Raw genomic sequence first — 143,846 nt, forward strand, 5'->3', positions numbered from 1 at the left:
CCACGTTCTCCTCCACAGCCATGAAACATGGTATGGAACACCACATCACCACCAACGGCCCCCCCGGTCTACGCGCGGGCCCGGCGCCTGGAACCTGGCAAGCTGATGGTCGCAAAGGCGGAGTTCGCAACCATGGAACGTTTAGGGATTATTCACCGGCCAAATGTTCCCTGGTCTTCACCCCTCCATATCGTCCCGAAGCCTGGCGGCAGATGGCGGCCATGCGACGACTATCGACGCCTACACGACGCCACCACTCCTGGTCGGTATCCGATCCCCACATTCAGGATTTCTCTGCCCAGTTGGCAGGGAACACCGTGTTCTCAAAAGTCGACCTCGTCCAGGGCTACCACCAGATCCCAGTTCATCCACAAGATGTCCAGAAGACCACAGTTATCACCCCATTCGGCCTCTTCAAGTTTTTATGAATGCCATTTGGGTTAAAGAACGCCGCCCAGGCTTTCCAACGCCTGATGGACTCTGTGCTGTGGGACCTCAAGTTTCTCTTCGTCTACCTAGATGATATCCTAATTGCCAGTCCTACTAAGGAAGAACATACCTGTCACCTACGCACACTTTTTCGACGCCTCATCCAACACGGCGCGAGCGGGAAGCTTAAAAAGGCTTCAGAGACCCAGGTAAGGTGTACCAATCTCCAGTCTCCGAAGTCAGAGGGAAGGAGAGAGGTCAAAAGTAATCCAAGTGTGATGTCACCAGAAAGCGGGTAAGTGATTGGTTGGTAAGTATTTCTCTCTTTTTAAGTTTAAACTCTGTGGTTTATAGTTTCTAAGGTGCGATATTCATCATCTAGAATCGGGGCAGACGGTATTTAAAAATAATATTGATAAATATAATTAATTACATAGAATGGGAGATCAGGTGATGTGTTGCTGCTGCAATATGTGAGAGCTAGTGGACACCATTGATGCTCACGGTGATCACATTTGCAGTAAGTGTTGGCTGCTCGAGGAATTCCGGCTCTGTGTTGAAGAGCTGGAGTCCGAGCTTCAAACACTGAGACACATCACGGAGGGGGAGAGTGACCTGGACTCTGTGTATCAGGAGGTAGTCACACCAATTAGATTAATTAATTCAGATGTAGTCCGTGGCCAGGGTCAGGATGGTGTGACTAGAAGTGAGGCAGGTACGGGGATCCAGGAGGTAGTGTTGGAGGAGCTGCAGCCCTTGCTCTTGTCCAACAGGTTTAAGGCTCTTACTCCCTGTGAGGATGGGAACAGGGACTGCGGGGAGGATGAGCAATCTGGCCACAGCACCGTGGAGCGGGGGGCCATTCATGTGGGGGGAGTTAAAAGAAATGTTGTAGTGGTAGGGGATAGTATCGTTAGGGGGATAGTGTGGTAAACCACTGTTTGTATTCCTGTTTGTCCTGTTTGTATTCCACTGTGTACATGCCTGGACATGCCTCGGCTGACTCCTCCCACAGGTCCTAGTATAAAGGTGACTGCTCCCCAGCCCTTAGTATCATGGACCGGTCGACCACGCGAGGCAGACCTCCATTCTGTTGTTAATAAAAGCCTTTGGTTACTCTTCTAACTCTCAGTCTTTTATGAGTAATTGATAGCGCATCAGATAGATAGTTCTTTGCAGCCGAGAGCGAGAGTCCCGAAGGCTGTGTTGCCTGCCCGGTGCCAGGATTAAGGACATCTCCTCTGGGCTGGAGAGAAACTTGGAGTGGGAGGGAGAGGATCCAGTTGTCGTGGTCCATGTTGGTACCAACGACATAGATAGGACAAGGAAGGAGGTTCTGCTGAGGGAGGTTGAGCAGCTAGGGGCCAAATTAAAAAGCAGAACCACAAGGGTAATAATCTCTGGATTACTACCTGAGCCACATGCAAATTTGGCTAGGGTAAATAAAATTAGAGAGTTAAATGCGTTGCTCAAAGACTGGTGTGGGAGAAATGGGTTTTGCTTCCTGGGACACTGGCATCAGTACTGGGACAGGCGAGAGCTGTTCCATTGGGACGGACTTCACTTGGCAGGGCTGGGACTAGAATCCTGGCGAATCGAATAACGAGGGCTGTAGAGAGGGCTTTAAACTAATTAGTGGGGGGGAGGTTTTAAGAGAGCAAAAAATAAAAATGTCAGCGGAGAAGGCAATAGCGCAAGGTAGCAGTGGGGGAATTAAAAACCAGAGCGTGTCAGGAAGGGACAGAATGTATGATGATAAAGGTAAAGTAGTAAAAGGGGTAAAAGCAGGAATAAATTGTCAGAAAACATATTTGAAAGTTCTTTATCTGAATGCACGCAGCATTCGTAACAAAATTGACGAGTTGACGGTGCAAATAACTACACATGGGTAGGATCTGGTGGCCATTATGGAAACATGGTTGCAAGATAATCATGAATAGGAACTAAACATACAAGGGTATTTGACAATTAGGAAGGACAGACAGGAAGGAAAGGGAGGTGGGGTTGCTATGTTAATCAAGGATGGAATCACTGCACTATTCAGAAATGATATTGGGTCAAAGGATCAGGATAGTGAAACAGTTTGGGTGGAGATAAGGAATAAAAAGGGGAAAAAGTCACTAGTGGGCATAGTCTATAGGCCTCCTAACAGTTGCAACTCTGTTGGTCGGAGTATAAATCAGGAAATAGTTGGGGCTTGTAATAAGGGAACAGCTACAATCATGGGGGATTTTAACTTTCATATTGACTGGACTAATCAAATTGGGCATGGCAGCATTGAGGAAGAGTTCATAGAGTGTATTAGGGATGGGTTCCTTGAGCAGTATGTAACTGAACCAACCAGGGGGCAGGCAATCTTAGATCTGGTCCTGTGTAATGAGACAGGATTAATAAAAAATGTCCTTGTAAAGGATCCCCTTTGAATGAGTGACCATAATATGGTTGAATTCCAAATTCAGTTTGAGGGTGAGAGAGTTGGATCTCAAACCAGCGTACTAAGCTTAAATAAAGGAGACTATGAAGGTATGAGAGTAGAATTGACTAAACTGGACTGGGAAAACAGATTAAAGTGTAAAACAGTATAAGAGCAGTGGTCTACATTCAAAGAGATATTTCACATCTTTCAAGATAAATATATTCCACTGAGGAAAAAGGGGAGTAAAAGAAAAGACAGCCATCCGTGGCTTAGTAAAGTAATAAAGGATAGTATTCGACTGAAAACAAGGGCATATAAAGTAGCCAAATCTAGTGGGAGGATAGAAGATTGGGAAGCATTTAAAAGCCAGCAAACAATAACTAAAAGATTAATTAAGAAAGGGAAGATAGATTATGAAAGTAAACTAGCAAAAAATATAAAAACAGATAGCAAGAGTTTCTACAGCTATATAAAAAGAAAAAGGGTGGCTAAAGTGAACGTTGGTCCCTTAGAGGATGGGACCGGGAAACTAGTGGTGGGGAACATGGAGATGGCAAAGACGCGGAACAAATATCACTAAGGAGATGGTACTCAGTAAAATAATGGGACTTAAAGCGGATAAATCCCCTGGACCTGATGGCCTACATCCTAGGGTCTTGAGAGAAGTGGCGGTAGGGATTGTGGATGCATTGGTGATTATTTTCCAGAACTCCCTGGACTCAGGAAAGGTCCCGGCAGATTGGAAAACTGCTAATGTAACACCCTTATTTAAGAAGGGAAGTAGACAAAAAGCTGGAAACTATAGACCAGTTAGCCTAACATGTGTGGTTGGCAAAATGTTGGAGTCCATTATTAAGGATACAGTAACAGAGCATTTGGATAAAGATAATTTAATAGGACAGAGTCAGCATGGTTTTACGAAGGGGAAGTCATGTTTGACAAATTTGCTCGAATTCTTTGAGGATGTAACATACAGGGTGGATAAAGGGGAACCAGTGGATGTAGTGTATTTGGACTTCCAAAAGGCATTTGACAAGGTTCCACACAAAAGATTAGTGATCAAGATAAAAAATCACAGGATTGGGGATAATATACTGGCATGGGTGGAAGATTGGCTATCTAACAGAAAACAAAGAGTTGGGATAAATGGTTCGTTCTCGGGCTGGCAATCAGTAACTAGTGGTGTTCCGCAGGTGTCAGTGCTGGGACCCCAACTCTTTGCAATCTATATTAACAATTTGGAGGAAGGGACCGAGTGCAACATATCCAAGTTTGCCGACGATACAAAGATGGGAGGGAAAGTAGTGAGTGAGGAGGACATAAAAAACCTGCAAAAGGACATAGACAGGCTAAGTGAGTGGGCAGAGATTTGGCAGATGCAATATAACGTTGGAAAGTGTGAGGTTATGCACTTTGGCAGAAAAAATCAAAGAGCAAGTTATTATCTAAATGGAGAGAAACTGCAAAGTGCTACAGTACAAAGGGATCTGGGGGTCCTGGTGCATGAAACACAAAAAGTTAGTATGCAGGTGCAGCAGGTGATCAGGAAGGCCAATGGAATCTTGGCTTTTATTGCTAGGGGGATGGAGTATAAATACAGGGATGTCTTGCTGCAGTTATACAGGGTATTGGTGAGGCCACACCTGGAATACTGTGTGCAGTTTTGGTTTCCATATTTAAGAAAAGATATACTTGCTCTCGAGGTGGTTCAGAGACGGTTCACTCGGTTGATTCCAGAGATGAGGGGGTTGACGTATGAGGAAAGGTTGAGTAGGTTGTGACTCTACTTATTGGAGTTCAGAAGAATGAGAGGCGATCTTATCGAAACATATAAGATTGTGAAGGGGCTTGATCGGGTGGATGCGGTGAGGATGTTTCCGCTGATGATTGAGATTAGAACTAGGGGGCATAATCTTAGAATAAGGGGCTGCCCTTTCAAAACTGAGATGAGGAGAAACTTCTTCACTCAGAGGGTAGTAAATCTATGGAATTTGCTACCCCAGAGAGCTGTGGAAGCTGCAACATTAAATAAATTTAAATGGAGATAGATATTTTCCTAGCAGACAAGGGAATTAGGGGTTATGGGGAGAGGGCAGGGAAGTGGATGTGAGTCTAGGTTCAGATCAGCCATGATCCTATTGAATGGCGGAGCAGGCGCGAGGGGCCGTATGGCCTACTCCTGCTCCTATTTCTTATGTTCTTATTATCAACTCGGCCAAGTGTCAATTTGGCCGGCACCAAATTCACTTCCTGGGGCATCGCATCACCTCAGAGGGAGCAGTTCCTTTACCTTCGAAGGTATAGGCGGTGACATCCTTTCCACGCCCGCAGAACGTAAAGGCCCTGCAGGAATTCCTAGGCATGGTAAACTTTTACCACCGTTTCTTGCCTAAGGCGGCACTACTCATGCAGCCCCTGTACGAGGCCCTCAAGGGCAAGACTGGCAAGAGCCCGGTAGACTGGACGGATGACAAGGCCCAAGCGTTCGCCGACACCAAAAGCGCCTTAGCCAATGCGACTATGCTGGCGCACCCGCTGCCAGGAGCCACCATCGCCCTCACCACTGACGCATCGGACTACGCAGTCGGTGCCGTGCAACAGCAGTGGGTGAACGGGACGTGGCAGCCTTTGGCATTCTTCAGCCGTCAACTACGGCAGAACAAGAGAGCATACAGCACGGTTGACTGGGAGTTGCTCACCCTTTTTCTGGCCATCCGCCATTTTCGGTTCCTATTGGAAGAACGTCCTTTCACCGCCTTTGTGGACCAAAAGCCGCTAACCTTTGCAATGGCCCAGACCGCCGAACCGTGGTCAGCTCGACACCAGCGTCAACTGACCTACATATCCGAATTCACCACGGATATACAGCACGTGGCCAGTAAGGACAACCTGGCGGCAGACTGCCTCTCCCGCGCGATTGTCAATACGGTTCATTTGGGCATCGACTACGCCCTCATGGCAGCGGACCAAGCCTCAGACCCGGAAGTCCAAGCTTACAGAACGGCCATCACTGGCCTCCAGTTGGCCGACATCCAGTTCCATTCGGCAGGTAACACGCTGTTGTGTGACGTCTCCGTACAGGATCCTCACCCTGTCGTGCCGGTCGTCTGGTGCCGCAAAGTGTTCGACGCCATACATGGGTTGTCACACCCAGGAATGAAGGCCTCTCAGAAGCTGATGTTAGCAAAATTTGTATGGCATGGCGTGCATAAAGATGTCCGCGACTGGGCCGAAACCTGTGTGGTCTGCCAAAAGGCCAAGGTACAGCGCCACATCAAAGCTCCATTGGCCACCTTCACAGTTCCGGAGCGATGTTTTGACAATGTCAACGTGGACCTGGTAGGACCACTCCCACCCTCCCATGGTTTTTCACACATCCTGACCATGGTTGACCGCACCACCAGTTGAACCAGGAACACTCCTCGCCACGATGGACGTCTCGGCACTCTACACCAGTATCCCCCACGATGACGGCATCACTGCGACAGCCTCAGTACTCAACACCAACAACAGCCAATCTCCAGGCGCCATCCTACAACTCATTCGCTTCATCCTTGACCACAATGTCTTCACCTTCGACAACCAGTTCTTTACCCAAACACACGGAACAGCCATGGGGATCAAATTCGCACCCCAATACGCCAACATCTTCATGCACAAGATCGAGCAAGACTTCTTCGCTGCACAGGACCTCCAACCAATGCTATACACCAGATACATCGACAACATTTTCTTCCTATGGACCCATGGCGAAGAGTCACTGAAAAGACTACACGATAACATCAACAAGTTTCATCCCACCATCAAACTCACCATGGACTACTCCTCAGAATCGGTTTCATTCTTGGACACACGAATCTCCATCAAAGACGGACAACTCAGCACTTCACTCTATCGCAAGCCCACGGACAACCTCACGATGCTCCACTTCTCCAGCTTCCACCCTAACCATGTTAAAGAAACCATCGCCTATGGACAAGCCCTGCGAATACACAGGATCTGCTCAGATGAGGAGGAACGCGATGGACACCTACAGACGCTGAAAGACGCCCTCGTAAGAACGGGATATGACGCTCGACTCGTCAATCGACAGTTCCGACGGGCCACAACGAAAAATCGTATAGACCTCCTCAGAAGACAAACACGGGACACAACCAACAGAGTACCCTTCATCGTCCAGTACTTCCCCGGAGCAGAGAAACTACGCCATGTTCTTCGCAGCCTTCAACATGTCATCGATGACGACGAACACCTCGCTAAGGCCATCCCCACGCCTCCACTACTCGCCTTCAAACAGCCGCCTAACCTCAAACAGACTATCGTTCGCAGCAAATTACACAGCTTTCAGGAGAACAGTGACCACGACACCACACAACCCTGCCACAGCAACCTCTGCAAGACATGCCAGATCATCAACACAGATACCATCATCACACATGAGGGCACCACCCACCAGGTACATGGTACATACTCATGTGACTTGGCCAACGTTGCCTACCTCATACGTTGCAGGAAAGGATGCCCCGGAGCATGGTGCATCGGCGAGACCATGCAGACACTGCGACAACAGATGAACGGACACCGCGCAACAATCGCCAGGCAGGAGTGTTCCCTCCCAGTCGGGGAACACTTCAGCAGTCAAGGACATTCAGCCTCCGATCTTCGGGTAAGCATTCTCCAAGGCAGCCTTCGAGACACACGACAACGCAAAATCGTCGAGCAGAAACTGATAGCCAAGTTCCGCACACATGAGGACGGCCTGAACCGGGATCTTGGGTTCATGTCACACTACATGTAACCCCACCTGATGTAGGGTCATCCAGACTCGAGTCGTCGTTGGCTTGTTCTCTCTACACAGATGTGTCCGGACCTGCTGTGATTTCCTGCAAAAAAAAAATTAAAAATGTTTTTTGTCTGTTTTTTTGTTTTTCACACAGACCCCAGCATCTGCAACATTTGACCCCTTGTGACCCCCACCTCATTGTTCTTTGATGTAGGCCTAGAAATTGGGTATAGCCCCGCTTGAGGCATTAGAACTGGCAGAGCGCTAATTTATAGCCAGACGAAAGTTATCGCTGCCTGACGAGATATTGGGTTGCATCGCCCCCAAAGGGGATTGAGGCGCTAATTCAGCCATTGCACGGTGCTCTTAAGGCGCAAAAGTTCAGGCGCTACTCAATATCGACGCGGACGGGCACAGCGCAGGTGATCTCAATTACGGGAAACCACGAGACCTCCAGGCGCCGGCCGGCTCTTAAAGGGGTGGGTCAGTCAGCCGGAGCTTCAACACCCAACACCCTGTAGGCCTCAGAATCAGCGCTTGCCCTTGCCTGGCGTTACAAACTTGTTCAGCATGGAGAAGGTTAGACAGAGAGCAGAGCGTTTCAGCACTGAGGCTCTGGACCACTTGGTGGCTGCAGTTGAATGCCGTCGAGAGGTCCTGTATCCGGATAATGGGAAGAGGCCGAATCAGAAGGCTTACCGACGATCTTGGAGGGAGGTTGCTGTGAGGGTCAACTCCAGCAGCATGGCGACCAGGACCCCTGTTCAGTGCAGGAAGAAATTCAATGACCTCACACGGATCGTTAGGGTGAGCGATGGTTTAGCAAACTTCTGATTCCCTCCATCTGCAGCTGTCTTCGGGCACCCTGCTGCAATGATGCCCCAATGGCCATCTGTCAGCATGCACCCATGGCCCTTTCTGGGCACACACATGGACAGATGTCTCAAGGCCTCATGTAAGGGCTCTTGCACCATGGGGGGCATACGATGATCTCTCAAGGCATCATGTTACAGAACTTCCCCTTCTTTCCCCTGCAGTCCAAGCTGGCGATGATCCGAAAGGAGCAGCGTCGAACCGGTGGCGGGCCTCCACAAGTGGTCACTCTCACGGATCTGGAGGAGAGAGTGCACCAGATACTTGGAGGACGTCTGTCTGGTCCTGTGACCACTGCATCTGCCGACCCCATTACCGACAGCGAGGGTAAGACTCTCACCTTTTTCACCTGTTGCCTTCCACTTGGTCCCCCCGCCAGCATGCATCCTCAGTGTGCAGCCATGTCAGAGCCTTGCCGCAATCTGGCATGCCTTTCAGTAAAGCTGTCCTTTTGCTAAAGCCACTCTTCCACCTCCCACTTTCAGATGAAGCAGCACCAACTCGGGCTCAACGCGCTGAAGCTGCCAGTGCCAGTGCCACCGGAGGCGAGGACCAGGAGGAATCCGGACCAGCCGTTGCAGAATCCGGGGAGCTGACACATCTACAGACTGGGGATAGTAGTCCCCTGGAGGGGACGGGGGGGTGCTCTGAGGGTGGACCAGTTGCCAGACCGAGCGGCATGCAGCAACGCACAGGGGATAGGCAAATTCGGCCACCGTCTCCCCGGAGGGCAAGGCAGTTCGTGATGACTGCTGCACAGAGTGCAGATGAGGTGCGTCGCCTGGCTGAGATGAGCAAACAGGCCCGGGTCAGACACACGGAGCTGATGGCTGCAGTCAAGAAGATGCCTGAGTCAATAGATTCATTGGCTAAGAGTATGTTGGACTTCGGGGCAACAATGGAGAGGACTCTCCAGGGCTTTGGGGCAACAATGGACAGGACTATCCAGGGCTTCGGCCCAACAATGGAGAGGACTGTCCATGGCTTTGAGTCGGCTATGGAAAGGACTGTTCAGGGCTTCGGACAATCCCTGGAAAGGTCTGTGCAGGGCTTGTCCGAGGCAGTGGAGCGGTCGGCACCTGCCTTGTCCGAAGCAATGGGAAGAACTGTCCAGGCCTTCTCCGAAGCACTGGCACCTGGCACACAGGTCCTCACTGTTGCCATGCAGTCACTTGCTGGGCTCCTCCACAGCCAGATTGACGCAACGCGATCTCTCACTGTAGCCACCCTCTCTTTATCAGTTAGGATCACCCCGGGCCCTTTCAGTCCCATACAAGGCCAAGAATCAGTGGAGCATGCGATTGTGGTGGATGAGCCGAGCCGCTCCCCTCAGATAGCCAGTGTGTCGTCCGACCATGGTGCAGGTGTCCTCTCTCGGCAGGAGACCATTGCACATGCCAGCGCTGGGACGCCTGCATTGCAGCTGCCATCACCTGCAGGCCACACTGCTTCCAGCCATGGTCACATCAAGCATCCTACGTCCGCACCCTCCAAGCCCAGAGGTCGGCCAGGCTGTCCCTCAGGGGCTTCTGCGCTTCCAGACAGTCAGCAGGCGTCCCCCAGCCTTGAGGCCGCCACTGGGGTCCAATTACGTAGGAGCAGCAGGGAGGGAAGGGGCCGGGCGCGAAAGAGAAGTCGTTCTCCCTCAAGGGGCCGGGAGATGCTGAGACGTTTGTTTGTCCAAATTCAAGGACACCCTCACCTGTTGTTATATTTGCAGAAGGTTTGTTGAGTTTTGCGGCTTGGCCGAACAGTTCACAGTTATTTTGAAAGTTATGGTTTCTGTTGACATTACGTTGTTCAGCTGTAATGAAAGACTTTTGTGCCAATAAACAGAAGTTTCAATGTGGCATGGTGCATGTGACTAGTTTCAGTGATGCTGGCATTCAGAGGCCCTCAAACATCCAAAGTGCGCATGAGTTAAGACTCTCAGCATTCCACCACAGGGGTCTCGCCACGAGTCCAGATGAGCCTCTGACGTATGGCCCTTCCACTTTCAGCAGCCCTTCCATCTTCCTCCTCCTCCTCCTCCTCCTCCGCCTGCTCTTCCTCCTCCTCCTCCTCCTCCTCCGCCTGCTCTTCCTCTTCCTCCTCCTCCTCCGCCTCCTCCTCCTCCGCCTGCTCTTCCTCCTCCTCCTCCTCCTCCTCCTCCGCCTGCTCTTCCTCCTCCTCCTCCTCCTCATCTTCCTCCTCCTCCTCCTCCGCCTGCTCTGCTGGTCATTGAGGGACAGCTGGAATTGGCTGGGTGCGTCGATTCGCCAAGTTGTGGAGTATGCAGCAGACGACGACGATGTGTCCCACTTGCTGCGGCGCGTACTGCAGGGATCCCCCGAATCTTCCAGATGTTGGAAACGCTTTTTGACAACACCAATAGTGTGCTGTTTACTGTGCCTGGTCGCCTGATGGCCGCTGCTGATCAGCTCTTCTGCTGGAGTGTCAGCCACACGGAGTGTTGTCATCAGCCATGGCCAGAGAGGATAGCCCTTGTCCCCAGTAAGCCAGCCTCGTCTTCGAGGCAGCCCCTCAAAAAGGTAACAAACTGAGGTAAACCGCAGGATAAAGGCATCGTGGCTGCACCCTGGGAAATGCGCGGTGACTGCCATGATGATTTGGGGGTGGTCACAGACCAGCTGCATGTTGAGGGAGTGGAACCCCTTGCGGTTGCGGAAGTCCTATGGATGATGGCATGGCGCCCTCAAAGCCACGTGTGTGCTGTCACTCGCCCCCTGCACCATGGGGAAGTCCGCAATAGAAGTGACACCCTGCGCGCCCTCCGCCTGCTTGTGCAGGGTCCGAGGGAAGGTAATGAATTGACGCCTTCGCCTATAAAGGGCATCTGTAACTTGCCGGATGCAACAGTGGACTGCAACCTGAGCGACAGTCGCAATGTCCCCAGTGGCTGACTGAAAGGATCCGTTGGCATAAAAATGGAGGCCATCAGTCAGTTTAGCCATCACGGACAGAGAGGTTCTGCAGCATATACGCGGCTGCAGATCCTGACCAAGCAGGTGGCACAGATCAGTAACACTGTCCCTCCAGAATCGGAGCCTTCCCAAACACTGCTCCTCCGACATGTCAAGGCTTGTCACCTGCTGCCTAAAGACCCTCGCAGCTTCCCGTCGGATTGGCCGACCTCCATTGCCCCTCCTCCTTCTGGCCAATCCCGGCCCTCTCTCCCGCCATCTCTCTGCCCCTTCACAATGTTGGGCGATGAGGCCATCGCCCTCCAAACAAACTCTCATTCCGATGCCAGTTGGTCAAAAGGCTTTTAGGTGTAGTGCTGCAAGTGCTTCGGACAGGGTTGAAGGTCCCAAGTACTGTAAAGCTAAATTCCCAGAACTCCGCTCCACATTAGCTCGCCAACTCTCTCTAGCAACGATCGCAATGAGCAGGCCAAGTGGCAGAAGATTCTGCACTAAAGCTGTCCCCTTTAAATAGCGCCCCCTACTCCGAGAAGGGCCTGTTAGCCCTCCCTCGAACTGTCACTAATAGCGCTGGGCGCTAAGACTCCGGGCACCACCCAATATGTGCTCAGGCGCTCCTAAAAGGCGTTGCACACTGAAATGACGTCATGATCTGCTTGCGCTCGCGGGCACGTGCAAACACTTAGCGCAGGCGCAAAATGTATAGTCAATATCTGAGTTGTCGCTATCTTCATAGCGACCGCCCCAACATAGGGTATCGGCCCAATTCTAGGTCTCTTTAGGCGCTCAGCGCCGGCGCTACCAATCGAATTTCTAGGCCGTAATGTTTTCCTGACTGACCTGTTTGGACACCATTCACACCTTTGATTGCTGTGATTATCTCTCTGCCGAGGTGTGATAAATGGCAGTTAGAAAAATTACCTGTAAACATCTGACATTATTCTCTGACTATATAAGCAGTGTCTTTATGCATCTCTCCACTTCACCTGATGAAGGAGCAGCGCTCCGAAAGCTTGTGACTTCAAATAAAGCTGTTGGACTATAACCTGGTGTTGTGTGCCTTCTTACATTTGTCCACCCCAGTCCAACTCCGGCATCGCCACACAATGACCAAATAGGTGGACAACAGATTAGTCCATTAAAAAATCAACCTAGTAGGACCTTTGTTCTTCCAATGATTCCTCCTGTCCATCCCTTTGGATCCTTCTCATTTATATCTGGGCATTGTATATACAAATTGGTTAATCTAGCTCAGATCAAAAACAATAAATGAACAATTAAATGCAGAATGTAAACATTATAGACTATACAAGGTTTTTTTTTCATTCCTGGTGTGTGGGCATTGCTGGCAAGGCCAGAATTTATTGCCCATCTCTAACTGCCCTTGAGAAGGTGGTGGTGATGATGAGCTGCCTTATTGAACCGCTGCAGTCCATGTGGTGATGGTACTCCCACAGTGCTGTTAGGGAGGGATTTCCAGGATTTTGACCCAGCGATGATGAAGGAAATGCGATATATTTCCAAGTCAGGATGGTGTGTGACTTGAAGGGTAACTTGGAGGTGGTGGTGTTCCCATTTGCCTGCTGCCCTTGTCCTTTGAGGTGATAGAGTTTGGGAGGTGCTGTCGAAGAAGCCTTGGCGAGTTGCTGCAGTGACTCTTGTAGATGGTACACACTGCAGCCACAGTGCGCCAGTGGTGGAGTCAGTGAATGGTTAAGGTGGTGCATGCGCTGCCAATCAAGTGAGCTGCTTTGTCCTTGATGGTGTTGAACTTCTTGAGTGTTGTTGGAACTACACTCATCCAGGCAAGTGGAGAGTTTTCCATCAAACTCCTGACTTGTGCCTTGTAGATGGTGGAAAGGCTTTCGGGAGTCAGGAGGTGAGACACTTGCCGCAGAATACCCAGCCTCTGACCTGCTCTTGTAGCCACAGTATTTATGTGGCTGGTCCAGCTTAATTTCTGGTTAATGGTGATCCCCAAGATGCTGACGATGAGGGATTCGGTGATGGTAATGCCATTGAATGTCAAGGGGCAGTGGTTATACTCTCTCTTGTTGGCGATAATCATTGCCTGGCACTAGTGTGGTGTGAATGTTACTTGCCACTTATCAGTCCAAGCCTGAATATCATCCAGGTCTTGATGCATGTGGGCTTGGACTGCATCATTATCTGAGGAGTTCTGAACAGCGCTGAACACTGTGCAGTCATCAGCGAACATCCCCACTTTTGACCTTATGATGGAGGGAAGGTCATTGATGAAGCAGCTGAAGATGGTTGGGCCTAGGACACTGCCCTGAGGAGCCCCTGCAGTGATGTCTTGGGGCTGAGATGATTGGCATCCAACAACCACAACCATCTTCCTTTGTACTAGGTATTACTCCAGCCAGTTGAGATTTTCCCCATGATTCCAATTGACTTCAGTTTTACTGTCTGGAGCCGAGTGGTCCTGGCAGAACCCAACCTGAGCATCAGTGAGCATATTTTTGGTAAGTGCCGCTTGATAGCACTGTTAACGACACTTTGCTCATGATTGGGAGTAGACTGACGGGGCGGTAATTGGCCTGATTGGATTTGTCCTGCTTTTTGTGGACAGGACCTACCTGGGCAATTTTCCACATTGTCGGGTAGATCCCGGTGTTGGAACTATATATTGGAAGAGCTTGGCTAGAGAAGCGGCTCGTTCTAGAACACAAGTTTTCAGCAAGACAGCACCAATTATTGTCGGGGCCCATAGCCTTTGCTGTATCCAGTATGTTCAGCCATTTCTTGATATCACGTGGAATGAATCGAATTGGCTGAAGACTGGCTTCTGTAATGGTGGGGACCTGAGGTGGAAGCCGAGATGGATCATCCACTTGGCATTTCTGGCTGAAGATGGTTGCAAACGCTTCAACCTTGTCTTTTGCAGTCAGATGCTGGGCTCTGCGATCCTTGAGGATGGGGTTGTTCATGGACCCTCCTCTTCCTCCCCACTGTTAGTTGCTAAATTGTCCACCACCATTCACAAATGGATGTGGCAGGACTGCAGATCTTTGATCTGATCCATTGGCTGTGGGATCGCTTAGCTCTGTCGATAACATGCTGCTTCAGTATGCATATAGTCCTGTGCTGCAGTTTCCCCAGGTTGGCACCTCATTTTTAGGTACGCCTGGTGCTGCTCTGGGCATGCTCTTCTACACTCCTTATTGAACCAGGGTTGGCCGCCTGGCTTGATGTTAATGGTAGAGTGAGTGATATATCAGGCCGTGAGGTTACAGACTGTGGTGGAGTAAAATTCTGCTGCTGCTGATGGCCCACAGTGCCTCATAGCTGCCCAGTTTTGAGCTGCTAGATCTGTTCTGAATCTATCACATTTAGCACAGTGATAGTGCCACACAACACAATGGAGGGTGTCTATAGTGAAGAGGGGACTTCATCTCCTCAAGGACTGTGCTGTGGTCACTCCTGCCAATACGGTCATGGATTGACTTTAGTTTTTTAAAAATTTTGCCAACCAAGTTGGTGGAAGCGTGAGGTGATAACCAGCATGGTGAGGACAACAGGACACTGGGAGAACAACAGGTGCATCTCCTTGATTAGAGGATTAAAAAATTAACTGAGAAGGATGGTAAATTAGAGAGGGTAAATTCAATGTCAGATCAGAAGAGGCAAAGCAAGAATTTGTAAAATGTGGAACAATTCACAATGTGAAGGATTGAGGCTCTACATTTTGTTCACTATCAGGGCCATAGAGGGGATCAGTCATTAAAAGGGTACTTACACAAGAGACTGAACTCTGGCAAATCTACAAATGCAGCAACTTTATTAAAACAAAGCAGGTTAAGGGAAAGATGCCGTTTATGCAAAACTAATGGTGGAGAGGCACAAATCAATCAGCAACTGGTGGGGATTTGAAATTCATGGAGTATCTTTGCTGGCCAATCGGTACATTAACAGCGGTTCACACAGCATTTTGTCCACAAAATCTGGGCCATTGCAACCTAAACTCCTGGGGGGGGTGGTGCGGCGGGGAAGGAATTTGGGATCGCCGTTTGGGGCGCAATTATCAACCGGGCGCAAAGATTAGCATCTGGTGCAAATTATCACCTCTGACTGCAAACGTGGCTTCTATCGCCCCTGGAGGTGATTGGAGCACTAAATCTGATGTTACACACCTGTGTTAAGGCGCTAACACCAAGGAGCAAGGTGCTACCTCAGAGCGCTGGCGAAGCTCATGTGATGTCAGTCAGCAATGGAACAGACACACGGGTGCTGGCCAGTTCTTAAAGGGGTGTCGATCTTGCTCTCCATCCTGCACACCCTGCTCATTCCAGCCTTGAAAGACCTGTAAATCAAATCTGCTGGAAAGAACAATGGAGAGGCCTTGGGAATGAGCTCAGCGTGTAGCCCCCATAGTCTCTTCTGTAATCGATGCAAGGAAGGTTAATACAAAATGATACTGCAAAGTGCTGCTCAGTACCCAAAACTCCTTCACACAGCGTTGAATCTTTCCAGAAGTCTCTGTCTCTCTGAATGCGTGGCGCAAAAATGTCAGACAAAAAAGGCAGGAAGCGGTCGCCTTTAAATAGCACTCCCCAGTCCCTTCCCGACTGCAAAAGGTTCCCCTCAACCTGTCGTTGCTAGCAGCAGGTGGAGCCACTAATATCCAGTCCAGGGCGCTACCGGGGCGTTGCACACTCGACTGATGTCACAATCTGCGGGCGCAGGAGATCGTGGCGATAGTGTTGAGCGCCACTGCAAAACCTGGTCAATTTCGCGAGCGGTGCAAAAATCGCTGTGCCCGGGCACTAGTTGTTTGAACCCCATTACTGCCCTCTTAGGGCACGAACGGGAGGCGCAAAGCAACCAAATTTTCCCCCCCCGGAGTCCTTCATACAACATTGAGCTGCTAAAATACATCCTTCATATTCACAATTTCTAGATTCAACTTCCAGGCTACGGTTCTCACCCTCCTCCCCATGGAGAATAGGAGCCAGCGGGTAGACTAAAAATGGGCATCAGTGAGCTCCACACTTTCTGCTATCACACTTGCCCTTAAGGCAAAGGGAGACATATATCCTTCATACACTCAACTGGTAAGGTGGCTGGCTGTAATGTGGTTGGGATTGATGCGATAATCATAGCAGCTGAAGCCCTAGACAGTTCTGCCATGTAGGCAGTGGGAGAGACATTGCCACCATCACCTATGTCCATGCCAGCCATGTCCCCACTGCAGGGCACTGCTTCACTGACCAGCCAGTCATTGGTGTTGGGTCTAATGAGATCAGTGCAGCTGTGGCTCAGTTCTTGCCATCAATCCCCAACCCAGTCCAAAGAGAAATACTGTTCCACTAAAGGTCTGCTAGACCTACAGGCAGGAGCCTGAGCATCTGTAGAAAAAGTCCTCAACTGTTCGCTTGAGGTGCCATGCCAAACAATTAGCACACTACGCATAAAAGCACTCAGCCTGCAGTCCATCATAGGCACATGGCAAACAGGCAGCTGCAGGGAAGGAGGGAGCAGGCGAGAAATGAGAAAGGAGAAAGTAAGTACCACCCTTGCAGGCAAGATAGGTGAAGCTTCTCAGAGGCACCACTGCAGCAGCCTTAAGACATCTTGATCCTGTGCCACACTCATGCTTTTGCATAGAACAAACCAAGTTACCTACACATTCTTTCCCAGGATCCAAGTCAATCTAAGGTCTAATCCTCAAAAAAACAAAGTAAAATTGGTTGGAAGTTGAGTGCAGGGCAGCCCGAAAACAATGTTAAGTACTAATGCACAGTGTAATCAGGAAATTCTTTAGAGCAAAAGGATTTCCCAATGCCCCCCCCCACCTTGTCAGCTGACAAAAGCCAGGGCTTTTTTGGGGGGCTGCAGGGGGGCCTAACTTCAACCAACATTAACTGAACAGAAGGAGTGCTGGATTAGATTGTTACCATGTCTGACAGTAAAGCTTCCCTGAGTTTACACCTTGTCCCTCCAGTCAGCAGTGGGATTTAATTTTAACTACTAGTGTACCTAGGACTTACTACTAGCCATATCATGATTCACATCAACACCCAAAAGGCACAGTTTTCTGTCCAGCTGGTTTACTTGTTCAGGTCTACAGTTCAATCTCACTACATTGGGAAGAGAGAGCTCTTGGTTTCTTCATCCTGTACACTGCAGCCATCACGACCAACAGGGACAGAGCCACCACCATGAAGCCAATGGCTGCTCCACGCAGAAACAGAAGGAGACCCAGCAGCATCTATTGGGAGACACAAGTAGCTTGATTTTAACTCAGGTGCGGGGAATTGTCGGGTTCCCCGAATTTGGTGTTTCCCACATTAATCTAAATGGGTCTGTGAGATTGATGCAATTTTCACTCAATTGGCCAATTGATTTCCAACGTGTGGGAAGCCTTGGCAATTGAATATTTCCAGTCAGAAAGTCACAGAATATGACGTCATCATTGCTGCTGCTTTTAGGGCCCACAGCAAGCCTTGCTTCTTCTGCAGGCTTCCAAACTTCACCATTGAGATGGCACAGGAGCCTGCAGGAGCAACGGCCAGCGGGAGGGCAAGAGCTGCCCCCAAATTTGATGAGGCTTCACTCCAGGCATTGCTGGATGGTGCTAGGGCCCACAGGGAGGTCCTGTTCCTTTCTTCAGGGAGGAAGAGGCCTCCCAGTCAGACCAAGGCTGTGTGGATACAGGTGGTAGGGGAAGTCAACTCCTTGGGGCTCACACGGCACACCTGGATGCAGTGCAGGAAAAGATTCCATGGCAACACGGTGGCATAGTGGTTAGCACTGTTGCCTCACAGCACCAGAGTCCCGGGTTCGAATCCGGCCTCGGGTGACTGTCTGTGTGGAGTTTGCACATTCTCCCCGTGTTTGCGTGGGTTTTCTCCGGGTGCTCCGGTTTCCTCCCACAGTCCAAAGATGTGCAGGTTAGGTTGATTGGCTATGATAAATTGACCCTTAGTGTTAGGGGGATTAAATACATGGGGTTACAGGGATAGGGTGGGACATGTGTTGGTGTAGGGGTTACGGGGATCGGGTGGGATATGTGTCGGTGCAGGCTCGATGGGCCGAAATGGCCTCTATCTGCACTGTGGGGTTTCTGTGACTTCTGTGACCTTCATCGCACTGGAAAAGTAAGTAATGTATGAAGTTTCCATCACCCTCAATCTGATCCCCATTGCCTTTCCTCACCGGCACTCAGCTTTAGCAATCTCTTCCTCTACATCCCACTTGACTCACATCCATGCACCCTTACCCATTCACTCTCTCTCTATGCTCACATTCACATAACTATTCCACCATGCAGCCCTCACACTCCCGCTCACTCTGATGCTTTGAACACAAATGACAACACACAGGGAGGACCCTTGGTCTTGCAACCTCACTCCATCTTTGTCTCCTTCTAAGTATCTATGCTGTGCAATCTCTGCACTCACTCCTTCATCCTCACTCAACCTCCACTTGTCTCCCTCATTGCAGGAAAAGAGAGCTCACAACAGGAGAGAGCGAGCCAGGACAGGAGGAGGGCCGCCCTCATTAGCCCAGCTCACCCCCTGGGAGGAAGGCGTCCTGGAGATTGTCGGGCTGACATAGATGCAGAAGGTGGGGAAGGAGAGACAGGTGCATCCCCGCAAGCTGGTGACAGAATAGTTTTCCATCTCTCTCATTGGCATTGCATGAGTCGCTAATAATGATTCTGAAGCTACATCATATGGACTTATGATCATCTGCAAAATGCAATGTGCATGTAACCTTGGCCTCACATCTCTAACTTTTTCCTTGACTCCCCCACAGGACCATCGGGAGTCCCCGTCCCCACTGTACAGGAGGAATAGCCTGAGCAGCCAAACTCCTCAGAGGAATCTGCAACATCTAAGGGCGCAGCGTCAGCAGAAATAAGTGCACCCAGCACCAGCACAGAAACTCACTCCTCGGTGGGACCTTCGGGACATAGAGTACAGTTGTCACCTGGTGCATCACAGCTCACAAGTGAGCATCAGCAGATTGTGGAGACAGGGACAGCAATGGAGAGTCCTCGTCAGAGGGCGCAGGACTCTGCCAGCTCGGCTCAGATGCATGTCGACCCGCTGCCTCTTGGTCCATCCGTAAGATCAGAGGTGATGGAACTCCAGGCACAGATGCAGGAGTCTCTGGCAGGTTTTGTCTCTAGGGTCACTGCGAGTGTGGAGCGAATGGAGGAGTCCATAGTGAACATGAGCAGAGCCTTTGTGGAGTCATTGGCGCATGAACGCATCAACACGGAAAGGATGGCTACCTACGTGGAAATGATTGCTGCCTCCATGGTAAGGCTGGCTACGGTAGAGGAGAGGAGGGCTACGGCCATGGAGGAGGTTAGTCGCCAGGGTATGGAAAACATGGTGAGTGTTCAGAATAGAATGACATCTCTTGAGGAGCGATGGGCATCTATTGAACAGAGAAACCAGACCTTCATGGAAGTCCTTCTGAGTAGGATTGCCATTGCAAATATGGGTCCCCATGGCCCCCCTGATGTGCAGCAAGGTGCTCTCAAGCCACTTGCAGGCACTGAGTGGGACCTGACCCATGAGAGGGAGGTTGGTGGCAGCCCTCAAGGAAGTGGGGGCTCATCTCCAAGCGCTCACACTTCCATGCCACTGCAGAGCCCTCGGTCAGAGCCCCGCTGGAGTCCATACCCAACTGAGATAGACGTCTCAACTCCTGCACAGCCGCAGGAGCAGCAGACTGCTGACGAGCCCTCACAGGCTCGCCACCCCAGAGGACGCCTGCCAAAGGTGTCGAGACAGGAGCAGCAGGAAAGTGAGCAAGGGGCCTCCACATCTGCTGAAGCCACAGGGGAACCACTACGTAGGAGCACGCGTAAGAGGAAAATAAAGCACAAATAGTCACAAGGGTAGTCACTTGGGTGAAATGTTGTGTATTTTGTAAAAATGCCATCAGTTGTTTGTTTTGCATAAAAATTCTGATGGCAACTTCTGCAGTTGTGGCATGTGTCATTTCGTGAATGGGGCTGGAGGTCCTCTAATGCCAAGACGGGAAGGAAAAAAAGGCCTCCCATGCTTCTGGTAGATGCCTCAGTTGAGGAAGCGCTGAGTGAGGCTGGCGAGAGGGGTTGCGCAGGGGGTCACACTGGAGAAGTGCGTGAGGCTCCAACCTTCCACAGGTGTGGTTAAGCCTGATAAAAGTTGCCCCAGGCCTGAGACAACAAAGTCCTGCCACCTGCAAATGATGACTGATCAAATCTCCTCTTTAATGGTTGACCTGCAGCTGATAGTCAGCAAGCCAATAGTGCTCACGCCAGGTTTCACAGGCGTGATCCCCACCAGGTGTGTTTTACATGGGGAAAGGGTTAAACAGGCAAGGGCCTGTAAAAATGGGATTATAAAGGCCAATGAGTGCTGTTTAAGGGCCCTAAAGACCAGTCCCGCCTGTTGCAGGCGGGACCGATTCGGAACCATTAGACATGCCTGGGTTAAAATGGCTAGGTGTCGGGAACCAGGCGGGTGGGGTCCCGACCCCCAGGTTTTGCGATTTTAATCCCCCACACGCCTCAAAGCCCACCTGACGGCTGAGTTAAAATCAAGCCCAAGAGGTTATGTTTGGAAGGGTTCACAGTGGCCTATTGAAGAACCTTCACTTACCATTCTCTTCAAGCAGCTTCTTAGACAGACGACTCTCACCTTCCAGGAAAATAATGGGACTAGGCACACTCACCAATGTTCCCTCATGGTCATCTGTACTCCTGCGTCTCTCTATTGGGAAATGAGACATTGTTAGCAGACAGTTTTGTCCTGACCCACTTTCCAACATTGTCACCCATGTATCATCTCCAAGGAGAAGCAAAAATCCTGACTCGACACTGGAGATCACACGTTACCTGCTATATAGCCAGAGACCAACCCACGTTAGACCATCTGCACTTCCAGTTCAGTGTTTGCAATGATGGGCAAAAAGCTAGACACTACCTAGACTGAAACTAATAGTGGGGGGGGTGGGGGGGAGGGGGGGGAGAGGGGTAGGGGGTTCAGGTGAAGGGGAATTTAGAAAGTCAGAGAAAGGAGAACGGAATAGTGCAGGGTAGCGATGGGGGAAATGATAACCAGAGTGTGACAGGAGACAGAGCGTACAAATGTAAGCATGCACCAGCAAATAGTTTCAGAGTGGGTAAAAATGGTAAAGAATAAATTAAAAGCTCTATCTGAATACATGCAGCATTCGTAACAAGATAGATGAGTTGACGGCAAAAATAGAAATAAATGGCCATGATTTGATAGCCATTACGGAGACGTGGTTGCAGGGTGACCTGTGAAGGAATAGCCATGAGTCAGAGAAATACACGATACCATGAGCAGATTTCTAATATCTATATATATAAAGCGGCTCTTCTGTCTGTCTGTCCCGATGTCTGTCTGTCCGTTCTCTATACGTTTGAAAGTTATAGAGCGTACCGACGCGCGCGTCACCTCAAAAGAAAGCTTGCGATTCCGGACCGGTCATAGGCATATTTACGTTTTGGCCGTACAAAATTCCCGCCCGCGGTATCCCAAAAACGTTCAGCGTTCCGCTCATTAGCATCTCATTAGCGACCGTGTGACGTCGAGGTCCACCAATCGGACGGCGGGTTCCTTCCTACAGTTGAGTGTCGAGTGACTCGACGATTGACCAATCCTACGCTTCGGTGACCTGACCGGTCAACCAATCGGTGCGTGTGTGGGCGGGCCTTATCCTTCTGAATCGAGGTGAGTGGCCGCCATCTTGATTTTTCACAATTTTTTCCCCCACACTTTCTGTGTGTTAGGGAACTAAGGTAAATATTTTAATGATGTGTTAGGGAATTAAATAACAATTTAATAGGGGGGGGAGAGCCTCGGAAAATCGCGGGGGGGGAGAGCCTCGGGAAATCGCGGGGGGTGGGGGGAGAGCCTTGGGAAATCGCAGGGGGGGAGAGCCTCGGGAAATCGCGGGGGGGGAGAGCCTCGGGAAATCGCGGGGGGGGGAGAGCCTCGGGAAATCGCGGGGGGGCGAGCCTCAGGAAATCGCGGGGGGCTCGCGCCGCCCGCACTGACCGCGCATGCGCCGCCCGCACTGACCGCGCATGCGCCGCCCGCACTGACCGCGCATGCGCCGCCCGCCCACCCACAGCGGCCGTCCATCAGCCGCCCGATACGCGGGGGACCTCAGCTCCGGACCTCAGGCGCTAGGCAGGGGGAGGGGCCGGAGAGAGTGACAGAGGGGAGTGGGGGTGGGGGTGGGGGTGGGGGTGGGCGAGGGGAGGGAGGGAGGGAGGGAGACAGGGGAGGGGAGGGAGAGGAGGGGAGGGGAGGGAGAGGAGGGGAGGGGAGGGAGGGATAGGACAGGGAGAGGACATGACAGGGAGAGGGGGGACACACAGGGGCAGGGAGACCAAGCGCCCCAAAATTGCCCTCGCAACGCGGGGCTCCCCAGCTAGTCTTATCTATATATATAAAGCGGCTCTTCTGTCTGTCCTGATGTCTGTCTGTCTGTCTGTGTTCTATACGTTTGAAAGTTACAGAGCGTACCGACGCGCCCGTCGCCTCAAAAGAAAGCTTGCGATTCCGGACCGGTCATAGGCGTATTTACGTTTCGGCCGGACAAAAATCCCGCCCACGGTATCCCAAAAACGTTCAGCGTTCCGCTCATTAGCATCTCATTAGCGACCGTGTGACGTCGAGGTCCACCAATCGGACGGCGGGTTCCTTCCTACAGTTGCGTGTCGAGTGACTTGACGATTGACCAATCCTACGCTTCGGTGACCTGACCGGTCGACCAATCGGTGCATGTGTGGGCGGGCCTTATCCTTCTGAACCGAGGTGAGTGGCCGCCATCTTTATTTTTCACAATTTTTTCCCCCACACTTTCTGTGTGTTAGGGAACTAAGGTAAATATTTTAATGATGTGTTAAGGAATTAAATAACATTTTAATGGGGGGGGAGAGCCTCGGGAAATCGCGGGGGGGGAGAGCCTCGGGAAATTGCGGGGGGGAGAGCCTCGGGAAATCGCGGGGGGGGGGAGAGCCTCGGGAAATCGCGGGGGGGGAGAGCCTCGGGAAATCGCGGGGGGGAGAGCCTCGGGAAATCGCGGGGGGAGAGCCTCGGGAAACCGCGGGGGGGGAGAGCCTCGGGAAATCGCGGGGGGGCGAGCCTCGGGAAATCGCGGGGGGGCTCGCGCCGCCCGCACTGACCGCGCATGTGCCGCCCGCACTGACCGCACATGCACCACCCGCCCGCAGCGGCCGTCCATCAGCCGCGTGATACGCGGGGGACCTCAGCTCCGGTCCGTCCCGGCACGGCCGCTATCGCAACGGCACCAAACCTCAGGCGCTAGGCAGGGGGAGGGGCCGGAGAGAGGGACAGAGGGGACTGGGGGAGCGGAGGGGGGGAGAGGAGGGGATGGAGAGGAGGGGAGGGAGAGAGGGGAGGGGAGGGAGGGATAGGACAGGGAGAGGACATGACAGGGAGAGGGGGGACACACAGGGGCAGGGAGACCAAGCGCCCCAAAATTGCCCTCGCAACGCGGGGCTCCCCAGCTAGTCTATATATATAAAGCGGCTCTTCTGTCTGTCCTGATGTCTGTCTGTCTGTCTGTGATCTATACGTTTGAAAGTTACAGAGCGTACCGACGCGCCCGTTGCCTCAAAAGAAAGCTTGCGATTCCGGACCGGTCATAGGCGTATTGACGTTTCGGCCGGACAAAAATCCCGCCCGCGGTATCCCAAAAACGTTCAGCGTTCCGCTCATTAGCATCTCATTAGCGACCGTGTGACGTCGAGGTCCACCAATCGGACGGCGGGTTCCTTCCTACAGTTGAGTGTCGAGTGATTCGACAATTGACCAATCCTACACTTCGGTGACCTGACCGGTCGACCAATCGGTGCGTGTGTGGGCAGGCCTTATCCTTCTGAACCGAGGTGAGTGGCCGCCATCTTGATTTTTCACAATTTTTTCCCCCACACTTTGTGTGTTAGGGAACTAAGGTAAATATTTTAATGATGTGTTAGGGAATTAAATAACAATTTAATAAGGGGGGAGAGCCTTGGGAAACCGTTGGGGGGGAGAGCCTCGGGAAATCGCGGGGGGGGGAGAGCCTCGGGAAATCGCGGTGGGGAGAGCCTCGGGAAATCGCGGGGGGGGGAGAGCCTCAGGAAATCGCGGGGGGGAGAGCCTCGGGAAATCGCGGGGGGGGATGGGGGAGAGCCTTGGGAAATCGCGGGGGGGTGGGGGGGAGAGCTTCGGGAAATCGCGGGGGGGGTGAGCCTCGGGAAATCGCGGGGGGCTCGCGCCGCCCGCACTGACCGCGCATGCGCCACCCGCACTGACCGCGCATGCGCCGCCCGCCCGCCCACAGCGGCCGTCCCTCAGCCGCGCCATACGAGGGGGACCTCAGCTCCGGACCTCAGGCGCTAGGCAGGGGGAGGGGCCGGAGAGAGGGACAGAGGGGAGTGGGGGAGCGGGGGAGGGGAGGGGTGGGGGTGGGCGAGGGGAGGGAGACAGGGGAGGGGAGGGAGGGAGGGGAGGGAGGGAGAGGAGGGGAGGGGAGGGAGGGGAGGGAGGGGAGGGGAGGGGAGGGAAGGATAGGACAGGGAGAGGACATGACAGGGAGAGGGGGGACACACAGGGGCAGGGAGACCAAGCGCCCCAAAATTGCCCTCGCAACGCGGGGCTCCCCAGCTAGTATATATATAATGCGGTTGCTCTGTCTGTCTGTCTGTCTGTCTGTACTCTATACACTCAAAAGTTATAGAGCGTACCTACACATATGTTATATCAAAAGAAATCTTATGATTATGGAAGTGTCATAGGCATATTTACTTTTTGGTCAGCCAAAAATTGTTCCGACAGTATACAAAAAATGTTCAAAAAACCACAAAATTCCACTCATTAGCGTTGAGTGACATGATGGCTGACCAATCGTACAGGGGATAGCATTGAGTGACGTGATGGTTGACCAATCATACAGGGGATAGCGTTGAGTGACGTGATGGTTGACCAATCAGAGCATCACGGGGGGAGTTCATTGTGTGTGTGGGCGGGCCATCCTACAGCGGATAGCGTTGAGTGACATGATGGTTGACCAATCCTACAGTTGAGTGACCTGATGGTTCACCAATCAGTGCGTCACAGGGGGCATTTCATTGCGTGTGTGGGCGGGCCTAATCCTTCTGAGCTGAGGTGATTGGCAGCCATCTTGATTCCTAACTATTGATTTATTTTTCCCACATTGTGTGTGTGGTAATGGGGATTAAATGATATGAAATATAGATTTCCAGTAAAAAAAAGATGGTTTAAAAAAAATAAATCCATTTGCAAAGGGGACTCGGGCTTTCCCTCCCTCGGTGGTGGATGAGCTGCCTGCAGGCCTCAGGCCTCGAAGCCTCGGGCTCTCCTCGCCAGCCACGCCTGAGCTAGGCACCGCCCGTCCCGCTGGGCCCGATTCCAAACCAGCGGCCCACGATCACCGCCATCTTGGCAAAGGCTTTCGGGGTGGGGCGGAGCCAAGCGTAGCCATCGCCACCATCTTGGTAAAGGCTGGCGGGGCGGGAGACCGCGAGCGCGTGAACGTCGGCAGCTGCCCGGAGTGGGACCTGAGCTAATGTGAGTCAGGCCAGGACTCACACGCTAGGCCGCGCACGGGCCGGCCCTGAGGCACTGATCCGCACACGGGGGCTTCGGGTCACCACATCCGGGCTCTGAGGAAAGGGAGAGAGAGAGGGGGAGGGAGGGAGAGAGAGAGAGGGAGGGAGGGAGGGAGAGAGAGGGGGAGGGAGGGAGAGAGAGAGGAGGAGGGAGGGAGAGAGAGAGGGGGAGGGAGGGAGAGAGAGGAAATCAGGGAGACACAGGGGGAGGGAGAGGAGAGACGGGGAGGGAGAGGAGGGGGGGAGAGGAGAGGAGGGGGAGGGAGAGGAGAAGGGGAGAGGAGAGGAGGGGGGAGAGGAGAGGAGGGGGGAGAGGAGAGGAGGGGGGGAAAGGAGAGGAGGGGGAGAGGAGAGGAGTGGGGGAGAGGAGAGGAGAGGTGGGAGAGGAGAGGGGGAGAGGGGGGGAGAGGAGAGGGGGGAGAGGAGGAGGGAGGGAGAGGAGGGAGGGAGGGAGGGACAGGAGAAGGGGAAGGGGAGAGGGGAGGGAGGGAGAGAGAGTAAAGCAGCGACAGGGGGAGGGAGAGAGCGGGGAGGGAGAGAGGGGGTGCGAGGGGGCGGGGGAGGAGAGGGGGAGGGAGGGGGAGGAGAGGGGGAGGGAGGGGGAGGAGAGGGGGAGGGAGGGAGAGGAGAGGGGGAGGGAGGGAGGGTCATGAGAGGGGGAGGGAGGGAGAGGAGAGGGGGAGGGAGGGAGCGTCATGAGAGGGGGAGGGAGGGAGAGGAGAGGGGGAGGGAGGGAGAGGAGAGGGGAGGGTGGGACAGAGGGTGAGGGAGGGAAAGAGTTAGGGGGTGGGAAAGAGTGAGGGGGTGGGAGAGGGAGGTAGAGCTTGCCTTCTTCCTTCCTTCTTTCCTTCGCAGGGGTCCATCGGGACAGGCCTGAGGCGTTCCTTCCATCCTTCTCTCTCCAGGCTAATCCTGAACTAAATCCAGCAGTCTCTCTCTCTCTCTTCTCCCCTATCTCTCTCTTCTCCCCCCAGACTCTCTCTCTCTCTCTCATTTCCCCCCGTCTCTCTCTTCTCCCCCCAGTCTCTCTCTCTCTCTTCCCCCCCGTCTCTCTCTTCTCCCCCCTGTCTCTCTCTCTCTCTTTCCCTCTATCTCTCTCGCTCCTTCCCACACAGACAGACAGACAGACAAACTCTTTTATATATATAAAAATTATTTCTACTTTTTTCATAACAACTTGCCCTCAAAAGACCCTCGGCACCGCCGGGCACTCCAGCTAGTCTATCTATCTATCTATATATATAAAGCGGTTCATCTGTCTGTCTGTCATATAAAGCGGTTCATCTGTCTGTCTGTCTGTCCTCTATACACTCAAAAGTTATAGAGCGTACCTACACATATGTTATATCAAAAGAAAACTTATGATTATGGAAGTTGTTAGATCCGTGATTCTGAGGGTATGCTGTTTCTCAATAACCACACGGATGCTGTTACTTAACAATAAACAGGTATTTACTGGAGGAGGGTAGACACAAGACTGGGGGTGCAGAGGCATGCGCAAAGCTTATATACAGGTGTGGTCACTGCCAGTACTACAGTATACAGGAGATGTAAAAGTAGTTCTGTCTTAAAGGCACATACACTACAATTCCTCCCCTTTTAGATTAGTAGTACCATTAATATTCAAATAACAATTAACACTTTAACATGTACATTAAACAACAATAGTCCATTTATAGATTCAGTCTTTGGGGCGGCTTCCTGACCCTTTCGGGATAGCGCCTTTCCTGAGGTTCTTGTTCTTGGTGCAGAGGCGATTCTAACCCCTTTTCATCGGGTCGTTCATCGGGTTCCACTGCTACTGGTTCTGAGGTAGCTGCTACCGGTATGTCGGGTTCATCCCCAGGTACTCGAGACATGGGGTTGACGCGTTCCTGTGACGCTAAGATCTGATCGACGTGACGTCTCACAATGTTCTCCCCGACATCCACAGTGTACATTAATGGCCCCTGCCTTGTGCATATCGTTCCGGGTTGCCATTTCTCTGTTCGATAGTCACGGGCCAAGACTGGTTGCCCAACATTGAAGCTCCTTGTCGGCTTCTCATTGATGTGCTGGAATTGTTTGTCCTCAACATTTCTTCGCACACTTGGTCTGAGAAAGTCCAGACGAGATCTCAACCTTCGGTTAAAGAACATCATGGCCGGGGTCTGGTTGGTAACTGCATGTGTCGCGTTGCAGTAGGCTAATAAGAAATTGTCCATCTTATGCTGCAGTGGAATTTCATCGTCGCACATGGCCTTTATTGCCTTCTTAAAGGTTTGTACGAACCTCTCTGCCAATCCATTTGTGCCTGGATGATACGGGGCAGATATGTAATGCCATACCACATTCCTTCTCATATTTTTTTGAAATTCTTCGGACACAAACTGTGGTCCATTATCAGAGCAAATCTGCTCTGGCAAACCGTTTCAGGCAAATATGATCCGTAGGACTGCAATCGTATTCTCTGTAGTGGTTGAAGACATTTTTATCACCTCAGGCCACTTTGAAAGAGCATCCACTGCTATTAAGAACATTGAGTCCATGAATGGACCAGCAAAATCAATATGCACCCATTGCCATGGAGAGGAGGGCCACTCCCATGGGTGTAAGGGGCATGTGGTGGTGCATTTTGGACCTTCTGGCATCCTAAGCAGCTCTTAGTTAGGTCTCGATTTGTTGATCGATTCCCGGCCACCACACATAAGCCCTAGCAAGGCTTTTCATTTTCACTCTCCCCAGATGACCTTCATGTAGCTCATTTAGCACTCTCTCCCTTAACTTGGGTGGAATCACCACTCTGGATCCACACATCACTGTCCCCTGGCATACTGACAGCTGTTCTCTTCTGGATGAGAATGCTGGCAACAGTGAGTCACCATGTGTTGGCCATCCCCTCACCGTCAAATCATATACCCGAGACAGTGTCGGATCATTGCGGGTCTCCTTCTCTATATCCGCGTTCGTTACTGGCAATCGTTCAATTATTGACGAATAAAATATCTCGATCGGGTCCACTGCTGGTGCTTCCTCCACAGTAGGCAGTGGCAGGCGCGATAACCCATCAGCGTTCCCATGCTGTTTCCTGCCTTTATATTCCATTTCATATTGATTCGCCCCTAGAAACAGGGACCATCTTTGTAACCGTTGTGCAGTCATCACTGGAATGCCCTTCTTAGGATTAAAGGTGGAGACAGGTGGTTGGTGGTCAGTCAGCAAGGTGAACTTCTGCCCATGCAGATAATGGTTGAATTTTTTTACTCCCCATACTAGGCTGAGGGCCTCCCTGTCAATCTGGGCATAGTTGCGCTCAGCTGAGGTTAGTGACCGAGACGCAAAGGCTACTGGCCTCTCCAACCCGTCTGGGAATTTGTGCGACAGCACCGCTCCAATACCATAGGGTGATGCATCACATGCCAAAAGAATTGGTAGTGCTGGGTTGAAATGGACCAACACCCCTTTTGATGTGATCAATTCTTTACACTTCTGGAAAGCTCGTCTACGTTCGTCATGACATTTCCATGGTACCCCTGTTTGCAGTAGGGTGTTCAGTGGGTGTAATACCGTGGACAATTTGGTAAGAACTTGTGGTAGTAGTTTACCAGCCCGAGGAATGACCTCAGTTGTGACACATTTTCTGGTGCTGGAGCCTTGACTACTGCCTCAATCTTTTCAGGGGACTTATGTAACCCCTCTTCTTCGATGACGTGGCCACAATACGAGATCTGTTTCTGGAAAAACTCGCACTTGTGGCGATTAGCTCGTAGCCCATACTCCTTTAATCTGGTGAGCACCTTCTCCAAGTTGGCGAGGTGATCACTGTCATTTTCGCCCGTGACCAAGATGTCGTCCAAATAACACTGGGTCCCTGGAATCCCCTGCAGGGCCTGATCCATTGCCCTTTGCCAGATAGCCGGAGCCGAGGCTACTCCGAACACCAGCCGGTTGTATTGATAGAGACCTTTATGAGTGTTAATCGTAAGGTATTGTTTCGAAGCTTCTTCTACCTCCATTTGCAAGTACGCCTGGGCTAGATCAATTTTGGTGAAGCGTTTACCTCCAGATAGCGAGGCAAAAATATCCTCAATTCGTGGAAGCGGATATTGTACCGTGTGAAGGACTGGGTTCACTGTCACCTTACAATCCCCACAGATGCGGACCTTCTTTGGTTCCACAGGCGTATTACTCAATGACCTCTTCATTACAGGGACGACGGGTGTAGCCCACTCACTCCAGTCCACTTTGGACAGTACTCCTGAACGTTCCAACCCTTCCAGCTCTGCTTCAACAGCTGGTCTGATCGCATAAGGCATTGGTCTGGCCTTAAGAAACTTTGTGCTTGCATTTTCCTCTATTTTAATCATTGCTGTTATGCCTTTTAGCGTTCCTATTCCCTCCTGGAACACTTCTTTTGCATCAGTTAGCGTTTTTGACAGTCGTCCAGGTGTGACGTCGTCATCCTTTTTGGTCTCAACCTTCAGTGCCTGTATGGAATGCCAATCTAATTGTATCTTCCAGATCCATTCACATCCTAGCAGTGGTGGTCCTCCATCTGGCAATACATATATATCCATTTTAGGTATTTCCTGGCCTTTATATATCACTTTCACCCTTATTTTTCCTTTGGTGTAGACTTTTTGCCCCGTATACGTCTTCAAAACAATCTCTGTAGCTTTCAAGGGTATATGTGAAAATAGCCGCTTGTAGTCCCTTTGATTTATGACTGTGAGGGCTGATCCTGTGTCCAATTCCATTTTCACTTGCACTCCGTCTATCTTGAGTGTAACCCAGATAGTCTGGTGATCCTCCATTTCGGTTACCTTATGTAGTTTTAGACAACCCAGCTCCTTGCTTCCGGAGTCTGTGTCACTTTTCTGTTCGTCTGAACCACTGTCCATCACCTGGTGTACCTTTCTGTACTTCTCCTGTGGAGATTTCTTACTGTTGGTTTTCTTCCCAGACCTGCAGACTCTTGCTATGTGTCCTGCTTTTCCACACTGTCTGCACACTTGGTCCTTGATCCAACAATCCTTCTGGTCATGTGTTGTTCTGCCGCAGCGATAGCACTTCCCTGTTCCATAGGACATTTCATTGGTGCCATATTCTTGCAGTCTCCATTGTATCTCTGCAGCGCCCCTTGCGGCTGCTTCCTGTGATACTGCCATACTGAAAGCCTTGTCCAGCGTAAGATCCTTTTCTGATAGAAGCCGTTTCTGGGTTCCTTCACTTTGTAGCCCACACACAAACTTGTCCCTTAATGTATCTTCTAGTCCCGCTCCAAACTGGCAGTGTTTCGATAGCTTGCGCAGTTCCGTTAGGTACTCAGCATTGCTTTCGTCTTTGTGTTGGTTCCTTTTATGGAACTTAAATCGTTCTGCTATCAGCAGCGGTGTGGGGTTTAAGTGGTCCTGTAGGAGTTCTACTATGCTTTCGAAATTCTTGTTCACCGGCTTCTCTGGGGTTATTAGATTTCGCAGTAACCCATAAGTTTTTGCACCCACAGAATTTAACAAAACCAATGCTTTACTAGCATCTGGCACTTCATTCGCCCTGCAGTACACCTCAATGCGTTCCACATATGTCGCCCAATCTTCGACTTCATTGTCGAACGTAGAGATACTGCCACTCTTCGGCATCCCTGGGTGTGATTTAACTGTCAAAAATGACATCTCCCGCGCTTCCCCTTCTTCTCCGCTGGCACAAAATGGCGTCTCCCGAGCTTTCCTTCCTTCCCGCGCTCACCCTTCTTCTCCGCTGTGGCTTCTAAAAATGGCGTCTCCCGCGCTCTTCCTTCTTCTCCGCGGCTCAATGGCATCTCCCGCGCTCTCCCTTCTTCTCCCCGCAGACCCTGTTCAGCCTGTGAGCCCTGGCTGTGCTCTGCGCGTTCTTCTTTTTATTATTTTTTTCTTGACGCCGCTCGGTCTTGTACCCGGCTGTTGCTTTACCCTCTCTCTCTCCGGTTTTTGTTGTTGTTTTTTTTCTCGACGCCGCTTGGTTTTCAACCCCCGGCTGCACCCTGTACACTTCACCCTCTGTCTTACCCCGTCGATGCTGCTCGGCTTTCTCTCCGCCGTCAGTTGGCTGCAGCCGCCGCTGCCCGGGAAGGGTCTGCGCTGGACCTGTCGCCAGTCTCTTGCTGATCGTCGTGGCTGGGGAACCAAGCCCGGCTCTCCACAGCCTCCCCTGCGATGTTCACTCTCTGCCTGACGACTGGGCGGATGCTCGTGGTCGACGCCCGTGTTCCTGGCCTCGACTTTTTTTTTTGTTGCAGGTAGATTCGAATCGACACTCGTCGCCACTTATAGATCCGTGATTCTGAGGGTATGCTGCTTTCAATAACCACACGGATGCTGTTACTTAACAATAAACAGGTATTTACTGGAGGAGGGTAGACTCAAGACTTGGGGTACAGAGGCATGCACAAAGCTTATATACAGGTGTGGTCACTGCCGGTACTACAGCATACAGGAGCTGTAAAAGTAGTTCTGTCTTAAAGGCACATACACTACAGAAGTGTCATAGGTGTATTTACTTTTTGGTCAGACAAAAATTGTTCGGACAGTATACAAAAAACGTTAAAAAAATTGACAACTCCACTCATTAGTGTTGAGTGACGTGATGGTTGACCAATCGTACAGGGGATAGCGTTGAGTGACGTGATGGTTGACCAATCGTACAGGGGATAGCGTTGAGTGATGTGATGGTTGACCAATTGGTGCATCACGGGGTGGGGGGGTTCATTGTGTGTGTGGGCGGGCCATCCTACAGGGGATAGCGTTGAGTGACGTGATGGTTGACCAATCCTACAGTTGAGTGACCTGATGGTTGCCCAATCGGTGCGTCACGGGGGGCGTTTAATTGCGTGTGTGGGCGGGCCTCATCCTTCTGAGCTGAGGTGAGTGGCCGCCATCTTCATTCCTAACTATTGTTTTATTTTTCCCACTTTCTGTGTGTTTATTTTTCCCACTTTCAACACAATTAAATAGTTTTTGAAAAAAGTTAAATAATTTGTAAATATTTTTTCTAAGCACATTAATTTTCCTAGCTTTCACCATCTTTTTTTGCTCTTGACTCGCTGCCTCTGCCGGGCACTGCAACCTTGGAGGGTTACCCCGGCAACTGGGCCCGGGCCTCTCTCACAGCCTGTAGCCGCTCAGGAGGGCGGGGAAGAAAGTTTTCCCTGGCAACCGGGCCCGGGCCTCTCTCACAACCTGTAGCCGCTCAGGAGGGGAGGAGGGTTACCCCGGCATCCCGGCCCGGGCCTCTCTCAGCATCAACCGTGCGGCCTGAGAGCCCGACCGAAACCGCGCAGGTCAGCGGCGGCGTCACTCGCACGGGGGCTCCAGGTCACCAAGGCCTCTCCCTCTCTCCTCCCACCCCCCCTCTCTCTCCTCCCACCCCCCTCTCTCTACTCCCACCCCCCTCTCTCTCCTCTCCCCCCTCTCCTCCCCCCCTCCTCCCCCTCTCTCCTCCTCCCCCACTCTCTCCTCCACCCCTCTCTCTCTCCTCCTCCCCCCCTCTCCTCCCCCCTCTCTCCTCCCCCCTCTCTCTCCTCCCCCTCCCCCACCCCCTCCCCCTCTCTCTCCTCCCCCCCACTCTCCCTCCCCTCTCCTCCTCTCTCTCCTCCCCCTCCCCCACTCCCCCTCTCTCCTCCCCCTCTCTCTCCTCCCCCCTCTCTCCTCCCCCTCTCTCTCCACCCCCCCTCTCTCTCTCCTCCCCCTCTCTCTCTCCTCCCCCTCTCTCTCTCTCCTTCCCCCTTTCTCTCTCTCTCCTTCCCCCTTTCTTTCTCTCCTTCCCCCTCTCTCTTTTCCTCTCTCTCTCTCTTTCCCTCTCTCTCTCTCTCTCTCCTTCCCACACAGACAGACAGACAGACAAACTCATTTATATATATAAAAATTATTTGTACTTTTTTCATAACAACATGCCCTCAAAAAACCCTCGGCACCGCCGGGCACTCCAGCTAGTTATTAATAAAAGACACACTGGGTTTAAAAGACACAAGTCTCAGCAGACAGGCTGTAAACAGAAATACAGGTTTCTGAGAAAAGATCAGTTGATAACAAAGTTGTAAACAAGCTTTGAAATGAGAATTAGTTAAATATTCTAAAACAATAAAAGATTGAAGCAAACCATTGGTTGTTCCAAAAGATCTACGGTTTGCAACAAACACAATGGGAAGACCCAATTTAGGTGTTACAAGCTGACAAGATAAAACAGAAATACAATCATTAAAAGAGGCATGTGCCTTTGAAAACATGACATCAAGTAAAGAAACCTGCTGGACAAATAGTTTTATGTTAAACTTGGATGACAGGAAACACGATTAAATATGCAACCAATTGAGATAGCTAGAAAACAAGTAATCACACAGTTAAAGTGGTTTTGATTTACATACAGTAAAAACCATACCAACAAGACTTTGAAGATATAACTTCAATAGATTGACACTAAGCAATTGCATTGTGTTTGTATTAAACTTGAAGCAGAACGGAGTCAAAATGTCTGCTAAAATGCAGTAAAGCCAATATGAAGAATCTTAGGGAAGAAAGGCATCAAACAGAAACCATAGCTGTCATTGTTTTTATGATGGTTTTTGGAACACCTAAAAGTAGAGAAATAATTATGCATGCAATAGTTGAATTGATAGTAACATAGAAAGCATTCAAACAGAGGGATTAATAAAGACAATTAGCTGACATCAGCAGAGAACATCAAAGAAGAAAGCAAAGCCAAAAGGCTATAAAAATAAGACCTTTTTAACAAAACGTCAGAATTCGCTGAACGGGCAGGGCGTTTCTCAACTTTCCAGAGGCATCTCTGTAAGTTTCTAACTATGAGTCTCGAGTATATCAAAGTGATTGATTTTTGGTGGAGCTTCTGGATTTAGAAATAGAAAATAGGAGAGGTTCTGGATTTAGAAATAAGTAAGAAATAAGAAATATAACGAAGTAAAGATTTGAGAATAAGCATCTCTGAGAAATAAGAAATGTAAGCTAATTTTGCTTTGAATTGTTAATGTTGCAAATGATTCAACAGATGTTAACTGAATGCCGGCTCTTAAATAAAACTATATTTTTAGAATTGTCTCAAAGAGTGAATCTGTATAGACTCGCGAACCCACAAATTCTGTACACTCTTTTGTAAGGAGTTGCAGAAATCTGGGGGGTATTCTGGACCCTCATAATATCCGGAAGGTTACAGTCTAGTTCAACTTATTAAAAGTACTATCCGGAGGACAGTAACATCTTTAGTCGTTCGTTTCCTTTCGGGAGAGATAGCCTGAAACTTTAGACCCATTTAAGCATCTTATAGAATTCGGCTATCTGTAACATAAGTTGAGAGTGAATGTTTGGGGAAGACGCCTGATCTGGAATAGCCCAAAAGAGCTAGGACTGTAATTAACCCTTCAGAACAAGGCTGGGAACTGAATATTATGGGGTATTTGACAATTCGGAAGGATAGGCAGAAAGGAAGAGAAGGTGGGGTAGCTCTGTTAATAAAGGATGAGATTGGTGCAGTGGTGAGAAATGATATTGGCTCAGAAGAGCAGGATGTAGAATCAGCTTGGGTGGAGATAAGAAATAATACAGGAAAGAAGTCACTGGTGGGAGTAGTCTATAGGTCCCCCTAACAGTAGCTACACTGTAGGACAGAGTATAAATCAAGAAATAATAGGGGCTTGTAAGAAAGGTACTGTGATAATCACAGGTGATTTTAATCTTCAGATAGATTGTCAAATAAAATTGGCAAGGGTATCCTTGAGGAAGAGTTCATAGATTATATTCAGGATGGTTTCTTAGAACAATACGTTGTGGAACCAACTAGGGAGGCGGCTATTTTAGATCTGGTAATGTGTAATGAGACAGGATTAATTAATGATCTCATAGTAAAAGGATCCCCTAGGGAACAGTGATCATAGTATGAGAAGTTTTAGGGCAAGACATTTGGGTCTGAACCTAGTGTCCTAAACTTAAATAAAGGCAATTACAAAGGTATGAAGATAGAGTTGGCTAAAGTAGACTGGGAAAATAGATTAACGGGTAAGACAGTAGATAAGCAGTGGCAGAAATTTAAGGAGATATTTCATAACTCTCCAACATTTATTCCAGTAAGAAAGAAAGACTATGAGAAGGATGAACCATCCATGGCTAACTAAGGAAGTTAAGGATGGTATCTAATTGAACGAAAAGGCATACAATGTTGTGAAGATTAGTGGTAGGCCAGAGGGTTGGGAAATTTTTAGAAACCAGCAAAAGATGACAAAAAAAAAAATTCTTTCTCAAATAAAGATCAAAGTTCTTGCACCAAAATCAGTTCTTTGCTGCACAACCCCCAAATAAGTCCAAGGTCTAGAACTAAGGGAGTGGGAGCGATTCAAACCGCTCATAAGTCAGAGGTGAAGCTGACCCCAAACACCACCCCTTACATAATGGTGACCGTAGCACAAGCTTGGCAAAGGGGATGTGATTCGGTAGACACTGTTTTTGAGGAGAGAACTAAGATGGAAGAGAGGATTTCCTCTTATGTGTTCAAGAAAGTAAATATATCAAAGAAATGGGTGCTCAGTCTGTTGCACGCTGAGTGTCCAATGGACGTTGCAGCCAAATGGACTGAGAGCAAAGATCATAAAAAGTTTGTGGAGAAAGCCATCTGGTTGGTCTGCTCCCACCGACAGATCCAGCTTTTAGATAAGCGCATTGAGGCACTAACAGAAGAGCTGCGGGAATCAGCTCAGCTGTCTCAAGCAAGGGGTCTAGCAGGGGAAGGATTATTGGAGGAATTAAACGCCCAAAGCCAGGAAAAGATGCAGATAATGGAAAAACATAGGAACAGACAGGAATGTTTTCGGTGCCAGGTCACCGAGGCAAAAACCAATGAATTAGTGTTACGAGAATAGAACGCCCGCCTTGCTAAGCAAGTAAAAGAACAGGAGGAGAGGTTGAGAGACATACAGGCAGCTTATAAGAGAGCGGGCACTAGGGGGTTGGAAGCGGGAGATCACGGCCTCTGTCAGAAGCAGATCGATAGTTTAAACCTTGCTCTGTCCAGGGCAAAAGGCATGCGGCCCAGGTGGACCTGGAAGTAGAAGGGGAAACTGTTCAGGCATCACCTGTGGCACCGGGGACCAAGCCGGTTGGGCAGCAGGAGGGACGGGTGATTTGTGAGGCTGGCAGGGAGAGCACACCACCACCACCTATGGCGCCGGGCTTTAACTCGGTTTGGCAGCAGGGAGAGCTGGATGAACCAATGCAGGGAAGGTCGGGGCCGGGGCCGATGTGCCCGGCCCGGCAGCAAGGATTCGGCCTACCCGGCGGTGGTGGGGGTCAGGAATTTTAATCCCTCCCCCTTGCACCATTCCTCTAGCCACGTATTCATCTGAAATATCCTTCTATTTCTACTCTGACTAACATGTGGCACTGGTAGCAATCCTGAGATTACTACCTTTGAGGTCCTATCTGCACTGTGGGGTTTCTGTGATTTCTGTGAAAGCCAATTCGTGGTTCCCCATGGTACCCAACAGCTTAGGGCTATGATAAGCCACCTGAACAAACTCACCCAAAAGGGAGACCCCTCGGTCCACTTCATGGAAGTGGAACAGGCAGCAGGCATTAACGAGTGTGATGACTCCGAGATGGCCAAAATTCTCCTTTTCTCTTTGGATGGCAAATTGTACCAGTCTCTCTCTGCAGAGAGCAAGAAAGGACAGGGGGGGTGTACGCCGCCATCCGGGAGGAAGTTCTGGAGGTCATGGGTATGAACGATGGTACTCCTTTCTCCCGGGTGGAGAAGACAACACAGCTAGCAGGGGAGACCCCACAGGCTTTCGCAGACAGGCTGTGGCTTGTGTATAGGAGTGCCTGCAATGGGGTTCTCAACCGGGCTCACCTGAATCAGGATGAGCTGGCCCACTGGCTCCGAAGCCTAGTGGCAAACAGCTTGCTACGAATCAGGGCCACGGCTGAGCTGTGGTTTGATCAAAAAGACCCCCAGGTCACCGAGGAGACAGTGGTCAGACAACTGACACTGGCTTCCTGAAATGGTAGAGGGATAGAAGGACACCCACCAAAAGGAAAGGTTCATGAAATGAAACCCAGTCAGAATAAGAAAGAATGGCACCAGGAAGGGGTTAACCCTTCCGAAGCTGAATATAGGGAGTTAGGAGGTAAATTAAGAAATAGGATCTCAAAGGTAGTAATCTCAGGATTGCTACCAGTGCCACATGTTAGTCAGAGTAGAAATAGAAGGATATTTCAGATGAATACGTGGCTAGAGGAATGGTGCAAGGGGGAGGGATTAAAATTCCTGGGACATTGGAACCGGTTCTGGGGGAGGTGGGACCAGTACAAAACAGACAGTTTGCACCTGGACAGGACTGGGACCGATGTCCTAGGGGGAGTGTTTGCTAGTGCTGTGGGGGAGGGTTTAAACTAAAATGGCAGGGGGTTGGGAACCTGTGCAGGGAGACAGAGGAAAGGGAAACAAGGATAGAAGCAAAAGACAGGAAGGTGAAAAGCAAAAGTGGCAGTCAGAGTAATCAAGGGTTTAAATCGAACATGGCCACAGTAAATAATAATTCTAAAAGGTCTAAGAGTGTTAAAAAAAACAAGCCTGAAGGCTTTGTGTCTTAATGCAAGGAGCGTTCATAATAAGGTTGATGAATTAGCTGTGCAAATAGATGTAAATGGATATGATATGATTGGGATTATGGAAACATGGCTCCAGAGTGACCAGGGCTGGGAACTCAACATTGAGGGGTATTCAATATTCAGGAAAGACAGGCAAAAAGGAAAAGGAGGTGGGGTAGCATTTGTTGTATCCATGTGTTAATAGAGACAGTGAAGACAGGAGTTGGTTTCACAGGTGTTTACTGAACAAAGTCTGGAGGGGAACTAACTGATACAACACAATATACAGGCTTATATAGCCTGAGTGGCCATTACCGGCATTACAGTACACAGGGGGCTCTTAAAGGCACATACACTACAATTCCTCCCCTTTTAGCCAACCATTACATAATATTTTAAGTAATCATTAATTACATGTTACAAGAAAAATAATCTACACATTGCTGCAGTTAATTAATTATAAGTCAGTCTCTCTAGAGGCTTCCTGACACGGTCCGGATAACGCCTCGGTGGTGTAGTAGTTTCTGGTGGTGTAGTAGGTTCTTTTGGCAAGGCTGATTCGGCTTGAATGCCAGTGTCGGGTTCATCGGGTTCCAGTATCACTGGATCGGAGGTAGATATGGGTATCTCTACTTCATCATTAGGCGTATAGAGTTGTGGTGTAGGTTGTCCCTTTTCGGATGACTCTATGATTTGGTCAGCATGGCGCCTTATTATGCTTTCTCCGATGACCACGGTATACATCAGCGGTCCTAGTCATGTGCAGATAGTTCCAGGCTGCCATTTCTCGGTACGGTAGTCCCGGGCCAAAACTTGTTGACCTATCTGGAAGGTTCTAGTTGGTCTTTCATTCATACCTTGAAATTGCCGGTTCTCCACGTCCCTTCTGATGTTTGGCTTGATCAAATCCAGCCGGCATCTTAGGCTTCTATTGAGGAACATCATGGCGGGAGTTTGGTTTGTAACCACATGTGTTGCATTCCTGTATGCAACCAAGAAGTTATCCACCTTGTGCTGAAGTCTTATGTCTTCATTACCCATGGCCTTTATGGCCTTCTTGAAGGTCTGGACAAACCTTTCAGCCAATTCATTGGTGGCGGGATGGTATGGGGCGGACATGTAATGCTTAACCCCATTGTTTTTTAAGAACTTCCTGAATTCTTCGGACACAAATTGCGGTCCATTATCAGAACAGATCTGTTCAGGCAGCCCATTCCTGGCAAATATGGTCCTTAATACTGTGATGGTTTTTTCCGTGGTGGTGGAGGACATCTTTATTGCCTCCGGCCACTTGGAGTGTGCATTAACCGCGATTAAGAACATTGGCCTAGAAATTCAGTTGCGTTCGCCAGCGGTTAACGCCATAAGAGGGGTAGATTTCCAGCGCTAGGCACTTAGCGCCCGGGCGCAGGCCGATCTGCGCCTACGCCCAACTTCAGTTGACATTTAGCGCCGGCGCAAAGTGTTTGCGCCCGCTCAGCTGCGCGCGCAGCTTATGACGTCATTTCGTCGTGCAATGCTGTTTGTGCGCCCCAAACCGGAAATTCAGTGGCGCCCGCCCAATGTGGGCGTGGCGCTGTTAAGAACTGTGAAGTGGAACGCAGCAGAGGCCCTGCGGGCCTCGGGGTGCGCTAATTAAAGGGCACTTACACTGAACTATAAAGGCCAGCCATTTTGCTGCAATGACTTTAGTGCTTTGGATTTCTGGACAGAGACCAAGGAACAGACCTTACTGATTTGGGACAACATAGGAGAGGTATTTTTGGCTTCTGGCCAGAGCTTTGAAATTTGACTCATTGTGATTTCACTGTTTGCAAGTTTATTATAGGGGCTGCATGGGGTTCCAGCCCTCAGTTCCAGCATTATGTGCGAAGGGCTCGCAGACGCTGTGTGAGAGGGCCAGCCATGCCTAGACGCAGAGGGGCCATCAGGCGTCGGCAACGTAGGCCTTACCCACTCAGGGAATACCGGCAGCAGGTGTCCTATCTCACCATGACTGCCGCGCATTGTGTTAAGAGGCTGCGCTTCAGAAGGGAGGTGGTTGCAGAGATCTGCCAGCTGCTTCACAGAGATCTGCGTCCACAGCTGATGTGCAGGACGTCTCTGTCGGTGGAAGTGAAGGTCACGGTGGCTCTGAACTTTTATGCAAGCGGCTCCTTCCAAGCCGCTGCTGGGGACATAGCAAACATCTCCCAGTTCGCCGTGCATCGCTGCATCCGGCAGGTCACCGATGCCCTTTTGGCAGGGAGACACCAATTCATCTCCTTCCCCATGACCCTAGAGAGGCAGGAGCAGCATGCAGTCGGATTTGCCAGGATCGCCGACTTCCCCATGGTGCAGGGCGCCATTGACTGCACGCATGTGGCTATGCGGGCACCTATCGACAATGCCGAGGATTACCGCAACCGGAAGGGCTACTATACCCTCAATGTACAGCTGGTGTGTGACCACAGGCAGCGCATCCTAGCTGTCAATGCCCGCTTTCCAGGAAGCAGCCACGATGCATTTATCCTGCGCCAGACTACTGTGGCTGACATGTTCGAGGCACAGCCTCCACCAAGGGGATGGCTTATTCGGGACAAGGGCTACCCTTTGTGTACATGGCTCATGACCCTGCTCCGCACGCCCAGGACCCCTGCGGAGGAGGCATACAACGAAAGCCATCAAGCCACAAGGAACATCATAGAGCAAACGATTGGCGTCCTCAAGCAACGGTTCCGCTGCCTGGATCGTTCCGGCGGATCTCTACAGTATTCGCCGGATAGAGTCTCCCAGTTCGTCGTCGTTTGCTGCATGTTGCACAACCTGGCTATCCGCAGGGCTCAGGCACTGCCACCTCGCATTGGACCACCACCTCAGGAGGACGAGCAGGAGGACCATGAGGAGGAGGAGGAGGAGGAGGAGGAGTACCAGCCCAGGAGAGAGCCACAAGGTCCAAGGGCCGTCCGCCGGCGGCTTATTGAACAACACTTCTGGGCCCCCTGTCAGGGAATGGCTTGTGGCAATGAACGCACCTGAATGCAGCCGCTCCGCAAGCCCTCAGCCGGTTAACGCAACAACCACTTGAAACATGACACCTGGGCAAGCTGAATAAATAAAAAGCTTTATTTAACAAACTCAGGGCCCTTCCCACATGAAACAGAAAAACAGACAAGACCCCCAAAAGACAGTCAAAAACATATCTCACTCCCACAACCTGGGGAGGAATAACAAAAATCGTCCATCCAATTGGCCTTCATCCTCGGCCTTACCAAAATAAGCCCCCCCCCTCCAGAACACAAACACCCCCATATAAAAAAACATTTGCCTTCATCTTCGGCCTTACCAAAATAAGCCCCCCCCCCTCCAGAACACAAACACCCCCATATAAAAAAAACAGTTGGCAACACACTCTACTTGGTGTGCCGAGAGGGCGAGACCTTGTGCAGGCTTCTCCGGCCCCTGCCCGACCTGTTGCTCCGCCTCAACCTGGGCCCTGTGGGTGTTGCAAGGCTGGGGGAAGGCTCCTGAGAGGCACCATGCGTGACGGCAGATGCCCTTGGGGGTCGGCCTAGATGAAGTCCGGCCCTGGAGGGGCCGGCTGCTGACTGCTGCAGCTGTGGCAGGCCAGCATCAGTCTCTCCAGCAGCTCGTCGCACCTTGGCTGGGGGAGTGGCAGTGGCGGCTGCAGCAATGGGGGCAAGCTGGCTGATGCCAGGCGCTCGCTGGTCGCCAGAGACACTGGCACTCGGCCGGGATGGCCGCCTTCCTCTTGGTCCTCATCATCCTCCTCTTCCGAGGGACTGGCACTCTCAGCTTCAGGGACCTCCTCCTCACCAGCTGAAAGCAGGAAGGCACAAGAGTAGCTTTAGAGTGAGGACAGGGCGTCAGCGAGGGAGGCATGAGTGGTGCCATTATGCGCATTGGTGGGACAGTGGCAAAGGATGTAGATCTGAAGCGCAAGGGGAACCAGAGAGGTCCAAACGGTCATGTCCTTACCATTGGGTCCCAGCACAGGGTCGGCATCTCCAATAGCAACGGGGCCAGTCACCCGGCCACGCATGAGTCGAGCCACGCTCTCCTCCAGCTGACTGAGCTCCTGGAACTGGGCACGGCCTCCCCCAGTGACAGTCTGGCTCTTCAAATTCCGCGCCAGCTTGGCCTGCAAGAGAAAGGACGGCCTCTAAGTACAGTATGGTGCCCTGTTGTGTGCACTGCCTCCCATGGTCGAATAGCTTGGCCAGTGTGTTAAGTGCAGAGAGTGCTATTGATGATCATGCCAGTGCCATAGCTGCGGGAGGAGGGCTGGCCATTAGGCCTTTGAGGTCCCTTTGCCCATAATGTGAGGTGCACATGCAAGGATGAGGAGGACACTGGAAAGGGTACTCACCCTGACCAACCGACTGAGGTCGTTGTACTTCTTGCGGCATTGGTCACCAGTCCTGGGGACATCGCTGTTGGCTGACACCCTCTGGGCGATTTCCCTCCGGGCTCTCCTGTACTGCCTCCTGGGAGCCTTCTTGCCACTGTCCGGGCACAAGATCTCTCTGTTCTTTTCCAACCCCCTAAGCAGCACCCTCAAAGCATGCTCTGAGAAGCGCTGCGCTCGTTCACGGGCCTTCTGCATGGCTTCAGGCGCTATTTGGGTCCACCAGCAGTGTTCAGGCCTAGCTGCAGGGCTCCACTATCCAGGGCGTGGCTGCAGACAAAGTCGACCCTTCCCCCTTTAAGAGCTGGCCGGCGTCAGGGTGTCTGCTGTCAATCAAAACATGACCGCACCTGCGCTGCGCCCGGCCTCGGCGTTATCAGTCCGCACCGCCGGCTTAGCACCTAAAGATAGGAGTGCAACGCCAGTTTCAGCGCTCGCCCAAACTCCTTGGCCAAAGCTACTGAATTTCGGCGAAGTGGCCTCCACTTTCCGGCGGGCGCTAACTTTAGCGCCCGCCCGACTTTACCGCCCCAAAAGTGGCTATACTGAATTTCTAGGCCATTGAGTCCATAAATGGACCAGCAAAGTCGATGTGTACCCTTTGCCAGGGAGATGAGGGCCACTCCCATGGATGTAGAGGGGCTTGTGGTGGAGCGTTTTGGACCTTCTGGCATCCTAGGCAGCTCTTGGTCATTTCTTCGATGTCTCCAATGATACCTGGCACCATACAAACGCCCTGGCTAGGTTCTTCATTTTCACTCCACCCAGATGCCCCTCGTGAAGCTCCTTTAGAACTTTATCCTGGAGTTTGGGTGGAATCACCACTCTGGATCCACACATCAAGGTTCCTCGGCACACTGACAGCTGTTCTCTTCTTTGCGAGAATGCTGGCAACAGTGGTTCGCCATGTGCTGGCCATCCCTTCACTGTTAAATCGTAGACTCGTGAGAGAGTCGGGTCATTTCTAGTTTCCCTTTCAATGGCAGAATTTGTTACTGGTAGACATTCGACTATGGTAGAGTGGAAAATCTCCACTGGGTCTACGGTAGGTGCTTCTTCTACCGTTGGTAACGGTAGGCGCGATAAACTGCCAGCATTCCCATGCTGTTTTGATCCTTTGTATTCTATGTTATATTGGTGTGCCCCTAGAAAAAGGGACCACCTCTGTAGACTTTGCGCTGTCATAATGGGAACACCCTTTTTAGGGTTGAATATGGAGATGAGGGGTTGATGGTCAGTCAACAAGGTAAATTTTTGTCCGTGTCGGTAATGGTTGAATTTCTTCACTCCCCATACCAGGCTGAGTGCTTCCCTGTCGATTTGGGCATAGTTGCGCTCAGCTGAGTTCAATGAGCGTGACGCAAAAGCTATCGGCCGTTCCGAGCCATCAGGGAATTTATGCGATAATACTGCTCCTACGCCGTAAGGGGATGCATCGCACGCCAGTCTGATTGGCAGTGATGGGTTGTAATGAGCCAAAACTTCTTTGGACGTGATTAAGTCTTTGCATTTATGGAAGGCACGTTTACAGTCTTCGCTCCATTTCCAAATTACTCCTGTTGGTAGCAGTTCATTAAGAGGGTGCAGAAGAGTTGATAAGTTCGGTAAAAATTTATGATAGTAATTTATTAATCCCAGGAACGACCTTAATTGTGAAACATTTTCAGGTGCTGGGGCTTTTATGAACGCTTCAATTTTTTCAGATGACTTATGCAACCCTTCCTTATTAATTATGTGGCCACAATATGATATTTGATTCTGGAAAAATTCGCACTTGGGGCGATTTGCTCGTAGGCCCCGTTCTCTCAGCCTAGTGAGCACCTGCTCCAAATTGACAAGGTGCTCGTTCTCGTTTTCTCCTGTTACAAGGATGTCGTCTAGGTAGCATTGAGTCCCCGGAATCCCTTGGAGGACTTGCTCCATAGCTCTTTGCCAGATAGCTGGAGCGGATGCTACTCCGAAAACCAGTCGATTGTACTGGTACAGACCTTTGTGTGTATTTATCGTGAGATACTTTTTAGAGGCCTCTTCAACCTCCATCTGTAGATATGCCTGTGCCAAGTCAATTTTGGTGAAACGTTTCCCGCCGGATAGTGAGGCGAAAATATCTTCTATCCTCGGAAGAGGATACTGTACCGTGTGAAGAGGATACAGTCACCTTGAAGTCTCCACAGATGCGAATTTTTCTCTGTTCTTCAGATTTATCATTATTCAACGCTTTCTTCATGACTGGGACGATGGGTGTTGCCCACTCGCTCCAATCTATTTTGGATAATACGCCTGCCTTTTCCAAATTCTCCAGCTCTGCCTCGACTGCTGGACGAATTGCGTATGGCACCGGTCTTGCCTTAAAAAACTTGGGAATTGCCGCATCTTCCACTTTTACTGAGGCGGTGATGCCTTTCAAGGTTCCTAGTTTCTCTTGAAACACTTCTTTGGCGTTGGCCAAGATGTCTTTTAATCGTTCAGGTATGACATCATCATCGTTTTTTTCCACACTGGTCACCGTCAGTGCCTGAATGGAGTGCCAGTCTAAACGTATTTTCCTGATCCATTCGCGTCCCAACAGCGGTGGACCACCATCTTGTAGAACGTATAAATACAACTTTTGTATTTCCTTGCCGTTGTATACAACAGGCACCCTTATTTTTCCTTTGGGGTATACTTTCTGCCCCGTATATGTTTTCAAGATAATGGATGTGTCTTTTAAAGGTACATGCGGAAATAGCCACTCGTAATCCCGTCGATTTATGACGGTCAGAGCTGATCCTGTATCTAGCTTCATTTTAACTGGGGACCCTGCTATCGTGAGGGTAACCCAAATGGTCTGGTAATCTTCTTTGGCAATTACATTATGTAATTTGAGACGGCTTAGTCTCTTGTTTTCGGAGTCGCTATCACTCTTCTGGTCTTTGGAGCTACTGTCCGTCATCATTTGTACCTTTCTGTACTTTTCTTTATTGATTTTTTTTTTCCTGTCCATGGATTATTTTTGTCCAGATCGGCATACCCGTGCAATGTGTCCAATCTTTCCGCATTGCCTGCATGCTTTGTCCTTGAACCAGCAGTCCCTCTGGTCATGGGTGGATCTGCCGCAGCGATAACATCTCTCAAAACCCTGTGTCATTTCATGCGTGCCGAAGTCCTGTGTCTTATGTTGTACCTCTGCAGCTCCTCTTGCGGCTGCATCGTATGATACAGCCATACTGAAAGCCTTGTCCAGTGTTAAATCTTTTTCAGAAAGCAGCCTTTTCTGTGTTCCTTCACTTAGGAGACCGCAGATGAATTTGTCTCGAAGATAATCTGCTAGTCCTGCCCCGAATTGGCAGTGCTTTGATAGCTTTCTTAATTCGGTGAGGTAATCAGCGTTACTTTCATTCTTGTGTTGATTCCTCTTGAAGAATTTGAATCATTCCACTATCAGCAGCGGTGTTGGGTTTAAGTGCTCCTGTAGGGTATCAACAATTTCTTTAAAATTCTTGTCCTTTGGTTTGGCTGGAGTGATTAAGTTTCGTAACAGCCCGTATGTCTTTGCGCCCATTAGATTTAGAAGTACTGACGCTTTTTTTCATTTTCTATTCCATTTGCGGTGCAATATACCTCCACTCTTTCCACATATGTGGTCCAATCATCTATCTCATTATCAAAAGCATCAATATTGCCAGACTTAGGCATCCTAGAAAAAAAATGGCGCTTCCCGCGCTTTTCTTTCTTTTCTGCAGAAAAGATATGGCAGTTCCCGTGCTTCCCCACCACTGCTGCCGATGACAACACTGTTTCCCGTGGGTTTCCCTTCTTTTTATTTATTTATTTACAGGTGGAGACTCGTTCCCGCCGGACTCTCTCTGCTAGGTCTGAACGCCGACCTGCTTGCCGCGCCGGCCGTCTCCCGAGTGCTCCCTCCCCGTCTGTTACTGCTTGCCTCTGCCTTCACTGCTTGGCCTAGCTGCAGAGCCAGCCACTGGAGCCCCAGCCCGATGCCCAGGAAGGATTATTGCAGTACCTGCCACCAGCTTGGCTAGCTGGTGAAACCACAGCTTTTTCTTTTTCTTGATTTTCTTCGACTTTGGACGCCAGAGGAATCGATGTCCTTGAGGTGCTGCCGAATTGCAGGTAAGTCCATTTCCAATTCGTCGCCACTGTTGTATCCGTGTGTTAATAGAGACACTGAAGACAGGAGTTGGTTTCACAGGTGTTTACTGAACAAAGTCTGGAGGGGAACTAACTGATACAACACAATATGCAGGCTTATATAGCCCGAGTGGCCATTACCGGCATTACAGTACACAGCGGGCTCTTAAAGGCACATACACTACAGCATTGCTGGTCAAAGAGGAGATTAACACAATTGTAAGGAAGGATATTAGCTCTGATGATGTAGAATCTGTATGGGTAGAGCTGAGAAATACCAAGGGGCAGAAAACGTTAGTGGGAGTTGTATACAGACCACCAAACAATAATGCGGAGGTTGGGGATGGCATTAAATGGGAAATTAGAGACGCGTGCAATAAGGGCACAGCAGTTATCATGGGTGACTTTAATCTACATATAGTTTGGGCTAACCAAATTAGTAACAATACTGTGGAGGAGGAATTCCTGGAGTGTATACGGGATGGTTTCCTGGACCAATATGTCGAGGAACCAACTAGAGATCAGGCCATCTTAGACTGGGTATTATGTAATGAGAAAGGATTAATAAGCAATCTTGTTGTGCAAGGCCCCTTGGGGCGTAGCGATCATAAAATGATCGAATTCTTCATTAAGATGGAGAGTGAAGTATTTGACTCAGAGTCCAGGGTCCTGAATTTAAATAAAAGAAACTACGATGGTATGAGGCACGAGTTGGGTAGGATTAATTGGGGAATGTTACTCAAAGTGTTGATGGTGGATAGGCAATGGCAAACATTGAAAGATCGCATGGATGAAGTACAGAATTTGTTCATCCCTGTTTGGCATAAAAATAAAACAAAAAGGTGAATCAACCGTGGCTAACAAGGGAAATTAGGGATAGCATAAGATCCAAGGAGAGGACATATAAATTGGCCAGGAAAAGCAGCAAACCTGAGGATTGGGAGCAATTTAGGATTCAACAAAGGAGGACAAAGGGATTAATTAAGAGGGGGGAAATAGAGTATGAGAGAAAGCTTGTAGGGAACATAAAAACTGACTGTAAAAGCTTCCATAGATATGTGAAGAGAAAAAGATTGGTAAAGTCAAGCGTAAATCCCTTGCAGTCAGAATCAGGGGAATTTATAATGGGTACAAAGAAATGGCAGACCAATTAAATACATACTTTGGTTCTGTCTTCACAAAGGAGGACACAAATAACCTCCCAGAGATGTCGGGGAACATAGGTTCTAATGAGAGGGAGGAACTGAAAGAAATCAGTATTTGTAGGGAAATGGTGTTGGGGAAATTGACGGGATTGAAGGCCGATAAATCCCCAGGGCCTGATAATCTACATCTTAGGGTACTCAAGGAAGTGGTGCTAGAAATAGCAGATGCATTGCTGGTCATCTTCCAAAATTCTATAGATGCTGGAACAGTTCCCATGGATTGGAGGGTTGCTAATGTTACCCCACTATTCAAAAAAGGTGGTAAAGAGAAAATGGGGAATTATAGACTGGTAAGCCTGACATCGCTAGTGGAGAAAATGCTAGAGTCCATTAAAAAATGTAATAGCAGAGCACTTTGAAAACAGTGACAGGATCGGACACAGTCAACATGGATTTACAAAAGGTAAATCGTGCTTGACTAATCTACTGGAATTTTTTGAGGATGTAACTGGTAAAATAGATAAGGGAGTACCAGTGGATGTGGTGTATTTGGGCTTTCAGAAGGCTTTCGATAAGGTCCTGCATAAGAGATTAGCATGTAAAGTTAAGGCACATGGGATTGGGGGCAAGGTACTGACTTGGATAGAGAACTGGTTGGCAGAAAGGAAGCAAAGAGTTGGACCCCAGCTATTCACAATATATATTAATGATCTAGACGAGGGAACTAGATGTAATATCTCCAAGTTTGCAGACGACACAAAGCTGGGTGGGCGTGTGTGCTGTGAGGAGGATGCTGAGAAACTCCAGTATGATTTGGACAGGTTAGGTGATTGGGCAGATGCATGGCAGATGCATTATAACGTGGATAAATGCGAGGTTATCCACTTTGGTGGCAAAAACAGGAAGGCAGATTATTATCTGAACGGCAATAGATTGGGAGAAGGGGAAGTGCAACGAGACCTGGGTGTCCTTGTGCACAAGTCGCTGAAGGTAAGCATGCAGGTGCAGCAGGCGGTTAAGAAGGCAAATGGTATGTTGGCCTTCGTAGCGAGAGGGTTCGAGTACAGGAACAAGGATGTTTTGCTGCAGTTGTACAGGGCCTTGATGAGACCACACCTTGAGTATTGTGTGCAGTTTGTTCGCCTTATCTGAGGAAGGATGTTCTTACCATGGATGGAGTGCAGTGAAGATTCACCAGACTGATACCTGGGATGGCAGGAATGACGTATGAGGAGAGATTGGGTCAATTGGGCTTATACTCACTGGAGTTTAGAAGAATGAGAGGGGATCGCATTGAAACTTATAAAATTCTAACAGGACTAGACAGACTAGATGCAGGAAGGATGTTCCCGATGGCCGGGGAGTCCAGAACTAGGGTTCACTGTCTAAGGATAAGGGGTAAGCTATTTAGGACAGAGATGAGGAGGAATTTCTTCACCCAGAGAGCGGTGAATCTGTGGAATTCTCTACCGTAGAAAGCAGTTGAGGCCAATTCATTAAATATATTCAAGAAGGAGCTAGATATATTTCTTAAGGCTAAAGGGATCAAGGGATATGGGGAGAAGGCAGGGACAGGGTACTGAATTTGGATGACCAGCCATGATCTCATTGAATGGCGGAGCAGGCTCAAGGGGCCGAATGGCCTACTCCTGCTCCTATCTTCTATGTTTCTATGTTTCTATGATACGAAGCGTAACTGCTTCGGGTGCAGGAAGAATAGGCACTGGAGAAGGGACTGTCGGAATCCGTGGCAGGATAACGTAGGAAAGAACTCTCTAGCTCCTACCCCAAAAACAGAAACACCGACCTCTCCCCCCACGCTTGATTCAATAGTAGCTGCACTCCGAATTTTATTAAATGGCCCAGGGTAGGTAGCCACCACCACTGGTATTTTTACCCCCTCTGCCCCATACAACCCAGACCTATGACTAGAACCAGTGCAGCCTGTCTACCTGTGTCCCCTTGAAAGACGCGCCCAGGAAGAGACCTCCCATAATATGGGGGATTACCTACGGTGCCAGGTTATGGAGGCCAGGTTAAATGAGCAGACCTTATGGGAGGAGAACGCAAGATGAACAAAGAGAGCTGACGGTTTGGAGGGTCAGCTAAGGGACATTAAAATAGCTCGTAATGTAGCTAGAAGTAGGGGTTATGAAGACTCTGATCACGGTCCCTGCGAAGAAAGGATTAAAAAATTGACCCAAGCCTTGTCTGAGGCCAGGGGCATGGTCTGTTCAATGGCACCAGGGGAATCCCGGGTAGAGTGGGACGAGGAGGGTCAGAAAGCAGAGGATAAAGCTAAAGATAGAGATCCTCAGCCAGCAGCTGTAGCAGACTCACAGACCGCACCGGTGGGGGCAGTGGCTTGTGTCACTGGAGGGGCCATCCCACCTATTATTTGGGACACACCCCCAGTAACCAGAGCCTTAAGGAGGTCTCCTCGCACACCACAGCCTAAACCACCATGGTCACCGGTGTACCAGTTTAAACGGTTCAGCCCCAGAGGGGCCGCAACCCAAAACGGAATGCCCAAGGTCAGGGATCAGTCTAAGGACAGGGATCCCCAGCCTGCAGCCTCAGGCTGCGGGGAACCCACAGGACAGGACAGGGACTTGGCAGCCACACAGAAGGGGGTAGTGTGCTGCAGTACAGGGAGGCACATTCCCCCGATCATCTGGGATTCAGGGAAAAATGCAGTTGTTTTAAGAAGGACTCTTCGGGTCCGACGTCACAGACCACCTTACGCCCAGGCGTACAAGCTGCCCAGAGGCCACAGAAGACAGAGGCCAGAGAGGAATTAACCTGGCCATCTGAAGACGGGCGGCTGATGTACATAGCTTCTCTGTTGAATTTTAAGTGTGTTTTTATAGTTTTGATAAGTTTTAGGTTTACTATTGTTTGGTTAGTTATGATAAGTTTAGGTTTTCGAGACTCGATCACTTGTCAAGCCAGAAAACCTTCTAGGGACATGGCTATCTGTTTTATGTGCCCCTGCAGAAAGGAAATCGGCATGGGAAAGTTTCTGCTCCTGCTCGCCCTGGTAGGGGTGAGCATCGGTGACTGAGGCGACGTGGAGGACTCTCACATCTATGGGTGCTCGGGAGAGAGAGCACCAATCGTTACCGCTGGGGGTGGCGAACGGGGTGTGGAGGAGCTCGCTATTTATTTCCAAGAGGGAATGTGGGCAGGGTGGCTGGGGTCTAACTCAACACAGTACTCCAGCCAGACCGGGTTCACTTACGGGGAGGCCTCCATCCCGTGCCCCAGGGTACAGGTCGTGGCCACAAGGGTCAGCGTCACTGAGGGGAAACATGTGTGCCTCACATGTAAAGGACAGATTCCCCTGGATAGGTGGTGGTGGCTCAGGAAGCTGAGCAGGGCCATAGAGGACTGTACAGTCGACTGGGAACGACTGGGGACCAACACCCACCGGACGATCACAGGGACTCAAGGGGGAGTGAGTGTGTGTTGGGATAAGTGTTGGGAGTCGGAACAGGGAATCTATGTCTGTATGTGGGGGACAGAGAAAGTCTGCCCCACAGGCATATCCATCATCTTCTCCAGACAATGACAAGATGCCGGGAAGGGAATGGGGTGGGATTCTAGCCTGCGTGAATGCACGGTCCCACACTCCCCGATCCCAGTCAACGCCACCGAACTCGTAGCACGCACCCGAAAGCCCCTGCCCATGACCACGACATCACGGACAGTAGCAGAGAGGTGTCCTACCACCACCAAGGGACCAGGGAATGGGTTAGTATTAGTGCCGACCGATAAGGTGCTATACCAGGGGGTACACTATGCAGTAGCTTCAGTGATCCTAAACCTTACTGAGGTGCACTTACCTGCATGGTGACCTAAGGAGACAGAACAGTTGTACCAGGCCCTGTTAAAGGAAATGTTTAGGAAGTTTTACGAATTTGACTTTGCCAAAGTAGACAAAGCAGAGCTGTACACTTTACGGGCTGAGCATACTATGGGCGCAGGGAGACAAAGAAGGGGAACCTGGAACGACATTTTCACCACTTACAACATAGGATCCTCTGTAATAATCAGCCTGGACGACATAGATAAATGGCTTAAAAACCCAATTACAAAAGATCCTAACAGAGGAGAACACAGTGGTAGGCTCAGAGCTACACGAGGACCAAGCTATGATGGTCCATTTAAAAGAGATCATTGCTGAGCTAGAGAGACACGCTAAAACAGTAAATGCACTCATACAGGAGGACAGGAATGCTTCAGAATGAGGTGTGTGTGCTATACGGGGCATGGTTGCAGGGCGAGGGCCATAGCAACCTGGAGGATTTAAAACAGGCTTTAGTTCCCTCCTGGATTAGCAACAAGCACCTCGCAGCCCTCCACCCGTTTAGTAATTTGCTGAGCCCGTGTCAGCTCTGTCTAACCTCTGAAGCCTACCCTGTTCCAGTAGACTGTGGACATTCCAATCACACTATCATGGGGATAGTAGTGAGGATGCCGGTCATGGGTGGGACAGCCCGACCCGCACCGGTATACAGGGTGGAGAACATTGGGTTCATTCAAGGGGGTGCACACGTCCGTTTCGCAGTGGTCCCACCTAATGTCATAAAGTGGGAGCACGCTATGACAGGTACAGACCTCTCCGGGTGCTGGAGCCGGGGAGCACACATAATACAGTGTCCCCAGCACTTGAATGCCTATTCTAGACCACAGTGCGGGTTTAAAGCTGCTGGCGCACAACCTGTGAACTGTACCATGGAGGTAATGGCACAAGACCATGTTTCCCCACAGGTAGCATTCATAGGGGGTGGGACATATTTGTGTCACCACAAGTGCGGCCCACTACCAGCATGGACAGCACATCTGGTGTCCGGTGAGTGACAGCAGTTTCTGCTTTAAACCCGAGGCAGAAGTTCAAGTGGCCCAGGAACGGATTGTCCCCATTCCTGAACCCTCCACTGTTCAACTCACTAAGTGAAAACATCACCAACCTGCAAAACTATGTTGCACATTTCGGCTATGAAATTCCCCCTCTACCCGAACATCTTACCGCTCTATTAAAAGCAGTTGTCATATCACAAAAACATTTCTACACATTAGAACAGAAGACAGTCAAGATAGGGGCCAAGATCTTGGATATCGTAGTTCCACCCTGGTGGGATATTTTTGAAAATATCGAGGTCCCTTCTTGGATCAGAATGGCTTCCCACATTTTAGTAATCTGCCAGCTCGGAATAGTTTTCTACTTACTGTGCACAAAGTACAGGGGGAGGGACAGAATGCTCCAATCTCAACATGAGAGAGCATGGGACAAGCATCAAAATAAAATCTATGTCCATGAGTCGAGCCTTAATCGTTATTAAAAATAAAGATTGTGACCGTGTATTTTTCTTTTCTATATATGCACCATGTATTATTTTTTGTTTTTCCAAGTAGTGCAGGGGTGTTGGAACCCCTCCGTGCTTGGATGTGAATGTAACCAAATTTTGTGTATCTGAACACTACACCTAAAGGGGAAAATGTGTTTTTGGGTTTTAGATAGGTAAAATAAAGGGGAAGGCTGACTTTGAGGGATCAGAAATTTTGCTAACCAAGCATGATACTCTAACGTGTGGAGTATCGCAGGGCGGACTGTAGGATTCTCAAAATATACAGATCCCCCATTATGAAAGAAAAACCATATTAAAGTGATTTTGGACCCTTGCTAAAACTACAGGAGGATAAAAGGCATGTTGCGCCCAGCAAGGAGATTCAAGGTCAAAAACCAGACTTGACATTTTAAAAAGGACGTGTTCAGGCATGTTTGGGAAATGGGCTGCAACAAAGAATTTGGGATCTACCTATGCAGTAGCCAGTTTGAGTATTCGAGATAATCAAACTGTCTGGGGGAAACTGCAAACGTCACTCAGCCCCTATCAAGACATTTACATGCTAACAATAGACCCATGGAAGAACAGCTTCCCAGAACACATCCAAGTCATGCATAATACAAATCATTTAGCCAACCTACAAAGAATCTCAGGCCCCACAGGAAACTCAAAGCTAGAGGACAATTCAATACAATTAGATAAGAGCTCAACAGCTCAGGAACCATCCCGAAACCACTTTAAACAATTTAATCAGATTAGGAGGCCCCAATTTAGTATAATTGAAAGCCTGTTTTCTAAAGACAGAGAAGTCAAGAAGTTTGAAAGACTCATCAGGAAGCTTTCAGCAGAACAGTTCAAACAGTTGAAAACAGTTCAGCAAGGTGGGAGTTCAAGAACTACAGAGAGTTCCAAGTTCAAGTTCAGTAAATGCAAGCATCTCAAAGCAGTTCTCTCTCTCTCTCTCGAAGAAGTAACACACAAGAAGAAACCAGAGCAACAGTTTCAGTGACCATCGGACACCTCACGGCAACAAGGGCCTTATGAAACAACCAACCGAACATTACCATCAGCCAACCGGGCAATATTGGGCCACCGTGGCCAAAGAAAACCAACTTGGAAGAAAACCGAAGATTCGCAAGTTTTTCCACTCTACAAATTATTCCTGCGTTTGGTGAGCATTATCCCTGGTGCTTTCAGAGCCTAACTTAGCTAGTAAGGTGGGATTGGGAGAGGTGAGATATTTGTCTACTGTAATTTTTCCCTCGTGTATGTCAAAGTGTTTTCCCTATTTTATTAGAGTGTTATTATTGTGCTGTATTTTCTTTCTCAAATAAAGATCAAAGTTCTTGCACCAAGATCAGTTGTTTGCTGCACTTTTATCACAACCCCCAAATAAGTCCAAGGTCTAGAACCAAGGGAGTGGGAGTGATTCGAACCGCTCATAAGTCAGAGGTGAAGCTGACCCCAAACACCACCTCTTAAAGAATGGCCAGCTCCTGCTCCTATTTATGTTCTGACAGGATTGCAGTCAGGCCCTGGAAATTCTTGTTAAGAGTTGTGGCTCCCATTCATAGACACAGGTCCTTCCCATTGAGAGCAGGTTTGTTCATATTGGGAGGGAGAGAGTGATAAACCCCCAGTTTCAGGGAACTAACCAGATATTACTGTAACACAAGCAAATGATTTTGCTTTGACTAGAAACAAATTCTGGATCAGAAAAAAATCTCTGGTTCAGCAAGAGATTAAATCAAGGCCTCACTTAGGCCACATTTGGATGTACACTCATCCTGAGCAGAGGGGGAGCAAAGTTCAGCACTGCAGTGCAAGTAAACCTAGAAGCGAAAGGAGTTTAGAGTGAATTTCATGTAGACAGATGAACCAGGCTGTTATACAAGGAGCCATTAAAGGGTTTCATTGGCTCAGACTTCTGTTTGGTTACCTGTCCAGTGAGGCTGGGCAGAATCTCCATCCAGCAATACAAAAGTCTTCACTTCAAACCACTTGTGATGGGTTGGGAACTGCAGGCCGGGAAACACATCCGCCGGGTGTAGGAGGGTCTGGTAGTCATCACCCTCATAGGGGCACCTGCAACAGGAGGGTCAGTCAGTCAGTGGGAGCAACTGCAACAGGAGGGTCAGTCAGTGGGAGCACCTGCAACAGGAGGGTCCATCAGTGGGAGTACCTGCAACAGGAGGGTCCATCAGTGGGAGCAACTGCAACAGGAGGGTCAGTCAGTGGGAGCAGAAAAAAAATTGATCCAATAAAAAAAGGGATTTTAATTTGGCATTGGCGGCAAGGGTTAGAGTTCAAGCCATTCCTTCGATGAGAAAATAGCCATCTACACCCACCCCTGGGCTACAATATACCATTTAATTCACCCCATTATTCTAAAGCTGGGGTCACATTCAGCTTTCTTAGTGCAATCGTAACTGTTGCATGGAACAATACTGAAAGGTCAAGTGAAAAGTTTCAGGATCAATGTAGAGAAACTTAGCTAAAGCCAACAGGGTATTGGATTGTATTCATAGAACTATTCAATACAAATCAAAGGACAACGTTCGGTCACTATGCAAGTCATTGGTTAGACTGCATCAATTGTACTACACCTAGTTTTGGTTCCCTCACATAGAATCATAGAAAGTTACAGCACGGAAGGAGGCCATTTCAGCACATCGTTTCCGCGCTGGCCAACAAAGAGCTATCCAGCCTAATCACACTACCCACCTCTAAACCTTGCACCAATTACTTTAAATCTGTGCCCCCTGGTTTTTGACCCCTCTGCCAAGGGAAATAGGTCCTTTCTATCCACTTTATCTAGGCCCCTCATAATTTTATACACCTCAATAAGGTCTCCTCTGTTCCAAGGAAAACAAACCCAACCAATCCAGTCTTTCCTCATAGTTAAGATTCTCTACTCCCTGCAATATCCTTGTAAATCTCCTCTGTACCTTCTAGTGCAATCACATCTTTCCTGTAATGTGACCAGAACTGCACGCAGTACTCTAGCTGAGGCCTAACTCGTGTTTTCTGCAGTTGAAGCATAACCCCCCTGCTCTTGTATTCTATGCCATGGCTAATAAAGGCAAGCATTCCGTATGCCTTCTTAACCACCTTATCTACTTATCTACTTGGCCTGCTATCTTCAGAGATCTGTGGACATGCACACCAAGGTCCTTTTGTTCCTCTAAACTACTCAGTGTCCTACCATTTAATGTGTATTTCCTTTCCTAGTCAGCCAGCCCCAAATGCATTACCTCACACATCTCCGGATTGAATTCCATTTGCCACTGTTCTGCCCACCTGACCAATTTATTGAAATCTCCCTGCAGTCTACAGCTTCCATCTTCAGTATCAACCACACAGCCGATTTTAGTATCATCTGCAAACTTCTTAATCATACCCTGCTATATTCAAGTCAAGATCGCTGATGTATACCACAAAAAGCAAGGGAACTAATCCTGAGCCCTGCAGAACCCCACTGGAAACAACCTTCCAGTCACAAAAACACCCATCAACCATTACCCTCTGCTTCCTTTCTACATGGGAGAAGGGACTGAGGAACTACGAGAATGATTCCTAGCTACAAGACCCATAGCTACTCAGACACATTGAGCTGTGTCTATTTATCCTTGACCAGTGTAGAATTAGAGGTGGCCTGATGGAGATCTATAAAGGGCTGTATAGCATCCTTGCTGAGATTATTACAGTTTAAGATACGAAGACATGGGGAGGTGTTTAAACTGGGCAAGAGTAGGGATAGAGTAATCTTGGGTGGTTCTCCTTCCTACACACCCCCCCAGCTAGAGAGTAGCGAGTGACTAGAATACATTGACATGGGGTGGGTGCCAATTGGCTGCACACCTTCCAGGGGAGAACTGGACTGGTCCTTGGCTGGAAGCAGAGATCAGATCACATATAGAAGGCAAGTGTCTACACAATTAACATTTGGCAGAGTGTGGCCCATGTGATCTCCAAGACTGGATGCAATCAGAGGAATCAGAGTATTTCCCCCCCAATCCCCCTCCTTATTGGTCCTGGGTTTTCTGTCTCCCCCAGGAGATTACGTGGTTATTCGGATGAGAGGGGTAGGAACTGTCTAGTCACAATGCTACAGTCCGGGTGTGGAGCAGGCTTGATGGAACAGTTGTTTTTTTCCGGCCCATCATTTTCTATCAATTCTTAAAACCATTAGCCCTTCCACTTAGCCTTTCCTTACCCATCCACCAGTAAACTCCATTGCACCTCGAAGTTTGGGGCTGGGACAGGAGTCGCCCAGCAGTCATGCAACCTCAGGACAATCATTGGGTCCGTGCGGTCCTGGACACGAACCTCCACAAACACTGGGTCCTGAAGGATACTCTGAATGGGGTAGTCACTATCCACATACCAGGATCTGTAGCTACCACCTGAAAGGCAGACACAAGAACCAGTAACTCCCTGCATTGACACATTCCCAGTGTTTCTGTCACCATTACCCAGGGCCGTTGTATCTTTTGCAATTCTCAGTTCCAGTTTCAGAATCCCATCATCAGAAGCTGGAGGTGGTGGAGGAGCCGTGTAAACCGTGACATTGATTTGTAAGCCAGTCTCTTTCCTCCCCTTGTACTTGCTCTGGGCATGCAGGCTGCTGAGAGACAATAGCAGGTGGAGCTTCATCTAGCAACACATCCCTCCAACCCCAACATCTCCCCACCATCCTCCTACCTGAAGGTGCTGTCTCGGGTTATTGAGCCCAGTTTCTCAGTCAGAATCATCCTCTTACCCAACACATCCATTTCATACACAAAGGTTCCATTCTCCTCCTGCAGAGAGAACACTGGTTAACAGGGAGCTGGTTCATTCACATGGAGAATGTTCGGCCCATCAATACTCACCCACTTGGTCAAGCCACAAGAGGTCATTGGGAAGCAGATGGTCACAAGCTGGGCAGTGGTTAGTTTAGGCCTGCACTCCGCTTATTGTCCATCTTTCACATACAGAGATGACAGGTTGAGGGCAGGAAGGGTCAGGGTCTTGGAAATCACTATGATGAACTGACCATCCGCTGTGCACACCGCAAGAGAATTACAATTCAATTCCACTGCTCCCATTGATGGTCAGGGGCTTCTCATTAGTGGAGAAATCAGGGGTCTCAGACCAGAGACTTGAGGGACTGAGTCTCAAAAGCCACAGACTAGCTCACAGCAGTAACATGACTTGAATCCAAGTGGAAGCACAACCATTTAGTTTGATAGTGGAGTGAGCAAGGATGCATTTATATTAGCTGGAATCAGCACTCGGCCAATCAGCCCCTCAGGCCAGTTCCACCATTCAATGAGATCATGGCTGATCTATATCCCAACTCCATTTCATTTGACCCATGGCTAGCAGTGATTTCAGATTTAGTTATTATATATTTTTTTAATTCATTCACAGGATGTGGGTGTTACTGGCAAGGCTGGCATTTATTGCCCCATCCCCAATTGCCCTTTAAGGTGTTGGTGAGCTGCCTTCCCATGTGGTGAAGTTATCCACACTGACTGTCGTAGTGGTTTGTTACAACTCAGTGATTTGCTGGGCCATTTCAGGGAGCAGCTAAGAGTCAACCACATTGCTGTGGGTCTGGACTCACATAGGCCAGTCCAGGCAAGGACAGCAGATTTCCTTCCCCAAAAAGGAAATTAGTGAACAAGATGATTTTTTAAAATGACAATCAGGTAATTTGCCACCTCACCTATGCTGCGAATATGCAGTCTCATAACTACCACTACACCAGCAGAGACATGCCGATCTAGGCCAACTTGACCAACCCATCTCAAATCTAGAAAGCAATTTTGGACCCTTGCCAAAACCCTTCAGTTTCGACAGATGGGGAAATGCAACATTCCAAATAGATTCCCTAGAGGACTTCATAGTACAGCCTGAAGGATCAAACCAAAACAATCAACTGCCTCAGAACCGGTCATGGTAGATGCTGCCACCTTCTCCATAGATTGAAGTTTAAAGCATCCCCATCATGCGACTGTGGAGCTCCTAATTAGACTCTGGATCACAACATTGAGCACTGCCCTCAGATGAAGTTCGCAGGCAGCCTACAAGATATCCATGCTATTGCATTGGAAGCTTTGGCCTGGATAGACACATAGAAGATAGGAGCAGGAGTAGGTCATTCAGCCCCTCGTACCTGCTCTGCCATTGAATGAGATCATGGCTGATCATCCAAACTCAGTACTCTGTCCCTGCCTTCTCCGCATATCCCTTGATCCTATTAGCTTTAAGAAATATATCTAACTCCTTCTTGAATATATCTAATGAATTGGCCTCAACTGCCTTCTGTGGTAGAGAATTCCACAGGTTCAACACTCTCTGGGTGAAGAAATTCCTCATCATCTCTGTCCTAAATGGCTTACACCTTATCCTAAGACTGTGACCCCTGGTTCTGGACTCCCCCGCCATCGGGAACATCCTTCCTGCATCTAGTCTATCTAGTCCTGTTAGAATTTTATAAGTTTCAAAGCGATCCCCTCTCATTCTTCTAAACTCCAGCGAGTATAAGCCCCATTGACCCAATCCCTCCTCATACGTCATTCCTGCCATCCCAGGTATCAGTCTGGTGAATGTTTGCTGCACTCCCTCCATGGCAAGAACATCCTTCCTCAGATAAGGCGACCAAAACTGCACACAATACTCAAGGTGTGGTCTCACCAAGGCCCTGTACAACTGCAGCAAGATATCCTTGTTCCTGTACTCAAATCCTCTCGCTACAAAGGCCAACATACCATTTGCCTTCTTAACCGCCTGCTGCACCTGCATGCTTACCTTCAGCGACTGGTGCACAGAGACACCCAGGTCTCGTTGCACTTCCCCTTCTCCCAATCTATTGCCGTTCAGATAATAATCTGCCTTCCTGTTTTTGCCACCAAAGTGGATAACCTTGCATTTATCCACATTATACTGCATCTGCCAAATCACCCAACCTGTCCAAATCATACTGGAGTTTCTTGGCATCCTCCTCACAGCACACACGCCCACCCAGCTTTGTGTCGTCTGCAAACTTGGAGATATTACATCTAGTTCCCTTGTCTAGATCATTAATATATATTGTGAATAGCTGGGGACGTAGGACTGATCCCTGCGGTATCCCACTAGTCACTGCCTGCCACTCTGAAAAAGACCCGTTTATTCCAATTCTTTGCTATCTGTCTGCCCACCAGTTATCTATACATGTCATCACCTTGCCCCCAATCCCATGTGACTTGATCCCTTTAGCCTTAAGAAATATATCTAACTCCTTCTTGAATATACTTAATGAATTGGCCTCAACTGCCTTCTGTGGTAGAGAATTCCACAGATTCACCACTCTCTGTGTGAAGAAATTTCTCCTCATCTCTGTCCTAAATGGCTTACCCTTATCCTTAGACTGTGACCCTGGTTCTGGACTCCCCCACCATTGGGAACATCCTTCCTGCATCTAGTCTGTCTAGTCCTGTTAGAATTTTATAAGTTTCAATGAGATCCCCTCTCATTCTTCTAAACTCCAGCGAGTATAAGCTCCATCGACCCAATCCCTCCTCATACGTCATTCCTGCCATCCCAGGTATCAGTCTGGTGAATCTTCGTGGCACTCCCTCCATGGCAAGAACATACTTCCACAGATAAGGCGACCAAAACTGCACACATTTCTTTGTTCCCCGTTATAATTCCCCTGATTCTGACTGCAAGGGACGTACGCTTGACTTCACCAATCTTTTTCTCTTCACATATCTATAGAAGCTTTTACAATCAGTTTTTATGTTCGCTGCAAGCTTACTCTCAAACTCTATTTTCCCCCTCTTAATTAATTCCTTTGTCTTCCTTTGCTGAATCCTAAACTGCTTCCAATCCTCAGGTTTACTGCTTTTTTTGGTCAATTTATATGTCCTCTCCTTGGATCTTATGCTATCCCCAATTTCCCTTGTTAGCCAGGTTTGAATCACCGTTTTTGTTTTATTTTTATGCCAAACAGGGATGAACAAATTCTGTAGTTCATCCATGTGATCTTTAAATGTTTGCAATTGCCTATCCACCCTCAACCCTTGGAGTAACATTCCCCAATTAATCCTACCCAACTCACGCCTCATACCGTCGTAGTTTCCTTTATTTAAAATCAGGACCCGAGGCCTAGAATTTCAGTATAGCCAGTTTTGGGGCGCTAATGTTAGCGCCCACCCGAAGTTAGCGCCCGCCCCAAAGTTGCGCCCCCTTGTCGGAAATTCAGTCGCTTCGCCCTAAGAGGTTGCTGGAGCGCTAAAAGAGGCGTTCCACTACTATCTTTAGGCGCTAAGCCGGCGGTGCAGAGGGATAGCGCCGAGGCGGGGCGCAGCGCGGGTGCGGTCATTTTTTGATTGACAGCAGACCCCGTGGCGCCGACCAGCTCTTAAAGGGGGAAGGGACGATTTGGTCTGCTGCCACGCCCTGCACACTGCAGCTTTGCAAATAGGCCTCAACACTGCTGCTCAGCCCCAGGGAGTCATGGCAATGCCAGAGAAGGCCCGTGAGCGTGCCCTGCGCTTCTCAGAGCGTGATCTGGGAATAATGGTGACAGCTCTGGAGAAGAGGCGCAGGATCTTGTTCCCAGAGACAGGGAGGAATCCGACCCACCAAGAATACACCAGAGCCTGGAAGCAGATCGCCAACAGGGTGACGTTCACCGGCGATGCCACCAGGACCCACAAACAATGTCGGAAAAAATACAACGACCTGACCAGGATTGTCAGGGTGAGTACCCTTTCCAGTCTCCTCCTCATTCTTGCATGTACACCTGACATGATGGGCAAAGGGAGCTGAAAGGCCTAATGGCCAGCCCTCAGCCAGCAGCTTTGGGACAGTCATGAGCATCAAGTGCCCATTCTGCACCCTACACTCTGGCCAAGCTATTCGACCATGGGAGGCAGTGCACACTACATCAGGGCTACACTCCGTACTTACAGCCCGTTCTTTCTCTTGCAGGCTAAAGTTGCCTATAATCGCCAGGCCCGTGCCAGGACCAGGGGAGGCCGCGCCAAGCTGCAGAAGCTCACTCCCCTGGAGGAGCGCGTGAGTGGGCTCATGGGAGCCCGGCTGATCGTGCCCACAGCGTACGGAGTAGCCGACCCTCCACTGCCCGGCAATGGTAAGGACCTCGCCTTTTGGCCCTCTCGCGTCGCACTTGCGCATCCGAGCTACCTCCTTTGCCACTGTCCCACCAATGCGCTGAATGCCACCAGTCCTGACTCCCTCGCTGATGCCGTCTCCTCACTCTGAAGCTACTCTTGTGCATTCCTGCTTTCAGCTGGTGACGACCAGGTCCCTGAAGCTGCCAGTGACAGCCCCTCCGAGCAGGAGGAGGAGGAGGAGGAGGAGGAGGAGCAAGAGCAAGCCAGACCATCAGGGGAACACTCAGGTCCCGCAGGAGAGGACGAAATGATTGACACGTCCTCACTGGACGAGTGCCTGGACCAACTGTCGCAGGGGATTGCAGCTGCTGGGACCAGTGGCGTCCAGCCACCCAGGAGCGCTGCGCGTGGGCCGCGGCCTTCCCCGCAAAGGGGGGAAGGATCAGAGGGGAGTGCAGTTGATCGGGACACTCGCCGCCACCAACGTGGCAAGGTTCCCCTAGTTCGGTCCCCTGCTCCCCAGCGGGAGAGTCCCGACTCCAGTCCGGACACCTTCACCTCGGAGGAGGCGCGGAAGCTGGACAAGATGGCCGAGGATTCGGACCGGCGCCACACGGAGCTCATGCGCGTGGTGGGGCGCATGCCTGAGGCCATCGAGTCACTGGCGACCAGTGTGCGCGAGTTCGGGGCATCAACTGCCACGAGTGGCCGCATGCTCACTGATGCCATCAAGTCCCTGGCGGGTGTGATGCGGGCGCACACCAGGACAACAGAGGCACTCACTGCTGCCACACGCGCTGTCTCAGGCAGGCATCGCCAGAGCACCCGCCGCGCTGCAGCATCCCAGCGAGCCGCCCCTCGGCTGATTGGTGCGGATCCTGCAGTGCGGGCCCGACCGAGTGCCAGCGTGCCACAGCACCAGCCAGCGCATCCCAGACGCCAGCTTGTCCACATTGCGCCATCCGTCGCCGCCACTCCCCCACTGGGGCATCAAGGGCAAGCGGCTGGAGCTGATGGTGGCCAGCCTCAGGTGCGCCACTCAGCAGCCGGCCCCTCGAGGCCCAAAGGCCGTGTAGGCCGCCCCCCAAGGTCATCTGGCGGTAGGACATCTGAGCCTCAGGCGCCTTCCCCCAGCCTCGCAGCAGCCACTGGGCAGAGCTTGCGAAGGAGCAGCAGGCCGGGCAGGGGAGGCAAAAGGCTGGACAAGGTCTCGCCCTCGCGGGCCACTCAGTAGAGGGTGTGGCCAGCTTTCGTTTTATATGGCGGTGGCCATCTTTCTTTTGCCCATGGTTGTTTGGTTCGTGGGCTTATTTTTTGCGTTAAGGCTGAGGTTGAGGCCAGGTTTGTACAAATGTGGAGTTACTCCTCCCCAGTTTGTGGGAGTGAGTCATTTGTTGGGCTTTTTGTGGGGCCCGTTGATTGTTTTTGGGGATTCATGTGGGAAGGGGTTTTCATTTTTGTGTAATAAATAATTATCTTTATTCATAGAGTCTCCATGGTTGTTCTTGTTAGTGTTTGTTGGCTTCGCCGGCTGAGGGCTTGCGGAGCGGCTGCATTCATCTTCCCTCATGGCCACAAGGCATTCCCTGACAGGGGGCTTAGAAGTAACGTGTAATAAGGTGGCGTCGCGCGGCCCTTGGCCCTGGTCGCTCCCTCCTGGGAACGTACTCATGCTCCTCCTCCTCCTCCTCCTGCTCCTCCTCCTGAGGTGCTGGTCCAACATCAGGTGGCAGTGCCTGAGTCCTGCGGATAGCCAGGTTGTGTAGCATGCAGCAAACTACCACAAATTGGGAGACCCGGTCCGGCGAATACTGCAGAGATCCTCCAGAGCGATCAAGGCAGCGGAACCGCTGCTTGAGGACCCCAATAGTTTGCTCGATGATGTTGCGGGTGGTTTGATGGCTCTCGTTGTATGCCTCTTCAGCAGCGGTCCTGAGCGCGCGGAGCGGGGTCATGAGCCAGGTACACAAAAGATAGCCTTTGTCCCCGAGTAGCCATCCTCTTGGGGGAGGCTGTGCCTCGAACATGTCATGCACAGTACTCTGCCGCAGGATAAACGCATCGTGGCTGCTGCCTGGAAAGCTGGCATTGACAGCCATGATGCGCTGCTTGTGGTCACACACCAGCTGCACATTCAGAGAATGGTAGCCCTTCCTGTTGCGAAACTGCTTGCCATGCTCCAGAGGGGCCCGCAAAGCCACATGCGTACAGTCAATGGCGCCCTGCACCAAGGGGAAGTCCGCGAGTCTTGCAAATCCCAATGCGCGCTGATGCTGGCTCTCCAGGGCCATGGGGAAGGAGATGAATTGGCTTCTCCTTCTGAACAGTGCTTCGGTCACCTGGCGGATGCAGCGATGCACGCCGTACTGGGAGATGTTAGCTATGTCCCCAGCAGCGGATTGGAAGGAGCCGGTGGCATAGAAGTTCAATGCCACCGTCACCTTCACTTCCACCGACAGAGACGTCCTGCACCTGAGCTTTGGACGCAGATCTCTGCGAAGCAGGTGGCAGATCTCTGCAACCACCTCCTTTCGGAATCGGAGCCTTCTAACACATCGCGCGCCAGTCATGTTGAGGTAGGAGCGCTGCTGGCGGTATAGCCTGACTGGGTAAGGCCTACGTGGCCGATGCCTGTTGCCCCCTCTGCCTCTAGCCAGGGCTGCCCCTCTCACAATGCGTCTGCGAGCCCTACGGACATGGCGCTGCAGCTCCGCGTTGGCACCCCATGCAACCCCCATCAAATCCTGGCAAACAGTCAAATTTCCAAAAGGCCACTTGCAGCGCTCTGGCCTGAGTCCAAAAATACCTGCGCTGTTGCTGCTTGAAACCAGTTAGCTATCCTCCTTGTTGTGTGTCCAGAAATGCGTTGCACAAGAGTGTTTGCTGCAAAATGGCTGGCCTTTATACTGGAGGGTACGTCCCCTTTAATTTGCGCCCCCCGGGGCCCGCGCTGGCTGTGTTGTGTTCCTTTTTTCAAACGCTCTGGCCGCCAGCCGCACAATGGGGCGGTCCGACTGAAGTTTGGAATCGGGGCGGCCAAAGGGCGTTGCACGAGGATGTGACGTCATTTTCTGCGCGCGCATCCGGGCGGGCGCTAAACTTTGCGCCGGCGCTAACGGCCAACTTAATTTGGGGCGAGGCGCAAACTGCGCTGCGCCCGGCCGCAACACGCATAGCGCCCGACATTCACTTTTCTTTAGGCGCTAACTTCTGGCGCAACCAACTGAATTTCTAGGCCCTAGTCTCTGAGTCAACTACTTCACTCTCCATCTTAATGAAGAATCCTATCATATTATGATTGCTGCACCCCAAGGGGCTTCGCAAACCAAGATTGCGAGTTATTCCTTTCTCATTACATAATACCCAGTCTAAGATGGCCTGATCTCTCGTCAGTTCCTCGACATATTGGTCCAGTGATTTTTTTTTGCTACCACCATTCAAGATCATAATGTGGGAGCTACTTTGTACCAATTGTCAGCAGCAAGCTCCAAACCACATGGTAATCAAAACATAGGAGTCCAAAGGTCTAGTGCAGGCCACCAATATTTATAAGCAACAGTCACCACCTGCCCCCCAACAACCCAAACACATGCATGAGGTGTGGCAGAGATTGATCATCAAAAACCTTCCTTGCAAGAGCAGTTAACTTTCCACTACTGTGTGTGTGACTGGCTATTCAATGAGAATTCATGAAAATAAATTGTAGCCTACAGAAGATTCCATGCTCTCAACAACTACTAATCCAGTAACAGCTTGACCAACCAACCTGTAGTAGAGGTACTGCAGACTCAACACATTACCAATTCTACTGAAAGGCCAACTTTACCACCAATGTTCCTTCACCAGGTGTATCAACCTTCAAGACCAAACTTGCTCCACCCTACCAACATTAGATGAAGCACAGATTTGAGATTTACTGCCATTATGGACCAGAAATGTATCATTAATAAGCCCAATAACAACCTGATCAACAAAATCAACACATTTGCAGAGCAATAGGGTCACTCATTGTACAATTTCAGCAGCAGGTTACTTTACCTCAACTGAATCAAACAGGACACCATTTCCTCATTCCAGCAAATATTCACAAACCTAGCTAATTCATTCCAACACCCAGAACCTCAGCTATTGACACCTGCCTTCCATATGATGGATGTACAGCCATACACCTTGATGTTCTATTTAGTTAATTACAATACCATACACCAAGTGGAAGCAGCTTCACTCAGGACTCCACGGGACGAGTTCAGTCAACAGACATGTCCACCCTGCCCCATTACACAGAATGAGACAGCAACAGGACCGCGGATCATGTCCTGATGTACAAATTGGATTCCTCCCCCATCCCCACAAGTATTCCCTCTAGAATCGGGGCGAGGGGCACTCTGTTACCTGGGCTGTTCCTCAGACTGTAGAAGTAGGGATGGACATTCGAGCCCTGCGGGTCAAAGCAGCAACCCTGGCTGATGCAGTCGGTGCTGCTAATGTCTGGGTGGCCGCACTCAAATCTCCAGCCTGGGTCTGTCGGACAAACATCATCGCCGAGAAGCAGTGGCTGGGCTCGGAGTAAGGAGAGCCCAGCCAAGAGAGCAACCAACCGCCCAATGCCCCATCTCGGTTATTGCAAGTAAGATAATAATCTCCTCCCACACCAAGCCGCTTTATGGCCGGGCTCCGAGTGCGGCAGGAATTGGAGCCAATCCCAGTGTGGCGGGTTCCTGTTCCCACGGGTTACTCGGGAGGTAGTTTGCATTTTTGAGAAGCTCTATCTGTCAGCCTGTCTCCACTGGATCTTCATAATTGACCAACTCGTCCTTTAGGCTATCTGGCACATTCAGTTTTATCTCCTCCCTTGAGTGTACATACACCAATCTGGGGTGTCCAACTGCCACAGGGATCTTTGGCGTAAAACAAAAGTTAGGCATTGTGATTGCACATACAAGGTTACTATATTGGTACTCAGTCTCTGTGGTGGCTATACAATACTCCCGTTCGGCTCTATATCCTGAGCAGGTGTGATGGTGATCAAGATGTGATAATTCCAACACACACCCCTCTCACTTATTATAGCTGCACTCATCCTTAGGGCCTTCTCCTACCAGATGTGGGCATATCGTACGCGTGCCTTTCCCGTGGCATCCGTTTAATTTAAATAAAGGAAACTATGATGGTCTGAGGAGCGAGTTGGGTAGGATTGATTGGGGAATGGCACTCAAAGGGTTGACGGTGGATAGGCAATGGCAAACATTCAAAGTCCGAATGGATGAACTACAGAATTTGTTCATCCCAGTTTGGCATAAAAATAAAACAAAAAAGGTGACCCAGCCGTGGCTAACAAGGGAAATTAGGGATAGCATAAGGTCCAAGGAGAGGGCATATAAATTGGCCAGAAAAAGCAATAACCTTGAGGATTGGGAGCAGTTTAGGATTCAACAAAGGAGGACAAAGGGATTAATTAAGAATGGGAAAATAGAATATGAGTGTAAGCTTGCAGAGAACATAAAAACTGACTGTAAAAGTTTTTATAGATATGTGAAGAGAAAAAGATTGGTGAAGTCAAGCGTAGGTCCCTTGCAGTCAGAATCAGGGGAATTTATAATGGGGAACAAAGAAATGGCAGACCAACTAAATACATATTTTGGTTCTGTCTTCACAAAGGAGGATACTGTTAAGTCTGTGAATTATTTAGTTAATTAAAACACAGACTAATGAGTAACAATAAAAACAGGTCTTTACTGGTTGGAGGTAGGGACTATTCTGAATACAAGATTACTGCACAGTGCTTATATACCGGTGTGTTCACCCCCGGTATTACGTCTACAGCAGCCTGAGAAAGTAGTACATCTCTTAAGGTGGAACAGGCTTAAGCTCTCTTAAGGTGGAACAGGTTACATACACAACACTCCTCCCTTCTTAGCTTTATAGTCATCCCCCCCATTTAACATAACGTAATAACATATATACATGTATAACTTCATGTTTAACGTAACATATCACAGATTCAGTCTCTGCGGAAAACAGTTCACAGATTCAATCTCTGTGGTGTAGTCGGTTCACGTTACTCATTCAATAGTCCTTTCATGGATTTAACAGCTTGAACTTCCGAACTGATTTGGCTCCGTTCGGAGGGACCACGTGTGTGATCTGGTAGAGGTGATAATTGTTCAGATGGGTCATCTTCTGTTTTTCCTTTTCCTTTTCTGCTTCTTGGAGACTCTCTGGGCTCCATTGTCAGCTGCCACAGCTGCCAGCTGCATGCGCAGTTCCTCCTTCTCTTCCTCCTGTTTCTGTCGTAGAGCCAGCTTCTCCCGATGTTCCGTAGACTTTTGGTGCTCCTCCATGATTTCTGCACTTTGGGAGTCGAAGTTACAAATTGGGCAGGACAGGACATCGTAATATTCGGTGTCGTCCACCAGGTCATGGTAATATTCGGTGTCGTCCTGAGCTAGACCAGTGAGAGGGTCGTCTATTTCCTCCATACCCAGCTGGACGTTAGCCAGCTCTTGTTCCAAATCCAGACATCTTTCCTGAAGAGACTTCTTCATGTGTACCTCTGCATCCAGCTTTTTCTGGGCTTTCAGCAAGTCGTTTACTAGTGACCTCATTTGTGATTTTAATACTTCAACTTCCTTTGGAGATTGATTGATCGGACTATGCAATCCCTCTACCGGAGCAGTTGTTTCAGCGGTCTGTTGTTCTACATTGACGTGAGTCAGCGTACTTTTGGCATCCAATGGCTGCTCTGTTGCAGTCGTTTCAGTCTGTGTCGTCACATCAGCCATCTCAATGACTTTTGAGAGCTCCGAACCCTTTTCCTTTGAAGATCGCAGCTCGTGTTCAAGTTTTTCCCATTTCAGAGTCTTGTCCCTCAGCATATGAAGGAGTTGGCTGACCGTTAACTCTTCTGACACCAGATTATGGCACGCACCTTCAGAACCTGAATCAGCTTTGATTCGTTCGGCCTCCTCACGCAGATGGTTGGTGTGCTCCTGCTCCATTTTCTCCATCAGTTGCTTCTGTTGACTTTCCAGATTCTCCCACTCTGTAACAAATAACTTTTTTATTTCATTCATCTCTTGCTCAAAACGGCGAATCATTTGTTCTAATTGCTGTTGTAGTTTGAAATGGAGTTGAGTTCGAGCCCGGTGTCCCTCAGAAATGGGCACATCAGTAGACTTGCCAGACTCAGAATCCACAGTTAAACTATGTTGTTGTTGCTCAGTGGAATTCTGTGCTGAAACTTTGTCTTTTGCACCTGAGTTGGGCTTACCATCATCCGTTCCAGAGTCTGGGCCGACTATCTTCACCGAGTTCTCACTCGTTATTGTTTGTAGGAAATGCCAGTCCATATTCATTTTCCTAATCCACTCCCGTTCTAGTAGTGGAGAACCTCCTTCAGATATCACATATAAGTCCGTTATTTGACTGTCTTCGCCCTTGTGGACCACTGCAACCTCTATTTTCCCGATGGGGTACACTCTTTGCCCCGTGTATGTTTTCAATATAATCCCCGTATCCTGTAGGGGAATATGTTGGAATAACTTTCCGTAGTCTTTCTTATTTATGACCGTCAATGCCGATCCAGTGTCCAATTCCAGTTTTACTTGGACTCCTTCTATCTGAAGAGTGACCCAAATTGTCTGGAGGTCTGCACCCTTACCAGCGTTGAGTACTCTTAAGCTAGCCAGTTCATTACAGCTTAAGCTTGCCAGTTCATTACTGCTAGCATCTGAATCGGACTCCTGTTCGGTCACCTTGTGTACCTTTGCGTATTTTCCTTGCGGTGACTTCTTGTTGCTGGTCTTCTTCCCTGACCTGCATACTCTAGCTATATGTCCAAGCCTACCACAAGTTCTACATTCTTGGTTTTTAAACCAACACTGGTTCTGATCATGCGTTGTCTTTCCACAACGATAACATTTGCCAGAACTCACACCCAATTTGTGTGCACTGAGCTCCGGTGACCGTAGCTGCATTACTGCCGTGCCTCTCGCTGCGGCTTCGTGTGCTGCTGCCATAGTGACCGCCTTCTCAAGCGTCAGCTCATTCTCCTCGAGCAGTCGCTTTTGTGTATCCTGTTTAAATAAACCACACACAAATTTGTCTCGAAGTGCCTCTGTCAGTCCCGTTCCAAACTGGCAATATTTCGCTAATTTACGCAATTCCAGCAAATATTCAGCATTGCTTTCATGCTGTAGCTGCCTTCTGTCGTAAAATTTAAATCGTTCCACTAGCATCAGCGGCGTGGGGTTTAGATGATCTTTCAGGACAGTAACAATCTCATCAAACGTCTTATCCGCCGGTTCATCTGGTGATAACAGGTGTTTCAATTGCCCGTATGTCTTCGCACCCATTAAATTTAATAATGTTAGAGCTTTATCTTGGTCACGAATTTTATTGGCCTTACAATAATTTTTTACTCTTTCAACATATATGGCCCAATCTTCGAGGTCACTATCAAAGGTGCTAATATTCCCGTGTTTAGGCATTGTAGATTTGCAATTTCTCAGATTTTATTTTCTTTACTTGTTATCAAAGATGGCGGCTTCCCGCTCTTGCCGTCGTCCTCCGCCCACAAAATGGCGGTTTTCCCGCGCTTGGCGGTCTTCACCCGTCCCCCGACGCCGTCTCCCTTCAGCCCCCGAGTGCGGCCCTTATCTTCGCCGTGATCGCCCGAGTGCGGCCCTTATCAGCGGATGCGATCGATGGCCCGGCTGCGCCTCGCACTTGAAAGCGGCCCGGCCCTTATCTGCCTTCTGTGGTAGAGAATTCCACAGGTTCACCACTCTCTGGGTGAAGAAATTCCTCCTCATTTCTGTCCTAAAAGGCCTACCCCTTATCCTTAGACTGTGACCCCTGGTTCTGGATTCCCCGACCATCGGGAACATCCTCCCTGCATCTCGTCTGTCCAGTTCTGCCAGAATTTTATAAGTTTCAATGAGATCCCCTCTCATTCTTCTAAACTCCAGCGAGTACAAGCCCAATCGACCCAATCTCTCCTCATGCGTCATTCCTGCCATCCCAGGTATCAGCCTGGTGAATGTTTGCTGAACTCCTTCCATGGCAAGAATATCCTTCCTCAGATAAGGCGACCAAAACTGCACAGAATACTCAAGATGTGGTCTCACCAAGGCCCTGTACAACTGCAGCAAGACATCCTTGTTCTTGTACTCAAACCTTCTCGCTATGAAGGCCAACATACCATTTGCCTTCTTAACCGCCTGCTGCACCTGCATGCTTACCTTCAGCAACTGGTGCACAAGGACACCCAGGTCTCGTTGCACTTCCCTTTCTCCCAATCTATTGCCATTCAGATAATAATCTGCCTTCCTGTTTTTGACACCAAAGTGGATAACCTCACATTTATCCACGTTCATTCGCTCTACCGTGCCTGAGCTTTGCGGATGATAGGGGATGTGGAACTTCTGTCTTACTCATAGTGGCTTACAAGCTTCTTTCATTACCTTTCCTGTAAAGTGGGTACCTTGATCTGAATCTATTTGCAACTGGACCCCCCATCTCGGTATCACGTCGTATGCAAATATTCGGGCCACAGTCTGAGCAGTGCAGTCTCTGGTGGGGAATGCTTCCACCCACTTTGTAAACTGGTCTATGATCACTAGGCAGTACTTCTTCCCTCTGCTGTTCTTCTACCTACTGCTATTGGTGTAGGCATCTCTTTGTCCGCTGCTGCTCTTGCTGCTTGATCAGCTAACTAATTTCCTTTTTGTTGCTCGCTCACTATCTTACAGTGTGCCTTTATTTTAATCACTGCTACCTCCTCATGCTTTAGGTGTCCTCCTCCGGAGGTTACATATCCTCTCCTATTCCACGCTACCGTATAATCATGTACTACCCCAAACGCATATCTACTATCTGTGTATATATTTACTCATTTTCCTTTTGCCAATTTTGTAAGATTTGCAAAATTTCTGCATTTCCCCGAAGGCTGTTATTAATAAACGGGACCCTGCGTGGACATTTTAAATCAAAAAGGGTACCCAATATGGCATCTGTGCCTCGTGGCAGAAAGCCTGTGGGATTTTAAAATGGACTCTGCAACGCAGACAGCTTGTGGATCCAAACCCAAGCTGCAGTTTTCTGTGAAGAGAAACTTGTATTTTGAAACCAGACAGGACTCTGAATTATGTATTAGACTGAATTGGAGACAAATCTAAATTCAGTTAGGCCCACAGTTAATGCCATCAAGCAGTCTACATATATAATCAGAAACAGATTAAGAGAGTCATCGAGGCTGGACAGGCCCATCAAGGAACATCCATGACAATACAAGTCAATTATCGGGCCGGTAGATGCGATTACCGGCCATCTAAAAACAGTTAGTATGGATTGCTACCATTATTTAAAATAGCCCGCCAAGATTAAGACAAAGAACTAACCTGATTTGGAGCGCAAATAAGGGTTTTCGAAAGGAGTATAGTTGAAGGCCCCCGGGTAGCAATCGCGGGTTGCTCCTCTCTTCTCTTCTCTCTCTGCTCTTCGGCCCCTCGCCCTCGTGGCTGCCGCTCTTGCCCCGTCCCGCGCTTACCCCTTGGCCTTTGCCTGTGCCTTTTGCCACTCCATCTGAAAAATAGCCCCGCACTGCTTCAGGCGGACACGGACAATTCAGGCCAGGCGAGGCGGGATGCGACGAGGGGGAGGAGGGAAGACCACCGGAGGGAAGGCCATCTGAGGGAGGCCGGCTGAAGAAGACCAACTGAGGAGACGAACTGAGGGGAGGCTTCGAATTATCGGGCCTTCAGCCTCAGCCGACCTTCGAATATCTGCACACCAACTCAAACTGTCGGCTGGCGACGAAGAATCATCCCTGCAAGGTAAAGTACCCAAACAGAGACTTTGGGCCCGATTTTGTGGATTGTGTGGGAAATGGTCGGATTCCCCGAATGTGGGGTTCTGACACACAAAAAAATGGGTCAGCCAGCTGCACGCAATTTTCCCTCAAGTGGCCAATTAATTTCCAGCGTGTGGGCAGCCTTGCTAATTGTTCATTTCCAGTCAGGAAGCCCCACAGTATGGTGTCATCATTCGTGGTGCTTTCTAGGTCCACAGCAAGAATTGCTTCCTCTGTTGGCTTCCAAACGAACCATACAGGATGGCAGAGGAGCCTGCAGCAGCTGTGGCCAGTGCCAGACCCCGAGCTGCCTCCAAATTCGATGAAACTTTACTGCAGGCATTATTGGATGGGGTTAGGGCCCACAGGGAGGTCCTCTTCCCTAGGTCAGGCAGGAAGAGGCCTCCCACTGAGACCAAGGCAGCATGGATGCAGGTGTCAGCAGATGTCAACTCAAATGTGCATGTAACCTTGGCATCACATCTCTAACTCCTTCCTCTACTCCCCCACAGGACCATCCAGAGCCCCCGTCCCCACTGTGGAGGAGGAAGAGGCTGTGCAGCCAGACTCCTCAGAGGAAGCTCCAACCTCTGAGGGCGCAGCGTCAGTAGAAGTAAGCACACCCAGCACCAGCGCAGACACTCACTTCAGGGGGACTGTAATGAAATGTGTTTGTCTTGCTTGTATTCGTTTTGCACTCATGTATATTACCCTCCCCCACACGGTGTATAGTTTCACTTCCTCTTTCCTGACTAACCTGGAATGTTCCAGGTCTTGGCTCTTGGCTCCACCCCTGACTTCTCTTACATAAAGATCCCAGGATCTTTATGACTCATTCCTGCGAGCCAGTCAGTGTGTTGAGATGTTAGCTCTGATCTTAGTGATTAAAAGCCAACTTGTTAAAGTTTATAACTTCTAGTTTTGTGGTTATTGAAGGCACATCAATTTTAATCACTAAAGAATACTAGGATGGGTCGACTCCTAAAACCAGAGCGTCTGGACTTGGATTCACATTCTGCTGAAGCATCAAATCAATTTGGACACTGGCTCAAATGCTTCGAACTCTTCGCGAGAGCCTCATCCGCTAGCGAGGTAGATAAACTGAGTCTACTGACTACTCGCGTTAATCATCGGATTTATTCGTTCATCCGGGATGCCACCTCTTACACGGAGGCCATCACTATCCTGAAGGCCCAATACCAGAGGCCAGTAAACGAAGTGTACGCCAGACATCTGCTGGCTACACGCAGGCAGCGATCTGAGGAATCAACGGACGATTTCTTACAGGGCCTAAAGGACTTGGTCCGGGACTGTAACTGCAAGGCCATGACGGCCAACGCGTACTCTGACGAATTGGTCCGCGATTCCTTCATCACGGGCCTCAAATCGAATTATATCCGGCAGAGACTGCTGGAGAAGGAGGCCCTGGACTTAAAAAAGGCAGTGGCCACTGCGCGATCGCTGGACGTGGCCCAGAAAAACTCTGACTCTTATTCTTCTGGCCATGCGGCCCTCACCGCCTCATGCGCACCGAGCGGGCCGCCATCTTGGAATCAGCCATCTTCCCCATCCAGGTCTCAGACCAGCTCTACACCGCCGGAGTCCCCACGCAGAAGTTCACCCAGGAGTCCTACTACAGCGGCAATGTCTCGAGGCCCGAAATGCTACTTCTGCGGCCAGGCCAAGCACCCCAGACAACGATGCCCAGCGAAGGACGCTACATGCTTCAAATGTAAGAAAAAGGGGCATTTTAGCAAAGTCTGCAGGGGGAATCCGATTTCCAACTCCGTCACTGCCTCATGCGTGCCGTGCGGACCGCCATCTTGGGATCCACCATCTTTTCCCGACTCAACGGCCGCCCAGGGCCCAACAGTGGCTTCGATCACGGTGGATCAATCCAGGCCACACCCGTTGACAAAATCCATGATGAACATACAGGTAAACGGGAATTTAACGAAATGTTTAATTGACTGTGGGAGTACCGAGAGTTTTATCCACCCTAGCCTGGTATGGCGGCACTCATTAACGGTAACCCCTACACAGAGCAGAATTGCTATGGCTGCTAAGCCCCATACTTCGGACATTTTGGGCTACTGTGTGGTAACACTGACTGTAAAAGGCACGGACTACAAGGATTTTAAACTCCTCGTGATGCCAGAACTCTGTGTTAATGTAATCTTGGGCCTGGACTTCCAGTGCCACCACGAAAGTGTCACGCTAGCATATGGCGGGTCCCAGCCGCCACTCACAGTCTGTGGCCTATCAACCTTAAAAATCAGCCCGCCCTCTTTATTCGCTAATCTCGCTCCGAACTGTAGGCCCATAGCGACTAAAAGTAGACGGTACAGTCTGGAAGACAGACACTTTATCAAGGCGGAAGTGGACAGACTCCTGCGGGAAGGCATTATTGAATGCAGTACCAGTCCGTGGCATGCCCAAGTAGTCATAGTTAAAAATAGCGAAAAGAAACGGATGGTAATTGACTACAGCCAGACTGTTAATATTTATACCCAGCTGGACGCCTACCCTTTACCCCGCATATCAGAAATGGTCAACCAGATCGCGCAATACCGAGTCTTCTCGACTATCGACCTCAAATCCGCGTATCACCAGCTCCCCATTAGAACGGAGGACCGCCCATACACCACCTTTGAGGCGAACGGACGCCTCTACCATTTTCTCAGAGTGCCCTTCGGGGTAACAAATGGGGCCTCGGTCTTCCAACGTGAGATGGACCGCATGGTTGACGAGAATAAACTACAAGCTACCTACCCCTATCTGGACAATGTCACTATCTGCGGGCACAACCAGCAAGACCACGATCTAAATCTTGCGAGATTTTTAAAAACTGCCCTAAAGCTGAATCTAACCTACAACGAAGACAAATGTGTCTTCAACACAACCTGTCTTTGTATCCTCGGCTGTGTGGTGGAAGATGGGGTAATTGGACCGGACCCTGACCGATTACGCCCCCTAAAGGAACTGCCCCTGCCACACAATCCCAAAGCCTTAAAAAGGTGCCTGGGATTTTTTTCGTATTATGCCCAATGGGTGCCCAATTACTCTGATAAGGCCCGACCCCACATTAAATCGACGTCCTTCCCACTATCAGCTGAAGCTCAGGAGGCTTTCACCAGTATCAAACAGGACATTGAAAGGGCTGCACTGTGTGCAGTGGACGAAAGCATTCCCTTTCAAGTCGAAAGCGATGCATCAGACTTTGCTTTAGCTGCGACCCTCAATCAGGCTGGGAGACCTGTGGCCTTCTTCTCCCGAACCCTTCAGGGACCTGAAATCAGGCACTCTTCTGTCGAGAAGGAGGCACAGGCTATAGTGGAGGCAGTGCAGCACTGGAGACACTACCTAGCCGGCAAACGTTTCACCCTGCTCACCGACCAGCGGTCGGTGGCTTTCATGTTTAATAACAAACAAAGGGGGAAAATCAAGAATGACAAAATACTCAGGTGGAGGATCGAACTATCCACGTTCGACTATGATATTATGTACAGGCCGGGAGCCCTTAATGAACCCCCAGATGCCCTATCGCGGGGAATGTGTGCCAGCATTCATACGGACAAATTACAGGGTCTCCACAACGACCTCTGTCACCCAGGTGTCACCCGACTATACCATTTTATAAAGTCCCGCAATCTGCCCCACTCCATCGAGGAGGTCAGGGCAATGACCAGAGCCTGCCGCATCTGTGCGGAATGCAAGCCTCGTTTCTACAGGCCTGACCGTGCACACCTTATCAAAGCCACACGGCCATTCGAGCGCCTAAGTCTGGACTTCAAGGGACCCCTTCCCTCTGCTGACCGTAACGTATACTTCCTCAATATCATCGATGAATATTCCCGCTTCCCCTTCGCCATTCCCTGCCCAGACATGACCAGTGCCACGGTCATCAAGTGTCTCGGTAATCTATTCTGCATGTTTGGCATGCCGAACTACATACACAGCGATAGGGGGACATCATTTATGAGTGACGAACTGCGCCAGTTCTTGCTCTCAAAGGGGATAGCCACTAGCAGAACAACTAGCTACAACCCCCGGGGTAATGGGCAAGTGGAAAGGGAGAATGCTACTGTTTGGAAGGCTGTCACGTTAGCCTTAAAGTCAAAAGGCCTTCCGACCTCCCGCTGGCAGGAAGTCCTCCCAGACGTGCTCCACTCCATAAGGTCTCTGTTATGTACAGCCACTAATGCTACCCCTCACGAAAAGATGTTCGTTTTCCCCCGAAAATCTACCTCGGGCATATCTCTACCCGCGTGGCTGACGTCTCTGGGGACAGTACTATTGCGGAAGCACGTGAGAGGCCATAAAACGGATCCCCTTGTGGAAAAGGTACAGCTCCTCCATGCAAACCCTCAGTACGCCTATATCGAATACTCTGACGGTCGAGAGGACACTCTTTCCATAAAAGACCTCGCTCCCTCGGGGAGCGGAGAGAACGATGAGAGACTACCCGAGGAAGACCTACACCAAAAAGAGACAGGACGCCCAGAGGTATCAATACCCAACTTTAACCTGGAGGACACTGCAGATAACCTGGAAGACATTGCGGAGGCCCGGACAGCGGAGGAACCAGAATCCACTCCCCTAGAGGCACCCCAACCGGCTTTGCGCCGATCACGGAGAACCGCAAAACCTCCTGACAGACTCACTTATACCAACTTTTAAGAAACATCACCCCGATGGACTAAATCTAAAGAAGGGGTGAATGTAATGAAATGTGTTTGGCTTGCCTGTATTCGTTTTGCACTCATGTATATTACCCTCCCCCACACGGTGTATAGTTTCACTTCCTCTTTCCTGACTAACCTGGAATGTTCCAGGTCTTGGCTCTTGGCTCCACCCCTGACTTCTCTTACATAAAGATCCCAGGATCTTTATGACTCACTCCTGCGAGCCAGTCAGTGTGTTGAGATGTTAGCTCTGATCTTAGTGATTAAAAGCCAACTTGTTAAAGTTTATAACTTCTAGTTTTGTGGTTATTGAAGGCACATCAGGGACCTTTGGGACATAGAGTAGTGTTGTCACCTGGTGTTTCACAGCTCACAAGTGAGCCTCAGCAGATTCTGGAGACAGGGACAGCAGTGGAGAGTCCTCGTCGGAGGGCGCAGGACTCTGCCAGCTCAGCTCAGCTGCGCTGCATGTCAACCCTCTGCCTCTGGGTCCATCCGCAAGAGAAGAGGTGATGGATCTCCATGCACAGATGCAGGAGTCTCTGACAGGTTTTGTCTCCAGGGTCGCTGCGAGTGTGGAGCGAATGGAGGAGTCCATAGCAACCATGAGCAGAGCCTTTGTGGAGTCATTGGCGCAGGAATGCATCACCATGGAAAGGTTGGCAACCTCCATGGAGGAGATAACTCGCCAGGGTACGGAAAACATGGTGAGTGCTCATAAGAGAATGACATCTCTTGAGGAGCGTTAGCCATCTATTGAACAGAGAAACCAGACCTTCATGGACATCCTTCTGAGTAGGACTGCCAGTGCAGAAACGGGTCCCCATGACCCCCTAAAGTGCAGCAAAGTGCTATCAAGCCACTTCCAAGCACTGGCCCCTTCTGGCCTGTGCAGCTACAGGTGAGTGAGCAGCAGCCTGGTGATCCTGGTGCTCATCCTGCTGTTCCTGGTTCTGCTGCTGCCACCTCTGCTGCTGGAGATCCTCTAATGGCAAGAAGGGAAGGAAAAAAAGGCGTCCCATGTGTATTGATTTCTTTGTGGGTTCAATGATGACACATTCATGAAAGAGAATGAGTTTTAATCTAAAGTCTGTTCAACTCTCTTTACCAGCTTTACAGGAGACATCAGGCTAGTGATGCATCTAGAACAAAACTGAAACTAAATCAAACTGCCTTGCTTGTCTCGGTCACATGCCCTCTGCTGGTCAGGCACAAGCAATCAATCAGGCAACTATGCTGGTAAGACATGATAATCAAACAGGCAAATAACTTCACTATTTGCTGATATCATTACATCTCCTTTTCTTAAAACAAAAGTATTTTACTTTTAACTAACAACATGTTGGGCCAGAAATTCCAGGCCAGAAGCATGAGTGCGGTCGGCTTACTCACGCTTCTGGCCGTTGGAAATGCCGGCGTTCAGCATGAACAGCGCATGCGGGGAACGCCGGCATTTCCAGACCTCGAGCGTGTGCGACTGCACAGGCAGCGCTTGCGCAGTGAACTTCGTGGATTTCATTCATGAAATCCGTGAGGTTAAGTCCTTAGAAGTTACACTGAAAAAAAGCAAGTGTAAAGTGGTTCATTGGCTGCGGAGGAAGATATATTTTATCGTGGAGCTTTTGAAATGCAATATTTTTGTTTGGGAAAGGGAGGGAAGTTATTTTAAGAAATTTTAAGTAAGTTTTAAAGTTAAAATTTTTTTTTTTTTTAAAGGGTTTTCAGAACGGTAGGTAGAAGGAGCAATTGTGGCTGTGTGAATGGAATGTGAGAATGAGTTATGTATGTATGTCCACATATATTCCTTTACGTATATGTATGTATGTTTTATATTCCTTTACTATGAATGTATGTTTTTAATTATGATTTTCCAATAAGTTACTTTCTCTGAAAGTCATAATTAAATAATACATTCATACACATAAGTAAAGGAATATATACATAACACGCAAAGGAATATATACAGACATACATACTTTCAGAAGCTCCACGATAAGAAATATCTTCCTCCGCAGCCTCTGTAGCAACTGTACCCATGCTTTTTTCATGTGTAAGTTGTAATGACTGGACCTCACTGAAAGCATTAATGAAAGCGGCGAATTATACTGCGCACGCGCTGCCTGTGCAGTCGCACGCGTTCTGCCTCTGAACCCCTTCGTTCAGAGGACAGGAAATGCCGGTTTTCCCCACATGCACTGTGCATGCTGAAAACCGGCATTTCATCCGGCCAGATGCGTAAGTACCCCGACCGTACTAGCGCATTTGGAAGGGAATTATTGGGCCAACATTTTACATGTCAATAAAATAAAAAATTTAACACTTGCACGACTTGCCCCCTCGCATCTGCGACTGAGGGTCCAAGGAGGTGCATTGCGCAAGAGGTCATCATCGCACGTATCCTCACACTGTTCCCTTTGGGGAACTGTATGAAGTGGTGGAAGGATTTATGGCCGTGATTAACGCTCATTCCGTGACCGTAACCATCTTTGAACCAGCCATTAGGGTGGTTAGTCCTATGGCGGGAGGGTTTTACGGGCTCCCACAACCCATCTGAGGGGGGGGGGGGCACCAACACCCACGGACGCAAGTATCCCGCTGGATGTCCACCCAGAATTTAAAGTTGGAGCTCCGACTCCACTTGCCGGGACTGTCTGGAGTGGGGTTCAAAACCCTACTCCTTCTGGCCCAGCGGCGGGGATGCTTACTGCTACGCAAAAGGCCCACTCCGCACAAAAGGTGACACCCATACGTTTCCTGCGCCTTTTCCCTCCCCGTGACTGGTGCCCTATGCTGCCATTTCACGTTGCTAATCGGATTGGGCGTTTGTCATAGCGATAGGATCCCCGCCGCTGGGCCAGATCAGGGTAGGGTTTCGAACCCCACTCCAGACAGTCCTGGCAAGTGGAGTCGGAGCTCCGGCTCTAAATTCTGGGTTGACATCCAGTGGGATGTTTGCGTCCGTGGGTGTGGGTGGCCCCCCCTCCTTGTATAGCTTGTGGGAGCCCGTAAAACCCTCCCGCCATAGAACTAACCGCCCTAATGGCTGGTTCAAAGATGGTTACGGTCACGGAATGAGCGTTAATCACGGCCATAAATCCTTCCACCACTTCATACAGTTCCCCAAAGGGAACAGTGTGAAGACACGTATGACGACGACATTGCTAAATAAATAAATGGAATTAAAAAAATTCTTTTAAGACTTTTAAAATTCTTTAAATTGCTTTAATTCTCTTTAAAACTACTTCAGATTACTCAAAATAATGTAAACATTTTAAAAAGTTTATAAAAGTTACCAAAATCTTCAAAAAACTTCCAAAAACCTATTTAAACTGCTGCTTTGCATGTAAAAAAGCAAAGCAGCTTGACAGAAACATTGGGGGCATGTCCAGTGAAACTGAGACCTCAAGGGGCGTGTCTCACTTACACTGCACGCTCCTGGGTCCGCGCTGGCTGCACTCCTGGGCGGCGTGACGTCATACGCTGCCCGGGAATGTGCTTTCTATTTCTCAAAGTTCAGGCGTCCCTGGAGCTGATCGGCAGGAGCGCGGGGTAAGTGCAAATACGGGGCTTGCACGCGCTGCAAGCCCCGTTCTGGAATTTCTGGCCCGTTTTCTTTGTATTAATCTGCATTTTAACTGTAACACTTAATGAACTTACATTATCATTATCATGATCAAGGTTTTTTAACCTTGCTTTGTGTGTTCACATGAAATATGTAAATACACTAGAACTTGAAGAAAGAATAAGATAACATTACTTCCTTCTATAACAATAGTCCTTAAATTTGCTCAATGAGTCTCTCAGGAGGCTTCACGTGTCTTGAGGATTTTCTGATTGATTGTCCTTGAATCTGAGTTGCCTCAGATGATTGTTTCTCAGCTGTGTGATCAGGTTGTTCAACAGTATCAGTCTCTTGACCTGCTGTGTGATCAGGTTGTTCAACAGTATCAGTCTCTTGACCTGCTGTGGCTGGTCCCATGAGAAGATCTCGATGATTTCTTCTCAGAAAAGCACCCTCATCTGTCTGAATGGTGTATGATCTTGGTTGAACTTCACTCAGGACAGTTCCCTTCTGAGTCCATATGTTTGTTTTGTCTTTGAACCTTACTTGGTCACCAGTGTGGAGTTCAGGTAGGTTTTGTGTTCCTCTATCATAGTAGTACTTTTGCTTTTCTTTCTGTTGTTCTTTGAACTTCCTCACTTTCTCCCCCTCTTTTGTTTTCAGGAAGTTCTCCGGGATGGGTAGGTTTGACCTTAGCCGACGTCCCATAAGGAGTTGGGCTGGTGACATACCACACTCGAGCGGCGTTGTGCGGTATACAAGCATGCTCTGGTAGAAGTCAGTTCCACTGTCTTTTGCCTTGTACATCAGTCTTTTCACTGTCTGGATCTATTTTTCCACTAGACCATTGGACTGTGGAAAGTGAGGACTTGACATTGTGTGGACAAAGTCCCACTCTTTGGCAAAGTGTCGGAAACTTGCATTGTAAAACTGGGGTCCGTTGTCTGTGAAGACCTCACTTGCCACGCCATGTCTGGAGAATATGGCTTTCATACATGTTATCACAGCATCTGCAGTGGTGGTGTACAGTCTACAAACCTCTGGATACAGGGAGTAATAGTCTGTGACATAAAACCTCAGAACTGGTTCCTCTGTGAGCAGTTTCTTTAGATCGCTCCATGACATCTCATGCTCATGATTCCATTCCCATTCTATGTTCTTTTCAGTTAGTCTTCTCAGTGGTGCCATCTTTTCTGAGAGGCTGGATATGAATTTACCCATGTAGTTGATCATTCCATTAAACCTCTGCACGTCCTTTTTGCATTGTGGCTTTGGCATATTCTCAATGGCGGACACCTTTCTGGGATCTGGTCTGATGCCCTCACTGCTAAGGATATCTCCCACGAATGTCAGTTCTGTCACCCCAAGCTGGCATTTCTCTCTATTCAGCTTCAGGTTTGTTTTCCTTGTTGCTTCCAGCACTTTTTTCAGTCTCTCGTCATGCTCAGTTCTCATGGTTCCCCATACTATGATGTCATCCATTGACGTATCAACTCCCTCCAGGTGCTCATAGATCATATGGATAGTTTTGTGATACACTTCAGGAGCTGAGGCAATGCCAAATGGTAACCTTGGGAATCTGTATCTGCCAAATGGACTGTTGAACGTGCACAGTCTTGAACTTGCTTCGTCCAATTTCATCTGCCAAAATCCTGATGATGCATCTAACTTGCTGAAATACTTTGCATTTGCAAACTGTGCCATGATTTCCTCACATGTAGGGAGCTTGAAGTGCTCTCTCTTTATTGCTCTGTTTAGATCTCTTGGATCCAGGCAAATTCTGAGCTTTCCATTCTTTTTGTCCACTACGACGAGGGAACTCACCCACTCAGTTGGCTCATCTATCTTCTGAATCACATTCAGGCTTTCCATCCTGTCCAACTCTGCCTTCAGTTGCTTTTGAAGAGCAAACTGGACTTTTCTGCATGGATGTATGACCGGTGTCATACTTTTATCTACTCTGATCGTGTGTTCTCCTGGAATGCAGCCTAGACCCTTAAATAGGTCATTGTACTCTTTCATGAGTTCATCATAGACTGTCTCTCCTTCACTTTCCACAACAAGGACTCTCTTTACCAGGTTCAGTCTCTCACAGGCTTTTAAACCTAGTATGGCTTGCACATCCTTTGGCACCACGATTAATGCTAACGTGTGCTCTCTGTCCTTGTGTGTTACTTTGACAATGCATCTTCCTTTCACTGGTATATCAGTACCTGAGTATCCTGTTACTTTCACTTTTATTCCATGTATCTTTGGTCTGGGTCTAATTTTCTTAAAATCAGTCTCTGATATCACATTAACTTGTGCTCCAGTATCCAATTTAAATGGAATGTGTATGTCATTCACTTTTAGTGTCAACATCCAGTCTCTTTCTTCTTTTTTGTTTTCAGACACAACATCTACATAGAACTCCTCATCGACTGCATGACTTTCGGTTGCCCCTTTCATTTTTGTTCGCTGGCCACGCCTCTTTTTTCACATTGGCGCTCTTTTTGTTAAACGGTTTGTGTCCGTTCATTCTCACTGCATCCACATTGCAGCTACTGTCACTGAACAGTTCCTTTGCCTGCAACTTCACAGTCTCTGTAGCCCTACACAGTGCTATGGCTTTTCCCAGGTCTAGATCTTGCTCTCTAAGCAGTCTTTCCCTTAGACCATTATCTGGAATACCACACACCAGTCTGTCTTTTATCAGCGAGTCTGTCAGTCCCCCAAATTCAGACGATTTGCTTCTGTTTTTCAGTTCAGTCACATACTGATCAATAGTCTCTCCTGTTTTCTGTACACGTGAAAAATCTGTGCCTCTCAAACGTCACGTTACGTTTAGGTATGCAGTAGGCCTCAAACTGTTCCATTATTTTATCTAGCTTCATTTTGTCTCCATCAACAGCGAATGTGAAGTTATTATACACCTCCAGCGCTTCATCACCCACGACATGTAAGAACAGTGACGCTTTTATTTTATCACCTTTCTCGTCAGCTCCGATTGCTGATAAATACAACTCTAAACATTGTTTGAATCTCTTCCAATTTTCAGCCACATTACCTGTCATCTGAAGCATCGCCGGTGGGTGTAAACCTTCCATTTTTCACTTCGTTAGCTATTCTCTAATGGTAAGTAACGATGTTCTCTTTTGGCTTGCTAATATGTGGAGAGCTGATTTAACTTCAGATTTTTTCTCTTCATCTCTTTCAGTCACTTCTGACACCATGTATTGATTTCTTTGTGGGTTCAATGATGACACATTCATGTAAGAGAGTGAGTTTTAATCTAAAGTCTGTTCAACTCTCTTTACCAGCTTTACAGGAGACATCAGGCTAGTGATGCATCTAGAATGAAACTGAAACTAAACCAAACTGCATTGCTTGTCTCGGTCACAGGCCCTCTGCTGGTCAGGCACAAGCAATCAATCAGGCAACTATGCTGGTAAGACATGATAATCAAACAGGCAAATAACATCACTATTTGCTGATATCATTACACCATGCTTCTGGTAGATGCCTCCGCTGAGGAAGCGCTGAGTGAGGTTGGCGAGAGGGGCTTCCCAGGAGATTACATTGGAGAAGTGTGTGAGGCTCCAACCTTCCACAGCTGTGCCTAAGCCTTGAAGAAGTAGCCCCAAGCCTGCAAAAACAAGGTCCTTCAACATACAAATGCTGTCCCTTAAAATTGCAGCTTTCCCGAATGACCTGCAGCTGAGAGCAAGCAAGCCGGCAAGCTTCACGCCAGGTTTCATCAGCGGGGTTCCCCGCAGGTGTGTTTAGTGTGGGGAACCCCTGAAAATCGCAAGGGCACCCTAAAATGACATTAAACATGCCAATAATTGCTGATTAGGGTCCCGACGGCCAGTCCCACCAGCGGCAGGCAGGACTGAATCAACTCGTGGAGAAACGGCGGTCCGAAAGTCGGACGGGGTGGGGAATCAGGCGGGGGGGTCGTGACCCCCTATTTCGGCGATTTTTGGCCGCCGCCCACCTGAAAAGCCGCCCGACGGCTGGCAGAAAATCAGGGCCTTTAACTTTGGGGTACTCGAACCTGGACAACGCCCTTGCAGCACCCGGAGACCACGTGACGACGGCAGGCTCCAGAGAGCACCAAGAGCGAACCCCGAACCCCACCGCTGTTTTGAGTCCAGCAAACGCTTTTGATTGGTGAGCATGAAGTTCTGACCCCTCATAGCTTAATCTAGTTAGGTATAGGGGGTGGGATAAGGATAAGGGGATTGTTAAGATAGTTGTTTTCCCTCGATGTGCCGTGTGTTCCCCATTCCCTGTATAAGTATATAGTTATTCTTTTGTATTTTTGCCTGTAGAAGTGTACACTAGTAATTTTCCATAACATTGTATCAGTTTTTCCTTTTCAATAAAATCTTGGTTTTTGTTTACATCCAACCACCTGTCTACTCGAGTCTTCTCTGTACCGCCGCCTTGTACCTAAGTCCAGTGTCCAGAACCCAGGGTCATGGGAGCGATTCAAACCGCTCACAAAACAGTCAGAGGCATAACTGACTGGGCACACACGCCACCACCACAGGACACCCCCTACAATTTCAATGCTTCCGTGAGAGCCACTAGTTCTGCTACTTGAGCTGAGGTTCATCCTTCAAGCCCTCCCTTTGCGACTGTTTCTCCATTCTCGGATGCTACTGCCTGTCAGGGTTGGGGAGCCACGGAGCCGTGTTCACACGGGGCCGGGCTCTCCGGGTAAGGTAGGTTCTGGACCCAAATGCAGAAACCAGACAAGAGACAAATATACCGTACTTTGTTTGAACTTTACTAGATTCACACATAACGAGATTAACACAAGGAACACAGCAATATACATAAGAACTAGAGACAAGAAAACTCGAGACAGAAAACACAACAAGCATACATAAGAACTAGAGACCAGTTACAAGACGGCTAGTCAAGATAGGAAATCTGGACAGCTTCCATGAGAAAGCCCACTTGTCTATACTGAGCTTGCGACAAGCTACCACAAGGGGCAAGCGGCTTGCCGAGGCGAAACTCCAGACAAGCTACCCCAAGGCTAATCGGCTTATCAATGCAAAGCTCAAGACAAGCTCCCAACGGCTCCCACATAGCAACACGCTTGTCCAAACAGCACCTTACCAAGACAAGCAACTTAACAGAACAACAGACTTAAGTACATCTTAAAACACAAACAAGAACCATGGCAACCAGCTTGTGAAGGCAAGCTACCATAGAGAAAAGGCTAGTCACACAGAGCACCTAGTCAAGACAAGGAACATTGTCCAGACTAACTCCCTGGTTCACCCTAGTGAGGACTGAGCAAAGAGTGAAGCAACAACAGAACTTATATACCAAGAAACCAGGTGAAACCCATGAACAGCTAACAGGCCGTTAAGAATTAACACAGGGCTAGGAACAATTAACACAGGAAACTAGGAACAATTAACAAAGGAACAAACAAGTGAAGGTGCTCAGTCTGTTCCTTGCTGTCAGAGGAGAAGGTTGTGCTACTGAGCTGCTGCTAGTGGTGTAGGAGGCCTGCCTACAACCAACCAACCACCATCATCTACAGAGGTGCCTGGAGAGGGAGGAGTAGAGGACAGAGGAGGAGGCCAGCATTATATCGGGAGAGGCCTTTTCCATCACTGCCTCCCAATTTGGCCTCCAGCCCAGGAGAGGGAGAGAGGGAGAGAGGATACCACACAGCTCCACTTGGAGGGAGGGGAGGAGCTGCAACTTTACCATCTGCAGGTGGGTGTCTCTGTGCATTCCCCCTAAAGACTTTACATTCTAGGCGGGGGGAGGAAAGAAGACGGGCCGAAAGCCTGGCCTGGGTTGGCTGGAGCCTGCCCAGGTGAAGCTTGTTTTCCCCTGCGTTAAGAAGACCTGGTGTGGGGCTGAGCCTGGGCTGTCTCCAGCCTACCCAGGCGAAGATATCTTCTCCCCCAGCCCGAAGACCATCTTAAGACTTTGTTTTGCCATCGGGGGAGTGCACCCTGCCGACACCCACCCACCGAACAACATCTTGAGTGGGGACCCTGCCTTTGCGGCCCCCCTCCTTCTCAAACCCCCTCTCTCTCTCTCCTTGTCCTCTCTCTGCCTCTCCAAAAGGCACCTCTTTTTTTAAATTTACTAATTACCCATTGAGCAGAGGGAAGAAAGGGCCCCCCTCCCAATTAACACCATCAAGGGGAGAGGCGGGCCAGTTAATTTACACTCCCTCTGCTCAGGGGAAGACTCTTACTACCGAGGCCATTAACGCCTTCAGGCCTGTGACTTTTGGGGTGTGTGTAGCTCTTCGAAAATCCACCCCACTATGGCGTCTACATCTGCGGCGGCGGCGGGGCCGGCGAGATCATACGTGGCGGTGGCAACTAAAGCCGTGGCCGCTCCCACTTCCGCTGCTGCCCCGTCGCCGTTCCGCCTATTGACCAAGAAGCTTGGGGTGAAGAGCTACACCCACCCCAACATGACCATCGAGGCGTGTGTTAAGGCTATGGCTGGGGATGTCGGCCCTCCGGCCATAGTCGCCGCCTCGAAGATGTATGGGAAGGCTGTGTTCATCCTGGAGTCCGAGCGGGCGGTGGCCCTGGCCATCGCCCAGGGGCTCACCGTGGGTGTGACCTTCATGCCGGTGGACCCTCTTGAGGCCACCGCGCAGAGGGTCGTACTATCCAACGTCCCGCCCTTTATCTCCGGTGAGCTCCTCCTCCCCCACTTACACCAACTTGGGGAGGTGAGGTCGGGGATCTCGCCGATCCCGCTCGGATTCCGGGAGGCCAGCCTTCGCCATGCCTTCTCCTTCCGGCGCCAGGCCTTTATTCAGCTGGCGCGGGAGGGGGAGACGGAAGGGACCTTTACAGTCCTCCACGAGGGGACCCCATACCGCGTCTTCTGGACGACGGACAGCGTGCGGTGCCATGCCTGTAAGGAGGTGGGGCACGTTCGGAAAAACTGCCCCGCCTCCAAGGCCGCCAGGGCGACTGGCGTGGCCGAGGCTGGCACCGCCGCCGCTCCTCCCCCCGGGTCTAGCCGTGCCCCCCCCAAACAAATGCTACCGGGGTACGGTCGTCGTCGGAGGCCATCGCCATCCAGGCCTCCGGCGGGGCGGAGGAGGAGCGTCCGGTCGGGAAGAAGGCGCGGTACAAAACTAAGAACCGTAGGGCAGTTCCCCCCGTGGAGGGCGTGCCCCATAATATGGAGCCGCTGACGCCCGAGAGCGTCACCGCGTTAATCGCGGAGTGCGGAGGGGGGGGGCCCTCGTGCCCGAGCCTGTGGCCGCGACCGCCGAGGCGGTAGCGCCAGAACCTGCGGCCGGGCTTGGGACCAGGGGACCCGAAGAACTCGCTCCACCGGAGGGAGCATGGGAGGCCTCTGCAGAAATGGAGGTCTCCCTCTACCCCTCCGCACTCAAAAAAAGGCGCGACCCCCTTGATGAGGAGGAGGACCGGGAGGAGGAAGGTCCCGCCGGTCAGGGGGAGTCATCGCCCGCCGCGGGTACTGCGCCCCACCCCACCGCTGTTAACATCGTTAGCGATCGGCAGGGGTCGCCTGTCCCTGGGGAGGCTGAGGCAGAGGTGTCTGCCCAGCTCGTGCCTCCTGGGGGTGGGGATACGACCCTGCCCGGGGGGGGTGGGGTTGCGGAACAACCCGCGGCAGAAATTGACCCCCTATCAGTGGCTTTACCCCTCGACGAGTCGGGCGGCCAGGGGACCGGGTCGGGCGAGTCGTCTGAAGATGAGCTCGCCCAGAGCGGCCCGGACCTTTCCCAGGTGCTGCTCGACTTAGTCGAGGTATGTAAAAAAATTACCCCATCTGCTGGGTCGGAGGCCGTTGGTGCGGAAGAGGAGGACCCTCTGCCTGTGTCTCCGGCACCGGGCGACTTGGAGGGGGTCGGTTTTACGTATTCTCCCGTCTCCCCGATCTCTCCGGTCGTTCCGGCGCCTGGGGCGGAGGGGGTCTCCGAACCGCCACCGTCTTCTGGCACGGCCCCCTTAGAGGAGCCCAGGGAGGAATCCTCCGCTACCGATCCTGGGGGTGGGATCCGGGCGGAGGCGGGGCCGGCCGTCGCGGCCGAGCCGCTCGATACGCACTGCGTGGTGGACGGCTCGGCCGCCAGTGGCCACCCCCCGGAGGAGGACGGGGACTCGGTGGTGGGGGCTGAGGAGGACTGGGAGTCCATCGCCGATGAGGCGATGGATGACCTCGCGCCCCTCGCCGGGACCCCCCTCATTCCCATTAAGGAACTCTGGGACTTTGTGGCCACGTGCCTGGGTCGTCACAGGACCCAGCAGGCCCTCGACAGATGGTCGGGGCTGGCGCTGCTCATCGAGTCGGCCCGTGCAGCCTACAAGACCAAGAGTGCGGACGCGGGCGTGGGCCCGTCCGAGCTGCGTCAGTTCCGGCTATTCCTCACTGGGCTGCTAAGGGAGTGGCGGTCGACTAGTGGCCGCCCTCCCTTCCCCCGTTAGTCATAAGTAGGGGTTGGTTTGTGCTTCTGAAATGAAGATAACCATAGCCAGCCTCAACATCAACGGCAGCAGGGAAGCTAGCCGCAGGTTTAATAACTTTTCGGTCCTTCGGGACGGGAAGTATGCGGTGTGCTTCCTGCAAGAAACCCACACCGTTCCGGGAGACGAAGCCACGTGGCTCCTGGAGTGGCAAGGAGGGGTCAGCATGAGTCACCTCTCCAGTGTTTCCAGTGGGGTGGCTATCCTGCTGGCCCCGCATTTTCAGCCGGAGATCTTGGGGGTCAAGGAGCTCGTGCCGGGCCGCTTGCTCCAGGTCACCGTTCGCCTGGGGGGCGTGCCGCTCCATCTAGTGAACGTGTACGCCCCTCAGACCGGTGCGCAGCAAGCGCGCTTCTTTGAAGAAGTGTCCACTCTTCTGAGCTCTGTCGACGCGGGCGAGTGCATCATCCTCGGGGGTGATTTTAATTGTACCCTCGAGGCGAGGGACCGCACGGGCACCCTGCCTTGCCCGGCGGCGATGGAGAAGTTGAGGGACCTGGTCGGGTCCCTCGACTTGGTGGACGTCTGGCGAAATCTCCATCCCGACTCCAGCGCCTTCACTTTTGTGAGGTCTGGGGGAGGAGCGTCCAGCATCGACTGCCTCTACATTTCCCGGGCATACGTCTCCTGCATTCCGGCAGCTTCCATGCGGCTGGTGCCGTGCACGGACCACCACCTGGTGTGGGCGGAGCTCGTTCCGCTGCGCGCACGGGGGGGGTCCGCGTATTGGCACTTTAACAACCTGTTGCTGGAGGACGCACGGTTCTGGGATTCATTCAGTCGGTTCTGGGCCGGCTGGAGAAGGAAGCAGGGGGGCTTCCCCTCCTTGAGGCTATGGTGGGATGTGGGCAAGGCTCACATCCATCTCTTCTGCCAGGAGTACGCGAAGGGGTCGACCAAGAGGCGGGAGGCCAGGGTCGGGCAGTTGGAGAAGGAGGTGCTCGACCTGGAGTCCCGTCTCGGTCAAGTCGTCGAGGACCCGGCCCTGCGGTTGGCATATGAAGAGAAGAAGGGCGCGCTGAAGGACCAGCAGCTCGTCGGGTCCTGAGCCGCAAACGTGAGGTCGCGGATCCAGTTCCTGCGGGACCTGGAACGCGGCTCCCCCTTCTTCTACTCGCTGGAAAAAAGACGGGGCTCCGTAAGCAGCTCTTGGAGCTGCTGGCCGATGACGGATCTCTGGTCTCGGATCCGGAGGGAATCCGCGCGGAGACCCGCGCCTATTACGGGGCTCTGTTCTCTCCGGATCCGTCCAGCGAGGACGCGCGCAGAGTTTTGTGGGAGGACCTGCCGAAGGTCGGCCTGGAGGGCACCGAAAAATTGGACGCTCCTCTGAGTTTGGAGGAGCTGTCCGGCGCCCTCCGCCAGCTCTCTAGGGGGAAGTCCCCGGGGCTGGACGGGCTGACCGTGGAGTTCCACAGGGCGTTCTGGGGCATCCTGGGGGGCGACTACGCGCAGATCCTGGGGGAATGTTTGGCGACTGGGGAGATGCCCCTCTCTTGGCGCAGGGCAGTGATTGTCCTGCTGCCTAAGAGGGGTGATCTCCGCCTCCTTAAGAACTGGCGCCCGGTCTCCCTCCTCAGCACGGATTACAAAATCTTTGCCAGCGCTATATCTGTTTGCCTTGGCACCGTGCTGGCCCACATGATCCACTCCGACCAGTCCTACACGGTCCCGGGCTGGTCTATCCATGATAACATCCATCTGGTCCGGGACCTGGTCCACCATTCCCAGAGGGCTGGTCTGTCAGTCGCCTTCCTTTCCTTGGATCAGGAGAAGGCGTTCGACAGGGTGGATCACGAGTATCTTTTCGGGACTCTGCGCGCATTCGGGTTCGGGACGCATTTTGTCACCTGGATCTGACTTCTGTACGCTGCCGCGGAGTGTCTGATTAAAGTTAACGGGTCCTTGACGGCGCCCCTTCGCTTCGGGAGGTGGGTGCGTCAGGGATGTCCCATGTCCGGCCAGTTATATACCATTTGCGCAGAGCCTTTCCTGCGCCTCTTGCGGAAGAGGTTGGCGGGATTGGCTCTGCAAGGGCCAGGTGTGGAGGTGGTCCTCTCGGCTTACGCCGATGACGTGCTCCTCATGGTCACGGATCCCGTTGACTTGCGGAGGATGCGGGAATGCCAGCAGATTTACTTGGACGCATCCTCCGCCAGGATCAACTGGGGGAAATGTTCCGGACTCCTGGTGGGTCAGTGGCGGGTAGACTCCCTGCCGGAGGAGTTCAGGCCCTTTGCCTGGAGCACTACGCACCTCCTCTAATTGGGAGTCTACCTCAGCCCTGCCAAGGACGCCTGGCCGGCGAACTGGCAAGAGTTGGAGGCCAAAGTCACCACTCGCTTAGGATGCTGTACAGGATTGCTCCGAGTGTTGTCCTACAGGGGTCGAGCGATGGTCATAAACCAACTGGTGGCCGCCATGTTGTGGTACCGGTTCGTCACTTTGATCCCTCCCCCTGCATTTGTCGCCAAGATACAGAAGAAGCTCGTCGACTTCTTCTGGGACAAAAGGAAGCACTGGGTCTCTGCCGCGGTTCTGAGTCTCCCGCTTAGGGAGTGCGGTCAGGCGTTGGTGTGCCTCCGCACCCAGGCTGCGACTTTCCGTCTTCAGACGCTGCAGAGATACCTGTACGTCGAGAATCCTCCGAGATGGTGTGCGCTGGTGACGTATTTTTTCCGCCAGCTGCACGGCCTCAATTACGACATGCAGCTCCTGTTTTTGGAACGGAGTGGCAGGCATGCCAGCCTGCGGGAGCTGCCTGTCTTCTACCAGAAACTACTATGGGTTTGGAGCTGCGTCGCCTCCAGGCGGAGCTCTCCCCCGTCAGGAATGGCGGCTGTCCTCCGGGAGCCGCTGTTCAGGAATCCGCACCTCCACGTCCGCGGGTTCGGGTGGCTGGCAGAGCGCAGGGCTGTGCCTGCCAGGTTGACTAGAGTCGGGGACCTACTCGATGGCGGAGGAGCGGGCTGGATGGCGCCAGAGGAGTTGGCGCGGCGCATGTCCTGGAACAGCGTCCGGCTCGCGGCCAATGCCATCGGGGCGGTGAAAGCGATGCTGCCCCCCGGCGCCACGAGGTGTATCGAGGCGGCTCAGGTGCGTGGGGCGATTCCGTCCGAGCTTACCCCCGTTCGGACGGAGTTCCTTATCGGCGCCCTGCCCCGAAACTCCCCTCGGGGATCGGCGCCTCACAACCTGAGCCGTCTCGAGGAAATGCCCTCCGTGCCTTTTCATTCCGCACAGAGGGGTTTCCTGTACGGGCTGCTCCTGCACACCTTCCACTTTGCCATCTTCGCCTGCCGTCCGGACAGGCCGTGGCGTGCCGTTTTACCTTCCGACGGAGGCGGAGGTCCCCAATGGGGGGCTCTCTATGCGGGAGTCCTCCCTTGTTCTATTGGGGACTTGGCCTGGAGGGTGTTGCACAGAGCAGTCCCGTGCAATAGACTCTTAAGTTTGTTTACGGACTCCCAGGCCGCCTGCTTGTTTTGCGGTCTGGAGGAGTCCGTGTTTCACCCATATAGTGAGTGTGAGAGGTTGCAGCCCCTCTTTCATTATTTGAAGGGGCTGCTCCTCAAGTTTTGGTTGCACTTCAGTCCCACGCTCTTGATCTACGGTCACCCGGTGCGGAGGGGAGCAGGCAGGTTGGAGGACCTCCTCGTGGGTCTGCTCCTGGGCCTGGCCAAGAAGGCCATTAATTGGTCCAGGCAGCGGGCGGTCGAGGGGGTCGTCTGACCGGATTGCCTCCCTCTCTTCCGTGGCCATGTTTGTGCCCGGGTGGCCCTAGAGATGGAGCACGCGGTGTCCACCGGCGTGCTCGAGCAATTTCGTGACCGGTGGGCGCCGTGGGGACTGGAGTGCATAATTAGTTCAAACAACCAAATTTTAATTTGATTTGTTAAGGTTTATTTAAAGGGTTATTAGAGTTTTGTTCACAGTTTATTTGTTTAACTTATTTGTCTCGCAAAAAGAGGAACTAGGAACAATTAACAAAGGAACAAACAAGTGAAGGTGTTCAGTCTGTTCCTTGCTGTCAGAGGAGAAGGTTGTGCTACTGAGCTGCTGCTAGTGGTGTAGGACGCCTGCCTACAACCAACCAACCACCATCATCTACAGAGGTGCCTGGAGAGGGAGGAGTAGAGGACAGAGGAGGAGGCCAGCATTATATCGGGAGAGGCCTTTTCCATCACTGCCTCCCAATTTGGCCTCCAGCCCAGGAGAGGGAGAGAGGATACCACACAGCTCCACTTGGAGGGAGGGGAGGAGCTGCAACTTTACCATCTGCAGGTGGGTGTCTCTGTGCATTCCCCCTAAAGACTTTACATTCTAGGCGGGGGGAGGAAAGAAGACGGGCCGAAAGCCTGGCCTGGGTTGGCTGGAGCCTGCCCAGGTGAAGCTTGTTTTCCCCTGCGTTAAGAAGACCTGGTGTGGGGCTGAGCCTGGGCTGTCTCCAGCCTACCCAGGCGAAGACATCTTCTCCCCCTGCCCGAAAACCATCTTAAGACTTTGTTTTACCATCGGGGGAGTGCACCCTGCCGACACCCACCCACCGAACAACATCTTGAGTGGGGACCCTGCCTTTGCGGCCCCCCCTCCTTCTCACCCCCCCTCTCTCTCTCTCCTTGTCCTCTCTCTGCCTCTCCAAAAGGCACCTCTTTTTTTAAATTTACTAATTACCCATTGAGCAGAGGGAAGAAAGGGCCCCCCTCCCAATTAACACCATCAAGGGGAGAGGCGGGCCAGTTAATTTACACTCCCTCTGCTCAGGGGAAGACTCTTACTACCTAGGCCATCAACACCTTCAGGCCTGTGACTTTTGGGGTGTGTGTAGCTCTTTTTTAAGATCCACCCCACCATGGCATCTACATCTGCGGCGGTGATGGGGCCGGCGAGGACATACGCGGCAGTGGCGACGAAAGCCACGGCCACTCCCGCTTCCGCTGCTGCCCCGTCGCCGTTCCGCCAAATGACCAAAAAACTTGGGGTGAAGAGCTACACCCACCCCAATATGACAATTGAGGCGTGCGTCAAGGCTATGGCCGGGGTTGTCGGCCCTCCGGCCATAGTGGCCGCCTCAAAAATGTACGGGAAGGCTGTCTTCTTCCTGGAGTCCGAGCGGGCGGTGGCCCTGGCCATCGCCCAGGGGCTCACCGTGGGCGGGACTTTCCTGCCGGTGGACCCGCTGGAGGCCACCGCGCAGAGGGTTGTTTTGTCAAATGTCCCACCCTTTATCACCAGTGAGCTCCTCCTCCCCCACCTACACCAACTTGGGGAGGTGAGGTCGGGGATTTGCCCGATCCCGCTCGGACTCCGGGAGAGCAGCCTTCGCCATGTCTTCTCCTTCCGGCGCCAGGCCTTTATTCAGCTGGCGCGGGAGGGGTAGACGGACGGGGCTTTCACGGTCCTCCACGGGGGGACCCCGTACCGCGTCTTCTGGATGACGGACGGCGTGCGGTGCCACGCCTGTATGGAGGTGGGGCACGTTCGGAAAAACTGCCCCGCCTCCAAGGCCGCCAAGTCATCTGGCATGGCCAAGGCTGGCGCCGCCGCCGCCCCTCCCTCCGGGTCTAGCCGCGCCCCCTCCCAATCAAACGCTACTGGGGCGCGGTCGTCGTCGGAGGCCAACGTCATCCAGGCCTCCGGCGGGGGGAAGGAGGGAGGTCCGGTCGGAAAGAAGGCGCGGTGCAAGACAAGAAACCGTAGGGTGGGTCCCCCCGCGGAGGGCGTACCCCTGAATTTGGAGGCCCTGACGCCCGAGCGCGTCATTGAAATAATCGCGGAGCGCGGAGGTGGGGGGGACCTCGTGTCCGAGCCTGTGGCCGCGACCGCCGAGGCGGTAACGCGAGAACCTGCGGCCGGGCTCGGGCCCGAGGGACCCAAAGATCTCGCTCCGCCGGAGGGAGCAGGGGAGGCCCCTGAAGACATGGAGGCCTCCCTCTACCCCTCCGCACTCAAGAGGAGGCGCAACTCCCAGGACGAGGAGGAGGACCGGGAGGTGGAAGGTCCCTCCGGTCGGGAGGAGTCGTCACCCGCCGCGGGCGGCGCGCCCCACCCCACCGCTAACACCATCGGTGAACGGCAGGGGTCGCCTGTCCCTGGGGAGGCTGAGGCAGAGGCGTCTGCCCAGCTCGTACCTCCCGGGGATGGGGACGAGACCCTGCCCATGGGGGGGGTTGCAGAACAACCCGCGGCGGCAATCGATCCTTTAACGGTGGCTCTCCCCCTCGACGGGTCGGGCGGCCAGGGGACCGGGTCGGGCGAGTCGTCTGAGGACGAGCTCGCCCAGAACGACCCGGATTTTTCCCAGGTGCTGCTCGACCTCGTCGAGGTTTGTAAAAATTTCACCCCGTCTGCTGGTTCGGAGGCCAGTGGCGTCGCAGAGGAGGGCCCTCAGTCTGTGTCTCCGGCGCCGGGCAACTTGGAGGAGGTCCGGTTTTCATATTCTCCGGTCTCTCCGGCGCCTGGGGCGGAGGGGGTCTCCGAACCGCCGCCGTCTTCTGGCCCGGCCCCCCTAGAGGAGCCCAGGGAGAAATCCTCCGCTACCGATCCTGGGGGAGGGATCCGGGCGGAGGCGGGGCCGGCCGTCACGGCCGAGCCGCCCAATGCGCACTGCGTGGCGGACGGTTTGGCCGACGGTGGTGACCCCCCGGAGGAGGACGGGGACTCGGTGGTAGGGGCAGAGGAAGATCTAGATGCCGTCGCCGAGGAGGCGATGGATGACCTCGCGCCCCTCGCCGGGACCACCCTCGTTCTAATTCCCATCAGGGACCTCCGGGACATTGTGGCCACATGCCAGGGTCGCCGCACTACCCGGCGGGCCCTCAACAGATGGTCGGAGCTGGCGCTGCTCATCGGGTCGGCCCGCGTCGCCTACAGGACCATGGGCGAGGACGAGGGCGCAGACCCGCTCGAGCTGCGTCGGTTCCGGCTGTTTCTCACTGGGCTGCTAAGGAAGTGGCGGTCGACTAGCGGCCGCCCTTCCTTCCCCCATTAGTTATAAGTAGGAGTTGGTTGTGCTTCTGAAATGAAGATAACCATAGCCAGCCTCAACGTCAACGGCAGCAGGGAAGCTAGCCGCAGGTTTAATAACTTTTCGGTCCTTCGGGATGGGAAGTATGCGGTGTGCTTCCTGCAAGAAACCCACACCGCTCCGGGATTTGAGGCCACGTGGCTCCTGGAGTGGCAAGGAGGGGTCAACATGAGTCACCTCTCCAGTGTTTCCAGTGGGGTGGCTATCTTGTTGGCCCCACATTTTCAGCCGGAGATCTTGGGGGTCAAGGAGCTCATGCCGGGCCGCTTGCTCCAGGTCACCGTTCGCCTGGGGGGCGTGCCGTTCCATCTAGTGAATGTGTACGCCCCCGGGGCCGGTGCGCAGCAAGCGCGCTTCTTTGAAGAAGTGTCCACTCTTTTGGGCTCCATCGACGCGGGCGAGTGCGTCATCCTCGGGGGGGATTTTAATTGTACCCTCGAGGCGAGGGACCGCACGGGTACCCAGCCGTGCCCGGCGGCGATGGGGAAGTTGAGGGACCTGGTCGGGTCCCTTGACTTGGTGGACGTCTGGCGTAATCTCCATCCCGACTCCAGCGCCTTCACTTACGTGAGGTCTGGGGGAGGAGCGTCCAGGATTGACCGCCTCTACATTTCGCGGGCATACGTCTCCTGCGTTCCGGCGGCTTCCGTGCGGCCGGTGCCGTGCACGGACCACCACCTGGTGTGGGCGGAGCTCGTTCCGCTGCGCGCGCGGGGGGGGTCCGCGTACTGGCACTTTAACAACCGGCTGCTGGAGGACGCGCGGTTCCGGGATTCGTTCGGTCGGTTCTGGGCCGGCTGGAGAAGGAAGCAGGGGGGCTTCCCCTCCTTGAGGCTATGGTGGGATGTGGGCAAGGCTCACATCCATCTCTTCTGCCAGGAGTACGCGAAGGGGCCGACCAAGAGGCGGGAGGCCCGGGTCGGGCAGTTGGAGAAGGAGGTGCTCGACCTGGAGTCCCGTCTCGGTCAAGTCGTCGCGGACCCGGCCCTGTGGCTGGCGTACGAGGAGAGGAAGGGCGCGCTGAAGGACCTGCAGCTCGTCGGGTCCCAAGGCGCGTACGTGAGGTCGCGGATCCAGTTCCTGCGGGACCTGGACCGCGGCTCCCCCTTCTTCTACTCGCTGGAAAAAAGACGGGGGGTCCGTAAGCAGCTCTTGGAGCTGCTGGCCGACGACGGATCTCTGGTCTCGGATCCGGAGGGAATCCGCGCGGAGACCCGCGCCTATTACGGGGCTCTGTTCTCTCCGGATCCGTCCAGCGAGGACGCGCGCAGAGTTCTGTGGGAGGACCTGCCGAAGGTCGGCCTGGATGGCGCTGAAAAATTGGACGCTTCCCTGAGTTTGGAGGAGCTGTCCGGCGCCCTCCGCCAGCTCTCTAGGGGGATGTCCCCGGGGCTGGACGGGCTGACCGTGGAGTTCCACAGGGCGTTCTGGGGCGTCCTGGGGGGCGACTAAGTGCGGGTTCTGGGGGAATGTTTGGCGACCGGGGAGATGCCCCTCTCTTGGCGCAGGGCGGTGATTGTCCTGCTGCCTAAGAGGGGTGATCTCCGCCTTCTTAAGAACTGGCGCCCGGTCTCCCTCCTCAGCACGGATTATAAAATCTTTGCCAGGGCCATGTCCGTTCGCCTTGGCGCCGTGCTGGCCCACATGATCCACCCCGACCAGTCCTACACGGTCCCGGGCCGGACCATTCATGATAACATCCATCTGGTCCGGGACCTGGTCCACCATTCCCAGAGGGCTGGTCTGTCGGTCGCCTTCCTTTCCTTGGATCAGGAGAAGGCGTTCGACAGGGTGGATCACGAGTATCTTTTCGGGACTCTGCGCGCATTCGGGTTCGGAACGCATTTTGTCGCCCGGATCCGACTTCTGTACGCTGCCGCGGAGTGTCTGATTAAAGTTAACAGGTCCTTGACGGCGCCCCTTCGCTTCGGGAGGGGGGTGCGTCAGGGATGCCCCATGTCCGGCCAATTAAATGCCATTTGCGTGGAGCCTTTCCTGCGCCTCTTGCGGAAGAGGTTGGCGGGACTGGCTCTGCAAGGGCCAGGCGTGGAGGTGGTCCTCTCGGCTTACGCCGATGACGTGCTCCTCATGGTCACGGATTCCGTTGACTTGCGGAGGATGCGGGAATGCCAGCAGATTTACTCGGACGCATCCTCCGCCAGGATCAACTGGGGGAAATGTTCTGGACTCCTGGTGGGTCAGTGGCAGGTGGACTCCCTGCCAGAGGAGTTCAGGCCCTTCGCCTGGAGCACAACGCACCTCCTCTACTTGGGAGTCTACCTCAGCCCGGCCGAGGACGCCTGGCCGGCGAACTGGCACGAGTTGGAGGCCAAAGTCTCCGCTCGCTTAGGACGCTGGACAGGATTGCCCCGACTGTTGTCCTACAGGGGTCGGGCGTTGGTCATAAACCAACTGGTGGCCGCCATGTTGTGGTACCGGTTGGTTACTCTGATCCCACCCCCTGCGTTTGTCGCCAAGATACAGAAGAAGCTCGTCGACTTCTTGTGGGACAACAGGAGGCACTGGGTCTCTGCCGCGGTTCTGAGTCTCCCGCTTAGGGAGGGCGGTCAGGCGCTGGTGTGCCTTTGCACCCAGGCTGCGACCTTTCGTCTTCATACGCTGCAGAGATACCTGTACGTTGAGGATCCTCCCAGATGGTGTGCGCTGGCGACGTATTTCTTCCGCCAGCTGCACGGCCTCAATTACGACATGCAGCTCCTGTTTCTGGAAGTGGGCAGCAGGCGTGCCAGCCTGCAGGAACTGCCTGTCTTTTACCAGGAACTGCTATGGGTTTGGAACTCCGTCGCCTCCAGGCGGAGCTCTCCCCCGTCAGGAATGGCGGCTGTCCTTCGAGAGCCGCTGTTCAGGAATCCGCACCTCCGCATCCGTGAGTTCGGGTGGCTGGCAGAGCGGAGGGCTGTGCCTGGCAGGGTGACTAGAGTCGGGGACCTACTCGATGGAGGAGGAGCGGGCTGGATGGCGCCGGAGGAGTTGGCGCGGCGTATGTCGTGGGACGAAGTCCGGCTCGCGGCCGATGCCATCGAGGCGGTGAAAGCGAGGTTGCGCCCCGGCGCCACGAGGTGTATCGAGGCGGCTCAAGCGCGTGGGGCGATCCCGCCCGAGCTTACTCCCGTTCGGACGGAATTCCTTATCGGCGCCCTGCCCCAAAGCTCCCCTCGGGGTTTGGCGCCTCACAACTTGAGCCATCTCGAGGGGATGCCCTCCGTGCCTTTTCATTCTGCACGGAGGGGTTTCCTGTACGGGCTGCTCTTGCACACCTTCCACTTTGCCATCTTCGCCTGCCGTCCGGACACGCCGTGGCGTGCCGTTTTACCTTCCAGCGGAGGCGGAGGTCCCCAATTGGGGGCTCTCTATGTGGGAGTCTTCCCTTGTTCTATTGGGGACTTGGCCTGGAGGGTGTTGCACAGAGCAGTCCCGTGCAATAGGTTTTTAAGTTGGTTCACGGACTCCCAGGCCGCCTGTTTGTTCTGCGGTCTGGAGGAGTCCGTGTTCCATGTTTATGTTGGGTGTGGGAGGTTGCAGCCCCTCTTCCACTATTTGAAGGGGCTGCTCCTTAAATTTTGGTTGCACTTCAGTCCCACGCTCTTGATCTACAGTCACCCGGTGCGGAGGGGAGCGGGCAGGTCAGAGGACCTCCTCGTGGGCCTGCTCCTGGGCCTGGCCAAGAAAGCCATTAATTGGTCCAGGCAGCGGGCGGCCGAGGGGGTCGTCCGGCCGGATTGCCTCCCTCTCTTCCGCGGCCATGTTCGCGGCCGGGTGGCCCTGGAGATGGAGCACGCAGTGTCCGCCGGCGAGCTCGAGCTCTTTCGTGACCGGTGGGCACCGCGGGGACTGGAGTGCGTAATTGATTTAAGGGGCCAAATTTTAATTTGATTAATCGGGTCTATTTAAAGGGTTTATTTGTTTAATGTTTTTTTTGGGGGTCTATACAAAAAGAGGGGTCTAGGAACAATTAACACAGGAAACTAGGAACAATTAACAAAGGAACAAACAAGTGAAGTTGCTCAGTCTGTTCCTTGCTGTCAGAGGAGAAGGTTGTGCTACTGAGCTGCTGCTAGTGGTGTAGGAGGCCTGCCTACAACCAACCAACCACCATCATCTACAGAGGTGCCTGGAGAGGGAGGAGTAGAGGACAGAGGAGGAGGCCAGCATTATATCGGGAGAGGCCTTTTCCATCACTGCCTCCCAATTTGGCCTCCAGCCCAGGAGAGGGAGAGAGGATACCACAGAGCTCCACTTGGAGGGAGGGGAGGAGCTGCAACTTTACCATCTGCAGGTGGGTGTCTCTGTGCATTCCCCCTAAAGACTTTACATTCTAGGCGGGGGGAGGAAAGAAGACGGGCCGAAAGCCTGGCCTGGGTTGGCTGGAGCCTGCCCAGGTGAAGCTTGTTTCCCCTGCGTTAAGAAGACCTGGTGTGGGGCTGAGCCTGGGCTGTCTCCAGCCTACCCAGGCGAAGACATCTTCTCCCCCTGCCCGAAGACCATCTTAAGACTTTGTTTTACCATCGGGGGAGTGCACCCTGCCGACACCCACCCACCGAACAACATCTTGAGTGGGGACCCTGCCTTTGCGGCCCCCCCCTCCTTCTCAACCCCCCTCTCTCTCTCTCCTTGTCCTCTCTCTGCCTCTCCAAAAGGCACCTCTTTTTTTAAATTTACTAATTACCCATTGAGCAGAGGAAAGAAAGGGCCCCCCTCCCAATTAACACCATCAAGGGGAGAGGCGGGCCAGTTAATTTACACTCCCTCTGCTCAGGGGAAGACTCTTACGACCTAGGCCATTAACACCTTTAGGCCTCTGAATTTTGGGGTGTGTGTAGCTCTTTGAAAATCCACCGCACTATGGCGTCTACATCTGCGGCGGCGGCGGGGCCGGCGAGTTCATACGCGGCGGTGGCGACTAAAGCCACGGCTGCTCCCGCTTCCGCTGCTGCCCCGTCGCCGTTCCGCCTATTGACCAAGAAGCTTGGGGTGAAGAGCTACACCCACCCCAACATGACCATCGAGGCATGTGTTAAGGCTATGGCTGGGGTTGTCGGCCCTCCGGCCATAGTCGCCGCCTCGAAGATGTATGGAAAGGCTGTGTTCTTCCTGGAGTCCGAGCGGGCGGTGGCCCTGGCCATCGCCCAGGGGCTCACCGTGGGCGGGACCTTCCTGCCGGTGGACCCTCTTGAGGCCACCGCGCAGAGGGTCGTACTATCCAACGTCCCGCCCTTTATCTCCGGTGAGCTCCTCCTCCCCCACTTACACCAACTTGGGGAGGTGAGGTCGGGGATCTCGCCGATCCCGCTCGGATTCCGGGAGGCCAGCCTTCGCCATGTCTTCTCCTTCCGGCGCCAGGCCTTTATTCAGCTGGCGCGGGAGGGGGAGACGGAAGGGGCCTTTACAGTCCTCCACGAGGGGACCCCATACCGCGTCTTCTGGACGACGGATGGCGTGCGGTGCCACGCCTGCAAGGAGGTGGGGCACGTTCGGAAAAACTGCCTCGCCTCCAAGGCCGCCAGGGAGAATGGCGTGGCCGAGGCTGGCGCCACCGCCGCTCCTCCCCCCGGGTCTAGCCGTGCACCCCCCCCCAAACAAATGCTACCTGGGTACGTTCATCGTCGGACGCCATCGCCATCCAGGCCTCCGGCGGGGGGGAGGAGGAGCGTCCGGTCGGGAAGAAGGCGCGGTACAAAACTAAAAACCGTAGGGCAGGTCCCCCCGTGGAGGGCGTGCCCCATAATATGGAGCCCCTGATGCCCGAGAGCGTCGCCGCGTTAATCGCGGAGTGCGGAGGGGGGGGGCCCTCGTGCCCGAGCCTGTGGCCGCGACTGCCGAGGCGGTAGCGCCAGAACCTGCGGCCGGGCTTGGGCCCGGGGAACCCGAAGAACTCGCTCCACCGGAGGGAGCAGGGGAGGCCTCTGCAGAAATGGAGGTCTCCCTCTACCCCTCCGCACTCAAAAGAAGGCGCGACCCCCTGGATGAGGAGGAGGACCGGGAGGAGGAAGGTCCCTCCGGTCAGGGGGAGTCGTCGCCCGCCGCGGGTACTGCGCCCCACCCCACCGCTGTTAACATCGTTAGCGATCGGCAGGGGTCGCCTGTCCCTGGGGAGGCTGAGGCAGAGGTGTCTGCCCAGCTCGTGCCTCCTGGGGATGGGGACACGACCCTGCCCGTGGGGGTGGTTGCGGAACAACCCGCGGCAGAAATTGACCCCCTATCAGTGGCTTTACCCCTCGACGAGTCGGGCGGCCAGGGGACCGGGTCGGGCGAGTCGTCTGAAGATGAGCTCGCCCAGAGCGGCCCGGACCTTTCCCAGGTGCTGCTCGACTTCGTCGAGGTGTGTACAAAAATTACCCCATCTGCTGGTTCGGAGGCCGTAGTGCGGAAGAGGAGGACCCTCTGCCTGTGTCTCCGGTGCCGGGCGACTTGGAGGGGGTCGGTTTTACGTATTCTCCCATCTCTCCGATCTCTCCGGTCGTTCCGGCGCCTGGGGCGGAGGGGGTCTCCGAAACGCCGCCGTCTTCTGGCCCGGCCCCCTTAGAGGAGCCCAGGGAGGAATCCTCCGCTACCGATCCTGGGGGTGGGATCCGGGCGGAGGCGGGGCCGGCCGTCGCGTCCGAGCCGCTCGATATGCACTGCGTGGCGGACGGCTCGGCCGCCAGTGGCGACCCCCCGGAGGAGGACGGGGACTCGGTAGTGGGGGCGGAGGAGGACTGGGAGTCCATCGCCGATGAGGCGATGGATGAACTCGCGCCCCTCGCCGGGACCCCCCTCATTCCCATTAAGGAACTCCGGGACTTTGTGGCCACGTGCCTGGGTCATCGCAGGACCCGGCAGGCCCTCGACAGATGGTCGGGGCTGGCGCTGCTCATCGAGTCGTCCCGCGTCGCCTACAAGACCATGAGTGCGGACGCGGGCGTGGGCCCGTCCGAGCTGCGTCAGTTCCGGTCATTCCTCACTGGGCTGCTAAGGGAGTGGCGGTTGACCAGCAGCCGCCCTCCCTTCCCCCGTTAGTCATGAGTAGGGGTTGGTTTGTGCTTCTGAAATGAAGATAACCATAGCCAGCCTCAACATCAACGGCAGCAGGGAAGCTAGCCGCAGGTTTAATAACTTTTCGGTCCTTCGCGACGGGAAGTATGCGGTGTGCTTCCTGCAAGAAACCCACACCGTTCTGGGAGACGAAGCCACGTGGCTCCTGGAGTGGCAAGGAGGGGTCAGCATGAGTCACCTCTCCAGTGTTTCCAGTGGGGTGGCTATCTTGCTGGCCCCGCATTTTCAGCCGGAGACCTTGGGGGTCAAGGAGCTCGTGCCGGGCCGCTTGCTCCAGGTCACTGTTCGCCTGGGGGGCGTGCCGCTCCATCTAGTGAACGTGTACGCCCCTCAGACCGGTGCGCAGCAAGCGCGCTTCTTTGAAGAAGTGTCCACTCTTCTGAGCTCCATCGACGCGGGCGAGTGCATCATCCTCGGGGGGGATTTTAATTGTGCCCTCGGGGCGAGGGACCGCACGGGCACCCTGCCTTGCCCGGCGGCGACGGAGAAGTTGAGGGACCTGGTCGGGTCCCTCGACTTGGTGGACGTCTGGCGAAATCTCCATCCCGACTCCAGCGCCTTCACTTGCGTGGGGTCTGGGAGAGGAGCGTCCAGGATCGACTGCCTCTACATTTCCCGGGCATACGTCTCCTGCGTTCCGGCGGCTTCCATGCGGCCGGTGCCGTGCACGGACCACCACCTGGTGTGGGCGGAGCTCATTCTGCTGCGTGCACGGGGGGGGTCCGCGTATTGGCACTTTAACAACCTGCTGCTGGAGGACGCACGGTTCCGGGATTCGTTCAGTCGGTTCTGGGCCGGCTGGAGAAGGAAGCAGGGGGGCTTCCCCTCCTTGAGGCTATGGTGGGATGTGGGCAAGGCTCACATCCGTCTCTTCTGCCAGGAGTACGCGAAGGGGTCGACCAAGAGGCGGGAGGCCCGGGTCGGGCAGTTGGAGAAGGTGGTGCTCGACCTGGAGTCCCGTCTCGGTCAAGTCGTCGAGGACCCGGCCCTGCGGTTGGTGTACGAAGAGAAGAAGGGCGCGCTGAAGGACCTGCAGCTCGGCGGGTCCCGAGGCGCGTACGTGAGGTCGCGGATCCAGTTCCTGCGGGACCTGGTCCGCTGCTCCCCCTTCTTCTACTCGCTGGAAAAAAGATGGGGGGTTCGTAAGCAGCTCTTGGAGCTGCTGACCGACGACGGATCTCTGGTCTCGGATCCGGAGGAAATCCGCGCGGAGACCCGCGCCTATTGCGGGGCTCTGTTCTCTCCGGATCCGTCCAGCGAGGACGCGCAGAGAGTTTTGTGGGAGGACCTGCCGAAGGTCGGCCTGGAGGGCGCCGAAAAATTGGACGCTCCTCTGAGTTTGGAGGAGCTGTCCGGCGCCCTCCGCCAGCTCTCTAGGGGGAAGTCCCCGGGGCTGGACGGGCTGACCGTGGAGTTCCACAGGGCGTTCTGGGGCATCCTGGGGGGCGACTACGCGCGGGTCCTGGGGGAATGTTTGGCGACCGGGGAGATGCCCCTCTCTTGGCGCAGGGCGGTGATTGTCCTGCTTCCTAAGAGGGGCGATCTCCGCCTCCTTAAGAACTGGCGCCCGGTCTCCCTCCTCAGCACGGATTACAAAATCTTTGCCAGGGCTATGTCTGTTCGCCTTGGCACCGTGCTGGCCCACATGATCCACTCCGACCAGTCCTACACGGTCCCGGGCCGGTCTATCCATGATAACATCCATCTGGTCCGGGACCTGGTCCACCATTCCCAGAGGGCTGGTCTGTCGGTCGCCTTCCTTTCCTTGGATCAGGAGAAGGCGTTCGACAGGGTGGATCACGAGTATCTTTTCGGGACTCTGCGCGCATTCTGGTTCAGGACGCATTTTGTCGCCCGGATCCGACTTCTGTACGCTGCCGCGGAGTGTCTGATTAAAGTTAACGGGTCCTTGACGGTGCCCCTTCGCTTCGGGAGGGGGGTGCGTCAGGGATGCCCCATGTCCGGCCAGTTATATACCATTTGTGTAGAGCCTTTCCTGCGCCTCTTGCGGAAGAGGTTGGCGGGACTGGCTCTGCAAGGGCCGGGCGTGGAGGTGGTCCTCTCGGCTTACGCCGATGATGTGCTCCTCATGGTCACGGATCCCGTTGATTTGCGGAGGATGCGGGAATGCCAGCAGATTTACTCGGACGCATCCTCCGCCAGGATCAACTGGGGGAAATGTTCCAGACTCCTGGTGGGTCAGTGGCGGGTGGACTCCCTGCCGGAGGAGTTCAGGCCCTTCGCCTGGAGCACAACGCACCTCCTCTACTTGGGAGTCTACCTCAGCCCGGCCGAGGACGCCTGGCCGGCGAACTGGCACGAGTTGGCGGCCAAAGTCACCGCTCGCTTAGGACGCTGGACAGGAATGCTCCGAGTGTTGTCCTACAGGGGTCGGGCATTGGTCATAAACCAACTGGTGGCCACCATGTTGTGGTGCCGGTTGGTTACTCTGATCCCCCCCCCCGCGTTTGTCGCCAAGATACAGAAGAAGCTCATCGACTTCTTCTGGAACAACAGGATGCACTGGGTCTCTGCCGCGGTTCTGTGTCTTCCGCTTAGGGAGGGTGGTCAGGCGCTGGTGTGCCTTCGCACCCAGGCTGCGACTTTCCATCTTCAGACGCTGCAGAGATACCTGTACGTTGAGAATCCTCCGAGATGGTGTGCGCTGGCGACGTATTTCTTCCGCCAGCTGCACGGCCTCAATTACGACATGCAGCTCCTGTTTTAGGAAGTGGGCGGCAGGCGTGCCAGCCTGCGGAAGCTGCCTGTCTTCTACCAGGAACTGCTATGGGTTTGGAACTCTGTCGCCTCCAGGCGGAGCTCTCCCCCGTCAGGAATGGCGGCTGTCCTTCGAGAGCCGCTGTTCAGGAATCCGCACCTCCGCGTCCGCGAGTTCGGGTGGCTGGCGGAACGGAGGGCTGTGCCTGGCAGGGTGACTAGAGTCGGGGACCTACTCGATGACGGAGGAGCGGGCTGGATGGCGCCGGAGGATTTGGCGCGGCGCATGTCTTGGGACAACGTCCGGCTCGCGGTCGATGCCATCGAGGCGGTGAAGGCAAGGCTGCACCCCGGCGCCACGAGGTGTATCGAGGCGGCTCAAGCGCATGGGGCGATCCCGTCCGAGCTTTCCCCCGTTCAGACGGAATTCCTTATCGGCGCCTTGCCCCAAGGCTCCCCTCGGGGATTGGCGCCTCACAACTTGAGCCGTCTCGAGGAGATGCCCTACGTGCCTTTTCATTCTGCACGGAGGGGTTTCCTGTACGGGCTGCTCCTGCCCACCTTCCACTTTGCCATCTTCGCCTGCCGTCCGGACACGCCGTGGCATGCCGTTTTACCTTCCGGCGGGGGCGGAGGTCCCCAATGGGGGGCTCTCTATGCGGGAGTCCTCCCTTGTTCTATTGGGGACTTGGCCTGGAGGGTGTTGCACAGAGCAGTCCCGTGCAATAGATTCTTAAATAGGTTTACAGACTCCCAGACCGCCTGTTTGTTCTGCGGTCTGGAGGAGTCCGTATTTCATGTATATGTTGAGTGTGAGAGGTTGCAGCCCCTCTTTCAGTATTTGAAGGGGCTGCTCCTCAAGTTTTGGTTGCACTTCAGTCCCATGCTCTTGATCTACGGTCACCCGGTGCGGAGGGGAGCGGGAGGTTGGAGGACCTCCTCGTGGGTCTGATCCTGGGCCTGGCCAAGAAAGCCATTAATTGGTCCAGGCAGCGGGCGGTCGAGGGGGTCGTCTGACCGGATTGCCTCCCTCTCTTCCGTGGCCATGTTCGCGCCCGGGTGGCCCTAGAGATGGAGCACGCGGTGTCCGCCGGCGCGCTCGAGGAATTTCGTGACCGGTGGGCGCCGTGGGGACTGGAGTGCATAATTAGTTTAAATGACCAAATTTTAATTTGATTTGTTAAGGTTTATTTAAAGGTTTATTAGAGTTTCGTTTACAGTTTATTTGTTTAACTCATTTGTCTCACAAAAGAAGCAAGTGAAGGTGCTCAGTCTGTTCCTTGCTGTCAGAGGAGAAGGTTGTGCTACTGAGCTGCTGCTAGTGGTGTAGGAGGCCTACCTACAACCAACCAACCACCATCATCTACAGAGGTGCCTGGAGAGGGAGGAGCGGAGGACAGAGGAGGAGGCCAGCATTATATCGGGAGAGGCCTTTTCCATCACTGCCTCCCAATTTGGCCTCCAGCCCAGGAGAGGGAGAGAGGATACCACACAGCTCCACTTGGAGGGAGGGGAGGAGCTGCAACTTTACCATCTGCAGGTCGGTGTCTCTGTGCATTTCCCCTAAAGACATTACATTCTAGGTGGGGGGAGGAAAGAAGATGGGCCGAAAGCATGGCCTGGGTTGGCTGGAGCCTGCCCAGGTGAAGCTTGTTTTCCCCTGCATTAAGAAGACCTGGTGTGCGGCTGAGCCTGGGCTGTCTCCAGCCTACCCAGGCGAAAACATCTTCTCCCCCTGCCCAAAGGCCATCTTAAGACTTTGTTTTACCATCGGGGGAGTGCACCCTGCCGACACCCACCCACCGAACAACATCTTGAGTGGGGACCCTGCCTTTGCGGACCCCCCTCCTTCCCATCCCCCCCTCTCTCTCTCTCTTTGTCCTCTCTCTGCCTCTCCAAAAGGCACCTCTTCTACTTACTAATTACCAATTGAGCAGAGGGAGGAAAGGGCCCTCTCCCAATTAACACCATCAAGGGGAGAGACGGCCCAGTTAATCTACACTCCCTCTGCTCAAGGGAAGACATTATTTTTATACCAAGGCCATTAACACTTTCAGGCCTGTGACTTTTGGGGTGTGTGTAGCTCTTTGAAAATCCACCCCAATATGGCGTCTACATCTGCGGCGGCGGCGGGGCCGGCAAGAACATATGTGGCAGTGGCGACTGAAGCCGTGGCCACTCCCGCTTCCGCTGTTGCCCCGTCGCCGTTCCGCCTATTGACCAAGAAGCTTGGGGTGAAGAGCTACACCCACCCCAACATGACCATCGAGGTGTGTGTCAAGGCTATGGCTGGGGTTGTCGGCCCTCCGGCCATAGTCGCCGCCTCGAAGATGTATGGGAAGGCTGTGTTCTTCCTGCAGTCCGAGCGGGCGGTGGCCCTGGCCATCGCCCGGGGCTCACCGTGGGCGGGACCTTCCTACCGGTGGACCCTCTTGAGGCCACCGCGCAGAGGGTCGTACTATCCAACGTCCCGCCCTTTATCTCCGGTGAGCTCCTCCTCCCCCACTTACACCAACTTGGGGAGGTGAGGTCGGGGATCTCGCCGATCCCGCTTGGGTTCCGGGAGGCCAGCCTTCGCCATGTCTTCTCCTTCCGGCGCCAGGCCTTTATTCAGCTGGCGCGGGAGGGGGAGACGGAAGGGTCCTTTACAGTCCTCCACGAGGGGACCCCATACCGCGTCTACTGGATGACGGACGGCGTGCGGTGCCACGCCTGTAAGGAGGTGGGGCACGTGCGAAAAAACTGCCCCGCCTCCAAGGCCGCCAGGTCGACTGGCGTGGCCGAGGCTGGCGCCGCCGCCGCTCCTACCCCCGGATCTAGCCGTGCCCCCCCCAAACAAATGCTACCGGGGTACGGTCGTCGTCGGAGACCATCGCCATCCAGGCCTCCGGCGGGGGGGAGGAGGAGCGTCCGGTCGGGAAGAAGGCGCGGTGGAAAACCAAAAACCGTAGGGCAAGTCCCCCCGTGGTGGGCGTGCCCCTTAATATGGAGCCCCTGACGCCCGAGAGCGTCGCCGCGTTAATCGCGGAGTGCGGAGTGGGGTGGCCCTCGTGCCCGAGCCTGTTGCCGCGACCGCCGAGGCGGTAGCGCCAGAACCTGCGGCCGGGCTTGGGCCCGGGGGACCCGAAGAACTCGCTCCGCCGGAGGGAGCAGGGGAGGCCTCTGCAGAAATGGAGGTCTCCCTCTACCCCTCCGCACTCAAAAGAAGGCGCGACCCCCTGGATGAGGAGGAGGACCGGGAGCAGGAAGTCCCTCCGGTCAGGGGGAGTCGTCGCCCGCCGCGGGTACTGTGCCCCACCCCACCGCTGTTAACATCGTTAGCGATCGGCAGGGGTCGCCTGTCCCTGGGGAGGCTGAGGCAGAGGTGTCTGCCCAGCTCGTGCCTCCCGGGGATGGGGACACGACCCTGCCCGTGGGGGGGGTTGCGGAACAACCCGCGGCAGAAATTGACCCCCTATCGGTGGCTTTACCCCTCGACGAGTCGGGCGGCTTGGGGTCTGGGTCGGGCGAGCTCGCGGTTGATGAGCTCGCCCAGAGCGGCCCGGACCTTTCCCAGGTGCTGCTCGACTTCATCGAGGTTTGTGCAAGGAATACCCCTTCTGCTGGGTCGGAGGCCGGTGGCGTGGTAGAGGGCGGCCCTCTGTCTGTGTCCCTGGTGCCGGACGACTTGGAGGAGGTCGGATTTTCATATTCTCCGGTCTTTCCGGTCTCTCCGGTCTCTCCGGTCGTTCCGGCGCCTGGGGCGGAGGGGGTCTCCGAACCGCCGCCATCTTCTGGCCCGGCCCCCCTAGAGGAGCCCAGGGAGGAATCCTCCGCTACCGATCCTGGGGGTGGGATCCGGGCGGAGGCGGGGCCGGCCGTCGCGGCCGAGCCGCTCGATGCGCACAGCGTGGCGGACGGTTCGGCCGCCGGTGACGACCCCCCGGAGGAGGACGGGGACTCGGTGGTGGGGCGGAGGAGGACTTGGAGTCCATCGCCGATGAGGTGATGGATGACCTCGCGCCCCTCGCCGGGTCCCCCCTCATTCTCATTCCCATGAAGGAACTCCGGGACTTTGTGGCCATGTGCCAGGGTCGTCACAGCACCCGGCGGGCCCTCGATAGATGGTCGGGGCTGCCGCTGCTCATCGGGTCGGCCCGCGTCGCCTTCAAAACCATGGGCGCGGACGCGGGCGTGAGCCCGCTCGAGCTGCGTCAGTTCCGGCTATTCCTCACTGGGCTGCTAAGGGAGTGGCGGTCGACTAGCGGCCGCCCTCCCTTCCCCTGTTAGTCATAAGTAGGGGTTGGTTTATGCTTCTGAAATGAAGATAACCATAGCCAGCCTCAACATCAATGGCGGCAGGGAAGCTAGCCGCAGATTTAGTAACTTTTCGGTCCTGCGGGACGGGAAGTATGCGGTGTGCTTCCTGCAAGAAACCCACACCGTTCCGGGAGACGAGGCCACGTGGCTCCTGGAATGGCAAGGAGGGGTCAACATGAGTCACCTCTCCAGTGTTTCCAGTGGGGTGGCTATCTTGCTGGCCCCGCATTTTCAGCCGGAGATCTTGGGGGTCAAGGAGCTCGTGCCTGGCCGCTTGCTCCAGGTCACTGTTCGCCTGGGGGGCGTGCCGCTCCATCTAGTGAACGTGTATGCCCCTGGGGCCGGTGCGCAGCAAGCGCGCTTCTTTGAAGAAGTGTCCGCTCTTTTGGGCTCCATCGACGTGGGCGAGTGCGCCATCCTCGGGGGGGATTTTAATTGTACCCTCGAGGCGAGGGACCGCACAGGTACCCTGCCATGCCCGGCGGTGATGGGGAAGTTGAGGGACCTGGTCGGGTCCCTCGACTTGGTGGAAGTCTGGCAAAATCTCCATCCCGACTCCAGCGCCTTCACTTTTGTGAGGTCTGGGGGAGGAGCGTCCAGGATCGACTGCCTCTACATTTCCCAGGCATACGTCTCCTGCGTTCCGGCGGCTTCCATGTGGCCAGTGCCATGCACGGACCACCACCTGGTGTGGGAAGAGCTTGTTCTGCCGCGCGCACGGGGGTGGTCCGCGCATTGGCACTTTAACAATCTGCTGCTGGAGGATGCACGGTTCCGGGATTCGTTTAGTCGGTTCTGGGCCGGCTGGAGAAGGAAGCGGGGGGGCTTCCCCTCCTTGAGGCTATGGTGGGATGTGGGCAAGTCGCACATCCGTCTCTTCTGTCAGGAGTACGCGAAGGGGTTGACCAAGAGGCGGGAGGCCCGGGTCGGGCAGTTGGAGGAGGAGGTGCTCGACCTGGAGTCCCGTCTCGGTCAAGTCGTCGAGGATCCGGCCCTGCGGTTGGTGTACGAAGAGAAGAAGGGCGCACTGAAGGACCTGCAGCTCGTTGGGTCCCGAGGCGCATATGTGAGGTCGCGGATCCAGTTCCTGCGGGACCTGGGCCGCGGCTCCCCCTTCTTCTACTCGCTGGATAAAAGACGGGGGGTCCGTAAGCAGCTCTTGGAGCTGCTGGCCGACGACGGATCTCTGGTCTCGGATCCGGAGGGGATCCGCGCGGAGACCCGCGCCTATTACGGGGCTCTCTTCTCTCCGGATCCGTCCAGCGAGGATGCGCGCAGGGTTTTGTGGGAGGACCTGCCGAAGGTCGGCCTGGAGGGCGCCGAAAAATTGGACGCTCCTCTGAGTTTGGAGGAGCTGTCCGGCGCCCTCCGCCAGCTCTCTAGGGGGAAGTCCCCGGGGCTGGACGGGCTGACCGTGGAGTTCCACAGGGCGTTCTGGGGCGTCCTGGGGGGCGACTACGCGCGGGTCCTGGGGGAATGTTTGGCGACCGGGGAGATGCCCCTCTCTTGGCGCAGGGCGGTGATTGTCCTGCTGCCTAAGAGGGGTGATCTCCGCCTCCTTAAGAACTGGCGCCCGGTCTCCCTCCTCAGCACGGATTACAAAATCTTTGCCAGGGCCATGTCTGCTCGCCTTGGCCCCGTGCTGGCCCACATGATTCACCCCGACCAGTCCTACACGGTCCCGGGCCGGTCTATCCATGATAACAGCCATCTGGTCCGGGACCTGGTCCACCATTCCCAGAGGGCTGGTCTGTCGGTCGCCTTCCTTTCCTTGGATCAGGAGAAGGTGTTCGACAGGGTGGATCACGAGTATCTTTTCGGGACTCTACGCGCTTTCGGGTTCGGGACACATTTTGTCGCCCGGATCCGACTTCTGTACGCTGCCGCGGAGTGTCTGATTAAAGTTAACGGGTCCTTGAAGGCGCCCCTTCGCTTCGGGAGTGGGGTGCGTCAGGGATGCCCCATGTCCGGCCAGTTATATGCCATTTGCGTGGAGCCTTTCCTGCGCCTCTTGCGGAAGAGGTTGGCGGGACTGGCTCTGCAAGGGCCGGGCGTGAAGGTGGTCCTCTCGGCTTACGCCGATGACGTGCTCCTCATGGTCACGGATCCCGTTGACTTGCGGAGGATGCGGGAATGCCAGCAGATTCACTCGGAAGCATCCTCCGCCAGGATCAACTGGGAGAAATGTTCCGGACTCCTGGTGGGTCAGTGGCAGGTGGACTCCCTGCCGGAGGAGTTCAGGCCCTTTGCCTGGAGCACTACGCACCTCCTCTACTTGGGAGTCTACCTCAGCCCTGCCGAGGACGCCTGGCCGGCGAACTGGCAAGAGTTGGAGGCCAAAGTCGCCGCACGCTTAGGACGCTGGACAGGATTGCTCCGAGTGTTGTCCTACAGGGGTCGAGCGATGGTCATAAACCCGCTGGTGGCCGCCATGTTGTGGTACCGGTTCGTCACTTTGATCCCTCCCCCTGCGTTTGTCGCCAAGATACAGAAGAAGCTCGTCGACTTCTTCTGGGACAAAAGGAAGCACTGGGTCTCTGCCGCGGTTCTGAGTCTCCCGCTTAGGGAGGGCGGTCAGGCGTTGGTGTGCCTCCGCACCCAGGCTGCGACTTTCCGTCTTCAGACGCTGCAGAGATACCTGTACGTCGAGAATCATCCGAGATGGTGTGCGCTGGCGACGTATTTCTTCCGCCAGCTGCACGGCCTCAATTACGACATGCAGCTCCTGTTTTTGGAAGTGAGCGGCAGGCATGAGAGCCTGCGGGAGCTGCCTGTCTTCTACCAGGAACTACTATGGGTTTGGAACTACGTCGCCTCCAGGCGGAGCTCTCCCCCGTCAGGAATGGCGGCTGTCCTCCGGGAGCCGCTGTTCAGGAATCCGCACCTCCACGTCCGCGAGTTCGGGTGGCTGGCAGAACGCAGGGCTGTGCCTGGCAGGGTGACTAGAGTCGGGGACCTACTCGATGGCGGAGGAGCGGGCTGGATGGCGCCGGAGGAGTTGGCGCGGCGCATGTCCTGGGACAACGTCCGGCTCGCGGTCAATGCCATCGGGGCAGTGAAAGCGATGCTGCCCCCCGGCGCCACGAGGTGTATCGAGGCGGCTTGGGTGCGTGGGGCGTTCCCGTCCGAGCTTACCCCTGTTCGGATGGAATTCCTTATCGGCGCCCTGCCCCGAAACTCCCCTCGGGGATCGGCGCCTCACAACTTGAGCCGTCTCGAGGAAATACCCTCCGTGCTTTTTCATTCCGCACGGAGGGGTTTCCCGTACGGGCTGCTCCTGCACACCTTCCACTTTGCCATCTTCGCCTGCCGTCCGGACACGCCGTGGCGTGCCGTTTTACCTTCCGACGGAGGCGGAGATCCCCAATGGGGGGCTCTCTATGCGGGAGTCCTCCCTTGTTCTATTGGGGACTTGGCCTGGAGGCTGTTGCACAGAGCAGTCCCGTGCAATAGATTCTTATATAGGTTTACGGACTCCCAGACCGCCTGTTTGTTCTGCGGTCTGGAGGAGTCCGTATTTCATGTATATGTTGAGTGTGAGAGGTTGCAGCCCCTCTTTCAGTATTTGAAGGGGCTGCTCCTCAAGTTTTGGTTGCACTTCAGTCCCACACTCTTGATCTACGGTCACCCGGTGCGGAGGGGAGCAGGCAGGTTGGAGGACCTCCTCGTGGGTCTGCTCCTGGGCCTGGCCAAGAAAGCCATTAATTGGTCCAGGCAGCGGGCGGTTGAGGGGGTCGTCCGACCGGATTGCCTCCCTCTCTTCCGTGGCCATGTTCGCGCCCGGGTGGCCCTAGAGATGGAGCACGCGGTGTCCGCCGGCGCGCTCGAGGAATTTCGTGACCGGTGGGCGCCGCGGGGACTGGAGTGCATAATTAGTTTAAATGACCAAATTTTAATTTGATTTGTTAAGGTTTATTTAAAGGTTTATTCGAGTTTCGTTTACAGTTTATTAGTTTAACTCATTTGTCTCACAAAAGAAGCAAGTGAAGGTGCCATCTAGAGGTTACCAACAGAACTGACTGGCACCCTCACACAAGCTCATTTTGGACCTAGCTCTCAGTAGAGCAGGTTGTGCTGTTCCTCCTGCTGCTGCTGCTTAGGAGGTGGTGGTCGCCTTGGCCTGGGAGTGGAGAGGAAGGAGTGACCCCAGGCCACCACTACCAGCAACCTCAAACCAACATCATCTACCGAGGTGCCTGGAGAGGGAGGAGTAGAGGACAGAGGAGGAGGCCAGCATTTCAACTGGAGAGGCCTTTCCATCACTGCCTCCCAATTTGGCCTCCAGCCCAGGAGAGGGAGAGAGGGGAGAGGAGTACCACTCTGCTACAACTTGGAAGGAGGGGAGGAGCTGCTGCAACCTTCAACATCTGCAGGTGGGTGTCTTTGTGCATTCCCCTAAAGACTTTGCATTCTAGGCGGGGGGCGGAAAGAAGACGGTCCGGAAAGCCTTGCCTGGGTTGGCTGGAGCCTGCCCGGGTGAAGCGTCTTCCCTTTTATATTGAGAAGACCTGGTGTGGGGCTGAGCCTGGGCTTTCTCCAGCCTACCCAGGCGAAGACATCTTCTCCCACTGCCCGAAGACCATCTGTTAAGTCTTTATTTTTCCATCGGGGAGTGCACCCTGCCGACACCCACCCCCCGAATACCATCTTGAGTGGGGACCCTGCCTTTGCGGCCCCCCCTCCTTCCCACCCCCCCTCTCTCTCTCTCTTTGTCCTCTCTCTGCCTCTCTAAAAGGCACCTCCTTTTACCAACTAATTGCCAATTGAGCAGAGGGAAGAAAGGGCCCTCTCCCGATTGATACCATCAAGGGGAGAGGCGGCCCAGTTAATTTACACTCCCTCTGCTCAAGGGAAGACATTTTTTTTGCACCAAGGCCATTAACACCTTCAGGCCTGTGACTTTTGGGGTGTGTGTGGCTCTTTGAAGGTCCACCCCACTATGGCGTCCACATCTGCGGCGGTGGCGGGGCCGGCGAGAACATATGCGGCAGTGGCGACTAAAGCCGCGGCGACTCCCGCTTCTGCTGCTGCCCCGTCGCCGTTCCGCTTGATGACAAAGAAGCTTGGGGTGAAGAGCTACACCCACCCCAACATGACCATCGAGGCGTGCGTAAAGGCTATGGCTGGGGTTGTCGGCCCTCCGGCCATAGTCGCCGCCTTGAAAATGTATGGGAAGGCTGTGTTCTTCCTGGAGTCCGAGCGGGCGGTGGCCCTGGCCATCGCCGAGGGGCTCACCATGGGCGGGACCTTCCTGCCGGTGGACTCTCTTGAGGCCACCGCGCAGAGGGTCGTACTATCTAACGTCCCGCCCTTTATCTCCGGTGAGCTCCCCCTCCCCCACTTACACCGACTTGGGGAGGTGAGGTTGGGGATTTCGCCGATCCCGCTCGGATTCCGGGAGGCCAGCCTTCGCCATGTCTTCTCCTTCCGGCGCCAGGCTTTTGTGCAGCTGGCGCGGGAGGGGGAGGGGGACGGGGCCTTTTCGGTCCTCCACGAGGGGACCTTATACCGCGTCTTCTGGACGACGGACGGCGTGCGGTGCCACGCCTGTAAGGAGGTGGGGCACGTACGGAAAAATTGCCCCGCCTCCAAGGCTGCCAGGTCGTCTGGCGTGGCCGAGGCTGGCGCTGCCGCCGCTCCCCCCCCCGGGTCTAGCCGTGCCCCACCCCAAACAAATGCTACCGGGGTACGGTCGTCGTCAGAGGTCAATGCCATCCAGGCCTCCGGCAGGGGGGAGGAGGGGTGTCCGGTCGGGAAGAAGGCGCAGTGGAAGACTAAACACCATAGGGCAGGTCCCCCCATGGAGGGCGTGCCACATAACATGGAGCCCCTGATGCCCGAGAGCGTTGCCGCATTGATCGCGGAGTGCGGCAGTGGGGGGGACCTCGTGCCCGAGCCTGTGGCCGCGACCGCCGAGGCGGGAGCACTAGAACCTGCGGCCGGGCTTGGGCCCGAGAGACCCGAAGAACCCGCTCCACCGGAGGGAGCAGGGGAGGCCCCTGCAGAAATGGAGGTCTCCCTCTGCCCCTCCACTTTAAAAAGAAGGCGCGACCCCCTAGATGAGGAGGAGGACCGGGAGGAGGAAGGTCCCTCCGGTCAGGGGGAGTCGTCGCCCGCCGCGGGTACTGCACCCCACCCCACCGCTGTCAACATCGTGGGCGAACGGCAGGGGATGCCTGTCCCTGGGGAGGCTGAGGCAGAGGTGTCTGCACAGCTCGTGCCTCCCGGGGATGGGGACGAGACAATGCCCGTGGGGGGGGTCGCGGAACAACCCGCGGCGGAGATTGATCCACTGACAGTACCGTTACCCCTCGACGGGTTGGGCGGCCTGGGGTCCGGGTCGGGCGAGGACTCGCAAGATGAGCTCGCCCAAAGCGACCCGGTCGTTTCCCAAGTGCTGCTCGACCTCGTCGAGGGCTTATCCGGGATTACCCCATCTGCTGGGACGGAGGCCGGTGGCGCGGAAGAGGAAGGCCCTCTGTCTGTGTCTCCAGCGCCGGGCGACTTGGAGGAGTGCGTTTTTACGTTCTCTCCGATCTCTCCAGTTGTTCCGGAGCCCAGGGAGGAATCCTCCGCTACCGGTCCTGGGGGTGGGATCCGGGCGGAGGCGGGGCCGGCCGTCGCGGCCGAGCCGTTCGTTACGCACTGCGTGGCGGACGGGTCGGCCGCCGGTGGCGACCCCCCGGAGGAGGACGGGGACTCGGTGGTGGGGGCGGAGGAGGACTGGGAGTCCATCGCCGATGAGGCGATGGATGACCTCGCGCCCCCCGCTGGGACTCCCCTCATTCCCATTGAGGAACTCCGGGACTTTGCAGCCACATGCCAGGGCCGTCGCAGGACCCGGCAGGCCCTCGACAGATGGCCGCGGCTGGCGCTGCTCGTCGGGTCGGCCCGCGTCGCCTTTAAGACCATGAGCTCGGACGCGGGCGTGGGCCCGCTCGAGCTGCGTCAGTTCCGGTCATTCCTCACTGGGCTGCTAAGGGAGTGGCGGTTGACTAGCAGCCGCCCTCCCTTCCCCCGTTAGTTATAAGGAGGGGTTGGTTTATGCTTCTGAAATGAAGATAACCATAGCCAGCCTCAACATCAACGGCAGCAGGGAAGCTAGCCGCAGATTTAATAACTTTTCGGTCCTTCGGGACGGGAAGTATGCGGTGTGCTTCCTGCAAGAAACCCACACCGTTCCGGGAGACGAGGCCACGTGGCTCCTGGAATGGCAAGGAGGGGTCAGCATGAGTCACCTCTCCAGTGTTTCCAGTGGGGTGGCTATCTTGCTGGCCCCGCATTTTCAGCCGGAGATCTTGGGGGTCAAGGTGCTCGTGCCGGTCCGCTTGCTCCAGGTTACTGTTCGCCTGGGGGGTGTGCCGCTCCATCTAGTGAACGTGTACGCCCATCAGGCCGGTGCGCAGCAAGCGCGCTTCTTTGAAGAAGTGTCCACTCTTCTGAGCTCCGTCGACGCGGGCGAGTGCGTCATCCTCGGGGGGGATTTTAATTGTACCCTCGAGGCGAGGGACCGCACGGGCACCCTGCCTTTCCCGGCAGCGACGGAGAAGTTGAGGGACCTGGTCGGGTCCCTCGACTTGGTGGACGTCTGGCGAAATATCCATCCCGACTCCAGCGCCTTCACTTGCGTGAGGTCTGGGAGAGGAGCGTCCAGGATCGACTGCCTCTACATTTCCCGGGCATACGTCTCCTGCGTTCCGGCGGCTTCCATGCGGCCGGTGCCGTGCACGGACCACCACCTGGTGTGGGCGGAGCTCGTTCCGCTGCGCGCGCGGGGGCGGTCCGCGTATTGGCACTTTAATAACCTGCTGCTGGAGGACGCACGGTTCCGGGACTCGTTTAGTCGGTTCTGGGCCGGCTGGAGAAGGAAGCAGGGGGGCTTCCCCTCCTTGAGGCTATGGTGGGATGTGGGCAAGGCTCACATCCGTCTCTTCTGTCAGGAGTACGCGAAGGGGTCGACCAAGAGGCGGGAGGCCGGGGTCGGGCAGTTGGAGAAGGAGGTGCTCGACCTGGAGTCCCGTCTCGGTCAAGTCGTCGAGGACCCGGCCCTGCGGTTGGTGTATGAAGAGAAGAAGGGCGCGCTGAAGGACCTGCAGCTCATCGGGTCCCGAAGCGCGTACGTGAGATCGCGGATCCAGTTCCTGCGGGACCTGGACCGCGGCTCCCCCTTCTTCTACTCGCTGGAAAAAAGACGGGGGGTCCGTAAGCAGCTCTTGGAGCTGCTGGCTGACGACGGATCTCTGGTCTCGGATCCGGAGGGAATCCGCGCAGAGACCCGCGCCTATTACGGGGCTCTGTTCTCTCCGGATCCGTCCAGCGAGGATGCGCACAGAGTTTTGTGGGAGGACCTGCCGAAGGTCGGCCTGGAGGGCGCCGAAAAATTGGACGCTCCTCTGAGTCTGGAGGAGCTGACCGGCGCCCTCCGCCAGCTCTCTAGGGGGAAGTCCCCGGGGCTGGACGGGCTGACCGTGGAGTTCCACAGGGCGTTCTGGGACGTCCTGGGGGGCGACTACGCGCGGGTCCTGGGGGAAAGTTTGGCGACCGGGGAGATGCCCCTCTCTTGGCGCAGGGTGGTGATTGTCCTGCTGCCGAAGAGGGGTGATCTCCGCCTCCTTAAGAACTGGCGCCCGGTCTCCCTCCTCAGCACGGATTACAAAATTTTTGCCAGGGCTATGTCTGCTCGCCTTGGCGCCGTGCTGACCCACATGATCCACCCCGACCAGTCCTATACGGTCCTGGGCCGGTCTATCCATGACAACATCCATCTGGTCCGGGACCTGGTCCACCATTCCCAGAGGGCTGGTCTGTCAATCGCCTTCCTTTCCCTGGATCAGGAGAAGGCGTTCGACAGGGTGGATCACGAGTATCTTTTCAGGACTCTGCGCGCATTCGGGTTCGGGACGCATTTTGTCGCCCGGATCCGACTTCTGTACGCTGCCGCGGAGTGTCTGATTAAAGTTAACGGGTCCTTGACGGCGCCCCTTCGCTTCGGGAGGTGGGTGCGTCAGGGATGCCCCATGTCCGGCCAGTTATATGCCATTTGCGTAGAGCCTTTCCTGCGCCTCTTGCGGAAGAGGTTGGCGGGACTGGCTCTGCAAGGGCCGGGCGTGGAGGTGGTCCTCTCGGCTTACGCCGATGACATGCTCCTCATGGTCACGGATCCCGTTGACTTGCGGAGGATGCGGGAATGCCAGCAGATTTACTCGGACGCATCCTCCACCAGGATCAACTGGGGGAAATGTTCTGGACTCCTGGTGGGTCAGTGGCGGGTGGACTCCCTGCCGGAGGAGTTCAGGCCCTTCGCCTGGAGCACTACGCACCTCCTCTACTTGGGAGTCTACCTCAGCCCAGCCGAGGATGCCTGGCCGGCGAACTGGCACGAGTTGGAGGCCAAAGTCACCGCTCGCTTAGGACGCTGGACAGGATTGCTCCGAGTGTTGTCCTACAGGGGTCGGGCGTTGGTCATAAACCAACTGGTGGCTGCCATGTTGTGGTACCGGTTGGTTACCCTGATCCCCCCCCCTGCGTTTGTCGCCAAGATACAGAAGAAGCTCGTCGACTTCTTCTGGAACAACAGGATGCACTGGGTCTCTGCCGCGGTTCTGAGTCTCCCGCTTAGGGAGGGCGGTCAGGCGCTGGTGTGCCTTCGCACCCAGGCTGCGACTTTCCGTCTTCAGACGCTGCAGAGATACCTGTACGTTGAGAATCCTCCGAGATGGTGTGCGCTGGCGACGTATTTCTTCCGCCAGCTGCACGGCCTCAATTACGACATGCAGCTCCTGTTTTCGGAAGTGGGCGGCAGGCGTGCCAGCCTGCGGGAGCTGCCTGTCTTTTACCAGGAACTGCTATGGGGTTGGAACTACGTCGCCTCCAGGCGGAGCTCTCCCCCGTCAGGAATGGCGGCTGTTCTTCGAGAGCTGCTGTTCAGGAATCCGCACCTCCACGTCCGCGAGTTCGGGTGGCTGGCGGAACGGAGGGCTGTGCCTGGCAGGGTGACTAGAGTCGGGGACCTACTCGATGGCGGAGGAGCGGGCTGGATGGCGCCGGAGGAGTTGGCGCGGCGCATGTCTTGGGACAACGTCCGGCTTGCGGTCGATGCCATCGAGGCGGTGAAAGTGACGCTGCCCCCCGGCGCCACGAGGTGTATCGAGGCGGCTCAAGCGCGTGGGGCGATCCCGTCCGAGCTTTCCCCCTTTCGGACAGATTCCTTATCGGTGCCCTGCCCCAAAACTCCCCTCGGGGATTGGCGCCTCACAACTTGAGCCGTCTCGAGGAGATGCCCCCCGTGCCTTTTCATTCCGCGCGGAGGGGTTTCCTGTACGGGCTACTCCTGCACACCTTCCACTTTGCCATCTTCGCCTGCCGTCCGGACACGCCGTGGCGTGCTGTTTTACCTTCCGACGGAGGCGGAGGTCCCCAATGGGGGGCTCTCTATGCGGGAGTCCTCCCTTGTTCTATTGGGGACTTGGCCTGGAGGGTGTTGCACAGGGCAGTCCCGTGCAATAGGCTTTTAAGTAGGTTCACGGACTCCCAGACCGCCTGTTTGTTCTGCGGTCTGGAGGAGTCCGTGTTCCATGTTTACGTTGAATGTGAGAGGTTGCAGCCCCTCTTCCATTATTTGAAGGGGCTGCTCCTCAAGTTTTGGTTGCACTTCAGTCCCACGCTCTTGATCTACGGTCACCCGGTGCGGAGGGGAGTGGGCAGGCTGGAGGACCTCCTCGTGGGTCTGCTCCTGGGCCTGGGAAAGAAAGCCATTAATTGGTCCAGGCAGCAGGCGGCCGAGGGGGTCATCCAGCCAGATTGCCTCCCTCTCTTCCGTGGCCATGTTCGCGCCTGGGTGGCCCTGGAGATGGAGCACGCGGTGTCCGCCGGCGAGCTCGAGCTCTTTCGTGACCGGTGGGCGCCGCGGGGACTGGAGTGCATAATCGGTTTAAACAACCAAATTTTAATTTGATTTGTAAAGTTTTATTTAAAGGTTCATTAGACTTTTAGTTACAGTTTATTTGTTTAATGTATGTTGGTCTTACACAAAGAGAAGGCTAGGATCGATTAACACAGGAAACTTGGAACAATTAACAAAGGAACAAACAAGTGAATGTGCCATCTAGAGGTTACCAACAGAACTGACTGGCACCCTCACACTGCCCAACCATTTGTGGCTCCCCATTTATATATCGGCGAGATGCATCTACATAAAAGGAGTTTTTGTGATTTTCAAGGGGTGATTCTGATACGGTTCCTCTAACCCCTCTTCTTCGATTAATAACTGACACTCGTGTGCCTCACCCTCTGATAGCATTCCCTTTGCGGGGTTGACTCTATGTTCCCTTTTAATCTAGACTGATCTGTCCTTGGGTATCAATACTGCTTCCCAAGCTGCCCTCCTTCTGTCTGATACAACCTTCATTTTGCCTGTGTTTAGCAGGTCCACACTGTGTTTTGTGTGTGTAATATCAGCTGTCCTGACATAGTGATGGGCTCGCATATCCACACCACCCATGCGGTGCAGTCGAGGGCCGCCATGCATCTCGCCATTCCTTTAGCCACGGGGGTTTGTTGGGTGGAGTAATAGGCAATTGGCCTCATATCTCCCCTGTACTCTTGGGTGACTACAGCATTATAGAAGTTCCCGTCTATACTATAATATATATGGAACGGTTTGACTAGATTTGGCAATCCTAGTGTGGGTGCGGACATCAGGGTTGCTTTTAATTTTGCATAAGCCTCGTCCTGCTCCGATTCCCATTCTATCTTATCAGTGGCGGGTCTCCCCCTTTAACTAACTGTTGAATCGGCTCTGCTTTCCCTGCAAAGTCTGATATAAAATTCCTGCAGTAGTTGAATAGTCCCAACACTTTCCTTACTCCCCGGATGGTCACTGGCCTTGGCAGGTCTTTTATGGCTGCCTTTCATTCCTGCGGGGGTGCCTTATACCCCTGGCTAATTTCGTGCCCTAGAGACTTCACCTTGGACAGTCCAACCTGTGCCTTTTTGAGGTTCAATTTAAAGCCAGCTTTCTTAAGTGTCTGGAGGGTGGCTAGTAATGCTCCCATGTGTCCTTTGGAATCCTCTGATGCAATCATTATGTCATCGATATATCGGAGTAGGGCGCTCTGGTACTTTGATAGGTCTAACTCATCTAAGGCTTGACTCAGTACATGGTGGAATATATTTGGACTATTGTGGAACCCCTTCAGGACCCTGGTCCATGTATATTGTCTATCCCCAACAGTAAATGCGAATTTCCCTTGTGATTCCTCTGCCAATGGTATGGACCAGAACCCGTTCGCTATATCCAAGACTGTAAATATTTTAAAGTCTGGTTACAGACCATTAAATATCTTATTCAATGCAGTCTACACAAATTTACACCAACCAGAATTTCACCATGACCACAATAAAAGCCTGGTTAATTAACCTCATAACTCCAATCCAATCCAGATCAATTTTTTTTTACCTAACCAGTTTCACTTGAAAAAGAAAGAAACCATAGCTTCATTTTCTTCCAGGCACATTGGCGACTGTGACTTCAAGGCTGAAGCTTATCTTCTGTAAAACAATTAACAAACTTAAAACAACACACGCTTGACCATCATTCAAGACAAGTCTTCAAAGGGTTAAACAGCTTTTAGCTCTCTGTACAAAAGAGTGGGTGGAGCTAAAACAAACACAGCAGACATTTACTTCAAAGACAGAATACTTCCACACTTTTAACACACACTTTCACACAAACTGAGATTCCAGCATTCCTTTTAAGATTCCTTTCACTCAGCAAATCCTGGATTTTCCTTGTTTTGGACAGAAACTGATATCATCTGTGTTGATTAAACTTTACATTTTTTCCTTATTCACTTTCTTAAATTACTGGTACTTGGGTACAATTTTGGCACCCGTTTTTGGTCCAATTTGGTCCAATATGCGCGAGCCACTAAAATGATGGCTTTTTCTTCCTTTAATTTTATTTCTTTAGCCCACCATTCTCTTTGTTTGGCCGGTGGGTTGTTTGGTTGCCAATCGTTTTTAACCATTTTGTCAATTAATCTTTTATTTTTTGTCCACTAAATCGCGTGTCAGAGACCCCGCCAGTCCCCATTCGAGTGTTTCACTTCCCATGGTTAATTGTTGTCAGCGGTACGTCCCTTACTTTACTCTCGCAGAGTGAGACGGTACTTGTAACCACAGTGTCCCTTACTTTACTCTCCCAGAGTGAGCCCATACTTGTAACCACAGTTGTCAGCGGTACGTCCCTTACTTTACTCTCCCAGAGTGAGACGGTACTTGCAACAATTTGTTCTGGCGATTTGTTGTCAGAGGTATGCTTAGCACTACTTGCAACGCAAATTGTCGGAGGTATGCTTAAACATTCTGCACTACTTGCAACTCGAAATGTCAGAGGTATGCTTTAGACTTTTACTCAAAAGTTAACGCACTACTTGCAACAATTTTGTTCGGGTAATTTGTTGTCAGAGGTATGCTTAGCACTACTTGAAACTCATACCACGCCTATACTTCCGCGCGCTTCATCCTAACCCCAAGACCGATTGACTTATTGATTCAAACCTTTTAGTTCTTTGATTCCAAAGGGGGCGGTGGACACAAGACGGTGTTGCCTTGCCCTAACTGTACGTGGTATTTAAAAGTACTCACGTTTTTGGCTGAACTTCACTCGACCGTGTCTCCCGTCCATGTGGATCCTGTTCGTGATGCCAATTGTTGTGGAGTATTTTAAACCAACACTCCCTGATGGCTCGGAGCGGCCGATAGCTTTTGCGTCACGCTCATTGAACTCAGCTGAGCGTAACTATGCCCAGATCGACAGGGAGGCACTCAGCCTGGTGTGGGGAGTGAAGAAATTCAACCATTACCTACACGGACAAAAATTTACCCTGTTGACTGACCATCAACCCCTTGTCTCCATATTCAACCCTAAAAAGGGCGTTCCCATTATGACAGCGCAAAGGCTACAGAGGTGGTCACTTTTACTAGGGGCACACCAATATGACATAGAATACAAAGGAACAAAACAGCATGGGAATGCTGATGGGTTATCGCACCTACCGTTGCCAACGGTGGAAGAGGCACCTACAGTGGACCCAGTGGAGATGTTCCACTCAACCATAGTGGAATGTCTACCGGTGACAAATTCTACCATTGAAAAGGAAACGCGAAATGACCCGACTCTCTCACGAGTCTACGATTTAACGGTGAAGGGATGGCCAGCACATGGCGAACCACTGTTGCCAGCATTCTCGCAAAGAAGAGAACAGCTGTCAGTGTGCCGAGGAACCTTGATGTGTGGATCCAGAGTGGTGATTCCACCCAAACTCAAGGATAGAGTGCTAAAGGAGCTTCACGAGGGGCATCTGGGTGGAGTGAAAATGAAGAACGTAGCCAGAGCATTTGTGTGGTGGCCAGGTATCGATGGAGACATCGAAGAAATGACCAAGAGCTGTCTAGGATGCCAGAAGGTCCAAAACGCCCCACCACAAGCCCCTCTACATCCATGGGAGTGGCCCTCATCTCCATGGCAAAGGGTACATATCGGCTTTGCTGGTCCATTTATGGACTCGATGTTCTTAATCGCGGTGGATGCACACTCCAAGTGGCCGGAGGTAATAAAGATGTCCTCCACCACCATGGAAAAAACCATCACAGTATTAAGGACCATATTCACCAGGAATGGGTTGCCTGAACAGATCTGTTCTGATAATGGACCGCAATTTGTATCTGAAGAATTCAGGAAGTTCTTAAAAAACAATGAGGTTAAGCACCACACGTCCGCCCCATACCATCCCACCACCAATGGATTGGCTGAAAGGTTTGTCCAGACCTTCAAGAAGGCCATAAAGACCATGGGTAATGAAGACATAAATCTACAACATAAGGTAGATAACTTCTTGTTTGCGTACAGGAATGCAACACATGTGGTTACAAACCAAACCCCCACCATGATGTTTTTCAATAGAAGCCTAAGATGCTGGCTGGATTTGGTCAAGCCAAACGTCAGAAGGGACGTAGAGAACCGGCAATTTCAAAGCATGAATGAAAGGCCAACTAGAACCTTCCAGATAGGTCAACCAGTTTTGGCCCGGGACTACCGTACCGAGAAATGGCAGCCTGGAACTATTTGCACACGACTAGGACTGCTGATGTATACCGTGGACATTGGAGAAAGCATAATAAGGTGCCATGCTGACCAGATCATAGAGTCATCCGAAAAAGGACAACCTACACCACAACTCTATACGCCTAGTGATGAAGCAGAGATACCCATAGTATCTACCTCCGATCCGGTGATACTGGAACCAGAGGAACCCGACACTGGCATTGAAGCCGAATCGACCTTGCCAAAAGAACCTACTACACCACCAAGGCGTTACCTGGACCGAGTCAGGAAGCCTCCAGAGAGACTGAATTTGTAATTGATTAACTTCAGCAAATGTGTATATTATTGTTCTTGTAAAAATGTTATTTAATGATTACTTAAAATGTTATGTACTATTTATCTAAAAGGGGAGGAATTGTAGTGTATGTACCTTTAAGAGGAACTATGTTTTTGAAGCCCCTGTATACTGTAGTACCAGTAGTGACCACTCGGTTATATAAGCCTGTGTAGCGTCTTGTGTTGTTAGTTCACCTCCAGACTTTGTTCAGTAAACACTTGTTAAATTAACTCCTGCATTCCGTGTCTCCATTAACACACGGATCTAACAGTCTGTTTTTTTGTTTTTCATACAGGCCCCAGCATCTGCAACATTTGACCCCTTGTGACCCCACCGCATTGTTCTTTGATGTAATGTTTTCCTGACTGACCTGTTTGGACACCATTCACACCTTTGATTACTGTGATTATCTCTCTGCCGAGGTGTGATAAATGGCAGTTGGAAAGATTACCTGTAAACATCTGACATTATTCTCTGACTATATAAGCTGTGTCTTTATGCATTTCTCCACTTCACCTGACGAAGGAGCAGCGCTCTGAAAGCTTGTGATTTCAAATAAAGCTGTTGGACTATAACCTGGTGTTGTGTGACTTCTTACATTTAAACTGTTGATGACAGAGGACCCAGTATTAAATACAGTAAAAACATCATTCCATACTCCCCTTCTTTGCTTCCCTGCATTTCCCAAAAATTCACGGTGTGTGGTATAGAGTTCGGTTTTGTCCACGTGGGCGAAATAGAACTCGTAAAACTTCTTGAACATGTCCTTTAATAGGGCCTGGTAGAGCTGCTCTGTTTCTTTGGTACACCACTCCGGCAAATGTACCTCGGTGAGATTTAAAATCACGGAGGCTACCGCGTAGTGTACCCCCTGGTACAGCATCTGGTGACTAGTACCAACCCATTCCCTGGTCCCTTGGTGGTGGTGGGGCAACCTTCCCTGGGTAACTTCGCCGCCTGCGCCGTGGGCAGGGGCTTACGGGGGTGGGTTACCAGCTCAGTGGTGTTGACTGGGATCGGGGAGTATGGGACCACACACACCTTCCAGCTGGCATCCCACCTCATCCCCTTCCCAGTGTCGTGCCACTGCCGGTGGAAAATGATGGATATGCCTGCGGGGCAGACCTCCTCTGACCCACACATACAGATATAATTCCCTTGACCTGGTTCCCACCACTTGTCCAAACACCCACTTAATCCTCCATAAATCCCTGTGATCGTCCGGTGGGTACTGTTCCCCAACCGTTCCCACTCGACTTCGGGGTTCCTCATGTCTTTGCTCAGCTTCCTGAGCCACCACCACCTATCCAGTGGAATGTGTCCTTTACATGTCAAACATATTCGCTTTCCAATGGTGACGATGACCCTCGTGGTAACGACCCGTACCCTGGGGCACAGGAGGGACGTCTCCCCGTACGTGAATCCGGTTTGGCTGGAGTACTGAGACGAATTGGACCCCAGCCATCCTGGCCACCTTCCCTCGTGGAAGTAGACGGCGGTCTCCTCCGCATCCCGTTCACCGCTCCCATCGATCGCTGTGGGCGCCTTGTCTCCCGAGCACCCGTAGATGTGGGAGTCCTGGACGTCACGTCGCCTTTCGATGCTCATCCCAATCAGGGCGAATAGGATCATGACACCCTTCATCCTGAAAGTCTTTCTGCAAAAGATACAAAAACATGCAGCCAGGTCCCCAAGAGATTCTCTGGCTTGGTGAAGCATGGTCGGGTCCCGCGACCTCGACCCCAAATATACACTCTTAGCAGATTGCTTACTTAAAACTACCCATCACCTTATTTAACTTAATACTAAAACACCCAAGCTTAAGCTAAATAATAAACTTAACAATAAACACTAACCAAAACTTAAACTAAAACTATATACATCCGCCGCCCGTCTCCGGGCGGCCAGGCTAATCCCTGGTCGGACTGTGGCTCACCTCCACACCCGGCGTGACCGCACCGTCCTTCACTTTTGGTCACTTGCAGCCCATGGCTGCTGGCTGAGGACCTCTGTCCTTGGACCCTTCCCTGGCTCGAGGGGCAGCCCTTGGTAACTGGAGGGCTGGCGACCATGGCTTTCTTGGCTGGGGCGTCCGTGGGGACCTTCTGGGGGCCTTGACGGGTGGGGCTTTCTTGGCCGCTGGGCCTTTAACCTGAACCACTGCTCCCTCAGGCTTGACCCCTCCCGAACCTGGGCTGGGGGCAGGTAACTTTTCGCAGCCTGCTGCTGCGAGCTGAGAGTCTCCGCCCTCCAGGTCCCATGGCTGGATCCGGGGCGGTGTTTTCGACCTCAGGTCCCTCCCTCTCTACACCTGGGTTAGGGGTGGGGTTTTCATCCTCAGGTCCCTCCCCCTCATCTGGATCCCAGAAAAGTGGGGGAGTGGCCCAATCGATGGGCGGGATGGTCCCTCCCTTCAAGCAAGCCATAGCGCCTGCCTGCGCAGTCTGTGAACTCGCTCCTGCTGCAGGCTGAGGATCTTTATCCTCAGCCCTTTTCCCAATTGGCTGTTTTCCCCTTTCAGGCGTAAACAGCTTACACTAGTTGATATGGAACCATTTTGTACGCCGGGGCATCTTCACGGCGTATACCATGGGGCTGGCTTTATCTACAATACTGTAGGGCCCCATGTACAATGGCTCCAAACTCCCTACTTGGGCATAGTTTCTTACCATGACCTGATCTCCTATCTCCCACTCGTGGTGCTTTCTGGGTTCGAGCAGCAAACGTTTACTCCGATGCTGCCTTCCCATGTTCCCAGCCGCCTGCTCATGGACCTGCTTCAGGTGCTCAAAAAGGTTTCGGGCGAAACTGTCCCAGTTGACCTCTCTGAGCTGACCCTCCGTGAGCACCGGGGCTAGTATATGGGTGGGGGCCCGCATAACCCTGCCAGTCATTAACTCATACGGGGAATACCCCGTGCTTTTAGACTGGCTGGCCCAGATCCCCATCAAAACCAACGGTAGGACCTCGGCCCATTTACGGGGCGAGTCCACCGTCTCCTTTCTTAACCTTTACTTTAGGGTCCTGTTCATGCGTTCCACAATCCCGGATGACTGGGGGTTGTGGGCCACGTGCCATTTCCCCTCAATGCCTAGCAGCATAAGGGTATTCTGCATCACCTGTCCGGTGAAGTGACTCCCTTGGTCGGACTCCACATACTGTGGCAGTCCCCACCCGAGAACACCTCCTGGAACAGGATCCTGGCAGTACCCAGAGCTGTGGCTGTTCTGCAGGGAAAGGCCTCTACCCACTTGGTAAACACGTCCACCAGGACTAGGCAGTACTTATAGCCTCCCTGGGCAGTGGGCAGGGGCCCGATGTAGTCGACCTGTATCGACTGCCATGGTCCCTCTACCCTCCTGATGTGTCCCATAGGTACCTTCCTTTTGTGGGGGTCAGGGTTGTTTGCAGCGCACACAAGACAGCCTGCACAGAACTCGCGGACATTGCCCCTGAGTCCTGGCCACCATCCCGCCTGTTCCACCCGCTGCCAGGTGGTCTCAGGCCCGGGGTGTCCCGCTCCTGGACCCTCATGGGCCAGTTGAAGGAATTCCCTCCGGTGCTGCTGCGGCACAACCCACTGTTCCCCCCGGAACAGCATACCTTCTTTAACGGAGAAAGTCGCTGTGCCGTATGGAACTTCTATTCCCTTTCCCTCAGCAACTGCGCTGAGGGCTGCATTTAGAACAGGGTCTTGGGCTTGGACCGTCTTAAGGTCCAGGGCTAACACTGCCCCTACACTCCCGTGGGTCCTGTCCCTACCTCTGACCGCCGCCATGGGTCTGGACCCAAATGGGTCCCAGAAAGTGCCTGTGCGGGCACCCTCCTTGGCGAGCAAGTCAGCCTGCTGGTTGCCTTGGCCACGGGGTTCTGTGGAGGAATGCACCTTCAACTTGTGAATGAAAACCTCCCCTTCCTCCCCCACTGCTGCCAGGGTCTTTTCCAGCAGGGGTTTTACGGTGAGGGGTCTCCTGTCAGCGGAGGTGTATCCGCGGCGAGCCCAGATGGCCAGGTACTCCGTACACGAATTGCACGTGAACATGCTGTCTGAGCAAATCGTGTAGGGGGTGGGGAAGATTTTGGGGTGTGTAACGACGTACACCACCGTGGACAGTTCAGCCTGCTGGGTGCTCATGGTGCTGGGGAGATTAATCACCAGGGCAATGTTTGCCGCTGGGTCATAACTCCACACCCCGTGAGACGCTCGCCAGCAGATACCATGCTGGAACCGTCTACATAGATCTCGCGGCCTGTGGGATGAATCCCGGCCCGTAAACCTATGTTTACTTCCCAATCCACTTCAATGGAACACCGGTGGGCTGTTCCAGGATATACCAGGTTGGCTGCGAGCTTTGGCTCACAGAGACCCTTCACCTTCAGATCCATCTGTGAGAGGAGCAAGGTCCAGCGGGACATGTCGACACTGCTCACTGTCCCATCCTTGATCCACCCATCCACAAGCATCTGGGTGGGTGTGAGATGGGTGAGGAGGGTGATGGGAGAGGTGCCTGTGAAGATCAATGATCTTTTCACAGCCCAATGTGTGACCAAAAGGTGCTGCTCACAGTTGGAATAGCTCCTTTCCACATCACTGAGTATCCTGGAGGAGTAGACCACCGGCCGCAGCCGGCCGTGCTGCTCTTGGAGCAGCACAGCGCTCAGGCTGTCCCCGCTGGCCGCTACCTCCAGGAAAAACTCTTTCCCCCCATCTATGGCCCCTAGAGCTGGCGCGGTCTGCAAGTCTTTCTTGAGCCTGACAAATGCTGCCTGGCAAACCTCATCCCAAAGCCACTCCACTCCCTTGTGTAGGAGTCGGAGCAGAGGGGCTGCGGTGGCTGCATAGTCCTCAATGAAATCTCTACAGTACCCGGTTAGCCCTAGAAATGACCTCGCATCCGTTACTGTGTTAGGGACCAGTAGTGCTTGTACCACCTCCCTCCTTGCCTTATCTATGGCCCTTTCTCCAGCGTGCACGGTCAGACCGAGGAATTTCACCTCCTGCTGGCCGATCTGCGCTTTCTTGGGATTTACCTTGAAACCCTTCTGTCCTAACAGCTCCAGCAGTTTGGCCAATAGTGGGCCATGCTCCTCTTTCGAATCAGTGAACAGGAGCAGGTCATCCACGTATTGGACCAACTGTCTGGGCTGGCTAAAATCCTTCAAGCTGTTGGCCATGCATTGATGGAAAATGCTGGGGCTGTTGTGGAAGCCCTGAGTCAAACAGTTCCACGTGTACTGTTGCCCTTTAAACGTAAAGGCAAACTTGTACTGATCCTCCCTCCTTACAGGGATTGACCAAAACCCATTTGAAATATCCAGCACCGTGAAAGTGGTCGCGGGTGCTGTAATACTCCCGATGAGGTCGGCAACTGCTGCTACTGTGGGTGCGCAGGCTGGGATGTTACTATTGAGCACTCAATAGTCCACCGTGGCCCTCCAGGAATTGTCCGGCTTTCTGACCGGCCATAATGGAGAATTCACGTGGGTAGCTATCGGTCTCAGAACTCCCTGCTGCACTAACGAGGACATGGCTGCTTCCATGTCCGGTTCTGCTTCCCTGGGGAAGTTATACTGTTTCTGTGGTCGGGCCATGGGGTCCCCATCTACGCTGACCTCAAACCCTGTGACCCTCCCGCAGTCGTGCTTGTGAGTGGCAAATGTGGCCATGTGGGCCTGCACAAATGCCTGGAACTCTGGTGGGGTGTTGCTGAACATGAGCCCGAGGTTATAATCCTCTTTGGGCTTCATGGTGCAGAGGGTCCCCTTCCCTTCCTTTCCTGGGATTACTACGATCTCACCGTTCTTTACTTTACCTGCCCCCCAAAGGCAGTGATTCCTCAAATCCACTAGGATCCCATGGCCTATGATAAAGTCAGCTCCCAGGACCCCTCTTCCACCCTCCACATCCCATTTCATCAGGACACAGGTCCACTTGGAGCGGAGCAGTCCTAAACGAATGGCGAGCGGGATGGAAAATGAGCCAGCCTGTTCCCGACCCGTGAACCCCGATAGACTGTATGGGACCCCGCGGGAGAGAGGTGAGGTGGTGGGGTTAGCTGAGTAGACCACGGTGCATAATGCCCTCGTGTCTAACAGATAGGTCCTCATCACCTTCTCCACCTCCATCTCCAAAAGGGGTCTTTTCCACTCATCATATCGGAGAGAACACAGATAAACAGGCTGCGCTGGCTCTCGTCACGGCTGTGGGTTGGATGGGGCGGACGGGGTGAGAGCACCGGTGGTGGCTGCTACTCTCCCCTGGCCAGTCAATAAGGACCTCACGGTTTCCAAAAGTGACTCGACCTCTGCGGAAGGGATTCCTGCCCCCGCCTTTTGGGCTGGGGCTGTGGGATGCTTTCCCTTGTTATCTTTCCAAGGGTTTTTGCATTCCTTCCGCCAGTGACCATCCTTCCCACAACCATAGCAATTGGTCTTTGTGTTGGGGCGGTTACTCCCTTCCTGGTGCCACTCTTTCCTACTCGGTCCGGGTTTTACCTCATGCACCTTTCCCTTGGGTGGGTGGGCATCTGCTCCCCTACCGTTTTTGTAAGCCAGAGTGAGCTGCCTAATCACCGTAAGTTCAGTGGTCTGGGGATTTTTGGGATCGAACCAGGCTTCTGCCTTGGCCCAGACCTGTGGCAAGCTGTTCACCACCAGGCAATGGAGCCAATGCGTCAGGGAATCCCCGTTCAGGAACGCCCGGCCCGGCGTCCCCGGACAGGCCCTCCGGTACACCGGCCACAGCTGGTCCGCAAAAGCCTGCGGGGTTTCCCCTGAGAGCTGGATCGTCTTCTCCACACGGGAGAAAGGACTTCCCTCATCCATCCCCATGGCCTCCAGAACCGCATCTCTAAGCTCCTCATACCCGCACTGCCCCCTTTTGCACTTGTCAGAGAGGATTGGAGGAGACTATTCTCCAGGGAGAATAGCAGCATTTTGGCCTTCTCAGCGTCATTGCAGTCGTTGACGCTGGCTGCCTGCTCTACTTCCCTGAAGTGGATCGAGTGGTCTCCCTTTTCGGAGAGACTCGGGAGATGGTTGACCATGGCCCTAAGCTGTTAGGTGTTAAAGGGTAATACGAACTGGTTTTGGAGGGGTCCCTCAATGTCGCCATTGGCGGGTGGGCCAAACCTCCAATGCCCTGCTGGGCACATCGGTCACAGCTCCAACCTCTCTGGCGGGGGTTGCTCTACCTCCGCCTCCACCTCTGGCTCCACTCCGGGTTCCACCCCGGGTTCCAACCCCCCTTGCTGCCAAACCTCACTGAAACTTGGCGCTACGGGTGGTGGTCGTGAGGTCTCCTCTCTCTCAACCAGGTCATCCCTAGACACTACCGGTGACGTTGGAACTGTCCTCCCCTCATTCTCCATAAAATCTGCCTGGCCTGCCTTTGGGCTTATGAGGCATACCATGACTTTTGCCTTCCGGAGGACCCGGGTCAGATTTTCTATCCTCTCCTTACAGGGGCCGTGGTCTGCCTCCTCAAACCCCTGTTCGCTCGCTAGCTTATACACTGCCTTTACCTCCTGTACTTTCTCTTCCTGTTCCCTAATCTGCCTTGCCAAGCGAGCGTTCTTCTCCTGCAACCTTAACTCATTTCCCTTGGCCTCGGTGACTTGGCACCGTAGGTATTCCAACTGGGCCTTGTGTTCTCCCACTAAATGCACTCTCTCCTGATTCAAAGCCTGCAAAGCTACTAATAAATTCTCCCCGGCAAGAGCCTTATCCAGGATCTCCAGGGCTGACTCCCTTAACTCGACTGCCTGTGCTGCAATGAGCCTGTCCAAAAGCTGGACCTGCCTTTTAAAACACATCAGCCAAACTGCCTTCTCTAAGGACTTCTTGTGTCACTTTCCCTCTGTCCAATTAGCTGCTGCATCTACCGGACGCCCAGCCTTTAACAGAGTGGTGATCCACTTCTTAGTGATATTCACCTTGCTAAACACATAATCAGAAACCCTTTCCTCCATCATGGTTCGCTCATCCGAACCACTGTCTACTGCATCGCAACCTTGTTGCCGGTGTCCTGCCGTGGTCGCCATTTCTGTAGGGGGTGGTGTGGGGTGGCGTGTATGCCCAGTCAGTTGTGCCTCTGAATGTTTATGAGCGGTTCAAATTGCTCCCACGCCCCTGGGTTCTAGACACTGGACATGGTACAAGGCGGCGATACAGAAAAGACTCGAGTAGACAGGTGGTTGGATGTAAGCAAAACCAAGATTTTTATTGAAGAAGAAATTAACACAATCTTATGAAAAGTTACCAGTATAAACTCTTACAGGCAAAATACAAAATAACTATACTTATATAGGGAATGGGGAACACACGGCACATCGAGGGAAAACGACTATCTTAACAATCCCCTTATCCTTATCCCACCCCTTATACCTAACTAGGTTAAGCTATGAGGGGTCAGAATTCATGCTCACCAATCCAAAAGATCTGCTGAATTCAAAACAGCGGTGGGGTTTGAGGTTCGCTCTTTGTGCTCTCTGGAGCCTGCCATCGTCACGTGGTCTCGGGGTGATGCAAGGGCGTTGTCCAGGTACAATACCCCAAAGTTAAAGTCTCTGCTTGGGTACTTTACCTCGCAGGGATGATGGTTCCTCTTCCTCGGCCGGCAGTTGGAGTTTGCATGAAGATAGTCACAGGTCAGCTGGACTGAAGGCCCGATTATTCGAAGCTTTTCTTCAATCGTCTTTCCATTCGTCTTCTTCACCATCTCACCTCGTCATGTCCCGCCTCGCCTGGCTTGGTTTGTCCGTGTCCGCCTGGCGCGATGCCGGGCATCCCTGATGGAATGGGGAAGGCACGGGCAGTGGCCGGGCAGTAAGCGCGGGATGGGGGAAGAGCAGTAGCCACGAGGGCGAGGGGCCGGAGCCAGGAGCAAGGGCAGAGAGCAGAGGCTGGGAGCAGAGAGAGAAGGTTGCCAGTGGGCCTACAATTATACTCCTTCGGATGGCCCTTATCTGCACGCCAAATCAAGTTAGTTCTTTGTCCCAATCTTGGCGGGCTATTTTAAATAATGGTAGCACTCAACCCTAACTGTTTATAGATGGCCGGTAATCGTATCTACTGGCCTGATAATTGACTTGTTTTGTTATTAATACATCTTAATGGGCCTGTCCAGCCTCGATGGCTTCCTTAAGCTGTTCCCGATTATTTATGCAAACTGCTTGATGGCCTTAACTATAGGCCTAACTGGGTTTTGATCTGTCTCCGATTTGGTCTAATACATAATTCAAAGTCCTGTCTGGTTTTCAAAATGCAAAGTCTCTCTTCACAGAAACTGCAGCTTTGGTTTCGATTTCTCCACAAGCTGCCTGTGCCGCAGGGTCCAAGTTTTTAAAATCTCACAGGCTTTTTGCCACGAGGCGCGGACGCCATCTTGGGTACCCTTTTTCATTAAAATGTTCATGCAGGGTCCCTTTGCTTATTAATAACCTATGGGTAAATGTAGAAATTTTGCGAATCTTACAACCCACCCGCCCCATCAACGACCGTCTGCCCCAGCTGCGACAGAGACTGTAGGTCCCACATTGGACTAATCAGTCACCTGCAAACTCATTTTTAATGTGGAAGCAAGTCATCCTCGGTTCCGAATGTTAAAAGCCTAAAAGCCTGTATAAAATGATGAATGGCTAAGAGCAAAGCAGGATGGGATTATGCCAACCTGAATGAAAGTCTCTTTAAATTTACTGAAGTAACGGAATGTTGTGCTAAGTTCATGGAGACGAGGAATTCAGCAACCTTATGCTTAAAGAGATAAAACTAGAGAGATAGATAAGAGTTGGAGACATCCTTCATTGGTATAGCTATAGGATGGACAGACTGTTTTGTCAACATTCTAGGAAATGTTCTGTGAAAAATGAACATCTAAGATAAGGGTATATTGTTATGCATAGAGAAGAACCTAGTAACATCAACAAGGTCATAAGATGGCTAACGAGGGAACCAAGACATTTTACCAGGTGTCAGAGGGTTGATTACTGCCACGTAAGCAAAACAAGAGGAAAAAGGGGTATAAAGATACAGGTTTTGAACATCAAAAGTGCGCACCGTGTAACCAGAGATTAATAGGAGCTTCCGTCACGGCTTGTAGAGGAGAATCTAACGTTACAGAGTGAAAAGTTAAGAGAGAATCTAATGTTACAGAGTGTAAAGTCAAAATGGGAGAAAGAACCACTGTAGGGGGTTTCTCTTGCTTGCTCTGGTCTCCTGCCAGGCTTCTTGCAATAATTACCCTTGAGTGGTTCGACCCACTCTTCCCTACGGTTCTAGACCGTGGACGTAGGTGCAGGGAACTGTAGTGCAGAGAAAAACTCAATAGACCAGGTTGAATAGCACGAAATGGATGCTTTTATTAAACAGTTTGCAGCATTATAAAATACATGTCATAAGCACAGATTAAAGCTACTACAAGTATGCACACATCTATGAACTTAACTCTATGGAAATGGGGAACACACGGCACATCGTAAAAGGGGTGACACATTACAACTACCCTTAACCCCCTCCCCTAGACCTAAGTTTCGACTTGAGGAACTCGGGATCATGCTCACCACTTTCAGAATTGCGAAAAGGGGTTCGCAGTCTTGTTGGCACAGCTTTCCATCGTCACGTGGATTTGGAAACTTCTGGCACAGCTTGTTTTCCTCTTGGTTCTCCCGCGATGAGGCTGCCGATACAGCCTTGGTGAGCACTCGCCACGGATGGATCCATTACAACCAAAGTGAAGCTGAAGCACTGAATTCACCTGTGTTACCGATGGGGTGTTGAGGCACTGGAGTGCTGGGCCCGGAGTGTCCTTTTATCTCCGGCCTGGATCGTCGTTTTCCCCGAGAGTGTCTTCTCCTTCAGCCTGGGTCGTCGATGATCTCCCGACAAAAGTACCCGGGCCACCCTCGTCGGCTTCCCGTCATGGCCGAGCCTTGCCTGGCCGAACACCGACCACATTCCGAAACCGAAGTGCTGCCTTAACCGAAGAGTCGTAGAAGTTCCGAAGCTACGAATTGTCCTGAAGAAGTGTACTACAAGTGAAGCATAGTGAATCGTGAAGTGAAGCGTCCAGTCAAGCGTACTGATGGACTTTTTCAAATCCACAGTTATATCCTTTTTGGAACATTCTTATCTCCCGCCAAATCATAGTCCTGTCTTTGTAATAATTTTGGCGGGCAGAACTCTCTGCAGGGGTGTTTTGTCTTCATAACGGGAGTCGGTGATAGCTGAACTGGCCTTCCTGGGCCGATAATGTCTTTGCTTTGTCACCGTAACTCGGTTTGTATATTGATCGGCCTGGAGATTGCCCTTGATGGCTGTTAAACGGCTTTTCTTTGTACAGTCAATGGGTTTAAGTGTTCATTCAATTGTCCGCCCATTTCTTGATGGGCCTCATCCTGCTACCCAAATCTGTCCTGTACCTATAATCTAATTAATATGTATGCTCAGTTCCCTGAGTTTTGGTTTCCCGAAACTGGTTTTCGCGGGCTTAATGTCCTCAATCCACAAGCCTGTCTGACTTGCAGTAACAGAAATTCAAATGGTCCCAGAAACTGGTCACGAGGTCCGGTGGCCATTTTGTGTGCCCTTTTATCAAAGGTTTCTCTGTACAAGCATCTTTTGGTCAATAAAACTGTCTTATTAACCCTATTTTACTGCGTGGTTATTAATGAAAATTTCGAATCTTACAGTCCCTCCTGTGATACTGATAGCTTGCTTAAAGTATCAATAACCCTTGGTGAGCAAATTTTCCCTGATTCCCCACATCCAAACGTTCCTGGTAATTAGCTATCTATGACCCCCACGACACATGCAGTTCCCATTTCAGAAAAATTACATTGTGTTCAGTTGGACAATCATAGGCAGCACTACCTTAAACTATAACACATTCATCTTTCAGATGTGAAGGGGCTGATACCCCTTACACCACCTGCATACATATTTTATTAATCAAAAAAACGAAAACCTTCTGAACGGCTATAACGCAACAGTATTCACACACTTAAATCATACAGTAACTAAAACCAAAAGTGGAGGGACGCTTTATCCTTGAATACTTAGCAGCTTAAACGGGGGTGTCCTCTTCACCCACTCGTACATAGCGTTCTCTCCATTCTCCCGTGTTCTCATGCCTCTGGAGGCGTTTGCCTCTCTTGCAATGCACGACCAGTAAAAATATTACAATCAAAACCTGACACACTACTAGGATGTGGGATGCTATTCTAATCCAGGGCGGGATCTCTATGGTGGGGTGACTATGTCTAATATGTCGTTCCCTATCTCTAAAGTCTTCTGCTCTAGTGTGTAAAAATGCTTCTGTGAGACTATTACGGCTTTTAAAATCTTGGTGAGGTGTTCGGGGAGAGGGGGAATGACATAACCAAAATGCGCAACGAATCGCTAGAAAATCCGTGAAATTCTCTTTTACAGTGAGGTGAACGGTGGAAGGTACAGGAATGGGGACAATTCGCTGTTGTGCCACTTGAACTTCAGCCCTGGGTTTGAAACAGAAACTGCTGTCACTGACCGGACACCACCCGTGCTGTCCGTGTTGGTAGTGAGGCGCTGCAGTGGTGACACAGTATGTCCCACCTCCGATATATGCCACCTGCGGGGGCACATGGTCTTTTGCCATTGCCTCCATGGTGCAATTTATCGGCTTCGCGCTAGCGGCTCTGAACCCGCCCTGTGGTTTCAAAAAGGCATTCAAGTGCTGGGGACACAGGATGGTGTGTGCTCCCCGGCTACGACACCCCGAGAGGTCGGTGCCTGTCATCGTACACTCCCATCTGATGACGTAAGGCGGGACCACTGCGTAACGAATGTGCGCACCCCCCTGTATGACTCCAATGTTCTCCACCCTGTATACCGGGGCGGGCTTTGCTGTGGGACGCAACACCGGCATCCTCACCACTATTCCCATGATAGTGTGATTCGAGCATCCACAGTCCACTGGGACTGGGTACGCCTCTGCAGCTAGTCTGAGCTGGCACGGACTTAATGCATTCTCAAAGGGGTGGAGCGCTTGCAAGTGCTTGTTGCTGATCCAGGATGGGACCAAACCTTGTTTTAAATCCTCCAGATTACTGCGGCCCTCACCCAGTAACCACGCCCCGTATAGCACACAAGCCTCGTTCTGTGCTGCCTTATCGGACGCATTCCGATCCTCCCTAATGAGTGCATTTACCGTTCTAGCGTGTTTCTCCAGCTCAGCGATTATTTCTTTTAAGTGTAGTGTCATGGCCTGATCCTCATGCAGTTCAGAGCCCACTACCTTATTTTCGTTTGTCAGTATGTTCCTTAACTGGGCCTTTAAACCATTAACCTGTGTCTGCAGCTCCATGTTGTCTAGAGCGTTGACAACAGATGTCCCGGTACTAAAAGCAGTGAAAATGTCATTTACAGTCCCCCTTCTTTGCCTCCCTACCCGATCCAAAACTTCCTGTGGTGTGGTGTACAATTTGGCTTTGTCGATGTCGGCAAAGTCAAATTCATAAAATTGTCTGAACATTCTGGTTAACAGGACCTGGTACAATTGTTCCATTTCCTTGGGACACCACTCCGGCAATCGTACCTCAGTGAGGTTTAAAATCACTGAGGCCACCACGTAGTGTACCCCTTGGTACAGCACCTGACCGGTGGGTACCAATACTAAACCGTTCCCGGGCCCCTTTGTGGTGGTGGGGCACCCTTCCTTCTGGGCTAGTGCTACTGGAATCGTGGGCAGGGGCTTGCGTGGGCGGGTGATGAGTTCAGTGGTGTTTACCAGAATCGGGGAGAATGGGGCTCCGCACGCCCGGGTGCTGACGTCCCACCTCATCCCTTTTCCTTCATCCTGCCACTGCCTCTGGAAAAAGATGGATATGCCCTTGGGGCAAATGCGCTTCGAACCCCACATGCAGACATATATCCCTTCATCTGGTTCCCACCATTTGTCCCAACACACACGTAACTGTCCGTAAGTCCCCGTAATTGTCCGATGGGTATTGTTACCCAGTCGCTCCCACTCGATTGTAGAGTTCTTCATATTCTTTCCCAGCTTTCGCAGCCACCACCATCTACTTAGCGGTACGTTCCCATTACACACCAAACAGATCCTCTTTCCCACGGTAACGCTGACTCTGGGTGCAATGATCCTCACCCGGGGGCACAGTAATGAAGTCTCTCGGTAGGCAAACCCGGATTTGCTGGAGTATTCTGTGGAATTCGACCCCAGCCATCCTGGCCATCTCCCTTCATGGAAGTAGGTGGCGGTTTCCTCAACCTCTCGCTTCCCCATCCCATCCGTCGTGATGGGGGCTGTGTCCCCGGAGCATCCGAACACGGTGATGTCCTTGGTGCGGCCTCGGTAGGCCAACCTGCACCCGATCGCCACGAGTACCACGAGAATCCTCTCCATTGTATTCCTGGTTTCTGTAACCGATAAGATGATGTAGCCAGGCTCCCAATAGGCGCTGGCTTAATTAAACGGACGCTGGGGTCCCCTTACCCCGCTTCCAAACACACACACATACTGGGCAGACTCCGAAAACTACCTATTAAAACATCCCCATCAGCTTAAACTTTACATACCTTAAACTAACATTAAAATTACTTAAACTTAACATCATTACCTGAACTTATGTACAGCGCCACCCTCCTTCGGGCGGCCTACCTAATTCCTGTGAGGGCTGCAGCGTGCCGCTCCCTGTGGCGGGGCTGCACTGACCTTCGGCTTTGATCCCCCGCAGCCTGTCGCTGCTGAACGGGAACCGTGCCTTCCTGGGGCTACCCTGGACCGAGGTTGGGGAAAATACGGAGAATCTGGCCAAGTCTTTCTGGGCTGAGGCGTCCGAACCGACCTACGAGGGGGCGCCTTGGGCGAGGCTCCCAGGGCTGACGGACCGGGGATCGGGACCTTCACCGTCACAGCCTGTGGTCCCACCACAGCTGCCGGCTCCGGCTCCCTTTCCTCAGGCTCCGCCCCCCCGGGGCCGGGATCTGTGGCATCCGACTCCACCTCACCTGTCCCTACAGGTGGTGAGTCTCCGCCCCCAATCCCTACCTCCCCTAAGCTTGAGTCGAGGGCGGGATCTTCGTCCTCCGACTCTTCCTCCTCCGTGATCGGGTCAAGAGCAGGGTCGAGCTGTTCGGGCTCTTCCTCGTCCGAATCCCAAACGGGAGGGGAGACCTCCCACTCCGATGGGATGACTCCTCCCTTCACGCAGGCTACAGTTCCAGCCTGTGTGGTCTGTGACTCTGTCGCAGGCTGAGGATTTTTGTCCTCAGACCTGGCCCCTGTTGTTGGCCCTTGTGCACCCGGCTTAAACAGTTTACACTGGTTAATGTGAAACCATTTAGTACGTCGGGGTACCTTCACTGCATAAACCATGGGGCTGGCCTTGTCTACAATGCTGTAAGGCCCCATGTACAGTGGTTCCAGACTCCCTACTCGGGCATAGTTCCTAACCATGACCTGGTCTCCGACTTCCCACTCTTGCTGCTTACAAGGTTCCAGCAACAGTCGATTGCCCTGATGCTGTCTCCCCATGTTCCCAGCCGCTTGCTCATAAATCCGTTTCAGGCGCTCCAAGAGGGTTTGGACGAACTTGTCCAGATTCACCTCTCGGAGCTGGCCCTCGGTGAGCACCGGGGCTAGTACATGGGTGGGTGTTCGCATGATCCTTCCAGTCATTAACTCGTGCGGGGAGTGCCCCGTACTTTTGGACTGGCTGGCCCGGATCCCCATAAGGATTAGAGGCAGGATCTCCGCCCATTTCTGGGGCGAGCCCATCACCTCTTTCCTCAGCTTTTCCTTGAGGGTCCGGTTCATACGTTCAACGATCCCGGATGACTGGGGATTGTACGCTACGTGCCACTTCCCTTCGATCCCCAAGAGCATGAAAGTGTTCTGCATCACTTGACCGGTGAACTGACTCCCTCGGTCAGACTCCACAAAACGGGGGAGCCCCAACCGTGAGAACACTTCCCGGACCAAGATCTTAGCAGTACCCAGCGCCGTAGCTGTTCTACATGGGAAGGCTTCTACCCACTTGGTAAACACATCCACCAGGACAAGGCAGTACTTATAGCCTCCCTGTGCGGTGGGCAGGGGCCCTATGTAGTCGACCTGTATCGACTGCCATGGTCCCTCTACCCTCCTGATGTGCCCCATAGGCACCTTCCTTTTCTGGGGGTCTGGGTTGTTCGCGGCGCACACAAGACAACTTGCACAGAACTCGCGGACATCGTCTCGAAGTCCCGGCCACCATCCTGCCTGCTCTACCCGTTGCCAGGTAACCTCAGGCCCGGGGTGTCCTGCCCCTGGACCCTCATGGGCCAGTTGAAGGAATTCCCTCCGGTGCTGCTGCGGCACAACCCACTGTTCCTCTCGGAACAGCATGCCTTCCTTGACTGAGAGGGCTGCCGTACTGTACGGACCCTCTACTTGCTTGCCCTCAGTAATGGCTTTGAGGACTGTTTTTAGGGCGGGATCTAGGGTTTGGACGGTCTTTAGGTCTAGGGGCGGTGTCACCCCTGTGTTCCCTGGAGTCCCCTCCCTTCCTTGGATTGCTGCCACGGGTCCGGGTCCATAGGGGTCCCAGAAAATGCCGTTGCGGGCACCCTCCCTGGCTAGCGCATCCGCCTGCTGGTTGCCCTGACTGCGGGGTTCTGTGGTGGAATGAGCCTTCACCTTGTGGATGAACACCTCCCCTTCCTCCCCCACTGCTGCCAGGATCTTTTCCAGCAAGGGCTTAACTGTTAAAGGTCGTCCGTCCGCAGAGGTATATCCGCGGCGGGACCAGATGGCGAGGTACTCCGTGCACGAATTGCATGTGAACATGCTGTCCGAGCAAATCGTGTATGGGGTTGGGAAGATCTCGGGGTGGGTAACCACGTATGCCACCGCGGACAGTTCAGCCTGCTGTG

The 143,846-nt window shown here is 52.7% G+C and overlaps 1 pseudogene across 1 annotated transcript; it reads right to left on the reverse strand.

Annotated features, from left to right (window-relative positions):
• Positions 1-17,479: 17,479 nt before the first annotated feature.
• LOC147108393 (zona pellucida sperm-binding protein 4-like) lies at positions 17,480-87,852 on the reverse strand (annotated as a pseudogene). The gene is made up of 10 exons (XR_015080498.1): positions 87,815-87,852; positions 67,212-67,432; positions 58,581-58,786; positions 58,411-58,508; positions 58,182-58,330; positions 57,923-58,112; positions 55,632-55,791; positions 55,466-55,538; positions 21,052-21,162; positions 17,480-17,657 (listed from the first exon to the last, which is right to left on the reverse strand). The product of XR_015080498.1 is annotated as a zona pellucida sperm-binding protein 4-like (transcript).
• Positions 87,853-143,846: the final 55,994 nt, after the last annotated feature.

The sequence above is a fragment of the Somniosus microcephalus genome, chromosome 13, assembly GCF_052327205.1.
Source record: "Somniosus microcephalus isolate GS21.2 chromosome 13, FLI_Smic_1.0, whole genome shotgun sequence".
Taxonomy (NCBI): domain Eukaryota; kingdom Metazoa; phylum Chordata; class Chondrichthyes; order Squaliformes; family Somniosidae; genus Somniosus; species Somniosus microcephalus.